Consider the following 144179-nt stretch of genomic DNA (forward strand, 5'->3'; position numbering starts at 1 on the left):
AAATTTATAGAAAGGGTTGGCAATAACCTCTGACACTGAGGGATCTTCATGCAGGGTAAACATCCCTCTCTGCAGAATCTGGCTCTGTAGCTTTTCTTTGCCTTCTAACAGCTTCCTTGGGAAGCTGATCCCTGCTCTTGCTTGCAGGCTTGGATACCACCATCATTCCTCATCTCCAGGCTTTACCTTCCCTCTCTCTCACAGAGAAAGGGCTTAGAAAAAGAGACAGCACCTCTCATGAAGCTGCATTTCAGCCTAAAGATCTCTCTGAAGCAAGAGACTGACTGAAAGCTGCTGAGGTCCCCTGGCCAAGGTGTTCCTGCCCCCTCTCAGGACCTCCATGCAGGAGGGGCGTCAGTCCTCTTGTTCCCATCTCTAGCCCTCATTACCCATCACACCATGAGACATCACTGCAGGCGGTGACACACTGTTCTCCTGGGCATGGAGGCAGGTGATGCTGTGCCACAAGACCAGAGCAGTGCATTGCTTTGCTTTATTGCTCAGAGCCTGCAGCACCTTGGAAATGCAGTTTGCAGAGCTGCCCTTGGAAGGTGAATCAGGTAAAGCTGCTGTTTGCCAGTACCCGTTGTGAGGCATCTCCCTTAATCTAAATTGTTAGACAGTTTAAGAGCTATTGGACATCGGGCCAGGTTTTGGCAGGATTGCTGCCACTCAGGCCATAATCTCTCTGCCTCTCATTTGTTCTCATTTGCTCCAGCAAGCAGCCCTCATGACAACTCCGTGGCAGCACATCCTTCAAAGGCCAGCAGCCAAATAAACAAACTGGACTACCAGATATTTCAGCAGCAGGTCTCAGCCAAGGAAGGAAAGTACTTGAGTCCTTATAACTGCCTGTTTTATCCCCAGGGACGGGAAGGGAAGGTAAAACTACCTCCCTCCCTGCAAAGCTTCGGTCCTTGGAGGTAATTGTTATCTCAGAGAGGAAAGATATTTGGAACAGCCTAGGGAGGAAGGAGTGGAGACAGGGTAAGCAAGGGTGAGCACTAGAGGAATGGAGATGTTGCAGGAAAATGGGGAAAAATAAGAGAGAGTTAAGTAACAGGGGAACTTTCCTTTTCCAGCCCTGCTGTTAGATCAGGGTGAGGCAAGGAGAGAAGAAGAAGGACCACTGGAAAGTTATGTGAACAAACACCGCACTCCAGGCTGATGGAGAGGCACATCCAAGTCTACCTCAGAATTTATTCTATCTGCAACTTCTGAAATTAAAGTGTGAGGAATTCCCCAGTGAAAGCTACCACCCCCATCTGCCATGATTTAAACTACAGAAACCTCTTCAAGCATGTGTGATCAGTGACTGAAGAAAGTTTTTGTTTGCACAATTATCTCACTGCATTCACTCTTGCTGCTTCAGAATTCCTCTCTCCCTAGCTGGGCTGGTTTTGGTCATCTTAATAATCTAGTGCAGAAATTAGATGGCATGGTTTTGCAATATAACCTGTCCCTGATTACCAAGCAAATTTGGCCTTTGTATTAAGGTAACTGAAGCGCTATAAATTCGTATGTGAATAATAAGTCCTTTATACAGCAAAGCAAGGGTATTCAAAGACATTTGTCCCAGTTTAATTAGATTTCAAAGGTGGGTTTAAATGAGCTTTAAGCCTCCAAACTGCTGGGGAAGCCTTATATTTTACCTCTGTGCCATGTGACGATAAATAACCTTAATGCCTATTCTTTCACACAGAGTTCCCACCTTCTCAGGGCCAAGCGAGCAGTGTATTTATGTTATTGATTGAAACAACAGTTTAGCCTGCCACTTGGTTTTAAAGGATCTACCTGAGAGCAATCAATCCTGTTCAGGTCCATCTCCCAGCTGGCACGTGACTGCCACTGTCACCAACAGCTACACCTCTTTCCCAGGAGAGACAGAGACCTTTAAGATGGCAATGCAGATTTAGACACTTGTCCAGACTACTCCATTACTCTCTCCAGACCAAGGGGAGCTCTGTGCGATCTTCATTACACACCAGGGAAAAATGATGATAAAAGAGAAGCAAAGGAGTTGTTTCTTCCCTTCAGAATTATCCTTCATGCAAGCAGAGTAGAGCTCACAGGTATCTTCTGATGCCGAGAGCCGCAGAGCTGCACGCTTGTATTTGCAGGCATGCCTCAGAAGTGGGATTTTGGTGAGGTGGGGGATATCTCTGAACAAGCCCATTACTCTCCCTATTTCATTATCTAATGGTCCCTGGCTGTGCAGCAATGGCATAAAGAGTTTGGGAGCTGACTTAATTTGCTAGAGATTTCATCTGGGTATCTGCAAGAACAGAGCTGTGATTTCTATTATGTGACACAGCAGCAACTGCTCAGCCCCAGCTCTGAGATGGCTCCAGCCCAAAAGAAATATGAGGCATTCATTTACATCAGTTACATTTTTGCTTTGGAAAGACAATTCAACTAATACAGCAAGACAAATCCCCCTGACACATACACAGAAACAGCTGCTTATGAAAAAAGGGGAAACTGTACAGTATTGTGAAGGAATAGGAAATATTGCCACAGATTGGCAAGATTAGACTGCCACCCCTCAAAAGCAGGTCGAATTAAGGCATTCTGGTATTAAATCCTTATATTCTAGGTAGGCAAAGCACTTTTTGGCTGTATATTACTGTTCTGACTTTCAAGATGACTCACAGAGATGTATGTGTGTACCTTTGGGGTCTAATTCTGACCCGGTTACACCCACCTAGTTTAAGTGCTTGTTTGTGCAGCACTTGCAAACAGTCAAAGGCAAGTGCGTTAGTTAATTACTTCTCTTGAATCTGAAGGCAGCTACCTGCCAGCCTCAGAGAGACGCGTCTGAGCACAAGTGTCATCCCAATGGCCTGAATTGGGCAATTCAGATAAATTGTCCTTAGTCCTCAGGCTGTAACCTCCTGTGAGAGCAGGGGTGCTACATCCCTGGCTTTCCTCACCACTAGCTCTCAAAACTCTTTACAGAGGTTTTCAGGATCATACATTTCATTTTAAAAGAGGGAGAAACTGAGGCATGGAAGGAATGTACCCACAGATATGCAACAATAAGGAAAGGAGCACTGATCTCAGTTTGATAGTCTTCAGCACACTATACAAACCTGCTCAAGAAGATGAGCTCAGAGTGCCAGGTATTAATTCAACCCTGCTGACTTTTCTGTTCTTATTCCTTTGCCTTTCCTGAATCCCTCAGCCAAGACCTTACAACTCCTCCCTCAGCTCCCTCAGCCTGGAGTAGGTCAGAAAGAAAAAAAAGATCTATTCCTTTGGGGGAAAAAAAGATAAGAGGAAAGCAATGAGATCTTACTGAGTTTGGAACTGTTCGGCCTTTTCTTATTTATTTGAAATTACTTTTTTCATCTGTTTCCAGTTTCTGGGGAAGTCAGCCCTCATGAGAACACCCCAGAATCAAGTGAGTCAGCACAGGATGGAGTGTGACCCGCAGGGCTGGGGTGGACACCGGAGGGTCCAGCTCTCTGCACAGGGCAAAGCAGAGAGCTCAGGCTTTTGAGACGGGTAAAGGAGGGGCTGTGGTGTTAGAGACCAGCCAGCTTCCATCAGCCCACCTAAAAATTATAGAGCAGTACGAGATGGGTAACACCCTACACTGATTTGTCAAAACTTAATCATTTCCATTAAAAAGAAATTAGAGTGGTTTGAATATTAATAAGTTTTGTGGGTGAAGAAGTACAAATATCAATGAATCCTGACACTGAGCGCTGTCCGTTGCTGTCCCACTGGTATTGCCATACACAAGCTATAGAAACATGAACAAGCAGAGCTGTGATGAGGCAGAGGCAGCAGGAAAAAGCAGACTACAGGAATAATTTCCAATGGCTTGCTGACAAATTGAAAGATAGTATCTGCAGATGGCAGGTCTGGTCTGCTACCATTGGAGGCTTCCAGTACAGCAGGCAATAAACTAGGGACAAACATGCTTGCTGAATCTGCAGATACTGCTAAGATGGGAAGAGATGTGAGCATGTTGTGGGACAGAAACAATTCAAAATAGTTGTGACAAACTACTGAATGTTTTAAACAATGTCTGAATTTCACTGAGAATAATTCACTGGCATCAAGGCAAACTGGAGAGCCGCAGGCCAGGCAGCAGAGCTGAAGCAGGTAGGATCATGAATTAGGAAGGTTAGACAGCTGCTGTAAAGCCAAAAGGCAGTCCAGGGCTGCAGAAACCCCCATGCTGCCCAGAAGACACAAAAAGTTTTCCTCTTTACCCAGCTCTGCCAGAGCGTTGGGTCCACTTCTGGAACCACAGCTTAGAAATATGAACTGCAATCAAAAATGAGTATAGAAAACTCAGTGTGCTAGGAAAGGATGAAACAGGAGCTGCTCAGCTTACAAAAAAGGGAGGGGAAGCACTTACTGTTCTGCAAATAAAAGGTTATTACGGAAAATAAGTTATCAGTTCTGCTTCTTGTCCAGACCACCACAGAAAAGGGCTTGGACTGCAGTAAAGGAAATTCAGAAACTATTCTTAATATTTAACCAAGCAAAATGGACAGAGAGGAACTGGAATATCTTGTGCATGAGAAATCTGGGTTCTCCAGCCATAAAAGTCTTCCAAGAACATTTTAGAAAAGCATCTGTCAGGGACACAGCAAGGTGAGTCAATCCTGCCTTTAAACAGGAAGAAAGGCATAGACTCATGGCCTTTCCAACCCAATTTTCTGCTACTCCTGTGACTTCTATTGTTAGTACTTGCCTCACTAAAATGGAACAGTTTCTCATCTTCCTTGAACATACTTTGACAAAGACAGAGCAAAGAAAAAAGGCATTTTAATTGGAATCTTCTCCATTCACCTCCCGTCCATCTCCCACAAAACAGAAAAACAGTCAAGTCATCTCTTCCTAACTGCGTTCTCCCATGAGGCTTTTGCAGACAGGAAAAAACCCAAATCCATTAAAAAAGCAATATTGCTTTTTTATTGAAATGAAAATAACTTTAAAAGTTCTTTTCCCCACTGAAAAATAAAGAGGTGAAGGGAGGAGCAGCAGACAGGTTTTATGGAGACGTTTATCTCTGAATTTATCAAGATACCAGTGATGATAACTTTGGGAAAGGACATGGTCCTGTGTGCTTAACAACGCAGAGCAACACTGCAAATTGGTGAAGGCTTTGAAGTGTAGCAGACTCCTGTAACCAGTGGAAACTCCGGTGTGGATGCGGGGGTGGATTTAGGTAAGCAGAAAGTAATTTCCTTCTCTGGTAAATTCAGCTCAGGTATTTCTGAAGGCTGCAAAATTGGCTTCAGAAAAAATCTCATGAGTAGCAGCTTCAAATGGATTATTCAAACATTTTACATTTATACTACAGTTTGCAACAAGCAAGGGTTTTTAATAATGTATTTCTTTACTCCAAAAAGAGCATTGCCGATTTCAAATCAGGGGACAGATTTTTCCTTAAAGGAGGCTGAGAGCTGAGGCTTTTCTTTGGACCATACTGAATTAATTCTGAAATCTAATCATGCAAACTCTTTGCAGACATTGACTTCATGTCTCCACTCTACAGCTGGTCAAGAAGAATGGTCTTAAACTTTTATATACACACATACACACAAAACGACTATACATTTGTTTCTAGCTGATTCCATATAAAATCCTTTTTGCAGATATTGATCTAAGAATTCTGGCAAGAACCAAAAGCACTAAATGAGGCAAACTGAACTATAACCAAAAAAAAAAAAAAAAAAAAAAAGAAAAGGAATGGGGCTGGAACCAAAGCCACATGAAAGTCTGTCTGCCATCACTCTTTTAAACTGCTCCCAACAAAATTCATGAGTCTGGAGGATATTAAAAACTCACATGCAAGCACAGTCCACAGTCATCGATCACATTATTTTCTGGGCTAGGCAGAGGCTTGGGCTGGAATGTTTTTCTCCTCCCACCCATGTGTTGGATGATTGGTGAAGCTATCAGGCTTCACCTGGTCTTCTTGCTGCTTGGCAAAAAACAGAAAACAGTTCCAGCTATCAGTGAAGACAATCACAAAAGAGAATCTGCTTTTGTGCAGACAAATCCTGAGGATTTTGCATCACACTTCTCTCACCCTCTTCCAAGAATTATTGGTACAAGTGATAAATAAGCCTTTACAAGGGTGCTTTATAGGCACGTGCACACGTAACCCTTACTAGTGCAGTCAGGATCTCTCAGCACCTCAGAGAGCAGAACCAAGGAGAACTACAAGGACCAGAGAATACTAATTACTACTCTGTTTCCCCCTCATTATTTCTAATAAAGACCACAGGAAAAAAATGTTGCCACTTAACAAATAAGTTAGTAAGAGAGCCAAGACCCCAAGAAATCCATTTGCAGGTTCTCCCGAGGGCTCTGTGCTGTTGTAGCTGCCCAAGATGAATGACATCCTGCAGAAAGAGACAAGAGTCAAGACAGCACTAGAGTAGCTTCATTCAAGAGAATTTAATAATCTGTTTGATACAGTAAATTTTGTAATGAACTGATGAATCACAAGGAAGACGTCTGAAATATTCCTTTCTGGACAGGCAGCAGCTGACTTACAGCTGGCTAACAATATGCGTCTTCCCAGGCAATGCTTATTCTGTTTGGAACTGTCTCAAGAGGTTTTTAATTCAACTTTTTATCCTTTTCACTAGACACATTCCCAGCTGGAGCAAAATGAATTATCCTTAGCTATCAAAGTGAAAATTAAAAAACACCAGCAAGACTTGCCTAACATCTTAAAGTGTTCCACATCTCTTCCAAACCCATATTATCATCCTGAACAGAACAGCATAATCAATCCTCCTACATTCTTTTCAGTGCTCTAAATAGCTGCCTTTTCATTTACTTCTCATGGCTGTGATGTCGCATGCTTGCAATCTACCAGAAAGATCTTAAATAAAACAGGAAATGCTTTTGGCTCTTTTCCCCCATACTCATCTATCACAAAAACAGCATCAAAAAAATCCTGCAAAGTCACCATATTCATGTGCCTTCAGACTGGTCTGAATGGTCCAAATACCTGTTACCCAAAGCTCTACTTCCTGAGAATGGCACTGATTTCAATAAACCTGTTCCCACAAGTTAAGGACAAGCCAGTGAGTTTATATGAGTGGCAGTTCTACACACTCATATCTTCATCCTGAGGTAGCTGTCAGAGAGAGTTGAAATGGTTCCGGTCTAAATAGATTAGGTTTCTTCACTCCTGAAAAGAGACAGCTAAGGGAAGTATAAAAATATCCATAAAATCAGGAGTGGCATGTAGCAAGGGAACAGGTACAGACTGCACATGCATTCTCTCCAAACCAGAACTAAGGGCTACCAGATGAAACCATAAGAACAGGTTCAAAACAATCTAAAGGAGGTGATTCTTCATAAGTGTGTACTGCAGCCAAACAAATCCTTGTTCTGGATGTTGTGGGTGACAGAAGTTGAAACAGGCTAAAAACTGAAAAATTTCATGGGAGACAAATATATAAAGATGCTACCTTTTGTTTTATGAAAGCCCTGCACCACAAACTGCCGGAAGCAAGAATATTTGGAAAACTACCACTATGCTTGCCTATATGCTGCTGTAAATGAGACAGTGGGCTAGATCCAGCATGTTTATTCTTACATTCTTATGAGATTTCTTTTGGACAAGACAAAAGACTGCCGGGAGGAAAAACAAGGTTAGGAAATAATGTTACAGAATGCTTTCAGTAACCAGAAGAGTTTTCATAAAACCAGAAGAAAAAGAAGTACTACTGTTCCAAAAACTTCAATTTAAAACAGTGTTTACAATGTTCTTCCCAAAATGTAGTCATACTTCTTGTTCCAGTAGTTACTTAGGTGCCATGACATGTACTCCTCATTACACTTTTGAGTGAAGCTTGCTCTGAAGTGTTATTATGCCATACAATACATGCTTGTTCTTTATCTGTGTCCTCAAACAAATCTGCTGGCTTGAGCAACAATACATATTTCTGGTCCTTTTAATTCCTGCTTGCCCTGAAAACTGAAGAGCTTTGCTCTCTCCTGTGTGTCACTGAGAAAACTGATTGCAAAGACTCAGTCAAGTATCTGAGGAAAGCCTTCCTGAAGGCGTTGGGGGTTGCGTGAGGGGTTTGTACTCAGCTTGCAAGAATTTTCTTGACAAAGATAAGTCAAGGGAAGGAGGACACCCAGAACGGCTCTCGAAACCCTGATACCTCTTTGGGATAACAAGCTAACACATAGCTTGTAAGGAAACATATTTCTAGTTAAACGATCAGCATCACTACGAGCTTGTTTCACATGGAAAGCTCTGACTATTTTAAAAGCACAGCAATCAAATGAACATACCTTCAGACTTGCGATGGCATGTACAAACCCTGTTGGAACTGAAGTGTGCCTGATGCTATTGTTTCTACAACCACCAGTCTCTGTGGGATGAGCGAGAACTACCACCTTTCACGGGTGCTGCATGGTGAGGGATGGACTTACTCATCGCCTCTTACATATAAAGGGTGAGCTATTCACAGGAGAGTAAAAACAAAGGGAAATAAAACACACTTGACTTTTGGGAACAAAACTTAGGAGAAAAATCTCTCAATTTCATATGGAGGAAAGGATCAGTCACACTTGGAGCTGCCTCTTGGCAACAAGTCAGAACTTTGGCCCACTATTTGTCCGAGGTATGAGAAGACAGAAAAGGTAAAATAAACCACAAGACTTCAAACAATAATAATTTTCCATAAATACAATGGGATTTGGAGGGTTTAACCCAAATCTAAGGTGTCCAAATAATGCTTCATTACTAGCCATGTTTCTGTAATGTAAATGACAGTCACAACTCTGTAAAAACTCTCTCAACACTTCATCTTCTGATTTACAAATTTATTCCTATGAAAACACTTCAGTCATCACTGAGCTGTGATTGCCTCTTGGGTGGCAGGCAGCACTAGTTTAACTGCTTAGTGCTTGAGTATGCAACAAGAAGAGACACAGCCAAGAGAATAATACCTGGCAAAACAGCTCAAATCCTCAGGGGTATTTTGGCACTAACTCTCACTGACACCCATGGCAGTTTGGCCCTAAATAACTGCAGGAAGCTGTGACAATACAGTTAATCCAGACAGAGTTTGGTCAGCATATGGCAGTAAATGCTCCGTACTCACCAAGAGTGACAGCCTGTAATGGGAAGTTGAGACACACTTAGTTTTACCCCTCCTGCCAATGACAGCCTCCAGACAGAGCAATCAAGACAACCACAACACAGTTACTAGTCTCATTGCTTCTTTTCTGGGTGGATTATAATGCAGAAAGCTACCCAGTGTCCATAGCAAGTCTAAGCGTTAGCATTTACATGTCTGTATCAGCACACTTCTGATCTGAGTAATTCACAGCAAGCTACCAGCCCACAGAGTACTGAGCTTCTGCAAGTCTGAAAAATTAAACTAGCAGAACAAAGTGTATAGACAGACGTTATGGGAGGCAAATTATCAGGATTACTATGGTAACAACACAGAATGAATGATGACTTCAGGGCCATGACAACATATGCATTTTATAGGAACAGCTAATTGTCTGACTCTGCTCACTGACACCACAACATATTTTTCACTAAATACCTTGGTATTTGAATTTTGCTGCCTCCAGCTACTATTAACATATTTTGCATTCATGCTTTGTATAAATCCTTGGTAATGTTTCTAGTTAAAGTTCCCAAACATACATTCAATTTATATTTAATGAGACAGCGTGATTTAAGTAAATCAGTACTAATTAATTAAAGCAGATGTATAGTGGGCTGTGAGGATTTATTAGTTAATGTTTGCAGAGAGCTTTGAAAAATGTGAAGAACCATACAAAAATGAATGGCACTTTAGGATAAAGAACGAGACGATGAGGTACTGTACACTATAGCTAACCTTTAATGAACACTTGTTTAATATCACGCATCGTTTGTCATACACTAACTGCAACAAGAAAGCAACTATACATTAGTTAAAATCTGGTTTATCAGCTGTTAACATTCTGTTAAAAGTAAATGGGCCAAATTCTCCAGTTCTGTCTCTATGACTAGCCAAGGTTATCCAGAGATACTGGAAAAACACCAAGAGGTGACAGCATGGGCCAAAGGGGGGAACAGTGTTTGAATAGTCCCCAGCACTGCTTGCTGAGTCCCAGTGGTCTCCAGCTAGATGCAGAAGCCAACTTTTTCTAATGCTCCCATCCATTTCAGGCAGCTCTATACCCAGCTTCGGCACCCAGTGTCTCACAGCCAGAGTTGCTGAGTCCTCAAGGGCTGTGTGGGCAAGGACAAGCCCACCCTGGCACAGCCTGGCCAGGGCCAGTAGCATGCACAGCTCGACACGAGCTGAGTATTGACCAGAGTCTCCCTTGTGGTTTGCAGTAACCACAAAGGTCATCGCTGTCATGGCTGGGGGCTGGCAGTACCTGAATGTGGCTGAGAGGGTGATGGCATGGTTGGCCTGTTCTGGGAGAGGGATATCAGTGTGCATGGGGACATCAGGCAGAGCAGCCACTGTATAAAGGGCTTTAGCAGCTCTGTGTCTCTGCTCCTCCCTCCTATCCTTTCTGTACAGGACAGGGGCATTTCTTTCTGCTCAGCTCTGTGGTGGAGTTTTACCCGTTTCCTTCAAATTAAAAGTTTCATTAATTGATGCTCTAGCTTTGTTAATGAAGGATGGGGGGGGCAGGAATCAGACTGGAAGAAGCTACCTGGGTTACCAAGTCCTGCCTGCACCACTCAAGACAGCAGCCCAGCAGATGTTTAACCCAGGGCACCTGCAGAGCACCTACTGCAGCCCAGGCCACTTCCCTCCTCCTGCAGGGAGCTGCAGTTTGCCATACAGCAGTTCTCTCAGGCAGCTGCACACCAGAAACATTCATCTACTCGCAAGACCTCACCTTGTCCCCACTCGACAAGGACATTCAACTCTTACATACCCAGTACCAGTACACCTAGAGCAAGTCAACTTTCCCCACCACTTATGTTCTCTGTTTGCTTTGAGCAAAGATCTGCATGGCCTGAAGAATAAATTCACACACAGATTTGAGGGCAAAGGCCAGCAGAGGAACAGCATAACTTCCAGGCTCGGGACAGCAGCACTGGAGGCGGTGGGATGTCGCAGATGCTTTAAGGCACAGGTAGATTTAGGCTGAGATTTATCTTCTGAACACGTCACTGCATGAAAACAGGGAGGCACATAGGCATCGAGCCCTCTCTTGTGGCTCCCATTTCCCATGGCATCCAGCAAGTCCCTGAGCTCAGCATGGCCAGCTCCTCTCTGGCCTCAGGGTAGAAATCTCCAATACTTACATCTTGCTGCTGCACCTCATAAACACAGCTTCCCTCTCCTCCCTCATTCTCTTAATTATTTCAATACTTCTTGGGCCCTGGCTGTGTACTTGGAGACCTGCCTGTCAGCGTGTATGAAGAACAGAACACTAAGAGCTTTCTAGCACAGTCTGCCACTGGCAATGAGAAGCCAGCTTGGTGGGTGTTAACCCCCTTGCTCCCTGGACTGCCTGCTGCAACGGCTCACCCCCAATGGGCTGGGAAGCGACCATCCACACAACCCCATGGCTGAAAGCCCTGGTCTGCAAACAGCATCTTAGGGGACTCCTAGACCCTTGAGCCAGACACAGCCGAAGCTACCCCACATGGCTTCACTAGCCCTTCTCAACTCTCAAAGGGTAACTAGGGAGTATTTGTGGGCAGACAGTCAGGAAGATTTCAGTGCATTTCTTTGACTTTTGCCAAGCTAGTTTGTTTTATACAGAGCCAGAGAGAAGGGGTAGAACAAAAAAAAACACTCAGGGAAGACTTCTTTAGACAGTATAATTGATGTAGGCTGTATATTAGGGGAGCTTTCCAGGACAACATACTGGTAAACCTTATGCTCCTGCAAAACAGCCCTAGAAATAAATTTGGCTAGCTCCAAACGTAGAGTAAGACAGCCTACCTGACCTCAGGGTGAGTCTTTCAGCCAAAAAGGGATAAGGAATGTGCTTCCACCCTCACCTCCTGAAGACCTAATAAAACAGGCTGAAGCAAGTGAGCCTACAGGTGATATCTGCGCTGTGTCCTCAGTCAAGGATTGAGTATGCAGCAGACCAAAGTTCTTCCCACCTCTACGTGAGGCACTGAATAAGGGGGAATACCAGCACAGCATCTGTGAGGGCTTCTGCCATGCTGGGTGGCACTCCTGGTGCCATGAGATGTTTAGGGACATTCTAGGTTGATCAGCAAAGAGTTTTATCTGAATCCTGCCCTACATTCTTAGGAATGTACTGGCTGCTTGGATGCTCCCATATTCATTATGTTCTGGTGAGAAATATGGCCAAGGAGTAACAATATGCCTTTGCAAAATGAGATATGAAGTGACTGTCAGTAGGCAGGAGTCTAAGCGGAGAAGTGATGGGATTTTGCTGATGACAATAGGGTCTTCTGCCCTTGTCCCCAGGGCTGGATGAGAGAACACAGATGACTGAGCAAACTCTAGTCTCAGAGCCCCGGAACTCCCCAAAGTCCCCTTCAAACAGCTCCTAAAATTGCAGCTGAACACCAGGACTGGGGGGAGGAAGCACATCAGTGAAACATCTAAGGCTGTATTCAGGGAGCTTTCTTGGGGGCTTCATAGAGCCTGGTGGGTGAAAGATACCCATGCTGGTGTCCGCAGTGTCCTCACACACTGGCTGTGTTGGGTGTTGTGTGGTACCAGTGTTGCAGTGCCACCAGGCAGGCCAGCATCCCACCAGCTGCCAGCCTCTGCTAACCCTCCTTCTGCTGCCTGACACTCAGCCAGCCTGTGTCAGTCCCCAACAGAAAGGGACTGAAAACCCACCTGATAGCCTGTGCTCTGAGCCACCACAGCAGTCATCACCCACTCCATTTTCCACCAGTCTTCCGACAGAGATGAAGGGTTATCAGTGACAGGATCACTGCCAGGTACGGATAGGTTTCCATGGCTGCCAGCAGCTTGGACAGAGATATCTGTCCCAGCAGTCAGTGGCTGCATCTGCACATGTTCCCTGCAGGGTGAGCACTATGACCAGCACCCAAAATCCTGAACCAAAGACCATCGTGTACCTATTTACCCCCAGAAGACAGTAGGAACCACCAGCTCTAACCCCCACAAGAGGGGACAGTCTATTTAAACAGGCTCTGGGCTGCTGAGATCCACCTTGAAAGCCCAGATGCAAAGCAACACATCCCTGTAAGGATTAGGTTAGTTATAAATACCAAATTATCACAGCCCTGTCGCTGAAGACTGCTTGCACTTAAATCCCATTTCCATAGCTGCTACCTGGCCGCTGCAGAGAAAGGCAGCTTATTGCAGTCCTCTTGGGGAGAGATCCTGTCTGCTGCCCCAGGCACAGCTCCCTAAAGGTTAGGAGATGCCTCTGCAATTTGTCTGGATACTGTTCTGTAGCAGTGCCAAGAAAGACGAAAGCCCTTGGGTGGCAGGGGCAGAGAAAGTAGAAGGCTCTATAGCTAGATGCATGGATGCATGGGGAGCAAACCAGCACAGGACAGCTTAGCTTCCAGAAGCCTCTGCTGCTGGGCTGCATTACCCACCCAAAGGGGACAGTGACCTGCTTGCAGGATGTTTCTGTTAGCCCGTCAGCCACACTGCTAACTTACAGGGCTATCTGGGCAGTGTTCCCTGAGAAAAACCTCACATGACTCTGAGCAGCTGCTGCCAGCATGCCTGGTGTGTTGTTCCAAAGAGAAGCACCTCTCCTTTCAGGAAAATAATCTTCATTTGTACAATATACTTAGCAGGGTCCATTGGTAAGGAATTCTTAATGATTTATTCAGCAGTGCCTTTCTCCTTGGAAGGACATAAGCCATTCCCTTAGGAGACCTACACACACAAAAAAGAAATCACATTAACACTAACATGTTCTTTGATGATTAGAGAATTTCTCTGGCAACACTCCATCAGTGCAGGCTGGCAAAATATATTGCCATAGCTGAAGATAGACTTTTCACCCTTTTGTATTACAAAGTAATCCAGCCAAAGGGCTCCAATTGGGTTCTTTTGCATCTGGTGCCATGGTATCAATTAAAACTCTCTCCTTTGAGGTGATGGAAGGAGCATGTTTTCAGAAATTTTCCCATACTAACAACTGAGTGCTCATGTGGCTTCATTTAACACAAAGCAAGAACTGGATCTCCCATCTATTGCTCAGTAGCTTATACAACATTTAGCTGAGTGTTTTGTCTTAGTGATGGTCACCATTAATAAAACAGTTTGTAGATTAGGAATTTATCACAACTTTTATGCTTAATAGGCAGCTCTTGCTAATTTCCTCTATGGTACTTTCTGTCCTAAAGTCTTAAAGATCTTTTCCTTTCTATCCAGATCTTACTGCCAGGGCATAACCTACCATAGACAACTGCCTCAGTTCCTAATTAGGGAATAATGAAGAAATGGCAAGGCACCAGCTGGTTCAGCTATTGCAAGAAATCACAACTACCAGACTTTCTGAGAGAGACCACAACTATTAGAGCAGCTGTTGCATCAAACATCAGTCAAATTTCTTTATTCCTCAGTAGATAAGTGCGGTCAAGACCTCTAGGATTTGCTAGAAGTATTGATTGAGTCTGCAAGTACCAGCACCCACTTGGGGAAGCCAACCTGGCCATACTTGTCTGTGTGACTAAGTCTCAACAAACACTTCCCTGGGAAAAGATGAGCAGTTTTAGGTTTTGATACTTGCCAAGACTTGTTCCATATTCCCAGTCTGGCTCCTGAGAAAATTCAAGCAGCTTCTAGTGTCAAAGATAACTCTTGAAGCAATCACTGGTGAAAAGACAAAGCCTTGACATCTCCCCAGAAGTTGGACTTGAAGTATAACACAGGGTCCTGAAGAAACACGAAGCATAAACTATTTCTGTTGAAAGTACAGAATTAAAGTTATATTAATAGAAGTCATTTGGCCATCTGAGCAGTCTCCTAGCAATTGCATAAATTACTGACTGAACAAGGAGTTTCAACCAGAACATCATTTCATGGCCAGACCCTGACTGATTTCCAGGCAAGCAATAACAAGCACTCTGGAGGGAACTGCTCTATCCTCAGATGAATGAAATTAATAAGTCACAGAAAGCTGTTTAATAAACAAATTCTCCCTTTTTCTCTTGTGAAATGTACAGGAACAGAGTATATGAACACAAAAGGCTTTGCTATTTCAGTGTATTTCCCAGACCATTTCCTCATCAAGCCCTTGCCCCTCACTTTTAAGCCACAAGCTCACTTCTGAGACCCAAGCTGCTTTGATCTGCAGCACAGACCCCAAGGCACTGCTGCCATTTCCTGAGAGGGCTTGTTGTCACCTCTGTAAATCCATACACTCCCCTCAAAGGCAGTTAGTTTTTCCACTAGTCTCTGCCTCCAGAGGCAGAGTGGCAGTTTTGGTTCAAATCTGTTATTCCCCGCTAAGACTCAGCCATTTGTAATTGCGGCTTAGCAGATAGATTGAGACGTTTCAAGTTTTATCTTCCCACACAAGTTAACAGCAAATTGTAGTGTGAGCCTTGTGTGCAATTTTGCTGAAGTGCCCTGAGGCTGGGAAGCTGCTCAGGGAAGCTGTTTTGCTGGAGATGCACACTTCCCCAGTCACCGTCTTCCAACACAACGCTCTCCTCCCTCTGAAGTGGCTCTGGGAAAGGTGATGGATACACTGCAGGCAGAAGCTTTATATAAAAGGTCCAAACTGAAAACCCATGCAGTGAGCTAAAACTGCTTGTTTGAGACAAACCATAGCTTAACTTTTCATTGAGTTGGAAAAAAAAAGTGGTTCAACTTATTTTAAATGTACCTGATTTATATATGGCTCTGTACATTCCTAGGGAAAAGCAACAGTCCTGCTGAATCACCATAAGAAAAAGCCTGTATCTAGGCAGATCTTGGTTTGCAGAAGCAAGATTTCAAATTATTTAGAAGATTTGGAAAGAAAAACTAACGGTGCACATGCACAGCATTTAACACAGGAGAGCTGGATCCTCCAGCTACTATCACAGTCACGTTTAGCACCACCAGCAGACATGACTATGGGAAACTTCTTTTCCTGAGGCATTTCCATGCACAACTGTGGCTGTAATCACATCCAGTTCATCTATGCTGTGCCCAAAGCAATCTCAGCCCCAACCATCTCTCCACTACCCAAGCCACAGAAATATCACAGACTGGCTCCTGCAAAAACTAATCTAGATTTTCATCACGCATAAACAGAACTACTTGTGGCGAATGCTATCTTTAGGACGCTGGTGGTGTCACACTGGAAGGAGGAGCATCTCTGTCCCACCTGAATCCTCAGTCTCTGTCTGGGTGTTACAGGGTGATCATCCTCAGAGGACTGACAGCCTGGCACATCTGCAAAGCCATGGGAATACCCCAGATCTCCTTATGAGCCCCTTCCCCACAAAGCTGGGTTTTGTGGGTTTTGGCAGCACGTGGCAGTTCCGCTGTGCAAGACCCCACCGGGCAACGGTGAGGATTTTGGTCTGATATTTCCTAAGCCTCATTTTCCCTGCATGGAGACACAGCAACAGTCTGGCATCTTGGCCCCTTTCTGCCATTGAATTTTGCCTAGTGGGGCAGCAGACAAGGCTGTGGACTGGCCAGGACCCCTCATCTCAGATTTCTATGGCATGTTTTATACCTGCCTCACTGATAGGTGCAGAACCTCGCAGCTCTCTTTAGAAGCTGGTTACTCAAATCTTCCTGGCTTTCCAATTCGTTTGAAAATAGGAAGCTGATTAAAAGAAACAAGCAGAGAAGGGGAACTGACGTGCTGCTGTATCAAGCCTCGTCTCTGAGGAGCAAGCCTAGCGCCACTGCTGCTTCCACCCAACTCCAGCTCCAACCTGACCTCTATTTACCCACCGCTCTCCACAACCCACAGAGACATCAAGTGGCCAAATCCTCTAATTGCACGTGTGCTGCAGATCTTGCCGAGGAAGGCTGAACGGACAGTGGGGCGTCTCAGTTTAAGCAAAGTTCGGCCATTCACAGCCCAGCAAGAAGTTGTCTCTCCGTGGATTTACTGACTTCTATTTAATTTCATTCTTCCTTTCCCCCTTTTCATTATTAGTCTATCAAAAAAAAAAAAAAAAAGAGAACACAAACAGGAAAGAAACTAGATGATCACTGAAGACTGAATGGACTGAATGGTTTGTATGTACGCCGCTCTCTGATACTGCCCCTGCAGAGGAGTGTGTGACAGAGCCCTCAACACCACAGTCTGCTAGAGACCTGGGCACTGGAGCCTGTGTTCAGGCAAGAAACACCTCAGAGTAAATAAACAGGTTGTGCAACTTTTATTTCTTTGATTTTGCCCTTTCTTTCTTTCTGCCTGTATAAAGTAAATCATCATTACTTTTTCCCTGAACTCCTGCTATATAAGGTTTATCAATCAGCAACACAAGCAGAATGGAAGGGAGCCTGGAAAAGCTGAAAGTCATTTGCTATTGTCAGTACCATGGGGAGAAGTCTTTCTTTCAGAGTGCTGAAAAAACATTTCAAAGCTAATCCAAGCCCAAAAGTCCTACCAGCTGCTCCTTCCCACACCTTTCCCTCTGATAATAAGGGTCTGTGGCTGGGGAGCTCAGCAGCAAGTCCAGGACCCCAGAGATGCTGGTGGGTACCATCCCCAGCTGATAATGCCTTATGGAAATCAACCTACTGACTCTTGCATTAAATAAGTTGATTCAGAGGGGGTTTCTCTCACACCAGGAGCTAAGAAGGTGAGGAATGATGAGACAAGTGTTGTGTGCAGGTGTAAGAGGTGAAGGACAACAACAACTTTGCGAGCCAGGCTTACAGGTTTCCTGCAATTCACCTGTTAAACCCTGCTGCAGGGAGCAGTCCCAAACCTCACTGGTTCCAGAGACCTCTGCTTTCCCACTTCCAAGCACTTCCCATCACAGTCTGCACAAGAGCTGAGAGAACACCCAGAGGTCAACAGGTAGGTATGAAGACAAGACCCCATGCCTCCAGGTCTGCAGTTCTCCAGGTATCATCTTAATTAGACACACGATCAGGCCACCCTGCCTGAAGTAACTAACTCCCCAAGTTTTCCATTTCATAGAAGAAACAAGAAGGAAGAATCTTGGTACAGAGACAGTGGATACCTCAATGGAGAGGCCAGGCTGAAGGCATGAAGAAATCTTTCACCAGTCACAGAGTAGATGACAGGCACCGGGAGACACCAAACACATGTACTATAAATTTGCCACTACGAATGTGTGATGGGATACAGACAGTGATGGTTACAGAAAGCCTTCATTAAACCTGCCAGGAGACCAATGTTTTACGTTAAGGTCCAGGCACCGACTTGAACCAGCAGCCCTTGCACTCCTGAACCAGTGAATCATGACAAATCTCCTCCTGACACCCAGATTCTCCTCTTCTTCTTGCAGCATCCCACTGCTGCCTGTGGAAGTTCAATACCCCACTCAAATTCAGTGTGCTTCACACAGCACATTGGGAGATCAGCTGCCTGGCTGCTGGGGAGAATCAATTACAGTTTTCTTCCTGAGCAGCAGGACATGTTAAGTCCATTTTCCTTCAGCAACTACCAGTGTGGATTCTCTAGTGGGTAATTAGCTGAGCACCCACTGCAATACCCAGCATGCCTCTGTCTAATTTCATTAAAATTCACCTGTATGTTCAAAGATTAGAGAAGGTCTGTCAGAATTTAATCTCAAACTACAGGAAGCCAGGCAAGGAAAAGGTATATCCCAAAAGAATTTCCACCCAGAAGAGTTTCCCCAGCTCAAACCAATACCTCCTCGGTAGCTAGACAGTAACTATGTGTTAGAGGGAGCAAAGCGTGTGTTCCTACACTTCAAAGTCCTCTCTGGGAAGAGCTGGGCTCCCCAGGGCTCTGGGCAATGCTCGTCCATACACATTTGAAAAAAACATCAAGATAAACTCTTCCAGCTAGCTTTGTCTTTCTGATGCAGGTTTAAAAGGTGTGCAGACTATACAGCACTGACACGGCTGCAGTTAGAGCCCCACAAGGAAATTCCACTTTTTAAATCGAAAGTTTGTTTGCTGTTATCCTCAGCCCAGCACAGGAACCAGGAGTGCACCTAGGACAGACATCAGCCATGGTTGTTCCCCTTCTGACAGCAGCACCTCTCCGAAACTGCAACTCCTGGTATCAGCTTTGAGTCAGGACAAAAATGCATATAGCTGCTCTAGCTCTGTGAATATCAAAGAGATAGCTCTATTAAACCCAAAGGACGATTGTCCTCTCTGTATTTCAGATTGGTCTAAAACTGTGCTACAGGGGACAATTAATCTTCAAAATCAATTTTTTGTCAGGAGGCTAAATTTCAATTGTCTCAGGAATGGTGGTGCTGGGCTGATAATTACTGTCTGATGAGGCAACCTCTGAATTCACTGCCCAAGAGAACACTTTTTATTAATAACTTTTGTCACAAACCCCAGGTCTTTTTTTGACTTTGAAAAAACATGTCGCCTTATTTACTGTATTAAAATCCTCAAGCTGTCAGGAGTCAGACAATTTGCTTTGGTTTTTCATTGCATTGCAAGACAGGGAGTAGAAACTCCCTTTTCCCCAGGAAAACAAAGCAAAACTCCAAGTTTGTACTAGAAGAAACACAATAAAAATGCTAATTTGCCTCCATTTGCATTTGTGTCCTTTTCCCTTATGCCCTGATCCACAATAATCCTGGCTCCCCTATGTCTCCCTCTATTTTCCACATAGTTGCTTGTTGTCTGGCTGTTGCCATTTGGCTCCCAGGCTTGCTGCTTGCCATCACCCAGAGGGACACAGTACCCAGAAGAGCCTTGGAAGCCATAGAAACACCGACTCCATCCACAAACTCAAGGTGAGGCTTGTGCACAGGAGTGTGCACCCTGCAAGTGCCAAGCTTGGCTCTCTACAGTTAGAATATTTCAGGATTTAATCTAATGACAGTTTCGAATGCCTAAATCACTGCAGAAGCAGGACTGATCCAGGACTCTCCTCTTTCTGAGGGACACCTCAAGCTCCCTTTGCACTGTTCACTTGTCCCTGGGAGCTCAGTTCATCACAAAGCAGGAGAGCTCAAGTGCCAGAGACTAGAGAGCATGTTTTTTAAGACTAAACTTGTGTAGCCAGCACACTCTCCTGGCACAGTGGAGACATGGCTTTGTATCTCAGTGAACACATGGAATAAACCCCAGGTTTTCAACTTGCTAACCCCCTATATTTTAGCTGCAGAAAACTGTTATTCTAGTGCAGTGGATGCTGCCTGGAGGAGATCTAAATCTTCATGAAAGCAGATGTCAGCCCGAGCCAGGTACACCCTCCCACATAGTGCATTTCCTGGTGAATAGACCAAAGTGTGTCAATATACTGATCTTCCAAAGTCATACTTCCAAAATACCATATTTCCCCAGGAGAGGTCTGGTGCTGGCAAGGCGTTTTGTATTCCTTGCTGGGCACCAGGCACCTCCCATGCAGAGCTCAAGTCCTTTGCTGGTACCTCAACCCTACCAACACCTCACTGGGAGTTTGCATTGAACTGGGAGATGGACCCAGCTCTCCTGACTCCCAGTCTTGCATTTTCTGCCACAACCGTCCCTCACAGTGGAGGAACCCCCAGTGTTTCAGGAAATCAGCCTCTGCAGGAGCTACTTTTTACGAGCAAAGGGATTCTACTGAATTGAATTGCCTTAAGTCCCTGAATGCTCTTTATTTTTCAGCTCACCCAGCTAAAGCTCATTTGATTTTAAAGATAATCCAGTAAGTATCAATTAATAAAATCAACTTTGCAAGGATTGAATTTCCCTAGTGCATGAGACAGCGAGCTTAAGGGAGAGGCCAAAAGGGAAACAGAGCTGATATTTCTGTTATAAAAAGGCATTTCTGTTTAATCCTGGACATTTTCCTTTATAGAAATGAAGGTTAAAAGAAGTCTTGCTCTGCAGAAAGCCAGGCCAATACAGTATGGAGTTGACTTGATCTCTCCCAGGCATTGAAACAGGTCCTGCACAGGTCTTGGAAAACAAGCTTTGTCCAGGCTGGTCCTGCAGGCCACGAGAAGCAGGAATGCTGCTGTGTTACAAGCAACACAGATGTGCCAGGTCCCCGTTCACTATTCCAGGCTCTGCTGTCCCCGGATTCACTCTGAGCCCTGTCCAGCCTACACAGACTGGAGTTTCTCCATCATGGAAGCACATAGTGATTTTCCTGGGGAATGAAACAAATGGAAGAAAGACTCCAGAAGAGAAAGGAATATGCACCACATGCTTGGAAGTGAGGACAGCAGTGTCTAAAAGTCCTATTGCAGTGTTCCTTTGTAAACTGTAATGTATTAATATTTACATTAGCTGGTCACAGCTGGAAGGAATTCTCTGTTACCGAAGAGCAAATTAAGCTTGCAAAAAGCCCTGAAAACTAAAATATTTCTTAAAATCTCTCTGCTGTCTAAATATTCCATTGAGTAGTTAGCACCAAATTAGTTCTTTCAGTCTTATTCACAGAACCATTCTCTTACCACAGGCCAGTATGCTTGTGAGACAGTTTACATGTACACGGCTAAAGGCAAAACAAATCACAGGGACCCTCCTGAACTGCAGGTGTATTTTCTGAACGGGTTTCCTTCTTAGCACTGAAATGGGAGTGATCCATTTAGTGACCTCAATTACATTCTCAAACACAAAACATGCTTTGACACCTCAATTCATATATCATGAAAACACCACATATGTCAAGGAAAAAAAAAAGAAAGGAATGATAATCTTTGTTACAAGGAAATGCCATTAGCCAACAGGCTGGGATTTCTGTCAGGCACAGTTCAGCCCATGAAAAATTAAAGGCAACATAGACCTCTAATGCATCATGTATCAGGAGAGCCATTAAGTAATCAGTCAGCATGCAGCTTTATAGGGCATTTTGGGCAGAATTCAATCTCCATTCATTTTAGATCATTTCCTTAATGAAGTAATGCACTGGACATAAATATTTCAATGCAACTCTCTAATGCCCTTTAAGTAGCAAGCAGCCTTCACTAACACAGAAACCAATTAAGCTGTAAATACCACAAAAAAGGAAGAAGGACCAGATACAAGCATAGTGATGTGCTTAAGTCCATGGGATTCAGACAGATACAGCTGTGCTTCTGAAGCCATTAAAAAAAAAAAAAAAAAAAAGAAAAAAAAAGATACAGGAACAGTAGAAAAAGCTGATATGAGTAAGATGCCATTCCTATAGCTAGACTGCCTCTTCATTACATGTGCATCTCAAGCAATTTGGGGAAATCTAATTCAGGTTTGTCCAGCACCAACATAGTGGGATGTGGTTAACTCCTGAAATGGAAGTTTCCAATATTCTGCACAACGTCAATGCTTTTTCTGCTTTAGTGCATAGCAAAAAGTGGAATGGCTTAGCAGGAGGAAGGTTTCCTGAAGTGCTTTTTCTGCTCTTTCACAGCACTAAGTGGTAGTTTTGCTATAGAACATCTCTCTTCCACAGGTTATGGTGGCTCAATATGGGGTTTAAATAGTTACTGGCAGTTGACAGCAGCAGCTTGCTGCCGGGGCCCGGGCAGTGCCCTCTACCAGCCCATACCACATCCAGACCTTCCAGCACTGCAGAAGCCACCCACACCAGTCCCCTCTGGATGGGAGGCTGCAAGGCAGAGTTTTCAGACAGGTTGCGTGACACACGGGTATCCAATAGAGCTTCCTAAAAGTGACAGCACTTTTAGGAAGCTCTGCTGGAAGAGTGCTCTACTGGAAAAAGTCACTGCAAGCTTCTTAAAGGCAAAGCAGCAGCCACAGGTTTCACAGAGATTGTGTTCCCACTACAGTTAGAAGAGATTCTCCAAAACACAGCAGTGAAAATCATTTACTCCCTTTGAACTACAGGCTGAAGTACTTCACACCAATAGCTAAAACAAACATGGTGAGGGTAATCTAGGGAATTAATTTTAGCATGTAAGAGTCAACGTTTAATCCTCTAAGGAGAAAAAAGTAAACCAAAATACAATGAAAGCAAAGTTTAAACCCATCTGAAAGATGGGAAAAGCATCTTTCCAAGTGCAAAGGGCCTGTTCCCAGGAGAGCAAGCTGGGAAAAGCTGTCTTTTAAAGGAAGGACCCACTCGCTTCAGGGCATTAAAAGCTTATAAGAGAATGTGGTAAAAAGTCTGGCTCCTGGCTGGAGCTGTAGGGGAGTGGTTGGTTATGGGTTTTTTTGTCAAGAGGTAGAACTCCCTGCTCTTTGGGGAGATTGGACTTCATTTAACGCTTTAAAACTTGTCTGAATTTTTTTTTTCAATGTCCTCATAGCTGACGTGTTGTTGTGTTGGTAGTGAACAGCCTTCATGTGGCTGCTAACCAAAGTCTGAGGTGATGGCAGTGAGCAGCACTAGTCACTCTTCACCACCCGGTGAGCTTGCCCTGGGGCTGAGGTAAAAGTCCAGGGAAAGATACTGACCCTGATCTTATCTGGCTACACTGTGTACTGGCAAAGAGGTTAAATTAATATTATATCTACTATTTCAATACTGCTATTTTTGAGTGTTTGACTTTGCCATATAACTGATATTATTTTGGCACACAACATCTATAATGAAATTAATACAAGATGTGCAATACTGACAATAAGAAAATTGCCCAAATATTACCCTGCAAGTGATCAATAGTTTAGGTGCTAATGGTTATTACCAGCCATGCTGCCAAATTATATTAAAAAAAAAAAAAAAGTGCCTCCAATGAATTCTGGTTAGCCTAGAGGAGGAATCATCTCTTCTATCAGTTCACAGCTGCAGTGTGCTGAAAGAGCGAGGCAAACTCTTAAACTGAGATCTGTCTGTAACCCAACTGATACAGCTATACTGTGAATAGCTGAGTCCATCTAGTTGTGTAAAGTGATGGTCAATCCATCAGGTGTTTCGACTTCTGGAGGGCCTTAAATGGCTTCATCCAATATAGGGGACTTGCACTTTTTCACCCTGAGGGTTTTGTAGGACTGAAGCACCACTTGTCTCAGATTTGATTCCTGCATTGGCACACTCACGGGTAGGATTACAGACTGCATTTGCCTGTGGATGCTCTAGCCTGACCAGCCCATGCAGGAGGCAAATCTGCGAGAGGGGGGGCTACAGCTTCACTGCTGTCTGCTATAGGGTGCCAGCACCCCAAAACCCAGCTCCCTTGGTGCAGATACACGTGTCTGTCTTGAGATACAGCTGCAGCTTTGCCACTGAGCAGCTGTACAGTCTTTTCTGTGGTCTGGCCACTAGAGAGAGCTATGGTATAAAACGTGCTACTCTGGAGAGTACTGGGCCCAGGATACAACACTTAAATCTGTTATTGGGGCCAAAAAATTCACTTAAAAGGAAAATAAAGCATTTTTCCACCTTCATTGTTGTGTTTGGGGTTTTTTTCCAAGATAATTAAAATTTACCTTTATTAATCCACGCTTATGTTTAAATCTTTGTTTTTTATTTGCTCTTAATTTCTAAAGGGACAGCTGGGTTGGAAGGAGAAGGGGTAAGCAAACTGAAAAGTATTTCTCCCATCCCTTGCTAAGAATATTTGGGGGAAAAAGATTTCTCACCAGAAGGGACTGGTGAGAATACCACAGCTGGCACCAAAACTGAGTTAAGCTCACTCATGTAAGAAACGTGAAGAAGATAATATACCCGGTAAGCATTGGGTAGAGGTATCAAAACACTTCTATGGGAGCTGGGGGCCTTTTTTCATAGGGCAGACATATCCACGTTAGCTGTGATGAAGTTTCACCTGAATGAAAAGCAGTTTAGTGCGACATAATATTTGAACATGTTTGCCTTGCTGACAGGCTGGGTTGCATTGTTCCAGCCCTGAGCTATGTTCACACAGCTGAGCTGCTTTGAGGACAAGTTCAAAATCTGCACAGAGCAATGCTTTGAGCACATTCAGGTCACAAGGTGAGCACTGCTAACTTCAGTCGTTGTGCTATGTGGTACCCAGAGAGTAAGATTTAAGGAATAAGCCCCCTCTGATGCTCCCCGTCCTGCCTGGGTTTGTACTGCTGTCGTGGTTTGGACTTGGCCAAAGCCAGTAGATCTGTCTTCAAAATATCCCAGTAAACAACTAAAAAAGGTGATTATTTGTATCTAAATTATTTGTTGTTTTATTTTTGCAAGAATTTCCTCTGATTTTTAGGTTTAGAAGCTCATTTTAAGCATTTTCTGTTCAAGATTCAGGTAGGTTGAACTGGGTCACAGGGTGCCCAGATGGTGAAATCTTCCCTCATTCCTGGGGATTTTATCTCCTTCTCTCCCAGGGAATACATGCTCTATTTGCACACCTACAGTTCAGCAAAGTGGAATAACGTTTAAAGCAAACAAAAATTTTTCAGATGAGCAGAAAGTGATCCTGGAGTCCTGTCAAGCAGCACATACTGATTTCAAGCAGATGTCTTCCTAAAACCAGCTACCAGTGTGTCCCACAGAGAAGCAAAGCCATCCCTTCTTGACCTACCTGCTTCTGACGGGAGCCGTTGCTGTCAGCCAGAACCCACGAGGGCACTGGCATCTTCCCAGCTAAAAGTGCGGCAGACCAGGAACAGTGGGACTTGGAGGGATCATCAGCTTTGGTAAGCTGTTTCTGCATCCTTAGAGAGGAGGCAAGCTGGCATTAACTTGTACCTTTGCACAGCTGAGTTAACTGCTGGCATCAGGGAGCTGGCTTAGGCTCCCAGAGGAGCAAGCACCAGGGGGACCTGGTCTTCTTTTGTTACTACTGGGACATTACAGTTCTCCCTGGCAAACAGAGACCTGCCCATCCCGGTTGCCTGTGCTGCTCTTGATCACTTTTATCCCATGGGGATGTCAACAGGACACAGCTGCTGTCAGGTCTGCAGTCATGGCCATACTTGGAGCAGCTCTGGGTCCTCTGCCTCAGGTGCTGCAACAACGCATCCCCTCCTCCTGTGAGACATTCTGCAATGCCTCTCTCAGGGTCCCTGTGGCAACAGGGGTAGTCCTGTCTGTGCACAGGATTTGCTTCCTACTTTTCCAATAGGATGAGCTGGCTGGGTTTGCTAGCAGACTAGAAAGTTCACTGACAAACCCTTGATCTTGATGCCTCCCTTTGCCTTTGGAGAGGAGACTGCAAGCAATCTCTTCTTCCAGACCTGCCTGCACACTTTGCGGTAGGGATGCATGGACGTGCACCCTCAAGCTGGCCTTCAGACGTTCATCAGTTGTAATTAACAAGTAAATAACAAGTAAATAAAAATACACAAGTGAAGTGCTGAGGTGGGGTCTGTGTCCCCCTTGACAGGCTGAGCACAGCTTCTCAGGACAGTATGCAGTGTGGCAGCTGGTAGCCAGTGGTGGGAATAAACCTTGTGTAGCCAGACATCTCATCCTCTCCCCAAACACCACCTTCCCCTGGTAAACCTCCAACTGTTGCATCAGTAACTGTTAAAACTACAAATCAGCCTTTTTCCAGCCTCACTGGGACAAAGTTCACGCTCCCCAAGCACCCTCGGGTGACACGCACATGCATGGCCATGTCATCATCCTCCAGACACTGCCTGTACCTGGGGAGGATGAAGAGGGGAGGAAGGCAGCAGTGTGGAGCACACTGGGTAAATGCCTGTCCCAGCTCCATGGTCAGCCCAGGGAAGGGGTTGCTGGTGTGCTTCTGCACTGCTCACCCAAGCATAAACCCTATTAGAGAGACAGTGTGTGTTCCTCTAGCTCGTAAATAGACGTTGAATATGTCAACCGTGTTAATAAAAATTATACACCAACCAAATCTCAAATAGCCAGGAAGAAAATTGTCCTGTGATGTGGCATTATGCTGCTTATACATAAACAGAAATCACGTGGTGGTCTGGGAGCCCCAGCACCAGCTAGGGGCTAGTTACGTCTGTGTTTGAAGCCTGGCCTCAAGGCCATGACATGAGGCCCCGAGGTGGAGTTAGGATGTCCATCTGGGTACAAAGGGCAGGAGAGGGGAGCTATTACTAAGGCAAAAGCAGTGCCAGGGGAAATGAGACTTTGTGAAAATGGAGGTGTCAGTTCTCAGAGCTACTGCTCACCATCAACAACATGAAACAGGAGCAGGTTTTGGCACAGCCACTTGGGTGCTTGTCTCAGGCTCTCTGGGGTCAGAGAAGCACAAACATTCAAGAAATACCCAGCTGTCAGACTGATCGTAGGTCTCATTTACTAAATCTCTGTTTTGCCATTAACTGTCCCAGGAATTCTGGCCAGGGTGAAGCAGGATAAAACTGATGGACTCAGGGTGGTGTTCAAGGATCAGTCTCTGGAAGAACAAATCACGGTGATCAAGACGTGTACCTCTGACCTGAGATAACCGATTGGTGCCAGGAGCTGTCACTTGTTTGCTAGCAGGATGGTGCAAAGAACTGAGATGCAGGGGCTGATTTTGCTGGGTATTGAGATTGAGGAGTAGTTTCAGGCATGAAGCAGTGTTTCACATGGCAGAGGGGATGTTCTCTATCCTTCAGGCATGCTGTAACCCACCAAGTCTCTGGGAAACAAATTAGGAATGGTACATACCTACCACACGTATTCCACCGAGTCACTTGTATCTCAGATATCCTGGCTTGTTTAGGCTTTGGGCTGCTCTTCAGCCATGGTTTGCCCCAGGAACAAGTGGAGCATCAGTCCCAGGTAAGAGAATCACCCACCAGCATCTGCTCCCAATGCAAGTGTGAGCTGGCACACAACAGCTGTTTAGCCCTGGCTGACCATCTGGACATGAAAAGCCATTTACCTGGTGTGTGAGCACCCCCGGCCCTGCAGTTCCTTCTCCAGGCAGCCTGTAGGCAGGGCTTGGCCCTCCCAAGCCATGACCAGCCCATGTTGAAGTCTTTGTGGACCTGGGTGGAAGATGAGCATCTGGACATGTGCACAGGTGGGAGATGGCAGCTGCCACCTGCAGCTCCTACCTTACAGTAGGGGATGGAGCAGCCAAGGGGGCAGTTAGGCTGCTGGACACCCAGCGATGGTGACCCTATGCGGTCTCTGCTGGCTTACCTTCTCTCACAGGTGAAAGATACCTGGGGAACTTCGATCCATCAGCAATGGCACAATGGATCGCCACCCCCATCCACGTAGTTTGAGAGCTGCATGACTTGGAAACTCAGAGATCAGCAATTCCTCTGATAACAGCAAAAAAATAAGAAAAAAAAGTCCCTAAGGGCTCTTCAGTGTTCCTTTTGTGGTTCCAACATACAGTTCTCTGTGTGCACATCCCTGTAGCAGGTGAAAGATGCTACTCTGGGCTCCAGCTGGCCCCCCTCCCACCACAGCCGAGTGCTTCAACAAGTGCCAAGGCTGGCATGAAAGAAGCCTTTCAATGAAAACAGACCAACCCAGTCACTTCAGACAAAAGACTGCAGTAAGTTGTACGTTGGCACAGCTCTTGGCACTTCCTAGTGCCCTGTTTTCACAACCAGCCTCTTCCACTGCTAGCCCTATCCTAGTATTTTTAATTTTTTATGTTTTGCTGGTCCCTATCTCCACTCATTGCTAATAACCAAGGGACTCTGAGATGGAGTTGGTAGGAGAAGACAATGTAAAGGCATTTGAAAGCACTGGAGTAGTGCTGTGACACAGCCCCTAATCAAGCCCAAAATTGAACTTGGTCGGAGTCAGAACACTCACTCCTGCACAGACCCAAGCCCCTGGGGAAGGAAAACCCCTGACCCATGGAGGGAGAGCCTGGTGCACCCTGCAGTGGGGTGTGAAAGGGCTCTCTGCTCCCCTGTGCAATGGTTACACTTAGCAAGCAGAGGGAAACAAGTAAAGATTTAAGAAAGGTTTACAGTTTGGACTCAAGATCCAGTTTCTATTTAGTAACCTCCCCTTTATTTTAGCATATTCAGTCACACACTGAATTCGTGACATGGAAATGGCTTCGTGTCTGCTCGTGTTTGAGCTGCATCCTCGCTGATGCCTTTGAAGACATCAGTCAGCCACAGGGCACTTGCCACATTTCCGTCTTGCCTTCCATCCCACCGCTGTAGGTGTGAGTTGCTCTTGGGAAGGTTCAAGCAGGCTTTTTGCAAAATAAAAAGCTACATTAACAAAAAAGAAAAAAAGTATTCTACCCTTGCAAACAATTACACTGCTTTATTTTTCAGTATCACAGTCTCAGGAAATGAAACAGTCCAGATCCTTTCCAAGATAGTACACAGCTTTTTTTCCATCTCTCTGGCCACAAAATAATCAAATTAAATATAAATTTGTTGTTTTGCTACATCTATTACATTGGAAGAACATAATTACTGGTAGAAGCAGCTGAGCTCCAGAAGCCAAGGGTGGAACGAAGCGTTGTTTTCTCCTGCTCTTGTGTAACCCACTTCAGTGTTTCCAGAAAAGCACACGGAGGGACAGAAGGATGTGGTGGATAACAAAATACTGCGGTTTATTGAACAAAGTGGGGCAAGGCAATGTTCCCTTTACATTCAATGAAAATTCTGGAGTATGAAGCAAAACATGCTATACACACACATGGACATGATACTTTGGTTAAATGTCATTCAGAAGTTCTATGCCAAACCTTGTAAAAATCAGAGAGTCAACAGTCAAAAATAAGAAAAAAAAAAAATAGGCTTGCATAGACAGATTATTGTCAGTGCGCAATTTATATTTAAGAATTAGCTGTTGCAATGCAGGGTACACATGCAGCTCTGAGGAATTTAAGCCTTCTGACTAATCCATCTCATCGCATGGCTAATATTTAGATTCAACAGGCTGAAGAAGTTTACCCTGAAGAGCTAAATGAGACAACTGCAGTTTTTTCTCCGAGGCAATTAACTATATTGCAGTGCACAGATGCAGCTGGAGACACACTGTGGAGTCTACTTGGAGTGAACACTGATACAGTGGAACTTGTTTATTGTGAAGTAGAAAATACTCATTTGTGTGTGCCACCATCCTCTGTGGGACTCTCCTGGAAGAGCCCAAACTGCAGAGCTAAACCTTGCCCTGTGCTACTCAGGGGGAAGAGGTGGCTGATGATATTTATAGCACAGAAGCTGAGGGCAGTGCAGCTTCTCCACACAAAACCTGTCCTGCAGCCTGTCCTGAGCATAGCAGTCCAAGCAGCACTTGTGCAGCATAGCTGGAGCCTCCACAGCAGTGCTACACAGCCAGAAACATGCTATGGCACATGTTTTACAGAGTACAGTAAACTGGGATTTCTGTAGGCTTACACCTGCCTTCTGCAACAAAACAAAACCCAAAAAAAGACAAGCTGCCTGTGGTATACTTCACGCGAGGGACACCACTGTGCCTCAGAGCACGATATCCCACACCCACCTCCCAAAGCAACTGCAAAACTAAGCACTGAGCATCTTGAGAGAATGGAGCAAAACCAACTGCCCGTTGGCTGGGGACGGATACAGGGCAGAGTAAACCTCAAAGTCACCCCCAGATGGGAATTCCTGCTCCAGCCCCCACCCTGGCATCAGGGCCAGAAGCAGGACAGCCAAGAGCTCAGTCACCCATCAGTCCATGCTACGAGCTGTGCTTCATTTCATACTGCATCTAACATAGCTTTGCAGTGCCAGGGCTGCCGTGAGAAACAGCAAGAGCAATCTGCTCAGGGTGACAGACACCCAGGAGATCATTTTGTGTAAGAAGCCATGAGTTTCATGGACTGGCTGTGCTAGATTACAAGAGTGTAAACTAAGTAGGGGAATCCTCACACTGTCTCCAAGTGCTCCCCTTTATATATAAATTAGCAATCCACAGTTAGTTTGCATACAGGTTAATATGAATTAAAATAAAAACCTTAATAATAAAAATATATATAATATACACATTGATCAATAGCAATAAACTGAATGAACACAATAGAATGTAACAGTGGCTGTAATTTGGCACAAAATAAAAACGTACAAAGGTCTAGCACTGTAAAAATAAAAATCCTTTTTTTCCCCCCCAAGTAAGAGAATGTTATCAATCCTGATTCCAATTCTGACAGGTGGGAATGCAGAGATATAAAAATACTGTACATACAAGATCCCTTTTACAGAGTGAAGCAGACTGCAGCATTTGTAACTTCTGTGCTTCCTCCCCAAGAGGAGAAATTCAATGATGAGACTTCATCTATCCCCTAACAACTGGTATTTCCCTCCCCATTAATTTCAAAACCATGAAGTTCTTTAAAAAAGATGAGATTAACCTGTCAGATCTATCCATGTGATGACAACTGCTTCTCACTGCAGGAAGCTGTACAGTCCACATTAAGACACTGTTTCATCGCAAGGTGACTCAGATCAGCCTGCTGAAGACATCGAGTATCCCTGCATGTAAGGCACAATCACTCTGGTTCACCCGACCTCTCTTTTGCAGACCATTGTGCTTCGGACGGAGGCGAGGAGGTGGCGAGAGCTCTTGCTGGTGAGATGTGCCTACTATGAAGATAAGGAAGTGCCAGGATTTTATGGTGAAGAATTGTCCACACGGTGCCTGTTGCCTTTTTAAGGCACAGAGTCAGAAAGGGATCCAAGACCTGAATGACCTGGTCAGGGGTCCCAGCAAGGGCTCCAATACGCTATTAAATCCAGAACAAACCCACACGCAAAGCTACTAAAACTTGGCAAGAAAAGACAAGGAAAAAATAGTTACTTAAATGTTTTTCTGTCACAGAAAGGAAGTATTGCTGATTGTTTCTTTCAAAAAGATCAATTTCATTGTGCCTCTTCCCAGGGACACACGTGCAATATGCTGATTTTGCATCTCACCTACACAAGCTGCATCTTCTTGACTCTCAACAGAACTGCAGCTGCTGAGCCCCAAGAGGAGTTGGCTCCTTGTTCAACCATGGCATTAACCTACTGACTTCAGTGGGGCCATGGAACCTCCTTCTGGTGGTTACTAAACATAGGAGCCCTGCTGCAACTTTTGTCTCAGGAAGTCTCTGACCTACATGAGGCCCACAAGGTGCATTAGATGAACAATTGCTCTGTTTATACCCCATTTAGTACATGCTTTCCTCAGCTACCATTCCTAGCATTTCCTTCTCTCTCAATAGGTGTCAGCCCCTTCTAACGCAACCTTAGGGCCGCCCTTTTCACAAGGGCTATGGAAAAATAAAACAGGAGAAACACAAGTGACAGCAAATGAACAAAGGTAGGGAGTGAGAAAAAAAAGGTAAGGACTAAGAGAGCCCATAAAGCATTCAGTACTCCCTGAAGGTATCCAAGGAAGCAGCAGGTGCTCCTGGGATCCCTCCCTTGGGCTCTCATCTCTTGCCATGGCTGGAGATGTTGGCTGACCTGAGGAGGCCATTATGGAGATCCTGCAGCTCCACAGAGCAGGCACTGAGGTGTTCTTTAGACTTTACCCAGCTTCCAAATAAAACCAACTGGAGTTTTCTCTTGTATTATTTCCACACACTCCCACTGAAGTCAAGAACTTGGATACTCCCAAGCATCCCTCCTGAATTAATAGGTTTTCCAAATGTCACTGGGCTCAGGACCTTCATGACTTTTCTATTAGGGTAAGATAGAAGTTACATCAGCCAACTGCACTGCAAGAAAGCCTGTCACAGCCAGCTACAGAGGCCCAGGGAGGGCTGAACTCTTAGTGATTTCCCCTTGCCCTTTGCAGAGGGTCACCGTTTTTTCCCCATGCACAGAAAGTACAAAGCCAAACCACTTTCTGACTTGGCATGACTTTTCCCCATCCAGTTTTTCGCAAGTGCACCTGATGATACAACCAGCAGACCCTGAACTGGGGTGTCTGTAGAAAGTATTAGTTCATGAAACGCCTCCAGGCATTCATGTCACAACAATAAATATTCTGATGGCAAGGGAGGGGAAAAACCCACAGAAAAAAATTGGCATTTTCAGCAGCAGAAATTTTGACTGTTACATGAAATATAAAAATAAATTTTTAAAAAATAAAGTCTTTGCAGATGAGGTTGCCACATTGGCCCAAGTTATCAAATAAAAAAGAAAAAAAAATAGGGTCTATGTTGTTCCTTTTCCAGATCCTTTAAAACAACATTAACACTTCTGAATGAACAGAGATGGAACGAGAAGAGGGAACAAGGCAAGGACAGTAAAATCTAGCTGCTGGCTGGGATATTTCCTGAGAAGAAGCAGCAAGCAAGACCTTGCAAGTCACTCAAGGGTTCATGCAGGTGAGCAAGCTCACAGTCTGGAAGCAACGGTACGCAGCTAGCAGGATGCTACAAAGTCCTATGTTACAAGATTTTTGCCTAGGGTATGCCTGGAGCAGAGGCAGAGCAGAGGTCTATCAGGGGTTATCTGGTTCTTCACAGATAGTGAATTGCTGCCAACAGGCCAGTGGGGGTAGGAGATGGAACTTTCTTGAGTTGTTGGTCAAGGCAAGGCATGGGCTTGTGCTATGGTATTAAATATGCCCTTGCAACTTCATGAAAAAGGAGTTGCCTTATCTTCCTAGCGATCTGCCTCAGCAACTATCCTGACCAAGGACAACATCAAAGGTTAAAGCCTCACAGCTGTCTTGGCACTTGAACTGTGCATTAGTGAAAGAGCAGAGCGCCATGATCTCTTCCAATTTTTTTATCAGTGCTCCACGCCAGCATGTGCTCTCCACAAAGCTCTACAGAGCTTTCAAGGCTCCCTTCCAAGGCAGACTGGTAGCAAGGGCAAGTACAGTCACAGCTCTGCCTCCCCTCCACAGCAAAGCCAGCAGCAGAATTGCAGCTGCCAGCGGGAGACAGTGTGGTGGGACAGACTCCACTGGGCATAAGGGGCTGCAGGGGCAAAGTGGCCAGGCTTGCTGCCATGAACTGGACTGGCAAATGAATAACTAGCTACATTGTACTGGCTGAACAGACTCCAGGTCAGATGCTCAGCTTTGTAGTTTAAAAACACACCTCAAAAAAATAGCAAAAAAAAAAATTAAAAAGGAAAAAGAATTTAAACGAGAGGAGACCAAGGGAAAAGGCTACTTGTTTGTGCAAGAGAAGAATGATTTTCAATGAGTGGAGGGAAAATAAGCCATTGAAAGGAAAAATAAAAAAAAGAAAACAAAACCAAAAACAACTGCATGGACAAATCTATACAGACAACTTAAACCTGCAGACCCTGCTATGCCCTGGAGAGGAACAGTTTTATCCTAACTGGAGTCTGCCTGGGCTGCTGGATGGAGCAGTGTAGAGAGGAAGCAGTCTGCACAGACATTGTGTGGACTGTCTGGCACTCTGTTTCTAGTCCAAAGTTGCCTGTAACTGTACATTTTGGATTTGATGGTCAATGCCCATAAGGCCCTCCTTCAGACCCATGTCTCCAAGACATATGCAGGTTCAGACACAAGATACTGTACTCAAGTGCATCAGCGACTGAGCTAAGAGTTACAGTATTTACTACTTGGCTTCAGTGAAATTCCTTGGCTTCTACCACACTGAAGCTCAAAGCAGGTGACCACAGAGCTCCCTTCAGGCATTTAAATCTGTTTGTATGATTCTTCCCAATCCACAACTCACAGCTTCATCAACTCCCTGGCACATCTTAAAAGTCATGCACACAAGGTCTAGTTTCCGTTGAAATTGTCTTTCCTTTTAACTGTTCTATTCTACACCCTGGAGCTAAATGCCTGGTTACACACTCTACCCAGATTGCTGGAAACCCTAGAAATAAATACAGCAGTTAAGAAATTCTGTTCTACAGACAATTTCTTCCTCACCAGGGCAAGGTTCTGGCTTTTGCTGGTGTACATTACAAAGATGCTCTCTCCCCTTCTGCAAGCTGTCTGTCAGGTTGGCTCAGCTGTCTTACCCAGCACAGGAAGAAACATGTTTCCTCTTATAACTCTCTTTGCTATGTCATCATAATATGGAAAAGACTTGTATTTTGTCATTGCCTTAACCCAATTCATTTCTTGGACTTTCCTCCTTGTTGTACATGCATCTCTATTTGTCCTACTTGTCACAGCTCCAGTCAAAGCTTAAAAATAAAAATAAAAGAAAAGCCTCAAAAGAATGTAAGAGAAAGCTGTTAAGTCAGCTAGTTGATTCACACAGCTCAGTGGCAGCTAGATTATACTGAACTGCTTAAGTGATCACATACGAGTAAGAAAACGAAAAATGCTCCTTATTAACATGATGACACTTAAAAAGAGGAGATCCTGGGAGTGGAGGGTGGATACCCCATTGGGTAAGGAATTGAGAAAGTTGCCTGGCAATTCCAGTAATGTTTGCTACAGAAGAGTCAGTACCAAAGCAAAGGCTAGCACAGTTTAGTGCTTCCGACGGGAACCTGGAAAGCCAAACAGAAAGAAAAAAAAAATCTGTAAGGATAGATCCTGGTGAATAGTGTAATACCTGTAGCCATCTTTTACTTGTCCTGCCCTCTTGGATGTCTGTGTGACTTCCACAGTAGCAGTAAAGTCATATGCCAAAATGGGAACCATATGTTACATTACTCAAACAAAAGGAAGGATAGGTCTACTGGATAGGCAGCTGTTCACATTTCTTCTAGGCTGTGAACAGCACTGCATCCACACTGTACAGTCTCACTAAAGAAAACTGAACTAACACTGGCCTTACAGACTACAGAAGTGCCATCAACTTCCGAGCTTGTTTGATGAAGACAGAATGCAAGTTTCCCAAACTTCTAAGTTCTGGGAAGTAAACTGTCAACATTTAAGTCACAATCAGTGGAGCTGGAAGAAATCGAAGTGACTGAGTTGAAATCTGGCTTCTCCTTTCCTCCCCTAGAGATTCTACAGATACTCAGACAACTGGCATTTAGATTTAAAAAATGGCGGGGGGGCGCAGGAGCTGGCAGGACACAACCCTAACCACACTGCTCTTGTGCCAAGTCATTTCAGGAAACAAGCCAACAAAGCAGTGCTGAGATCCTACAGGAACAAAACAAGCCTGTTCACAGGACAAGCTTCTGTCTGATCATCCCATTCACCCACCAGACAGGTGATAGATACTGTGAGGATTTGTCTTGTATTGGATTGTTTGATACTAGTGAGTCACCTAAAATCCATCATGCCATTGTCTTCATGTTATTTCTCCTTCATTTGCTGCCTTGATTTACAGTCATTCATCATTAAGAGATCACAGAGGACATGCAGAGAACAGTTTGACAAACTCAAGGCAAACCAATTCAGCTTTTTAGTCTCTCAACCTGCAACATGCTCAGCAAGTACAACTGGCACACTGACTAGCATCACCTGCCTGCTGGGCAATAATACCCATTCCTCCTCTCTATTAGCCTCTCGTTTGAACATCCTGTCCTGGAGGCTGCTTATTTGAGGAAAACAGCCCATAATAACCCAAGTGCTGGGGCAACCACAGGCTTGATCCTACCTTTAGGAGAGTGCTCAGGTTTGGGGATCTGGCGCAAGGGGCTGGGCTGGCTTGTGTAATACCGAGCATCATCGAGGAGAGGCTGCGACCTGCCAAGCACAGTGAAAAAGAAGTGTTGGGGAAAAAAACCCAAAGGCATAACAAAAAACCCAAGGCATGAAAGCATAGCAAAAGCACCTTCTCAGCTGCCTGGTCTGTCCCTGTCAGTTTGATGCAAACTGTGCCTGGCCCAGACTTTCCACCTGCAGACCAGCTCCTCTAAGCACAGCCTGTTACTGTTTCTGCCATGAGAAACGCACAGTATTTACCACTTCTCATGGACCACTTTAATTTAAATAATGTTTTCAACTTGTCATAATGGAAATTCTTTGTTTCCTGACATTTGATGCAAACCTCACTCAAAAAACCAACATTTTCAAGTGTTTAATGCTTGCCCCGTTTTAACCCTCAAGTATTTTAATAAGACCTGCACACCCCATTTGTTGTTTCTTTTGCAAATTCCACAAGAATTTCTAGGCTCATATCTCGACTGGTAACCAAAACCACTGGGGTCACTTCTAGGGTTCAGTCCCTTATGAAGAGCATAAGGCCAGGATACCAAGTGATTCAGAAGCAGCACTGGGCTACAGCATGTTCCTGCCAGCTCTGGGATGAGGTACCCCAAAGCACAATGTACTTGCTTGCAGGAGGGTGTCCACAGGCAGCAGCAGGAGCAGCGTACAGGGCTGAACTGGGAACAAGGACCCCAGGGAGCAGCTGTGCAAATGCATCGTGATTACTCCTTCCTGCCCAGAGATGACATTTGGTTTCACATCCCCAAAAGCTCTTTAAACCTCTCAGTGTTTCTCTGCCATTTAACAAATGTCACTGCACAAGCTCATCAATCTCCATCAGTGCCAGGCAGGAAGACAGATATGGACAAATGCCAGGAGCACAGCGAGTGACGCATGTCACCGAACACCTCACGAGCTCTGTGCCCTCCATCCCTTTTCAATGCTAAAACTTCTGCTCTCCACCAAGCCCCTTGTAGGTGGCTCAGGCTGGTTGCCCCACAACTCTTCCCTAGGACTCAGCTTCTGAGCAACTTCCCAGCTGTATTTCCCCATTTTTGACCAGTCAGTTCAAGCTCACCTTGAAGACCTGTCACCTTTGTGTCGCTGAGTTTCAGGCCCTTCTTTTGACCTTGAGCGTGTGGACTCGCTTGCATCATGCTGATGGGAAGAAGAGAAAGCAGCTCATCTGTGTGCCTTGAAAGACACTAGGCAGTGCACTGAGGAAGACACAGCTCCATGCAGTCCTTTCATGCTCAGTTTATACACACAACTAACCACAGTCAGATATGTGCAAACAACATGATCTAGACTACTTTACAGTAAATGAAACTCAAGCCTTGCTGAGCCAAACTCAATTCTGTTCTAAATATGAGACAATGCTGGGGCGCCCGTCCCAAATCTGGGGTCAAACACAGTCAGTGTGTAGTGACTGTGCACACAGATGGGCTGAGCACAAGGGACCAGCTGCATGCAGCTGTGCTCCTGCACTCAAACACAGTAAGGAGGCTGAAAACATCAGAGCTACCTCCAACTGGCCCCAAGATTAACATGACATCCCCTTTAGCACCTTACCAATGCAGACCGTGAAATCTGTTTCCTATCACTTTCTAAATTGGCTAGCCAAGCATCTGTAGTAGTACTCATACAAAACCCTAGGTTTGATACACTCAAAATTGTCTCTGTAATGAAAGCATTATTATGAACTGGAGTGACAGTTGGATCAGCTGCATTGTACTTATATCTGCAGTGCACAAACAGAACCAACTACTGCTTTTATTGCTACAGTCAGGATTTCAGCAGAGGGAAGGTTCTGCACCAGGAGGACTGACAGTGCTTGAGGGATGCCACAAGTTGCTGTGACATCCAGTACCAACCTCTAAGCTCAGCACCCGAGGTTTACCTTGCTCTGGCTGAGCCAAAGAGCATCTAACCAAGAAAGTGGCTCCAAAAGGCTTAAGAAGCAGCTGAACAACAGGCAGCAAGACCCTTTGGATGCAAGGGTCTGCATCATTCCCTTTGCTCTCACCACACACCCTCACTTCCCTCTGGAAATGGAAATAACATTTTAGCACTTCATTTGTGGTGCCTCATGAAGCTTGACATACCTTCCAGTCTTGATCATGCCTTCTCTTTTCAAAGGAAGACTTTTCTCTCTCCTTCCCTTTCTTTAAAGCCTTTTTCTCCTCAGCCATCAAGAGTCGGGCAATTTCCTAGAAGGAAAGTAGAGAAAGTGCATCAGACGGTTTTACTGCTACCATAGGTTTGAGTTATTTAAACCCTTTTCTATGGACAGCTGCTGAATGGGAAGAGTGCAAAGCCAGGATCTCACCCATCTGGGATCAGAAATCAAGTGGCAAAGCAGAATTAAGACTGACTACATGTAGCATGCCCAGTGGATACCTTATTTGACAGAACTGAGTTTGCAGAGCCTTTTTGCCCTTTATCCCCTTGCCTTCAGCGGGGTGTGTGTGTGTGTGTGTGTGTGTGTGTGTGTTCATCTCAGCATCTCTGATAGTCTCCCTTGGAGCTCAGTGACAAGAGATGCTCTTACACAACCATAAACTTCCTTCCTCTGCCATGGCTGCAACAGGCAGTGGCTTGGCCAGCTTGAGCATATATACATCAAAACCAGCTAGGAGCAAACCCCAATGGAGCTTTGAGCTTCCCCTAGAAGGGCAAACAACTAGAGGGGCAGAGAGGACAAGTGGGGTTTAGCAGTTTCCACAAGTCAAGGAATACCACAAACATTTGACTTCTTGCTCACCTCATCTTGGGCTACTTGAGCAGCCTTCTGATCTGCCTCATTAGCCTGAAGGAAGAAAAAAAAAAAAAAAGGAAAGAAAAGAAAAGAAAAAATAAGAGACAGAAAAGTAACATCTCTGAATTACTCACACCCATCAACATACTGGGTGGGGCAGGTAGGTGCCCATACAAATACATTACCATCCTCTCCAGGTATACTTAGCTCAATACTTACCCCACAACTCAACACCAAACTCATTTCCACTTTTCAGCTGAGCTTTGCCCTCATCTATCTGCCAGGCCACACCACAATGCACTGCCCACCCTGATGACCTCTCTCAAAGATGGGCAGTGGCCTGTCTCATTTCTGGGCTGACCACATTGACTACAGGCCATCTTTACTTGCCTAGAAATGTTCAGTTAATACCACTTTGCTTACGTCATTTTGTTTTGGGGTGTTTATTTCAGAAAACAGGGCTCTATTGGCTGGATGCCACCTGTCACTCCATATGTGTGTGTATGGGAGACAAAGGTAATTACCAGAATGCAGTAGCAAGATCTTAGGTCTTAAAAGTCACTATCGTATATAAAAGATTTACAAATTAAATTTGTCATCACTGACTACCTTAATTCCTTGCAGTTGACTAATGCATCTTCTCCACTTACCAGGAGCTCTTCCTCCTGCAACTTCCGAGCAATCTCTGCATCAGACAACTCCTGTTCCCTTCGGGGTGCTTCATACATGGCTTGCTTTGACCCCCTCAACTTAATGCCTACAGAATCATGAGAGAAAGCAATCAACTCAAACATTTTCCAAATGCTTTGGTAAGCAACCATCTCCTCAGCTGTTGTCAAAAGCCCCACTCGGGGAACCAGAGACCACAACAGCGTACCTGACAGACAGCTGGTTTAAGAGTACCTTTAGTTGAGGTGTAGCATGCACTTTAGGGAGGTTTCTCTATGCATATAGAAATATCTGGTATGCCATGTCTTATATGACAAATACAACTATGTGGCAGAAGAGGCCATGTGCCTTGAAGCAGTCTGCTGACACAGAGATGCTACCAAAAGAATCATAGTATTTCACAGTCCGCACCGATAGATATCACTGGCAAGACTGTGCAGCAGAGAGTAGCCCAACCTCTGTCACGAGCACAGCAGAGTCTAAACACACCGCTAGAGCAGCACAGGCTGCAAAAGTTGCTTGGAACAGGCTCATGTGAGGTTTCAGACAATTTTTTCCTTGGGCTGACCCATGAATTTTATAATTCACAGTGAGAAAACAACCAAGTAAACATATTCGAAGTTCATACAAGGTTCAGTTCTTGCTTTGAGTACAAAGTTTTATTTGTTTAAAGTTAAATAATCTCCAAGTGATTTAAAATGTTGCATTAAAAGTCTGTCTCTCCACAGTCTATTTGCACCAGGCCATCAAAGGAGTCTCACTGCATCCCTGTTGTAAAATTCATGACTGCACTCACGTACAATGAATGCCTTCTCCTCCATCTGCAGTCTGAACTGTATTGTTCAGACATCACAGACATTTCAGTGAGCTTTCTGCTTTATGTCCAAAGTATACTCCAGATGTATACTCTTCCACCTCAAACACAGAAAGTTTCACTCAAACTTCCATTACTCCAGCTACACCATTTACACATTTATTATAAATACCTGTTACATCTTACTACGCCACCTATCAGTTTCCTTCCCAAATCGTAAGACCAAGGGAAAAACATGAAGTAACCAAGTGAACTCGAAAAACTTTCTGTGCATCTACCAATAAACTGCCCAAGCATCCCAAAGACTTCCAACTGCAGAGGGCCAGAGATCTCATGCATCAACCTGGAGTAAAATCATAGAACAGGAAACCACCTCTTCTACAGGTATGAAAGGAGGTGTGTGGGGTTTTCTGTTTTGTTTGAATCAACTGATCAATAATATGAAGCAATTAACACCCCTCTTACAAACTATCTTATCATAAGAGGAAAACTTCAGCTCTGGCATGTTATGGTTAAGCTTATGACCTGGCCTTTCCCAGCACACTTTGATCAATCTAAGCTGTGAAGAGCAGGAATCTCTGGCCAGCACAGAAACTGGCAAAAAGCACCAGCTTGGTCAGAGTTAAATTATTCAGAGTCCTTCCAAGGTCAAAGTAAACACAGTTTTACCATGCTGGAATGAACAACAGTGTGGCTGACAGGCTCCTGTATAGCATTACCTCTATGAAGAATAGAAGTAAATAAATTTCCAGGAATTGTTTGCTGGCCAGCTCAAGGCTGAGCTTTCTTCACATGCTGACTGGTGCCAGGCTTCATTTGCTCAGAAGACAACAATGAACATTACTTCCACATCACTTCTACTCACACTCTGGGGAGCATGAAGCCCACCGTTATCACAGCCCACAGGAAGAGGATGTGAGCGTCTGGCTATTTTGACTCAATGTGATGGGATACTGAGTCACTCAGACCCACACTGTATTGGGGCAAATCATGACTTACTGATTATAAAGACCTGATTAACACTTTCCACTGCCCCAAGGAAAACTTTCGCATGATGAAGATAAAGAATAACTCCCCCAGCATCTCCAGAGACAGACACGTATTACGATTCCCACCTTATCCACGGAAAACCAGTTAGATGGCTTTGTTAGTGCTTAAGCAAACTGTCCTCACTTACAGCCTCGCATCCCAAATCAACAAAATACAAGTGTAATCATAACATTTGGGTTTTTGTTAAGCTTTTTTTTTCTCCTATGTAAGGAGACCACAGCACAAATTATACCCTGAAAGCAAAAGCTGGTTGTTGGTTGTTTTTTAGCGTTTTTTTTTCCTTAAATGCAGAATAACAAGGGCACTATTTCCAACAAGATCTTCTTATTCACCCTCTCTGATGCCATGGAACAGGTCAGTAAATAAACAGAGCAAGAATATTAATGGGTAAGAAAAATCTCACCAAATAAGGGTGAAACCTGGCCAGGTTTCACCATGTACACATTGCAGGTGGATATCGGGATAAGCATCTTCAAAAGAAACAGTACAGATTTCAGATACCAGGATGGGGCATGCAAAGGTCCATCCCCACACATACATACACCTTCCCCATCACTTGGTTACCTGAGTCTCGCTGGCAGTCTCCAACCTTCCCCTGGGACACAGCTTGTGGGGAGGGGGAACGTCTCCTGTGTCCTGCCCTTTTGCAGTCTCTCTCCTCACCCCTCCTATGATCACCTCTAGATTCAGCATCATGGAGCTTCTCGTCATGCCCCACCCTGTGTGACGATCGGCCCTGATGACGAGACTTGTGCTTTTCAGGGCGCACCAGCTGGCTGCTGCCCTGATGCCACATCTCCTGCTCAGCCTCCAGTTCCATCTCAAGAAGGCGAAGGTGCTTTTCTCTGTCTTGCCTTGTTGGCTTTCTGTTGTGCTGTGTCTGGTCTGCAAGTCTCTGCTTTGACTCCAGGTCAAGACTGAGAGGTCTCCAAGCCTTCTCCCTGCCAGCTGCTCTCCTCTCCCACAGCTCCCAGCTATTGCTGTGGTTATAGGTGCCATGCTCAGCCTCTCTGTCCAGGTCAAGGCTGGGATGTCTCTTGGACCTTCCCTGGCTGGCTGATTTCCACTCCTGCTGATGGCCACTGCCGGCCTCACTCAGTTGAGACATCTGATGATCCTCTGAGGCAGAATGTCTGTGTTCAGAAGCACCGTTGGACAAAGGCAAGGGCGCTTCTCGGTGCTCTCTCTGCCGGTGTGTGTGCCTGTCACGACTGCGTGCCCTGCAAGGCTCAGAAACCTGCTCTCTGGGGTCACCCCAGGGATGCTCTGAGCAATAGGGGGACAAACAACGAGCAGGTTAGTGGTGCAGGGGTTAATGGTGGTTCAGCGAGGCCAGACTCACAGCACACAGATAAGGGAGCTTGACGCAAGGAGAAGCTGGAAATGTAGGCAAAGCATGACGGGATCAGAAAGAAGAATAATGGGGATACAATGCTTGCAGGATTAAACGGGACAGTGTGAAATGGCAGCCTGGCTAGCAGCAGGGCAGCACAGGAGACAATGGAGTTGGAGCAGAAAGCACAGCTCCAGCCTGAAAGTGTGTCCAAGCACCTCCTAAGAGAAGGACAAGCCAATATAAAGATGAAAGACTTTTAATTATGCCATCGAGGCTGAAAAAATGCCAGCAGAGCAGCTCACCTCCTGGTGATGCATCACTGCTGAAGGATACTGAAACCACTAGAGAAAGGCTTGGAAAAGAAGGCACAAGATGAAGGTAAGGCTGGGAGACAACATCGAGGGAGTGTAGGGCCAGGAGGGCCCAAGCAGAGGGTCAGATTGGATCCTGGTTTATGATCACTGGTGCCTCTGCCCTGGCTTCAGACACAAGGCTTTTTATCAGAAAAAACAGCCTCACCTAACAGGGGGAAGACTCACATAAAGCAGAAGAGAGAGACAAGTGTGATGGAATTTTTTTTTTTTTTTAAAAAAAAAAGAAAAAAAAAGAAGAAGATGATGGATAGCTGCAGCATCCAAATATCTTCCACTGCAGACTGTCACATATCTCTTGCAGACCCAGGAGTTTCAGGGCCCGCACTAAGTCACTGCCTAAATAAAAGTTTAGGCTCTAACTGCAGGGAGGCCTATGGAAATTTAAGGGCAGGATAAGACTTCACAAAACTCAGGCTCCTAACCTCAGCAATGTGGCTGGAAAAGTCACATATTCAGCAGCGTGGTGGGGTTCTTTCCTCTGTGCTTTCCAGAAATTCTTTGCTTTTAGTTTCAGTACGGATATTTTCTTTGCTTTTGGTTTCAGTAATAAACCTGACACAGCTATGAGGATGCAGCCTGCCTGTATACAATCTGCTGATTGATTTATTTTCCAATGAATCTATTTGCTAAGAAAATTGCACTGAGCAAACTATTATCTCTCTACAGCAGCTTTTCAGAATAGAGGCATATTTCGGAAGAAAAAAATTGCCTTGAAGCAGAGGCTGATTCAAAACAGAACTACAGAAAAAAAACACAAAACCAAAAACCAGCAGCATAAGACTTTCCTTCCCCACTGCTGAGAGGTTTTTTTAATAGTATCTAAAAATATTTAAAATAGATTTCACTGCACATGAACTGCACTCTACATTCTAATAAATAGCTCTGTCTTCCTTACAATCATCTAGATTTCAGGGGGAAAAAAAGAATAAACTAAAAAACAAAACCACACACCAACAGTGAATGTTCCTTTCAAGTCATTCTATTCAGAAAAAACTTTCTCAGGGCCAGTAAAAATACAGCCTACACAAAATTCACCCTGAAAACAAATCTGTGTGATTTTTATCCAGAACAGGTATATTTTTAAAAATCCAAGAACTGTAACAGGAACTGCTGTGGTTACTCTTAACTGGTTGGTTTTTCTGTTCAGTTTTAGATCAGTCACATGATTTACAGAAAACAAGTATCCAATAAAACAATTTAACTGACTTACTGAACAACAGACACCAGAACCTGAAAGCAAGAGCCATTTTTTTAAACAATACTAACAAGGGTCTAAGAATTAATTCAATTTTGTCATTAACGGAAGCTCAATAAATACAGCAGCAGAGAGCAGGAGAGCACGAGAGAGCAAAGCACGGCTGTGCTGTGAAAGGACTGCTGTGGGTAACACAACCAGGCCAGAAAGCCTGAACAGAAGATTTGCTTTTGGGGTATCTCAGGGTGATTAATTCCTCAGCATCAGTTCCTGTGGCATCTTCTGGAGGGGCCATGTAAACACTCTTTAGGTCCTGGCATTACTGTCTCAAGCAGCAAGTGACTGAGCAAATACAGAAATGTTTTTCATGGCACAGACTTTTGGGAGGAACTCTGCCTATTTTCATGTTTATTTTTCCACTTTTTAAGAGCTCACATTGCTTTGGAGCAATAGCCCTAATCCACATTCCTCCTGGATGTGGATACACTTTTTTTGCCAGTCTCAAGACCAACTAAAACCCAAACAAAGCAAAAGCTTTTCTTTGTTTAAGTTCACAAGTAATGAGCATGATACAAACTAGGGATGCTAAAGGCTAATCAAACAGTGCCCAAGTATTTAAGAGGTTCCAGATCAATGGACTTGAATCGGAGGATCCAGACAATGGTTCCAGATCCAGGCACCAAAATCCACTTCAGTCCTTTCTAGTTTTTAAGAAGTGTGGATCAAGAGCAGCACTACTATGAATGGTCAGGCAAAACATGTTCTACCTCACCTCCAAGACAGCAGATTATTGCAGGAAGAAAAAATAGACCCACACGATATCCTACTCTCCAAATCCATGCTAGTCTCAGTTCAGAGTTACAGGCTTTTGTCATCTGATTTCTGTTATAAAACTCCATTCTGTCCTACCATCTCTGCACAGCAACTCTATATTACCTGTGTTGTATTTTTTCAGGAAGTTGCCCTGTTTAATTCTGAAAAACTGGAAGTGTGGGTTGGCCACAAGACTCCAAGATCAAAGTCTTTCCCAGCTCTGTACATGTAGCAGGACTTGTGGTCATGAAGTTTTTACTTGGTTACTGTTTTGCACTTTGTGCTTTATGTTTTCTTGGCCACCTTGAACTTCTTCCCAATTGAAAATAAATACTTTGTATAAGTTCAAATAAAAAGCATTTAAAATTGCCAATGGTATTGATGTTAAAATGAGAAATAAAAGGTTTGATCTTCATCTTCACAAACTGTTATACAAAAGCAGCCTGTCTCTTCCCCACCACATTTTTTTTGGAAGAAAGAACACAAGAACCACCACCAGTGCACAGCAAAGCCATCCCCAGATTGCTCCATAATTAAACACACACTGATTCTCTCCTCCCAATTTAAAGAAGGTCTGTATTCAATCATGAAAGCCGACCAAGAGAAAGCAATACACTGCTGTGGGTCACATCTTTTCCACAACGTACGATCCCAGATGATAATCACAGCAGAGACATTCTGTGAAAATGACCTTGTTATTCAGTAAGTCATTCAAAGCAGTTGTGTTAATTTTAACGCTTGGATACATACCTGCGAGGAGTTATTTTTTGAAAGACTGTTCCATGAACCAGCATTTATTCCTTTATGCATGCAGCCATGCCAGCATTGCAGATGAACACACGGAACTGTTTCTTGTTGAACGCAAGCATGGAATTTCATCTGCATTTCTCCCCCGCACGCTTGTGGTGCTACACAGCAGTAACTGTGGCTTATCAGTACCATTAGCTTTTCCACAAGCCCTTTTAAAACATGCATGCACAGGTGTGCTTGCACATACACACACTGTCCCTGTCCTCTGGGCCATCTTCTATCAAAAATTATAAAATTGTCTTCTCTACTTTTTATTTTTTTGAAAATATTTCCTGATTCTAGAATAAAGTCTGAACCTGATCCTGGAAACCGATGCAATGCTACAGTGCTGAATGCAGGGCTGTAGGATAAGGGAAATCGCCTAAACAGAGTTGCCAGATCACCAGGTTCACCTATACTGCTATGACCTTGATTCTTTACCTAGCAGAAACATACCTCCATTTTCTGCATAATAGCTATCTTCATAGACTGTGTGTCCCTGGGATTCTGGGTAGTGCTTCTTGCGCTTTTTTTCTTCCTGCAGTTCTTTCTGTTGTAGGAGACGGGCAATGTCCTGCAGAAATGGAAAAAAATAGACATTACCTTTCCCCTCTAGAAATTATCTCCAGATTAATTTATTCAAAATTTTTATTAAATTATAAAAATCTTCGTATTTTAATTTTTTAGACACAGCAGTGACAGGCTTACTCTCAAAATCAACTCCTGGGCTGGACAGGGCTTCCAACCTTGTGGCTGACACAGGGAACCACCTCAGCAACCAGTACCCCACCTCAACCAGGCCCATCACTGAGCTTCCAACCCTGTGGCGGACTCGTAGGTTCCTGTTCCACCTGTACACAAGCCTGCAAAGCCCTAATGGCCAAAGCATGGCAGAAGGAACTGTGTGTACAACCTCCAGCTTCCAGGAAGGATGTGAAAGTCATGCAAGTGCAAACCTGCTCACATGAGTGGGCTGGACCCCTCCCCTGGACTCCACCAGAGAAAGAAACACAAAGGCAAAGACTGTCTCCAGCTGAAGGCACTTCTGACTGGAAGGAGTTCCCAGAGAAAGTGACGAACTCGCTTCAAACTAGCTGTAATTTACAGGGACTGTAGGATACCAGGCAGGGAAATGCATCAATGTGACAGACAGAGGCTCAAAGAAGAGAAAATCGAAAGGGACGTTAGGAAGACAGGACTCAGCACAAGGCAGGAGCGCTGTGAGACCGCAGCTGTTAATCTTCTGTCACTGTTTTGGTAGATATGCCAGAAAGAACAGCACTCCATTTTCCTAATTGGTTTTCCTTCGAGATGACTAATGGACCAACAAGGCCTAGCAACAGCCAGCAGCTCCCTGGGTCTTGTTCATTTGGGGCCCAGAAGCTTGCAAGTCAGTGGAGCTAGTCTGAAACTAGGAAGAGAAGCTGCAAGATACCAGCAGGACATACTAGCCCTTTGAAAGCTATTCATTTAAGCCTTCCTAATCCTCAGGACCTTTATAGAGCCACGCTGTAAAGTGTACATTGTTGGCAGGAAAGGCATCACTGAAATGCAAGCTAAGAGCCAATACCCTCCAGACCAAAGCCAGCACTGGAGGACATTAGATGAGTGTGCAAGCACAAATTATTTCAGGATTCAGACTATATCTGCTCAGTAACCAGGGCTTTGTGGAGGGCCTTGGGATGCCATGGGCTCTTTACCAAAAAACAAACCCACACCAAAAAAAAAAACCACAAAAACAAACCACAAAACAAAACCATTCCTTTCCCTGATGAGGTTAACCTCTTGTAGCAAGTACAGTAAGTCTATAAATATATGGGCTTAAGCACATTATCTCCAGGACTGAGACAGCTCAAGACTTGCAAATACACACAAACAGTTTCTTACAAACTGGACTTGTAAGCAGGTAGGCTTAGCACTTCACTTGAAGTCCCTGCACACTGGACTGGATGATCTTCAAGGTCTTTTCCAACCTAGACAATTCTGAGAGCACTGGCATAACACTGCTCAGCCTCTACTGACACTGGACAGCCATCATATATGCTGGGCAGCTATTACACCCTCAGGTGTGACAAATCCAAGACTAGCCCAGAATGTGGCCAGTACTGGTGTATTACAGAATGTCCTGCAGGGTACAGGGTACATGTATAGATGCTGTGCCGAGGGCTACGGAAGGGGCTCTGATGTTTGTTTGTCAGCTGTCAGAGTAACCTCTGGGGCACTGCATAGCCTCACTCACATTGCTCAGGCTCTGCATCAGCACAGGAACCCACCCAAAAGAAATAACACTGGGAAGGCATGGGGGACCCTTGAATGAAAGTAGGATCAATTCAAGCTTCCAGAAGTCCTGTTGCAAAGATAGGTGGTAGTGTCACACCCTGGTACCCAGCTGCAGCCTAACTCAGCCCACAGTTACATTCTGGACACACTTGGGAACTTCCCATGTACCACCAGGAAAAGAAAGAACATTTATGACCTCCCCTCACTGCTTTGAGCCACATTCATTTGAAGCTGCTCCCAACAGCAGAAGATGGTCAGCATTCTGGTTTGACAGGTTGCAGGGACCGGTTGTCAGACTGCTGACATCCCAGCAGCTCTCTACAGAAATCAGGAAGGAAAGGTGTAATTCCCACAACCAACATGAGTAGTATTGCATCCCTTCACCTTCCCAATAAAAATGAGACAGATTAAATGTGACAAATTTGTGCTGTAAAAGCACAAATCCTTTAGCCAGAGTGTTCCTCCCACCCTTGCTGCCACAAGCGCCTCTCAGAAGCCCTTCCATGTCTGCCTGGGCAGCCCTTTCAGTACTTGCTTGGACTTAATGGTATAAGAAGAAAATGAGGTCTTTCACAAGCAAACTGATACATCTGTCAGGTAAGGACAGATTCTTATTTCAGGCTCTTCCAGGAATACAGCCTTGTGTTCAAGTTGTTTCTATAGAAAAAATGCCACCAGGTACCTCTTGAGCATCTTAAGACTACTCACACTTCTCAGGAAACTGTAATTAAAAACGGGGTCACACTCCAGGCTCACACAGGTTCCTCCACTCTGTGGCCTTCCTGAATACCCAATCTGACAGGCTGACACAATAAAGTGATCAACAAGTCAAATCCTTTAAACTACACTGCCCACCCTCAAGCAACAGCAGCAGAGAAATATTCTGAAATCCCAAAAGGAATCTACTAGCAAGAAACTGCAACAGTGTTCAGGCTGTGAAAGACTAAACTGAAGATGAAGGAAGGTAATGGAGAAGCCAGAGATGAATGTGTGGGCCGAGGGTCCTGTTGAATTCTTTGCACCAAAGACCAAGAAATCATGACCCAGGATTCTCCTAAAAGTAGTACCTGTCTTCTTGCATTTGAGAAAGCAAGCAGATCTCAAACTGCATAGGCAATTACACCAGGGCAATGAACATCTCAACAAGACCCACTTGCCCTCTTCACTAGCAAGGCCGCTGGCATCAACAACCCTTGTGACCCTTGAGCATGAGGACTATGACTATCTTATTCCTGTAACAGGACTCCCTAAAATCTCTGTGCATGCCGAGATCTGTGAGGACCAGACAGACACCATGCAAGCCAACTCCTGTGGCTGATGACCGAGAAATGCCTGCACCGAAAGGGCTGCTACAAATAGCCCTGCCATCCCTGCAGCTTAAAAGGTTACCTCGTCTTTTTCCTCTTGCCTGCGGCGCTGCTCTGCTTCAAATACCAGCTTCACTTGGATTTCCTGAGCGATCTCGCAGTCCTGTCGTTCTCTAGAAGGCAAGGAGACAAGGATTATAGGCAGCTAAAGTCACAGGCATCAGTCAGCCTAGAGAAAGGGATAAAAAGAGCTAAAGAACCCATCTGATTTACAGAGAAGTATTATTACTCTGTATTAGTGCAGAGCCCATGAATTCTCACCAGGGACTAGGACACCCTGTACCTACTGCTGACCAAATTTAGAAAACAGGTCCCAAAACATTCACAATCAGTGTATAAAGCAAGAGAAAACAGATCCATAGGCAGTTTGCTAAGAAAGGAGGTGTGTATAGAGTAGGGCAGACCAAGGCAGGACACAGGATTCTCTGCAAACAGTTTAATTCTGCTGAGAATCTCTTGTACAGGTGGTGCCAAAGGAGTGGTTTAGGGGTATGGTTAATGTAGGCATTTCTGGGAAGTTGTTTTCACATGAAAGCCAAGAAGGAGAAAACAAAGAAATGCTGATAGCAAAATGCAGTACATAGGCCAAGGGGAGGCTGGAAGTGGCAGTTCAGTAATGCATGAGAAATGTCACTGAGATGGGATGAGACGCAAAAGCAGAACCAGTGCCAAGAGGCAAGAGAATGATGTGTGTCTAAACAAGGGGTGAGGGAGTAATTGTCCATTGTGGATGCAGGAGTAATACAATATTGCATTAACTGGGGGCAGAAAAGGAGGTAATGAAGTAACCGAGACATGAAACGAGAGTTTCATCTGTGCAGATAGACTGAGCAGGCCATGTCATACAGAAAGCATCTGCAAGAACTGTGCCATACTCAGCCATGGACTCTAATGCTCAGCAAGCAGGCTGGAACGATGGACAGAGCTTCCCTTAAGGCAACCAAGAAAAGTGCTGGGGGATTTGAGAAGAAAGATGAAGAGCTCCTTCTTTCAATACTGTTGAAACTGAGCCAAAGACTAGCTCTAAACTGCTCAGAAAAATCAATCTAAGCTACCTCTGCAATGGAGGCTACTGAAAGGCAAAGCATAGAAGGAGATAAGACTGGGAACAACAACAGGAACAGCTTACTTTATTAGAATACAATCTTCTGAAGAATATGCTGGCAATAATCAGATACATGATGGGAGGACTACCAAGAGCGTATTATGGAAGTTGAGCAAATATTTCGAGAGAAGCAGGTTCAGCTATGTCAGAGTTGGGCTATGTAGGCTGGAGCAACTAGTTCTAGGCTTGAGCAAGGATCAGGGCATAAGTGACCTTGGGAGGCAAAGGACAGGAAGGGAGTCTAGGATGCAAGCAGAGAAAATGAAAATAAATAGTAAGTGTAGACAATCACTTTCGGTAGCAAAACAGAGAGAAGTGGCTTGGCTGGTGCAGTCAGTGGCATCATTGCTTTTATAGAAAGTGAATAAGAATGAGAAAAGCAGCAAGAGTGGATATGTGGCTTAGGATGGGGAGGAAGGACACTGTGACAAGAGACTTTAGAGGACAAATGCCACCAAGAAATAACTAATCTGTCACAGGGAAGGAAAAGGAACATGCAACAGGAGGGAAAAGCAGCTTCTTTATTTCTGGCAACTGCTCCTTGGAAGCAGACCTGAAATTGGGTACTGCGTGTTATTTATATCCCCTTCCCCAAATACATATGAACCCCAAGTCAGTGTCACAACATGACATTTCCTTTCCTCTCCCAGGCCACCAGACTCACAAACACTTGTGCATATACATAACCTGACCCACATCTCAGAACACCCTTGAAGGCACTCTTGAATTTCAGTGTTTGTAGGGCTGGATTTATCAATAGGTCAAACATCTTCAGAAATCAGTTTCTTTTATGCAGGTAATAAAACCTGGCATTTTGTGTGTGTGCCCGCATGTGCTTCACTTGACTCCAGGCAGAGGCCTGTTCAAAGGCATATGAGCTCACACTGCAGCAAATCTAGTTCTTAAACCTGCCATGTAAAAAGGGACCTTGGCAAACCTGGCACCATCAGGAAACCACAGTCTCCAGCAAAACAATAGCTGAAAATGCAAATCCTGGGGAGCAGGCTGTCAGCAGACCTAAGTTAGTGGGTCCCTTATGACCCCAAGTCTCAGAAGACATGAATCCAGGTAGAAAAAAAGTTAGAAAGGTCAGACATATCAAGGCCCTGCATGTCTCCAGTTCCCCTGGCACCTGTGAATAAAGCTAAGGGCCAAGTTCAGCACCAACTGACTTGTATTTTAAGCATTCAGCATCTTATTGCAGACAAACAGGAGACAGAAACAGCTAATCCTCTTTCAGAACCAAGGCAACAAGGTCATTGCCTCTCCATTCACAGCAAAGAACACTAAAAGTAATGCAAAAGCAGAAGCATTTTCTTGTTCCTGATGACACACACATCTTGGAATACACCACATCAATTTCTAAGAATCACTGAACAGCAAAAGAGGATTAGGTTTTGGGTTTTATTGCTCAGTGGTAATTAAATACTGAGACTTGATTAGTTAATCAACAGTGTTTCAACTTGACTGAGCATAATAGGTTAAAGAACTTTGAGAGCTCTTCTTGTTCTTCAGTCTCTTTTAACATCAAGTTAAAAGTGCCCATCAGTCCCCAGAAATCAACCACAGCAACATAAACGTCACCATCCCTGAACATCACACCTGTGTCCTTCATTCCTGGGCCGCTGGGAGCGTTAAGACTGTCAAGGAAACTCTACATCAGTTTAGGAAAAAGAGAGAGGAAAAAGTCAGTGTGATTGGAAAGCTCCTATTCACATTGGCTGTAGCAACTAATTGTTGCCAGATGAGGAGAAAAAAATAAATAAATAAAAGAGTTTAAGGGAACTGTTCAAAGAAACCGTTCGCATTAGTGTAAAAGAACCATCACAGCACTGGGAGCAAAATGAGGCAAGAGCATATTTTCACGGTATTTCCAACAGTTATTTTAGCAACCTTGCTACTATGCTTGGCAGTGTGCAGGCTGCTCAGCTAGATGTGAGAGATGCTTTTAAAGAAGCATGAAAATAAGGTTTGATGATTCCCTGAATTCTTAAAGAGAAGTTATTTCTATTCTCTCGTTTGTCTTCACAGTCTTTCCGATAGAATCTAGGATTTGAAAGACAGAAGAAAGTCCATATATTTGAAGAGCTTTTCTAGGTTCCCTGTTTCTAAAGACCACCCAGTTCTGCCCCTTTACTCCTCCCATCACCTTGCTGTGTCAAACTGTCCTAGACTATACAGAAAGCAACAGCAGCAAGGATCATTCTGTTGCCAGAACATGCTGGTCTTGCACAAGTAGACAGTGGGAATGTACAGAGAATTAAGAAAGAAAAAGATCCAATTACAAAAAGGATACTTCCAACTTTTTTTTTTTTTTTTTTTTTTTTTACACACACTATTCTTGCAGAACAGCTTATTCTTTCAGGAGCAGGAACTGCTGCTGACACAACATTTTGCATCAGCAGTTCTGCCTGTAACTTGGCTCACAAAGTTCATAAATCCCATTTTACAGGGTGCTACAACACGAAAATTGTTTGCAGTTCCCAGCAAGTAACAAAAAGGAATCATCTCTGCCATACAAAATTAATTTTTATGTTGTCATTTACATGCTCACATCTCTAATTGGTAATGAAGACAGAACTATTGAAAGAAATCACAGATGTGAGATACACACATGTGTCTACCCAGTGCTGCGTGACTATGCTGGGAACATTGAAAACAGTGGCTGATTTGTCACGCCCCAGTTTCAAATCTTTTATGAGCAGCTCCTTTGAAGTCAGTCCTATATCTCACACATCTGCAATACAGAGCTCTTTTACTCCATTGCTGTCTCTGCCAGATGAGCCACCCTGGGACTCTGATCCACCAACTGTACCTGGTGGGTGGCATCACAGAGCACGACACAAGCTGGAGGCAGCACAGCTGCTGAGAGATGCATCCTGCCTTGCAGACCTTGCATTTGCAGGGAGCCCCATATTGCTGTCTCTCATCATAGCAATCTGACTGAGCCCTGTCACACAATCCACTTAGTCTCTTGCAATGTGTGAGATGTAATAAGTGGGGGGGGGGGGAAAAAAAAACAACAAAACACCCACCACCAACCAAAGAAAAAAAAAAAAACAAAAAAAACTCAACCAAAAAAGAAAAGCACAATGACAACTCTAGATTAGAAAGTACAGTTTGTTTTTCCCTGCACTTTCATATTTCATTTCTACACCAGTTCCACAGCCTAAAAGCCAAGGCAGACAGAAAGCCACATCACAGACCACAGGGTTAGATCTGCTGCATGGGGCCTGAGCAAACCTGCAGGGCAAACTTGATCACTCATTAAACACCCTCCCACAGCCACTGCAGAAGTCAGTGACTGCAAGAGAAGGCCTGTCCCTCAACACCCATCTCCACCCACTGACCCTGGGGCAGCAGGTCTTCTTCCCAGGTCACTTCAGACTGCAGTATCTGCAAGAGCAAGCAGGGGCTTTCAGCTGTTCAGTGCAGCAGGACACCAAAAAGCATTGTGCCCAGCTCCTCAAAAGCACTCGGGCACAATGCAAACACACCAGTACCTGCAATTTCTTCAAGAGAGAATTCTCTGTAACACTGTGTAGTTCTGTGGTGCAGTTTCTTCTTTCTCAAACTTTAGCTAGGGACAAGGTCAACAGAAGTGGCCAAGTTACCCCACTTTGCCAACAGGCAGCAGAACAGGAAGGCTCCTTCCCATGGTCAGGCGGCAGAAAACCAGGATGGGCCCCAGGACCACCTACCCCCACCCTGTTCTCATCACTCTGTGCCAGAGCCTAGTATCAATACTTTTACAGCAACAGATAGCCAAAGGAAAAAAGGAAGCAAAAGCAAAAGGCTGGTCAACCTGAACCCCACATACTGTCAATCAACTCAAATCAAAGCAGCTGATTTCAGTGCTCTGACCAAATGGGACCTGCATTTCAACAGCTCCATCCCAAACTTACAGGTCTTTTCGGTGTTTTTGGATTTGAGCACGTGCTTTCAGATCCTCCTCTTCTTGCAGTTGCTTGGCCACCTGCAAGTCATGTTGCACCAGACGATTACGCTGAACATTGGTTGCCAAGTGATGCTCAACTGGAAATAAACACAGACAAGAACCCTCAAATCAGCCTTCAAAACTTCACAGTATGAACAAGACAAAGCAAGTGGGAGGGTGATTCCAGGCCAGAAAGGAAGACAGTTCTTGGCAGGGAAATATCATGTAGTATCTCCAAAGGTGGGGAAGTCCTGAACTGAAATTACGCTAGCAGATTGAGATTGCCTCATTTCAGCACCGAGGGGGCTGTATATCTGTGTCTGTTACCAAATCAAGATCTGCATATCTTAATTGCATCCAGGTTTATAGGGAATGCTTTTTAGGCTTTGAATTTCATTTTCTAGCCATGAAAAATTACCCTAGAGTAATAAAGTGTGTCTGGAAGGGACCACCAGAGGCTAGTGAGGACGAGCTGAACCTAAACCACTTCTGATGGATGCTTCTCTGATTAGTTCTCAAGAACCTCTAGAGGAGGAAACTCCTCTCTCTCCCAACATAATCAGTTCCAGAATCTCACTACCTTTATATTTAGCAACAGAGCAACTGAGAAATTACAGCAAGTCCTTTACCATACATGGATGCTGCTTGCAAGAAAAGATGGTTATGTGAGCTGCAGCTGAGAGCCATCTTTAATTCAGTAGTCTCACATTCCAGCAGCAAGGGCACAACTGCAGCACAAGCTGCACACTTGACAAAGTAGCTGGAATTGAATGGTATTAGCATCTAGTACTGGGAGATAACAACAGTCTTGGCACCCAGCAAAGCAGATTAGAGAGGCCACCACACCTGAAACTGCAATAAAGAAAAGAAAAAGAAAAGAAAAAGAAAAGAAAAAGAAAAGAAAAAGAAAAGAAAAAGAAAAGAAAAAGAAAAGAAAAAGAAAAGAAAAAGAAAAGAAAAAGAAAAGAAAAAGAAAAGAAAAAGAAAAGAAAAAGAAAAGAAAAAGAAAAGAAAAAGAAAAGAAAAAGAAAAGAAAAAGAAAAGAAAAAGAAAAGAAAAAGAAAAGAAAAAGAAAAGAAAAAGAAAAGAAAAAGAAAAGAAAAAGAAAAGAAAAAGAAAAGAAAAAGAAAAGAAAAAGAAAAGAAAAAGAAAAGAAAAAGAAAAGAAAAAGAAAAGAAAAAGAAAAGAAAAAGAAAAGAAAAAGAAAAGAAAAAGAAAAGAAAAAGAAAAGAAAAAGAAAAGAAAAAGAAAAGAAAAAGAAAAGAAAAAGAAAAGAAAAAGAAAAGAAAAAGAAAAGAAAAAGAAAAGAAAAAGAAAAGAAAAAGAAAAGAAAAAGAAAAGAAAAAGAAAAGAAAAAGAAAAGAAAAAGAAAAGAAAAAGAAAAGAAAAAGAAAAGAAAAAGAAAAGAAAAAGAAAAGAAAAAGAAAAGAAAAAGAAAAGAAAAAGAAAAGAAAAAGAAAAGAAAAAGAAAAGAAAAAGAAAAGAAAAAGAAAAGAAAAAGAAAAGAAAAAGAAAAGAAAAAGAAAAGAAAAAGAAAAGAAAAAGAAAAGAAAAAGAAAAGAAAAAGAAAAGAAAAAGAAAAGAAAAAGAAAAGAAAAAGAAAAGAAAAAGAAAAGAAAAAGAAAAGAAAAAGAAAAGAAAAAGAAAAGAAAAAGAAAAGAAAAAGAAAAGAAAAAGAAAAGAAAAAGAAAAGAAAAAGAAAAGAAAAAGAAAAGAAAAAGAAAAGAAAAAGAAAAGATCACCAGTCACTTGAAGTTTCTGGCTGTACATTTTTTTCTCCTTTTTAAACCCATGTAGTATACAGCTGCCCTACCTCAAAATGTCTTAAAAGGAAGTCTCCTTTCAAAAGGCAAGCACTAGAGATTCTGAAATAAGTAAATAAACAGACCTCTTCTGGTTGCATTTCAGGTCAGCCTATAAAACTTGAAGCTTCCAAAATTGCTAGTCATTTCTAAAAACCTTGCACAGCAACAAAACCTCAAGTGCACTCCTACATGCAGTTTTATCATAAAGGGCATAAATAAACTCAGCTCTAAAGGAAAGCACAAAATTGAAACATGAAATGCAACTCTTTCTAGGGTACAATGCGAGCTGGGGCGGAACACAGGTGTTACAGGACAGTGAAGACAGTAAAAATAATCTGTATTCCATTAAAAAGAATAAAAATTAAATAAAGGCAGGGAGGATTTTTCTTAGCAAAACCAAACAAAGACAGATATCTGTTGGGACAAATTTGCTTCAGCTTGTTCTAAAAAATCATTGCTACTTACTTTCTTGCTCCTGTAAGTTATGAGCCAAGGTATGATCTTCCAGAACAGCAAAGTCTCGACACACTGAACAGGGAAACAATGCCAAGAGAATTAGCATCAGGAGAAGGAAACAAAAAAAAATAAAAAAAAAAAATCAAGAAGAGCTATGGGGGTCAGGGGAGCACACATACATGGAGATTTCTGACACACTTTCTACCAGTCCAGATCTTACTTGTGTATCTTTCCCCCTCTTGCACTTGTGGCTATTTTTGCAGCGCTTACATCTTTGTCCCTGTTTGCATAAAAAGCCCTCTTCACTCTCCCCTCCACCTTTAGTTTAAGGCCAGAATTGCTCACACCACCACTGGATCAGACCTTGTGTACAAAACCGTGTATGCCACCCAGAGTTACACCAATGCCTACACCGACTCTGTTAAGCTAAAACCAAGCGCAAGTGTTTGTGCTTACTACGACTTTCTTTGTCAGGTTAAAGAGTCTGAAAATAGTATTTTCTCTGCACAAAGGCACATGTACACTGCCACCTCTCCAAAGCTGAGCAGACTGAGCTCCATGACTCTCAGGGCAATGCATTTCTACCAGCTCAGGCATCATTTTACAGTTGTCGCTTGTAAGCTTCCCTGACTTTTTCAAGTACAGATGCTAGATTTGTACCTAGAACCCAGATATGGGATCAACCACAGTGTTACCGGTAGGGATAAGCACACCTTCTTAAAAAGGTGCTGAAAGTGACCCGGAGACAAAATAAATGGGTAGGGGGCGAGCTCCCTTTGGCACCAGTCTGAAAGCAGCAGATTTTTGCCAATGCCTATCACTTTCGCACTTGAACTTTCAAAGGAACGCTCTGCCCACACTGTAGAAAAACACCAAGGTTTATTTTTAACTTGTTATGATAGGCAGCGGGGCAAAAAAACCACAAGTCGCATACATATTGGGACAGCGACACACACACAGCATCTGGTTCAGCCTTTTGGTGGTAGGTACACATCAGCTTCTTGATGAACCAAGGACAAACTGTGACCTGTGCCCCCAAAACTGCAGGATGGAGCCCCGCTCCGCACATCTGCCATACACTGTGTTCCGATCTGCTTCAAGGGGTGTTTAAGGCAGGGGTACTGAAAAATTTACACTGGAGAGGTCTGTCACTTGTTTTTCCCCTCAACATGACAAGCTAGGCAGTTTAACAGGACCCAAGAGGGGAGTATCTCCCATTTGAAATGTACAGCAGAGAACTACAAGTTGCTTCCAAAGCTGCAGAGGGAGGTACGAACCACTGCCACTACTCTCCACAAGCAGAACCTCTGGGGAAGACCAAGGTTTCTCTTTAGCTGAGCACAGCAACAGCCTAGAAGTTAAAATAACCCAAAACCCCCAGAACATACCAAAACTACAGGGGGAATTTATGAGGAACCCATTTATAAAAGGGCTCAGAGTCAGAGAAGATAAAACATTTCCATCACCACAGAGGGTGGAAAATACAAGGAAATGAGAAGGCAAACACATCTTCAGGTGCCACAGTCCCACAAAACTTCCCTCTTCTCGAACTGATGCATGTGTTCCGCTAAAGAAGCATCAAGATGTTCCTCTGCACCCAGGTATCTTCATTAAATATCTAAAAGAGTTTCTAGTTGTGTGTACTAAGAGACAGATAAACGCTTTCTCCTTTATCGTATTCAGCAGAATTGTTGGTTGAGTCTTTCTGGATCGGAGGGTGTTTTACAGATTACAAAAGCTCCTAAGCTAAAGCAGTGTTTCAGGGAAGGAGAGTGACAATCAGCAGGGTGGAGATGAGGACAAAGATTACGGTTATATGATCCCATAGCGACTCACTTTAAGCATGTACAATTCTGGATGGTGCAATTAAAGTTTTGTTGTTGCTTTTTTTAATTGCAGCTTCTTTTTTAAAAGGAAAGAGGATACAAAACACTAAATAGAACTGAAACACTTCCAGCATTTGTATATATGAAGAAAGAACACTGCCTTCAGCCACAGATCTGGAAAAGCCACAGCTGAGTTGCAGGCAGCAGTGCTATTTATTCACAGGTGACATACTCAGGGTGCTTGGTGATCATGAACACGTTTTTATGGGATAGAGCAAAGGAATCTTACCTACTGAGACTTTACTTCTGTGGTCCCTAGTACTACTTCAGCTTCATAGCACAATTGCAAAACAACCACCTTCTGCTTACAACAAGCATTATCTGGCCTGCTGGAAGGGCACATTCAACTCAGAGGTTGGAGCCCTACTACAGTTCAGAGCTAAGACATCTCAATACAGAGCCACAGTCTGCCCAAATCTAGGGTTGTGCTTTTACCACCACATATTCAAAGAAGCAGCACTTGGTTCCTGACAGTTAGAAGAAAAAAAAGAGGGGGGAGGGAAGTGTTATTTTTAACAGCAATAGGTCTCTGAGCAAGTCCACTGCACAGCTGCCTGAACAGCTGTACTAGCAAGACAAGGCAGGCAGCACAGGAGCAAGGATGAACATTTCAGAGATGCATGTTTTTTGCACAAAGATAGCTGCTGTAAGAAATGCTCATGAAACTGCATCCCAGTCTTCCCAACTCCTTCCTGCACAGGCTCACACACTGCTCTGATCCCCACCGTATTTGAGCTCTGCCTTGTCGGTCATGGTGCTACTGATCCCGGCAGACCTTTGCTCCATCCTCCCCAGAGAGGACACGTGCGTAGGAGGTTTTTTTACTCCATTCTACCCACACCCAGACACACTTCTCTATTTGTTTGGGAAGAAACGCGTTGACAGAAATATGCTTGGCATACAGGCGAGAAAGTGGGAGGGCCGTGGTAGAACACTGCTGCTCTTCTCTTGACAGTCTTGCACCAGCCCGAAAAGAGCCTCATCTCGAGTGAGCTTCATTCCTACAACATCGCAATGATTGTTTAACCCTTTTTAATTGATGGGCCAACAAAAACTTCCTAAAGCAAGTACATACTCCTTAAATAAAAAGGCCAAGCGCATATACTGTTGTGTTGTATAGGTGGGCCTGCTTCTTCCAGCTCCTCCTGCAAAGACCTACTGGAAGTAGCTCGTGGGTCTCTGAAATTAAACAAACTGGGACAAAGCAAGTGGGGACAATGCCCTGGGAAAAGCCACCAAGTTGCAGGGCCTAGATGTGAATACAAGGGCTGTGTCTTAAAACTGTGCTCACTACCCCATCAAGATCCAGTACAGAGAGAGGGGAACTGGATGGCTATTCATGATGTACACACTGAAAGCTCCCAAATGTCTGGGATCAACAGTGCCTCCATCTCACAGAGGAGGCTGGCAGGGCAGCAGCAAGCCTTGGGTTTGCACAGTGTTTGGATTCATTCATGCACTGCTGAAGCCACCACTTGGCTGTGCATACACTCTTAAGCCACTCTTACAAACCCACGACCAGACAGCTCGAGCACACAGCCCTGCTTTGTGCTGCTGAAGTTGCTGGCAAGGAAGACAGCACAAGACAACCTTTCGTCACTGTCAGAAACTTGGCTAGACTGGTTGGCTCTAACTCATCTGAGCACATTATTCCCAAGTCCCATCAGCCCAAGAACAATGTGCAACGGAAGATGAGAACATCCCATTACAAACACAACAAAGTGCTGTCAGCCAGCCAGGTGGCAAGAGATAGGGCCACCTGCAACTCCCTAGCAAGCCTGGAGTTGATGGCAAGTGCAGAGCATTCCCCCAAGACAAGACCCAGCACCCATGGCACTGAGTCAAGCATGACCACAGCTGCAAGTGAGGTCAAGGAAACCAACCCTCCATCCCTGAAGACATGCATCCAACAATGAGGCAAATACGAAATAACTGTAGATGTGGACCAGCCAGGCATGGTCTGAAATGAAGCTTCACTGGTGACAGTCCTCATCCCCTGCCCAGTCTCAATGTGGCCCCAGCACGCTCACTACAAGGTATTATGCTCACTGGGTTTGTGCTGAGAAATAGTATGGCCCCAATTACAATGGAGAGACTCACCATTCCTCCTCTCCAAGAGGCTTCATATTTAAGGGGAAAGAAATCTATTTCCTTATTCCCTAACTTTTTCTAAAGAAAAAAGAAAGGTAAGATTAATGTTACATTCAGTGCTGTGAATTAACTTGACTTCCCATCTCCAAGCCCTGGCCGTGAGCCATCAGACAGTCAAACAAGCAGCAGGGGTGCAATCACAGCAGCTACAGTTGGCAAGTCCAGTGAAGTGTGAAACATTAACAACAGGTTTACCATAGCCTGATTAAGCCAATCTGCCTTGGCACAGCAGGGAGCAGGCCTGGGATATGTGCTTCTGGCACAGCTGTCAATAAAAGAAATGCCAGCCCAGGAATCCCAGCCACTGCCATAGCCAGGGAGGTGCCAGCAGGGGAGGACAAGGGCAGAAGCATCATGCTCTACAGCACTGGTGTGCTGCAAAATCCATACAGCAGCATGAAAGAGGGAGCTCACTTGCTTGAGGGATCCTGAAGAGACTCTGCAAACTCCAAGCACAGGCCTTCTCTGCTGGTAGGAGTTCACCCCGAAAATAGGCCTTTCTAAGGATTGCTGAAGCAGTGCATCTGAGGCTTGTGCAGCACAGCTGCAAGCCTTGCCTTTATGGCTGAGATAAGGATGTCTCTAGGTACGACAACTTGGCGAATTTCATGAAATAACCTTTTCCTTTTTAGATTCTGCCACTTGCCTCAGTAGCTTTCTCCAGCATTAGCTCAGGTCCACAGTTCAGCATTTCTAACACCAAGCTGCTTCAAAGAAAGTGGGGTAACCACAACAGAGAAGCAAAGGCAGCCTCAGATGTTGCTAGTGATATTTAGGTGTGTCACAAAGAGGTAGGTAACATCCAGGAATAGGCAGCACGAACATGCACTGTCTCTACAAGAGGTCAAACCCCACTGGCTTCTCAAGTAAGGCTTAGAGCAAAACACCCCCCCCCCCCCACTTCTGCCAGAAGTCTTAGACTGTGTTTTGATATCTGCTGAGGGGCCCAAGGGCCCCCCCCTTGGCTCACGTGGCCCATATGCTCTGCTCTGGGACACTGGCCAGTTCAATGACCCAGGGACCACACATGCATGCTCCAAGCATTTCCTTTCGGGTCTTAAAAACCATCTCTTGTTCCCCACCCCCTCCACTCCCAACATTTTCCTGTCAGCATCATGTGCTGGATAATTCACAAAATAAACTAGAAGGTGTGAGTCATGCTCAGTTTGGAGCATCTGCAGTTTTTGAATCCTGAACTAAAGGACAGGAGGGAGAGGAAAGACAAAAGTGACACAGGAAAAAACAGTTTCATCAGCTAAAAATCACTTTTTACGGCCTACAGAGCTGAAAAATTAAGTGGCAAGCAGCAAGTGCTGCCTGTTACAAGCCAGCAGTCTCAGGAAAATGCTGAGTTATGAAGATCCCTGCAGGTCAGAAAGCAAGCTGGGACCTCACAGAGGCTCTTTCCAACAAGGACTGGCCAGGCCAATCCAAGCCAGGTAAGCCCTTCACAATATGAGGATCATTTCCTTGAAATAAAACCAACATGACCAAGCAGACACCCAACTAGAGGCGAGAGGCTCCCCAGAGGGCCTTTTCCAGGGGAAACATGCAACAGGGACATTTCCTTCTTGCCCCTAGCAAAGCTGCTCCGTGAGATACGTGGCCTGACCTCAGGATTTCTCTTTTCCATCCTGCCTCTCCCATCACACCTGGAGATTCCTGAGCTCCCGCTACCACATGCAGGTGCCGACAGAGGCTGGCCAGGACACGTCTCGGCTGCTGCAGCTGCAGCTACACAGAGCATTCCTAGGATCTTGTTCACCAGGCACCGTCAGTGCCAAGGACATCAGAAAACTGGCGCAGGAAGAAGGTGGCTGCCAGGCGGAGAGCAGTGCTAGGCAGCCTGGGCAAGGGAATGCTTTCTGCTTGTCAGCCACAGTACCAGACCATCTCACACAGGCAGGAGCTACAACGCAGCACAAGGAGACTGGGCAGCCCAATGGGGAACCAAACTGAGGGGTCTCAGCTAATGTGTAAAAATATTGCCACAGAACCATGTTTTTTTTACTGGCAGTCTTGACTTGGAAGCTAGCAACAGCTTGGGATCCGAGAAGAAGGTTATCATCTCTGCTCTAAACTCACGCCTTGAGGTCAAGGCCATGAGAGGTTTCTGCACTGCCTGCACCATTCTCCAACAATAAGCTCTCACCTGCCCAACAATACTTTTGAAAAGGAAGACTATATATATTTTGGAACCAAAACCTCAGAACATGAGCCTATTTTTTTAATCTGCCTTGAAACAGTAATCAGTAGCATTCACGAAATGCCTTCTCTGAAGCTACTAATTTGGCATTCTCACTTCTGTAGACCTGCCTGCAAACTGCACGGTAGAGCAGTCCTCAAGCTGAGAGAGCATCTGCTGAACACCCCAAAGCAGAAGGTGATGTGCTTGCACAGCATAAACAGGAAGATGGAGATACCTAAAATTGCAAAAAAAAAAAAAAAATAGTGCCACAAGGGAGCTCAGAAGGTCATCCTAGAGCCTGTCCCAGACACAAAATCTGATCCAGGTGGATGTGTATAAAAACCTCAAGGTAGATATATTGGTCAGGGATGGCTTGGCTAGTCTGACACCACAGCCAAGTAGTAGACCCCAGGCAGCCAAACACACACTTCACTGACAATATCTGAGGCATAACTGGGTCTGTGTGTGGAGGAAGTTAATCTTAATCATCAATGAGAATGAAAGTTGCTTCTGTAGTCGTTCTCTCCAGCATCTGACAGCTTCAGTCGACTCAGCTAACCACATGTGCAACATGAAGAATCAACAGTAAACACGGGGAGTTAGCAGTCAATTTTAACCACTGTGACCCAACCATGGATCACAGCAGAACAAACAACACTGCCTCCAGCAGATGTGTTTTACCCTCACTTTGCCCAAGGGCAGACCACCCCACAAGTCAGTGGAGAGCAGGGCAGGAGCTACCTTTGCCAGGAGAGATCAAAATCCCTGGCTCACACCGATGTCCCCATAAGCACTATTGTAGCTGTAAAACACGCTTTCAGCGGTGTCCCATGGATCATACAACACTGTCCATTTCTGAAGGCTTTTTTGTATCTTGTGCAGGCAGGATGTCACAGCAGTTTTAGTTTTAAGCCCAACACCACTCATTTAAACTAGTGTAAAGGAGGGGGAAAAGAAAAACAGTCTCCTTTCACGCATAACTCAAAACAGCCACCCACTCAGAAAACTGCTCAGGCATGGAGCTTGCATCTCAATAAATTTGTGCTATATATGCTCCCTTCCCCCAGACCCATCTCAATGGTGATTGCTGTATTTTGATTTGATCTGTTTATTTCAGCTTTTATGTCAGCATTTTAGGCAATTTTGTACTACACAAAATTATTGGAAGGGCACACTGAATTTCCCAGATAGGTAAAACTTGTGTTCTCTGCTAAATGGAAGCCTAAATGCCTTGCTCAGTTCAGTAGTTTCTCTGCAGAGAGCTGGCAGCTCCACTTTTGTGGTTCAGGGTGCCTTTCAGGAACCATGGCACCTCGGATCTGGTATGCTTCACTAGCATTTCTAAGCCCTCAGTTTCAGGCTGTGGTCAATAAGCTCACAGAGCAGCTCCAGAGAGGCAGGCAGGCAGCTTGGAGCAAAGATAATTCAAAGTGTCAGCTCTTCTAGGCTTCTCCAGTTTAATCCTAAAAGATAATGTAGCAAAATACAAGGGACATGGGATTCAGAAAGGGAGCTCTTGGTGCCCCTCTGGTCCAAGTTCATGCACTGACTCAGTTTGGTGACTGTTTACACCAGGCTGACTTCTGAAAGCCTGACACCCGCGCAGAAGGTGTCAAGTGCCAAAAAAAGGTCCTAGTTCCTCTCAAAACGCCAAAGCATGGTTTTACCAACACAGTTGTTTGGAGGAACAAGCATCTCTAGAGACACAAGCAGAAGAAAGACTCCCTCAGAGATGCCGCTTTCTTTTCAGACTTTGGGTGACTAGACTCAAGCCTGAGACTGCTCCAAGACTTGTAGCTAAAGCAAGAGCTGCAGCTGGAAGGTCTGCCAGCAGCATCAGTGCACATGCAAACAAGCCAGGTTTTATTCAGCCAGATCAGATACTAAGAAGCAAAGCTGCACAAGGGTGGGCCTCAGGGCAGGCTCCCAGGTTTGCTGGAATCCTGGGCTGTGCTGCATTTGAAGCTGGAGGTGTCTGAACTGATCCTGTGCAAGAATCAGAGCCGACTGTAGATTCCCATCAGCTTCCTTTTTCCTAGAAAGGCAGCTGCTAGGCTGCGAGGACTCGTGTCTGCCACCCTTTCAGCTGCTGCCTGCACTGCTAATCTGCTCCACAAGAACAACCTTCCTCTACCTAACCAACCGAGGATGCTCTGCCTCATTTCAAAGCCCCTTTTCTTTGCTTTGCCAGCTCCTCACAGGTACTCTCTCCTCTCCTCCCTCCCTTCCTGCGTTTAAGTTCTCCAGGTTTTAGTCAGCATGGGAGAACACCAAGTACCAAAACTGGCCCCAGATCAGTCAAACCTTCACATCCATCTACGAAAGTGTCACAAATAGTAAAGTTGCAGCACTAACAATACATGTCTCCCTTCCTGTCACAGGTCTGTGTTGGCACGCTGCCCTTAGCAACTACAGATTTAAGACGGTGGCAGAAGAGGGTAAGAATAAGTCCCTGGCCTCTGGGGCCAGATGGGCAGGGAGGCAGAGCTCCCAGCATCAACCTAGAGCAAACCACTTTGTGGCATCTGTGCCCACAGCTCTTGTGCACTGCCCAGAACAAGGAAGAAAGAAGCAGGCTGTCAGCTTTTTAAATGCCTCTTCTCTGAGGACACAAAATGAGCTCCAAGTCAGTTGGAAGTAAAATTTTTGCTTTGGAAGCTAAATCACCTTTAGGTGATACTGAATACTCACAGCTTCTTAAGAAAAGACGAGACAATGAAAATCGGGACCTAGCAAGTTCACCTGTTACGCGGCCAGAGCTTATGCTCTGCACAACACCAACCACCTTGGGAGTGCCAGGCAACTGAACACTGTAATCAGAGCTGGAGGCAAACCTGCCTTTTCCGCCTTTTATCAGGGATATGAGGAATGCAGGCAGGGTTGTGCAGCCTTAGCTAATGGCCCAGTCCCTCCAGCGCTGCAAGTAAGGTCAGGAGAGCCCAGCCACTTCCCAACACCAACTTCCTTCGGAAACCTGGCGCCGACCAAATCGCCTGCAGGAGAGTGCAGCCCTGCAAACAGCAGTGCTCTCTGCGTGCCACAAAAACAGCCAACACCCTGGCAGCTTGGAAAACTCCCAGGTCTTTCCCTGCTGTCCTCCACTGCTTCACCCCGGCCCCCAACATCACTGCTAAAGGCTCCAAGAGGCGTTGGTCAATTTAGGACATAAATCCTCCCCATCCCACCAGCCAGCACCCCAATAATAAAGCTAACTTAGAACAGAGGGAGAAAAAAATTCTTCCCACCAGGATCCCACAAGTAAATGTTTGCCATACATACATGATAAAATTAGGTGCTTTTGCAGTGCAAAGCCATTCTGCCATGCAGAGGGGGGAGAAGCTTTACATCCACACCAGGGAAGGCTGCCCTGAGCCAGGCCAATGTTTCTCCAGCCTACATGCCAGGTCAGTGGTGACAGTCCCTTCTGCGAGGACACTCCCTGCTGGGGCACGCTCCAGCCTCTTGTCCTGACTGTAAATGACCAAAACTGACAGTGTTAGGTTAATGGTTCGACTAGATGATCTTCAAGGTCTTTTCCAACCTAGATGATTCTGTGATTGCTATATGCACCGTGTGTTTTGGAGAGGTTTCTGCAGAAAGGAAAAAACCATACCTCTCACTGTCAGGAAATATTCCTGCTTGCATAAACTTCCTTCCTTCCTTCCATCCCATTACTTCTTGGATCAGCCCTGTCAGTGTTCATGTGTATGCATGTCTCTCACTGCCTTCAAATATTTGCTCATTTATGTCCTCTTCCCCTTTGTTATCACTTACTGAACACCACATACTAAGCCCACATAACATTTCCCCTTGAGCCAATTCCTCCAGCCACTGAGTCCTGGTTCAGCAGAAGGTTGGGAAAAGAATGAACCATACCCATATACACAGAGGCACTCAAAGTTTTACTGCATACAGCTTTTTACACCTCTTTTGAAAAACAGAAATGAAGAAGAGTGACTCACTTGCAAACCCACTTCAACTTTCCGTCCTGAACAGCACTCACCGCAGTCAGGGCTGTCAAAGAGTGCACAGACCAAACCTCTACCAACCCAGGCCTGTGTCTAAAAGAGCGCACTATTTTTATATGGGTGACAGAGCATCATCGCAGTGACCACGGGTTAGCATACAATTAAAATAATCATCAGTTGAGCTTCTGGAGCCTGACACAATATCCTTGGGCAGGGGCAGAATGGCTGTGCCAGGCTTCTGAGCAGACTTTTATCCACACCCTTCTCCCCAAGGAAAGTAACACTTCTGGTAAGCTTAATTCACAAAGTGCCCGGGGTTACAGTGTAGATATTATGAGCACTCAGGCTTAACTGGTCTCCTTTGCTCAAGCAAGGTTCACGACAGTCCTGTCTTGCATCTCTCTATACATATGGTGTGATGCCACACTCTCCTGCTCTCCTTCCAGACCTGCTAAAAGTCTCTCCGAGCTGCCATACAATGCCAAGGCCATATAGCACTCACTCAAAAAGCTGTGTGGTATCTTTTCATGTACTGAGAAAGAAAACAATGGGAAGGCTCCAATTTCTATTTTTAAAAAGGAGGCATAAATCAAGTGTCAAGCGACTTTTACAAGGTCCCATCATGTGTTCCATGTGTCACTGTAAGGTGGACACAGGGCATCCCTGACACACAGCAGCCTCCAGGGAGATGGTAGTCCTGCTCAACCTGTAGAAATACCCAACAAACGCCCTTCACTCCCTGCAACACAAGCCACCAGCAGCAGAACAGCAAATATACTTATCACCTTTTAGAGAAAGACAAAAGGACAAGCCAGAAGCGAGTGCCACACCAGAAACTGCACCTAAGCTTCTCGAGTTTTAAGGCAGTTTTACCAACAGACCAGCCTCCTTCCTCAGTCCTTCAGCCTTCAAACCCACACTACACAGAGGAGCAGCAGCGAGCGAGTGGGAAGCCAGCCAGCTGGGGACACTGGGAAGGTGACGAGGAAGAGGGGAGGGAACATACCACTTCATCCTATAAATCACCACATTCATATGAACTGGATGTCTCTAAGAAAAAGAAAGCTTATCCCAGCAAAACAGAAGTTCCACACAGCCCCAAGGCACATCCCATTGCTTCTCCAAGTGGGGTTGCCCAGAGAGAGCACAAGCGGCCTCTCCTGCTCCTTGCAGCAGCCATCTCCAACTCCCGCCTGGCATGCGTGCACCCTCTGACATTGCTCATGGCCACAGGAAATTAAAGATTAAACAGAGGCCCGTGGTCACAGCAAACACAATGCTGCCTGCAACACACTGCTCAGCTGAGATCATTACTCAGAGAGCAGCAATGAGTGACGGCCAACGTCCTAGTACCACAAATGGGGGAAAGCCCCCTCCCCATCCCCAGCAATGAGGGCAAAAGAGACTGTGCCCCCTCTTACCCCAGTACAAAAACTTGTCAGTAACTAAGGAAACATCTCTGCAGAAGGCATCAACATGAGTCTGGAAGCTCCTCTCTGCCAAAGACTGCTTCTGAACGATCTTTTTGCCTCAGTACAACCTCCACAGCAGCTCGCAGAGGACAAGTGCTAAGAATTTAAGGGATGGAAGGAGGCAGACCTGCTTGCTTAGTTGCATTTTGGAGCCAAGAGCATGAAATATGCTAATCCTGCCCATCTCCTCTGCCAAGCTCTGCAGACCCAGAACAACTAAATGCATAATAAAACTTTCACCCAGCTTTAACCAGAAGTGAAAATAGTACCACAGCCTCAGCTACTGAATTCATGCATGCTGGAAAAACAGACCTCCTATTACTCAGAAGAGCTGGACATGAACCAGTGACCTAGAAAGAAAAGCCTGCATCTATGTCGCATCACTCTCCACCTCCCCATTGCCCTCAAGCCATCCAGCTTGCCTGAATTTTCAGAGCCCTTCTCCAAGGAAAGCAGAAAACCATGACACTTCACATCATGCTGCAAGGACAAATCTCAGAGGGAGCCAAAGGGCATGGGGCAGGTGGTTTCACAGTGACCGGGCTGACCCTCTGCTGCTCTCAAAATTATTGCCCTGATTATATTAATCCAGTTAAAGGCCAAACCCTCCTTCATGAGAACAGCTGACATCTCATCCCTCAACACCAGCCCCCTGAAAAATCCCAAAGCAGAATCCCTCCTCACCAGACACCGTGCCAGCCATCAACACTTTCTGAACGTGCTTCCACCTTTGACAGACATCAAGTTTCTCTTGCCCACTATCATGTTACTGAGCTCACAGTCACCAAAAGCCCCGGCATAAGCCAGTAACATCAGTCTGTTCCACGGGAACCTGAGACACTGCACCTCAGAGCTGACCCCTTCCCCATTCACTTGGAAAGTCAGCAGTCAGGAGGTTTTTATGGCAGGAGTCTCAGCAAAAGTCACATTAAGCTGCAGAGGTCAGAGGGAAGGTGCTATGGTTCGGAGGAAGAGGAAGACTGGATGCTTACAGCAAACTTTTATTCAATTTACGTTAAGGCAAGAGCGCCAGCCAGGCTGCCTGCCCCAGAGAACGCTTTGCCAAGACGGAACATAAAGATTCAAGCCCTTCCTGTTTCCCAGAGCCACAGTCAGAGGTGTATCTTTTACTACTATGTTTGGGCAACTGGCCTCTCTGGCAGCAATCTACAGTGAGCTGCATTTTAACGTATAGCTCAGGGGCTTCAGAAAGCCAAATCAGATTCTTAGTGAAGAGTAGAAACCATAGTGTGAGCATTATTGCCGTGTCTCTCCCAGCACGGGTGGCACAATCACCCTTTGTCAAGGCTGGAGCTCAAGAGACAGCAGAGCAGCAGGGTTGGTTCTAATGACTGGCACAGATGTACTGCCCTTATACTTCTTTATAGTACAACTATAAATAAAATTAAATAAAAACACTTAAGCCACTGCAATTTTCCACAGTTCCAAAGAGCTGTACACTGCTGATGCAGAGTTCAGGGTCCTTCTCTTCCCCCTCCCACCTCCTTTTTCTCTCCTCACAGAGGATTCAAACTGGCAGGAAGATCAGGACCCCCTGGGAAGGAAGCCTGTACCTGGGTTTTACCTGCTGCCACTAACAACTGATGGCTCTCCAAGACTGCACTGGATGAGGCGCTGAGCCTCAGCTTAGCAGACAGGCATCCCTCTGCAAAGCCACTGACAAAGAGCTCAATCCTTCAGCAAAGGCAGCAACAGCAGGCAGAACCACAGGTACATCCTCTAGAGAGGGGCAAGGTCTGTACAGCTCCAAAATGGGAACATGCCCCATGCAGCTCTGCCTGCCTGCATGCAGGCAGGGATGCCTCCTGGGTTCGAGAGGCAATACACAGCGCTTTGAGATGGCACAAGGAGCTGCACCGAAGCGCTCATTTGAAACGGGCAGCCAAAGACAGGGTGTAGCCCTTCTCAATTTTAGCTGCTAGTAAAGCATCAGATTACAAGAGATAAGAAACAATTAGAGATCAAGCAGAGCCCAAGCCAGTTTCTGTTATTTACTTTATTAGTAACTAATTAAAATAATATTTCCAGATGCTCTTCTACCCAAGAGGCTCACAAATGAGACCTCTAGTAAAAAAGATCTACACACACAGAGCTGAGCAATCCCCTGGGGTGGGTCAAAAGAGCACACAGCAAAAGCTGCGTTGTGAAAAGAGGGAATGTCACAGACACTTGAGAAGCAAATAGAAATACAGGCAGAGAAATTCAGTCCACAGATTGCAACTAACACCAAAACCTTCAGCAAATAACTTACAAGAGCTTTACTGACCACAGTGGTCAGAACATCCACTTTACTGCCCATGGAAAAATGGCTCTGTAACACCAGGCTGCCGCACTAAGGTCTAGTTTATACTAGCAAGAGAGTGTTTTGAGGATGTATTTTATACCAGTAAACCCCTGCCCACAAACCAAACTGGACCAGCTGAAGTAGTTTTCACCAGTGAAATGCCACCTATATCAGGCCTTCAGCTACTATAAATGCTTTTAAAGATAAAAAAGAAAAGTAAACACAAGAAGCAATGCTTCCTGCAGCACCTAGCTAGTTACCAGATTTTCACTGCCATCAGTGTACAGAAATGACCTCACTTGTAGAAGAGTTTGAGACCATATTGGGAGAGGAGGGCGATGCTGTCTCGCAGCAGTCCTAGCTACCTGCAGCCAGGGAGAACCTGGACACCCCACCTTCCCTTCTGAAGGGCTGCTGGTGAAGAACAAAGTACTCAAACCAAAACAATGTTCTTCACTGTTAATGAACGACTAAACTGACCTTTACCCGAAATGAAGAATGGGAATGTTTTTCCAGAAGGATCAACAGTGATTTCTGTATCAGGAACAATAAATATTTCCCTAGGTATGGAAGGTGATGCATTTCTCTCCTTAGTTGGCACCAACACCAAGCATGAAAAGATCTAATCCAAAGCATAGCTTGGTTTCAACACTTTCTACAATAAAAACAAATGACGCCACTAAAGCAAAAACGTGCAACATGCCTGAGGCTTTGCAGAACACAGCTCAGGCCTCATCTGCTCTGCATGCTGGAGCTGCTCTGGGACGCTACTTTAATCCAATTGCTATCAGGTAACAGCAGACTGTCATACCAGGACACTCTTGAAACTTAATCCTCGCTAACCATAAGTGCAAACTTACCAAGGACTGGTTGAGCTACAAAGCAACCCTCTAAACATACTTTCATTCAGCATGTAAGGAACCTTAACTCAGTCCAGTTAGTTCACTTCAAAAATGAATCAAGCTAAATCAAATCCAAGGCTACTTAGGTTAATTGGATTCATTTTCTTGAGTAACCATGTGTGGACAGCCTCTAAGGATGAGACCTTGGCCACACTAAAATGACCAATAACAATTTCACTAATGACTTAACAGGACCAACACTAACCCCTAAAACTTCAGCACATGGATTTCTTTTCTTCCAATAGCAATAAGTGAAATATTAAAGGATGACAAGAGGTCAAAAGGAACCGCCAACTCCCAGCACAGACACATGCCTTCTACGCTTGACTAGCTGAATCATCAAATTCACACTTGCTATTGTAAGAATTGAAATTTTAAAAAGCGAAAAAGAAACGGCCAGCGGCAAGGAAAACAAGTTTAAGGAATTTTGGTTGTATTTAGACAGGCACTCCATTACTACTGCGTAAATCTAAAATAACTTGACTTTGACAGAGCTTCTGTGGATTGATACTACTTTCAGGAAGAACAGACTCTACCTCGTACAGAGCTTTTTAAACCCAAAGCGGCTCCAGGGCACCTTTAATTAACCTTAAAGGCACACGTCAAGAGGGAAGCCGAGGCCGACCTGGCCCCACGGGAGGGGACCGGACCGAGCACAGGCCAACACGCTGCAGCTGGACACCCGGGAAGCGAGCGGGGCCCTGCCAGCCCACCCGTCCCTCTCCTCGGGGGGCACGCAAGGATTCTGCAGGGTGGAGGAAGCTGCTGCTTGGCGCTCCAGAGCTCAACGCAGGGCAAAGTCTTCACGAAACCCCCGCAGGCTCAAGTATTTTTAACGGGGACCTCAACGTCGCCAGTCCCCCCCCATCAGCAAATCTGTGGTCATTCCCAGCTCGGCTCCCATTTTTCAGTGCCGCCAGCTGCGCCTCCAGACCCAGCCGCGCTGTAACTGCGAGGAACGTATCTTCACGCCGACACCCCCGAAGGGTGTCCCAGCTGTTCCACAGCAAACCTCACCCCCGTGGGAGCGCACCCCGCCGCGCTCGCAGCCCTGCCCCAGCCCCCCGCCCGCCCGCCCGCGCCGGGGGGAGCCGAGCAGAAGCGCCCGGGGGAGCCGAGCAGAAGCGCCGGCGGCGTCTCGGCCCCGGCGCAGACAAAGGGCTGCCCCCTCCCCCAGCGCCGCTCCTCGCCTCCTCCCGGGGAGCGGCGGCACTTCCCCGCCCGGCCCCCGCCGCACGCCGGGGAAGGGCAGCCGTCAGCCGGGCGAGGACGGCGGCCGCGGCTGCCCGTCACGGTAACGTTGCTGCTTCTTCTGGCCCCGCCGGCCCTCGGCCGCCTCCCCTCCCTCCCTCCCGCCGACCCGCACAACCGCCGAAGACCACACACGGGGAAGCGCGACGGCTCCCGCGAACCCCGAAGGGCCCCACGCAGCCCGCGCCCCCGGAGCCCCCCCGCCCCCCGCGCTGACCCGGCTCCACCGGGAGCGCCACGACCCGCCCCCGCGGCCGGAAAATTTAAAATAACAATAATATTTTTTTTAAATATAAAATAAAGAGTTTGTCCCCTTCCTTGTCCCAATTTCCCCCAAACCGCCCCGTCCCGTCCAGCCCCCCCCGGGGTGACCCCTACCTTCTTTGACTCCGGGCAGCTTAGAGTGGTCGATGCCGATCCCGGCCATGGCGGGGGGGCTGGCCGACCGGCCCGCGGGGTGGGGTGGGGTGAGCCCTCGCCCCCGGGTGAGGGCAGAGCCGCGGCGCCGCCCGCGCCCCGCGCCCCGAAGTTGCCAGCGGATGGAGCCGGCGCGCCCGGCCGTACGGCGCGGGAGAGGGGACAGAAAGCGCCGGGGCGGGGCGGGCCGCGCTCACCGCCCCTCTGCCCCCCCGGGAGGTGGGCGGGGGGCCGCGGGATTCTTCCCCCCTCCCCTTCTCCGGCGGGGCTCAGGCAGCAGTTCAGCGGGACGGGAAGCCTCCGAGCGCCTTTATTTATAGTTCATTTTACTTTTTTCTTTTTAGAGGCGGGGGGTGTGGGGATCCCCTACTACTGCCGGAGCGGCTTTTCAAACCGCTCGGACGCCCAGGGGCCGCCGGGGCTTTCCCGTGCCGGATCCGGGTGCCCCTGCCCCAGCTCCGCCCCTGCCCCCGTTCCCGAGCCGCCCCACCCCAGTGCCTCCACGGGAGAGGAAAACGCGCCCAGGTCGAGCCGCAGACGAGTCCCCTGCCCCGCGGCTGCCACCGCCGCGGCACGGTGCACCTTGTCTCAGGGAGGGGACGCAAGGGGGATGGGATGAGTTTGGGACGGGCACTCCCCAGGAGGGAGTGCAGAGGAGAGATTTCTGTCCAGGGAGCACCTTGAGAGGCTTTTGAACCTCAGTAGCCACGTACGGGTTAGAGCCAGCCTTGAGGAGAGAAGGGGAGGACTTGGAGCTGCAGCCCACCCTTCTTTCCCAGCAGTAAAGAAATAGCATGAGATGATGTCCTCTGGGCAAAGTGGAGGAGATAAGAGGAAGCGGATTTGGGGTTTAGGGATGTCTGAGCTGTGCTCAACACCACCGATCACTCACGTCAACTGTTTAGTGTCTTGGTCATAAGTGTGTATCTCAGGAGTATGCAAGCAGCAGATGAAGTCAATATTACCACATTTGAAATGGGTGGCCTCCAGCTTCTGTTCTAATGTCCCACACCATTGGTAAGGACAAGGATGCAGGGTGAGAGGGGGCTGAGCCCATCTCCTGCCCACCCTCTCCAGCAGGCTCCAGAGAGCTCTGTGCCCTGGGCAACTGGGACAGGAGCTGAGAGGGAAACATAGTGGGATGTCATATCTCAGAAAAAACAGCAAAGGGAATATCATCTCAATTTTATTAAAAAGTAAAAACATCAAAGAAACTGAATGCAACAAAAAGAATTGATTTCCAGAGGGTTAGCCTTGTGCTTCTCCAGAATTTTCCAGTCCCATTTTCTGAAACTCAGTAACTGTCTGTCCTTAATTCTGTCCTTTTCAAATGATGCTTCATCATCCCCAAAGCAGGTGTTCATAGACTTTGTCTTTAATCTGACTGCCTTTACCTTTTCTTCAACCACTCAGCCTTCTCCACAGAAAAGGTCACTGAATTGTCTGTATTTATGCTCCCTTCTCACGCATACCTAGCACACCCCTCCTGTGTGCTGACAGATGCTGAGAGACCTGATGAGCCTTCTGCCTAGAAGGCTGTTGTGCCCGTTTACTGAGAGATGAGTGGTCATCTTGTGTAGCGGGTACTCCATATGATCATACAGATGGGGATTAGTCACAGGGTCTTGTCCCTCCAAGGGGCAGATCACACAGATTATCTCCTGTCACAGTCCCAGCTCCTCCCTCTAATCCCCCTGCCATTCACACAAGGGGTGAAGGATCTAAAAATCTGTTTCTAGTTAAAAACTCTTAAATCTGAGTTTTTCTGAACTCAGTATGTTCTGCTGGGCATATTTCTCCTTTTACTAATCAAGCTTTTTGATCACTGAATAAGCATTTATTATTGGACAAAAGTGAGGACAAAAGAAGAGGCCAAGCGACCAGGAATATACAGAAGTGGCACAAAACATACTGATCTGACAGAGGTCACAACCTTCCAAAACTGGATTATGGCCTTCTCCTGCTCTTCTCTCAGTATAAGGTATTCAATACAAAGCAGCAGAAGCTGAAAGCCTGAAGCATTGACATTTACACAGCAGCTTTAATGCAACAGAGCCACCCTTATGACCCTACTTCTATGAACACAACTTTTAAGCCGTCCATCCCAGTGATCATGCGTTTTATTCCAAGCACACAGCTCTTTGCTTTAGTCTTCAGTAATGAATTTGTATCACATTGTCTGGCTAGAGCCAAAACCAGCAACATAAATTAGTCATAATCTGCATTGCACCCCAGAGATACTGTGTTCGGCTGATGTGACTTTGGCTATTGTTAAGAGAGAGCTGTGCTCCTGGCTATGTGTAGTTTCACTAAAGCAAGATCTGGTACCAGATGCTCAGGGTCATGGCAGAATAGTTCCCAAGGTTCCTGAGTTCAGGTTTCTACTAGACAAATTATCTGGCTCCTCATGCATTCCCAATGGTTCCCTTAATCATGCAAATATATTGTTCTTGCAAGATCTGCTGAAGCTCAGTGATAGCAGCTGGATGGTGAGCTCAGCTAGGACCCAAAGAAACTACTGGGAGACAACATCAGTGATATTATTTCTTGGTGCTGGAAATGAGGGGAACACCTCTGTCTGTCAGAGCACAGAAAGGCTGAACAGGCCTCTGGGAGGGGTAACACAAGCAAAACTAGTGAACAGCATTTGTCAGCACTGTTCCCTAAGGCAGGGTCCCACACACCAAAGGATTTTCTTTGCAATCTTGACATTGGACTTCCCTCTCATCGTAGCTTGATTTTTGGGAGATGTATTCAGATGAAATCTCTGAGATTGGAAGATGGCATGAATCACTTGAAGATTATAGAAGGTTTCAAAGAGAGCTACAAAACCCAAAAATGACCACAGGGAAGCTGAGGATGAACAGAATTAAACTGGATCCAGGGAACAAGCTATTGATATAATGCTAGCACTGCAGCAGCATCACATCTTACGGTCCCAAAAGATTCCTCATTGTGGTGGATCTCAAATCACCTTCCCGAGTCTCACTTGTGTCTAAAAGCTGCTGCTTCTAGACCAAAATCATGGAAGGTGTTTGTTCTGCTAGACTGACATCAGCTTTTCCTGTGCAATCTGTACAGCATCTAGTTTGACAAGATGGTATATGTTGTGGTGAGTAGATGAATCCCAATAAAGCTGGGAAGACTAACCACTTTCTTTTATTTAAAATAGGAAGACAATGACACTTCAATCTTTATAAGAGCAGGTACTTAATCTCACAGGAGCTTCTGTTGGAAGACAAGCCTGTCTCGTTTCCCAGGACAAAAGCAACTGGGAAGCTGATGCAGAATTTGAGCTGAAGAACATGGCACACTAACTCTTTTCTCACGGAGTAACTATACTCAGGAGGGAACTTCAGGGCTCTAGTCCAATCCCCTGCTCAAAGTAGGACTGGCTTCAAAATCTGATGAGATTGCTCAGTGCCTTGCCCAGGTAAATTTGGAAAATCTCCAAGGCTAGAGATCACCCCACCTCTCTGAGCTCCTGTTCCATTCTTAGCTCACTGTGATTTTTCCCCTTATATCCAGGGGGACTTCTTGCTGCAACCTGCAACCCTGGACCCTTGTCTTTGCACTGTGCACCTTGCCTGGCTCTGTGCTTTCCAGCAGCTACTCTCCATGGCAGAGCCCATGTACCAGGCACACCATGATCAGTGAAGGGTGTGCTCCAGCAGACAGCTGCGGGCAGGGGCTCAGAGATGGCACTGCAGCTCTGACTGTGCCACTGTCGCGGATGAAAGTATTGACACGGTAATGATTTAGAAAAATAATCTAGATTTATTAATAACTAGCAACTATTTGCCAATACAAAATAACTCAGAAAGAAAAGCGACTTATTCAGGTTCTAAAATGACAACATTCACTCTAACTTACTTAACGGTACCTTAATTTATACACATATGTACATGCGCATACACAAACCAGACATACATACAGAAACAAAGGGGTTTGGGTTTGGTAAAATGAACACAAAAGGGACAAGCACACAGGAACAAGGGTAAGGGTACGTACCCACACACACACCCCCACCAATAAACAGGTGAAATAGAAGCTAGCTCAAAGGAAATTCCCCTCTCGAGTTTAGAGCAAATACTCACAATGCCTTGGCATTCCTCAGCGGGCGATAATTGAGACTCGAGCGGGGGGGACTTGGCCCTGGCCTTCCGTCTGGAGCAGACAACACCTTAAGGGTTTTGGTACCTGAGAGGCTCCCAGCTCAGGGGAGATGCTGGTCACAGCCCGCTGCGATCCAGGAGAGCTCAAAGGGTCTCTCTGGTGGTCGCAGCTTATAGGATCCAAGATAATTGACTTTTGTCAAATGCTATCTGGTGCCTTCTGGCAGTTGCACAAGAATTTGAATAACATGCAACCCTGTTATTTTTCCATCTGACCACGTCCCAGGCACAGGTGTGCCAGGCCATCAGGAGATGATGGGCCATCATAACCTTTTCCAAGCAATTGGGAGGGGCAGGAGCCAGGCTCCTCAAGGTTATCAGTCCTTATCTCCACAGACTGGTGTATGGCTTGGGGGAATGTGGATAGAAGCACACCTGGCACCAAGCAGCCCAACAAGGAGGGCAGGGAGGGGTAAGAATTGCACCACCACAGCTACCACACAGGTCTTAAACTCCAGGGAGACCCAGGACTGGGACTTTTCCCTACCTGCACCCAGGCATCTGATCCTGCCCCCAAACATATCATTGCTGGAGTGTACCCAGATTGTCACGCTGGTGCTGATGCCTGCAAGTGCTAATTGCTGTAAGGGGCCTCAGCAAAGAATGCACCCAAGGATATAATTTTTGCAGCTGTGATGGGTACATCCCAGACAGGGCAGATAAACCATCAGACACCTGTGGAAGCCCCTCAGAGGCCCTTCCCCAAATTTTAGTATGCTTGTGCAATGTATTAATGAATGCATTAGATACTCCGGAATACATGTGTACTTCTCAGAAATTACATGAATATTCATTTATTTTATTGTATGTAGTAAGTGTGCCCTTGTCTTTCGGGATGCATATTAGGTGGAATGATCCCCCATGCATCCAGCTCCGCAATAAACAATGCCTGCCTTCTAAAACTTCAAACTGTCTTAGAGGGTTCTTTTGAGACCAAATTTACAGTAACAGTGCAGCACACAACACCTTCCCAGTTCTCACAGCACTGAAAACACTCCAGAGGGGATATGCAAAGCAGAGGCTGGAACTGTTAAAAACAGGTAAAAGCCCTCGAAAAAGCCACAGTGAGGTTTTAGGGGCAGGAGCTGCCAGGCAGAGCATTGGAACCAGGAGCTAGGAGTGCCTTATGCTGGTAAGCAATTTCTGCAGACAGGGAAAGACAATTTTGTGCTTGCTTCTTAAATAAACTGGGCACCTCTCCAAATGTCCTGCTGTCATTTTAGGTCAACAGAATAACAACAACTGTGAAATAAATTAGGCCTCGTCAAGATGTTCACTTTCAACAGAATGGTCTTTGTTAAAGTTTCCTTAATGATGGCAAGGCTAACTTCCAACTGATGTGGGGATAGACACAGAGAATAATGAACCTGCAGGCAGGACTGTGTGCATCAGTTAATGGTCAGTGCAAAGGGATGGAAAAAAATGGTTCTAGGTCTCTCATGATATATCAGGTGCTGCACAAACCCATGTCCAAAACCTGTGGGTCAATGGTGACTGTTGCCAGAGGGCTGATCTTCCTTCTCACCTGAGCTGGAGACATGCGCTTTTGTTTCTCTCCTCTTTGACCCAGTTCAGACATTAACCTCCTTGCATTTCTAAGCTAAGACCCTTCAAGAGAGGTTTGAAGTCTTGAGCCAGAAGGGGCGGATGAGAGGAAGTAACCATTATAGCCCTGGCAGTGAGCACCAAGAAGCAAGTGTACAATTTCCATAGGTAGCTGAACCGTGCCTGTGGGAATTCAGGCTCTCTGAAAACAAGGACGGCAGGAGCCTGCAAGGATTAAGGTATTATAAAGCACACCAGGGGTAATGAATGGGGTGATTGCAAAGAATGAACAAAGAGGAAACTAAACTTGTGCTTACATGTAACATAATGAGGGGCACTAGGAAAATCATGAGCCAGGCATTTACAGAACGAGGGCTTTTGCTGACTTTCAAGTTGGAGAGAGAACCCCTGCAATCTGAAGACAAGTATGATGCTGCTCACAGCTTGGTTACATGCATGGATCAGATGTTTGTATCGGCTACCCTGGAAACTGCAAGGTGCAAATTAGCTCTGCATCTCTGCCCACAATTTTACATACATATTTGCAAGGCTTGTAGTTTTGGTGATTTTTTTTTTTCCAAGTGAAACAATATTAAGTTTCACATCAGCAAAAAAGACCAAATGCTTTCCAAAAAAATCTCCTTTACCAATGAAAGTGAGAGAAGTGAGAGGTGATACTACAAGTGGTGTATTTGCTGCTTTCTTCTTCCCTCATCCTCTGTGCATATTTCTTTAGTCTTGCAAGTCAGAAGACCAGAACCCACCAGAAAAGTATGTTACTCACTTAGTGCTCCACAGGGATCTGCCTGAAAGCCCACAAAATAGAGGCAGAAGAAGACTAAGAAATGTGGCAGGTAGTGGTGAAACACCTTGGATGGTTCTCAGCTATTCACAGTCACTACAGTGTGTTGAAGTTTTATCCAAGCAGATGTTGTTAGAGGGAGTTTGGTGGGGGCTGAAGTCAGAGCAGTTCTTACCTAGAAACAAGTTTACTATATTCCACTCTGAAAAATTTCTAGATCTACCTAAAAATCACGTCTTTTGATTTCCACCTGCCCATCTTTTTCTGGATTTAAAAAAAAAAAAATAATCCTGTGTTATCACTTCTGACAGCCTTGTTTCCCAATCTGCAGGGTTGCAAGCAGGCCAAAAGGTGAGGGATGGATGTGTGTTACAGTCTCAGCTGGATCCCTCATTTCAAGCCATGATTTTGTCTATGCAAGTTTACATCCACAAAGCATTGGTGCTCACTCAGCAAAACACTATTTTGCATGTGCAGAAGCTATGACAGAGTCTGAGCAGCCCTGGGTGCAAAGGAAAAGCTAGGTAAGAAGACAGGCTCTCCAAAATGCAAGGATTATGGTTGCCTGTGCAAGTTTTCTCAAAATAAACCAGATCTGTGTACCTTCTAAGCCTTCCCTTGGGTGACCTGCAATTACCGAATTTTTTGAAAACTCTCACACCTCTCAATAAACCAAAAGGCCAGATGATAAGAACCGAGAGGAGGAAGAGTGAAAAAGCGGAACGACAGTGTGAAAGTTGGCACTGTTAGCAGACAGAGTTGACCTCCACATCCTTAAAAGTGCCCCAACCAGCATTTTTAGCAGGAAATCACCAGCCTTGTCTATATGGCCATGTTACCCAAAGTAGTACATGTACAAGCTACATTCAGTTTAGACTTACTGAGGATGCCTGGCTGAAATAGAAGAATGTTCAAAATTCAGGGGAAACATTCACAGACAGATGGATGCACACACTCATTCCCATACAATGGTTGCTTGACCACACCAAAGGATCCTTGCAGAGGTTGTTGATGCAGGTAGCATTGAGCACCTTCAGTCCAACATCTGCAACAAGAAAAATCAAGAGGCAGATCATTCCTGTGCAGTCACACTGGGAGCTGCCAAGTCCATGCCAGCCTGCACAGCAGCCAGTGAATGTTACCAGCTGGTGGCTGCAGCGTGGTCTGGAGGACACAATGCCTCACCACCAGCAGCCTTGGAGCTGCTGAGGGACTAGGGCTTTCTGAATGTATAACTCCAGGCAGTCAGGCAGTGCTATGTGTGCTAGCTCTGCAGTTGCTATCCCAGAAAAAGCCTGGCTACCCTGACAATTTCACCCAGAAGCCAAGCTAATTAGCACATCCCAAGTGCTGCACTAATATGCACATAAGGCTTTTTGGTGGCCAGGCTAGGGTCTCTACCCCACTGAGAACAAGCTCAGGCAGCCTAGTGCAGCCTGCTGCTACTCAGTAGAGACAACATATTTCATGCTTAGTTTCCCTTACTTTCCCCCCTCCATCTAGAGAGTGGCAAGCTCCATCAGAGGACACACGCCAGACCACCACTCTGGGTCCTCCTGGTTTTGCATGCTGACAGGATAAATGGTAATGACCACTGATACCCATCTTCTAGAAAGAATAAATGAGCTGGGGTCTGCCACTATTGGCAGGGTGATGGGCTTGTAACTGCATTTGTGGAGGGCAAGTCCCACCTTTAGAAATTACCTCTTGTTGGACCTGTACTGCTCTGTTGCCTCACTTGCCATTTCCACAAGTGGCTGTTCTCTAATGTCCTATAGATGATGATGAGGAGAGAGGTTCTCCAGAAAACCAGGCAGACTCCTGCTCCAAATCTCTCTCAGCCTTCCTACTTCCACTGCCTTCACTGGGGGGATTAGCTTCTGTAGGTGACACTACTCTTACAAAGACACCTCACAGCATCACTTACTCAGTACTCGGTGTCCCTGCCAAGTTCAGGGGCACTGCTCACACTCATCATCCAGGATGGGCTCAGGGCTTGCAGAAGGTGAGTGAGAACAGAGCAGGATCAAGCTCGGGATAAATCTGATGATATAACCAGGTCATTCCAGATCACACCTCTTCAGGACACTGTCCTGGCACAGGGGTCAGATCAGTCCCTACACAGCCACACAAATATTTACCATTCAGGAGCATCACTGGAAATTACTTTGAGACCAGCACGTCACATCACATTTCAAAGCAGAAAAGGTTTCTATATTGCCTTCAAGTAACCCCAGTCAAAAAGGATGGAGACTGAGTCTGGAGGAGGTGCTCCAACTCAGGATTAAGAGGCAGAGGTGAGAATGGTACCACAACTGCCTCTGCTCCCTGCTTTCTCTCCATGGGCTGCCTCCTCCCACATCCAATGCTTTCACATTCCTGCATTAGTCTTTCAGCCCCTCACTCCAGGAATCCTCCTTGGAGCTGACTGAGAAGTTGAATGGCTTCCTGACAGCCCCCAGAGTGGATGTGAAAGCCAGGCAGGCAGCCCAGATGCACTTCTTACCCTCTGCTGCCTTAACCACGAGCAACTGCTTCTCTCTAGTGTGATGCTTCCCTCTGTGTGCTCCCTTCATTGCTTGCAGTGAGGTGGCAACTTGAGGTGCTTTACAGTCTGCCTTGGACCTTTCCCTTTTCTTTCTCTAAGCAAGGATACGGTTAAACCATAGCATCTAATTTTATGGCAGTAACAGGCCAAGCAACAGCTGAGTCCCCAAGACAAGCACGTAGAAGGGGGAACAAATTGCATGAGTCAGACTAAAAGCTTCATAAATATTGACTGGTTTTAACAGTCCTCTAAGGAACAGAGAATCTCATTTTATAACTACATCTCCCTCCCCGTTATACACTCCCTTCTCTCAGGGAGACGCAAGGGGGGTTGCTCTCCTGGCTTATGTGCACAATATTTTAATTCCTTTCCGCAGTCAAGCTGCTCTGTTGGGGACTTTGCACCACACATCAGCAGAGTATCTGAGCGCCTTCCAGTGGTGCTTTAAATAACATGACTGGAGTGGGTTTTGTTTTCTCAGGTTCGCCCCAGGGTAGAAATGACACAGACAGGAGAAATCAGATATTAAATGTATGAGGTGTGAAGGCTGAAGAGGACAGGATGGTTTTCAGTACCTTCTACTCTGATTCCTACCAGGTGAAGCACAGCTGGTGACACAGAGGAAGAGACAGATGCAATAGGAACATAGACAGAAGAGACAAATGGTGTCAGGTCTACAGTAGTAATATAGGCAAGAAAGGCAGACACTATGGAAGAGAGAAAAGTCTTGGCTACAGAAGATGGAAACTGTTGGTCATGTGAATAGACAGATTTGATAGAGGCACATGGTGGGACAGGGGGTACCCTGTAAGTCACTACCCAGGATGGAGAGCAAGATGACTCCTGCCTTTCTGACATTGTATGAAGCTCACTTGAGGACAGCTCCCCTTTCTTGCCTGCTAAAAGCTCACCAACTTCTCCCTGCTTTGTTGGGGCTATCGAGACCCAATCCTGACTTTTCCTCTACAAGGTGTGTCCCCTCTGCATTTCCAAATTTGTTTGTCATTCCCCACCTTCACCTTATTCTTAGAAACACTCTAGGCAAGAAGACAGTGATACGTGAGTCTCCCTATATGTACCACACAGTATAAAATCCTGTAACTATCAGCTGAGACTACCTAGTTGCATCCAAGACCCATCCTTGATGAAGAGGTTGGGGGACAGTTCATAAGCCCTTTCTCCCAACTTAAGTAAAGGCTCTTCCCTGACAGGTCTTTCCACAGTAGATTGCTTACTTTGGGACCAAGCAAACTATGGTTAAGTGGAGACCATAAGACCACGGGAAAGCCTGTGGATGCTGTTGAGGTTCACCTGAAATACTTGATGTATGCAATGTGTTCCTGAGAACACATGAAACGAAAAGAACATCTTCTCTCTCCAAACCCCAACTGTATAGCATACAGAGTGGTCTGGAAACCTGCCACTCCAAGCTGGCTCTGGAAAGTAGTCCTTTCATGTTCTGCTTTCAGCAGCTCAATACTGCCTCCTGCATCTTACAAGTCACTCAAAACCCACACTGGATTCCTTTTGCCTAAGGCTTACTCTGAAATAGTAAGGCTTGCTGTTTTGGAATTAAACTCAGGTTAGATTATTTGGGGACTGCATCTCTTCTAGAGGCAGCCCTAGCTTCATTAAAGCTAACAGCAAAGCCCAAAGTGACTTCAGAGAAACTGGGATTTTATATAACATACCCAAAAGCCTTCACTGCTTCACAATATGCTAGTCTACCTAGCAGAAGAGTCTATGCACAGAAAGTCTGAACATTTCAAGGACAGCAATGTCCAACAGCAGCAAGGGCCAGCTGCTTCCTAGGGAAGAGGGAGCCAAGTACAGTGATGCCAGCAGGACAGGGACCCATCCCAAGAGGTGCTAGAAGGGCAGGCCCAGAGACAGCAGCCAGATTCGGTCAAGACTCCCAATGTCAAGGAAGCCCATGATGATGAGGTAGAACCAGGCTCAAGATAAAAGTCAATCCACTAGTCAGAATCAGGCCTGATAATAGCAACCAGGGTCAAACACAGCCCAGTGAAAGCAGACAGGTCCACACTGATGGAACATGTCTGAGGTCAAACAGGGAAGTCAGCCTACAGGTCTGGGTCCAGCTCTGTAAGGGCCTTGGTGAAGCAAAGACATACCTGAGCTGCAGAGCAGCATTCCTCCACCATAGCTCAGGCAAAAACAGAAGGAGCCCAGGGTTGAGCTTAAATGGGGCTCCTCAGCCTATGGGCAGTGGATAGTGGAGGCCCCAGCTGAGGCTGCTCAGGACTGTTAGCAACCCCAGCACCCTGACACATGTACTCATCTCTCTCACACTCAGAGCTGGTGCAGCTGAGTTTAGTGGCATCTTCTTGGCCAAGTGTTCTCCATTCCTGCCCTCTGGACTGGTTGGCTTTGTCCATCCTTGCCAATTTTCCAGTTCGATTGTGTTTGATTACCTGAAGTCTGCATAGCTTTATGAAAATAGAAACTTCTACATGAAGGGGCTTAGGCAGACTAGGACCATGGGAGGTAGAGATGGAGCTCATATCTTCATGTTCTCACTATGTCTGAGCTCCAGACAGAAGTGCTCAGTGGATGATGTAGAAGACATTATCACTGAGTGAAGTAATAGGGAGAATATGCAGACTATGTTGTTTTCCTATTGAGAATAAAATACATAAGAACACTAAAATGTAATAGTATTTCCAGCACTTGGACAAATGGGCTAAAACCTAAGGAATTTTCCAGGTGAGAGTCTTACAGAAGTCCGACACTGCAAATCAACCATCTCATAACTGCGACAAATGCAAAAAGTCCACTAGCATCTGGCAGTGGCTGTCAGGCATCTATCCACCCACCCACCTGCTGGGAGCATTCACCACTCACAGCATCCAGTAATCTCCCTTCTAGTATGTAAATGTAGAACGGTAGTCCCTCACCTTCACCAGGGCTCTCACTTGAAAGGACTGGCACACTCTACACATGAATTGCTTTGGGGGCTGAACAGTTGCAGTTGCCCAGAACTGAAGATTCTCCACAGTGAAAGAGGAAATCCCAGGGAATAGCTCATCTTCCTGAAAGAGTCTGCCAGTAGCCCATGATGTCTTATAGCCAAGGGTAGGAGAACACAGTCAGAGATCTCTGGATTGTATATAAACTTAGATGAGATGTTGAAACCCATCTTCTATATGAAAGCAAATTGAATTTCACAGCAGATCTCATGACAGGTAGGGACCTGGAAAGCCATTTAATACCAAGTAAAAACAGACCTGACATTCTCTTAAGAATATAGTTTTGAGTCAAATCTACTATTGTCCACCCTGGACTCCTGTGCAAAGTGGTACCCATCAAGTTATGGCCTCTGATTCATGGGGGCTGTTCAGCTCTGACCAGTTTGAAACAGGCGGCTTAGGGAGACAGAGGCAGCTGGAAAACTATTCCCAGTAGGCCATAGGTGTCCTTCAGTCCAACCAGAACTTTGTGAAGAATGGGAGTACTTCAGCTGGTTGACCACTGATTCACAAGACTGAGGGAAAAGGCAAGTTTGATTTACTTGTACATATTACACCTGCAGGGAAAATTTTGGAATATTTCCGTAGTAGAGAAGTATTCCTTAATGGAAGCATCACGTTCATTTTCATAGACACTTCTTGCAAAAGATATGACCCTCTCCCCCTCTATTTTTTAGTAAAAAAAAAATATTAAAAGGGATATTAAAACGCTAGACACTGTATAGCTATCCAAGGTCCACAGCAAGTTGTAGGGAGAGGTGGGGACCAGAAGACAAAAGCCCAAACATGGAAATGATGCTGTCTTTTAGTTAAGATGAAGTGCAGGTACCATCAGATGAAGCTATGTTGGGTAGTCTGGCATGATGTGGTGTCAAAAAAGCACATGAAGTGAGTCATTAGGAGTATACGTACAAGTCAGAGTTTGGACAAAGTGTGGTACAGATGATTCAGTTCTGCAGAAGAAGCAGAAGAGAAGAACAAAGTTTAGCCCTGTTACTATTACAACATTTTTCTTGGTAAGGTTGTAATAAAAAACTAGTAGCAGGTCCCTGATCAGTAGTGATGGACAGGCAACAAATAGAACCCAAACCAAGATGTAGTAATGACCTGAGAAGACATGGAATATGTGCAATGTGCCTCAATACTTTTCTCTAAGCTAATAAAATACGTCTGTGCAGCAAGAACCAGCATCTGACCTTCCACTTCTTTTTTTTCCCCCAAGAAAAAATGCAAGACAGTTGCCCATCCTTGATGTATTCCATATCTGCTGCCAAATCTGCACTCCCCCACTCAGACATAATCCCAAAATAGGGTGTGATGCCTTTCCCGTTGACAAAGCCGTAAGTCACGGTGAGCCTGACACACTCAACATCCTCCAATCAGTTAAATGAAAAGAGCTCTCCCCCTCTGTTTCCCACCACTTCAGCACTCATTATATCTCACATTAATTAATATAGGCAGTAGGAAGTAAGATGATAAATTACAAAAACCCATTAACCTGATTCTGTCCAAACTGGTGACGTACGGCAACTTGTACGTTAGACAAATCTTCTTTGCTAATGTGGGTGTCCTCATGTCTGAACTCCATTAAAGCAGCAGCCCCGAAAAAATATTTTTAATGTATGTACGTATGGAATGTATATCAAAGTGCGTAGACAGTGCATGCCTGTGGGAACATCAGAATTCATTAGATCAGTCTGATATGAGATATATTGAACAAGTTCCATCTGACATCTGTTACTGGGTTGTTCTGTCCACTCCCAAAGGAGTGAATCATATTGACAGGTTGAATTATATCTCAAGAGATATTTTTCTCCCCTCCTCCAAAGGCCATTTGCAATCACGGCACATCCACTGCCTCTTAAAAGTGAGCTCATCTGGCACTGGGTTGCATTGAAGTCCTCCACCGTGCCTGAAGGAAGAATGCTTTTGGGTGGTGGGAACGTGGAGAAGATGTGGTCTGTCCAGCTGTCCCTTGGAGTGCTAACCATCTTGACCATGACTCTGTACATCCCATCTACACATGGAGAACCTTTTTTACTACAAGGTAAGCTGGAATCCAGACTAGATGACACAGGTAGGTGGTTATCTTTTTGCTTTGCTTTGCTGCTTGTCATGACCAATGCAACACTCACTTATCTGTGAAAGAAAATAAAATGAACCTTGAGCTATACTAAACAATCAATTAACATGGGTGCTACCCAGTTCATATTAGCATGAGCTAAAGCTATCCTTCTGGTCTGCAGCTGGTCGCATGAGACATTCTACGAATCAGTAAAAATATCAGAACTGGTGAAATCTGGTAAGGGTATCTCTTTCTCTCCCAGAAGAAAATTTCCAAAGAAAAACATTAAAATATCAGAGAGTAGCAATTCCAGTATGTACCATATGAGATTTGACAGCTCATAAATGTCAGTAGTAGGGTGCTGCCGAACTTTTTTATTCACAAAACTCCTTTTTATATGTTCTTCTCCCATAATTTAAATTAATCTTAGCTTGAACTTACTCTGCAGGGAAATGTCAATCATTAATCTTCTTTCTCAAAGAGACTTGGCAGTGGAAAAAAAAAAAAAAGAGCAGCTAAATATAGGCTTGAAAATAACATTGCTTTTCGAATTATTTTTCCTCTTATATCACGTATTTATTTTTGTAATGATAACCAAAACATTCCTGAGGCCACTCTATCTAAATACTGCTTCTGTTTGGTTTTTACTAGAGTGTTTATAGGTTTTTTTCCTGTAGCAAATCCCCAAAATTACTAAAAGTAGCTATTTTAAAATCATAACTGTCTTTCAGACTTAGGAACGAGGTTTATAGCACTCCACGCTAACTGCAAGTTTTACACAGCGTGTAGCTCTGCCTCCCTCAGGTTTATTTCTAGAGACCACAATCAGGACCAGCGGCTTCAGCCGCAGCGTGAGGCAGGGTTGAGTCTGGCCAGATACTTGGAGCATCACTTTGGCTAGGGCTCCTCTGCTTCTGCAGATTTATGTGACTTTAGCTAATGGAGCTGATTTCTACATACTCTTGAGCATCCTTAAGGCTCATCTGCTGCAATGTTTTGTCTCGTGTGTATCAAAAATAATTGCATTCCTCCCATCACAGATTATGTAGGGCTGGTGGCTATACGAGACCATTTTCTCCTTTCTCACCTATTTGAAGGTAGGGAGCAGAAGTCCTAAAGATCCTGAAGAAGAGAAAATAAGCCTTTCTGTATAATTTCTTAGTATTTTCCATGGATTCTGTAGGTATCTTCTAGGGCTTTGTACGTTGTGGGTGTGGGCAGGGGTGTTCAGATCACAGATTTTGGGGAAAGGCCATTCTCCCTGTAAAGTCTGGCTCCCATTCTGAAAAATGAATGCAACATTCAAGTTCCAGATGATTCTGGAAATCTGCTCAGCAGAGCTGGGAGGGTCTCAGAGCCATCGGGATGCTGATTAGGCCTATTCCCTGTGTCCGTTGGTTTCTTTTGAACCCTTGACCTTCACAACCATTCATTTGAGGGCATAGCCACAACCACTAAAGCAAAACCACTAAAGAAAGCTCCCTAAAGGGGACGCATAGAGAGGTCCAAATTGCTTTAGGACAACAGCTTAGGGAGCTTGGTCTTGGAAAACAAAAAAATTCTGCATGGCCTATGGCTACTGTATGAGGCTTCCTTGGGGATAAAGAGGCTCACTTTGAAATCCTTCACACTTTGGCTCTGTTCAGGAAGAACCCTTTAATACCACTGGCAACCAGATAGAGTAGCCTCAAGGTTGAGTGGGTGCAAGAATAGACTACGGGGCTGCAGGGCTTTTCATATGTGGTACCCACACTGTCAGCCCCCACAAGGAGCAAGTTCCCACCTCTATCAGCCCTGGGAAGGGGTGAGTGGGGGGAACACCTGCAGTTTTGAGAAGAGAGGACCCCGTGGGTCACTGTCCGGCTTTGCAGAGGCAACTGCTACACCTGCCCTTGCAGAATAGGTTGGGACCGTCTGAATCAAGGTGATGTCTCCAGCTCTCTGCAGCCAGCCATGCTGATGAGGCTGCAGTGAGACTGGCCAGCAGCCCCAGGCTGGCAGGGAGGGCTCCCCCATCCTGCATCACTTCACTGCACAGCCCTCACTGCCTGGACATTTTATTCTGTGCTCACACATCTTCTTCCCCTGAGCTCCTTCCACACCAACAGAGTGCTGACAGGAGACGTTTTCCTTCCACTTCTTAGCCTTCTTAATTTTTGTTTTAATGTTGGGTGCTGGAAGGTCCATCCTTTTTGTCATTAGAAATCGAGAAATGTGTGTTTTATGTGCTGCAGAGAACCGAGTGCTTCCGGAGAGAGAAGACACAAATCACGAGGACACACTGCTGACTCTGCTTCTTAACAAGAAACTTGCATGGCGGAGACCAGAAAATATTGGTAAGCAAAGGGGATGGGAAATCTCAGCTTCTTGAATCTGTGTTTGCATGAATACAAGGAACCTGGTCCTCAGGTTCCTCAGAAATACTAACTGCTCAGAAAGTGGAAGCACCCGGTATGGTGCCTACATGTGATTAATGTCAGATGTTCTCCATCGTGGGGATCCTGGACCTGCTTTTGTAATGCAGTGTAAAGCTGCCCAAAAACACACACCCGAGATCTTTGGACACTCAACACTGAGCTGGCAAAGAAGCATGTGTGTGTACATAAGAAACAGCAAGAAGAGATGCTGCTGAGTCCCTGTGCCCCTGCTATCTCTGAGAGGTTGTGTACTGTGCCTGGGGCATGTGCCAGCCTTGGGAGTCACCTCTCCACCCACAGGCCATACAGCGCCGTGCGCTTTTGAAAGACAGATCAGTGTCTTGCTGGCATGCTAAAACCAGCAGCATCTTATTACTACATGGGGCAGTGGGACAGCATCAAGATTTTGCAGAAAGCATATGGCTGAGATCCCTTGGGGTCAGGTGTAGGCTGCGACAAAGGTAGTGGGAGCTCCTGTCTGAGCCTAAGCCACTGCTATTGCTGAAAGAGGTTTAGACAATGGGCTTTTCCCACACAGCGAAGAGGCCAAAGACAGGCCACATGGAAGCTTTTCTTGTCTGTGCTCCATGAACAGACACCAGATTTAAAGCCACCTGCATATGGCTAAACTCAGACCGGCTGAAGGGAAACTTGGGCTTTCCCTGACACTATGCACAGGGATCACAAGTGCCATATGGATTACAGGGGTCAGCTATTCCCATGGCCACCACGGCCAGGGGAGGGTTTGGGCTGTATGCGATGGTCTCAGAGCAGGAAGCTGCCCTTCTCTGTGAAAACAGCCAAGAATGGGGCCCAGCAAAAATTTTGTTATAAAAATCCATTTGTCAAAATCACTCAGTGTTCTTCCCCAGACCCGTGTTAATGCAGTGAGGCAATGGTTAAACAATCCTGGGACAAATAAATAAACACAAATAAATCAAGTCCTTATACTAACAAAGGCATTCTTCTTGCAAAGGGGATGCATTCAAGAAATAACATTTTTATGATTGGTTTATGGATTATTGCACTTATTACTCCTAGAGGAAAGGCTGCATTTTATGCCAGACAATTGAATATAATGAATCTCTGAGCAGAGCACAGACAGAGGATTTACAGCAGGCAGTTTCTCAAGGCTTCATCCATAAATTAACTTCCTTCCCCCTGCCTGAGATAATCTGTTCCAAATTTCGACCGCTGTTCATTTTCTATTCATAGCAGTCATTGGCCAAGCGTATGCTTTGTGGAAAGTTGAGCCCAAATAGGCACTTGAAACTCTGAAAGAAGTAAGAATGTGTATAATAATAATAATAATCATCATCATTATCATCATCGTCTCTTAAGTGGCACTTTTGACCTGTAGCTATGCAGACCTGGCTGTCTCTACCTTATGGATATGTAAAGACTTAAGAAGAATCTGCCTAAGGTCACTGCTGGCAGTGCCAGGAACAGAGCCCTCACCTCTGGACTCCCAGCCCATCCCCAGCCTATCTCTCAAACATCTCTTTCCCTGATGTAATGGATTTGCTTAGGAACTGCTACTTTTTCAGTTGGATGAATATCTGTCAGAAAATATTTAGGATTTTTCAGCTGAATTGTTTCCTTCTCAAAGCAGAAACTGAGAAGGTGGTCAGGTCTTTCTTGGAATCCTCCTGCTCAGTTTCGAACATTTTAAAAAATAAAAGCCCAAGTCTGGTGATGCATCTGTGTCTTATCTGAAATCAGGGGTAATTATGTCCTGAATCCCCTTGAAGATGCAGACCAGTGCCTGCTGCCACGTTAGGAGCAGACAAAGGAGGCAGCTCCAGGGCTGGCTGGAAACATTCTTTAGCTCATTCTTGGCTTTTCTGCTTATTTTAGTGCACTTTTTCCCAAACTGGCATTTAAAACCAGCTGATCCCCTCCCAGGAGAACTGCTGTAGTCCAGTCACTCAGCTTTGACTGAGCTCATTTTGTGGTTCTTTCCATTATTTTGTCTATCAGATTTAAAAAAAAAAAAAAAAAATGTTTTTGACATCAGTTTGAGTCTGGAATAAGGTATTCAGTCCTAAAGAACAGTGAAATTGAAATTCCCCATCCCTTCCTGCAGATTTCCCTATTGCTAGTCCAGGCCCTTCCCAACTCCACTGGAGATTTTAGATTCTGTTCATAGGCACCTAACTCTCCCTTTGACCTGGATGGGATATCTCAGGGCAGTTAGTTCGTCCATCTGCATAGTTTTTTGACAGTTTAGTACAGTACTGCTCAGCCTTGAGATCTCTTAAGTCTGATCTATGAAGCTGGTCCCCAGATTCCTGTGTCCCCATAACATTTAGAAGTGTGGAATCCGTGCACTCACTGCTATGTTACTTCTCCTGTTGCGCTACTCTGTCATCTATGATGTTTGCTGACTTATAGAGCAGTAAGTGATGCTAGGCTAAATCTGTGTCTCCTGACTTCTGCCTGCATGCATGATGTGAGGATAAACAAGTCTTAAAGGAAGCAATGGGAGTTCATATGAAAGGCCAGTGACAGAAAAGCCAGCATTAGAGATTTGCTGTTATCAGGGTAAAAAAAATAAAAAACAGCAAAGAGTTTCACCTGAGTTAGTATCACACAGCATGTGACCTTGTTGGGCCAATTCCCCTAGAGCCTGGGTAAAGTACCATAGAATTCTGCAGAGAAAGCCTGCTTTTCTTCACTGTTTCTGTTACCATAGATTTGGAGATCACTAACAGGAATGAAATGATAACCAGGTCTTTTCTTGTCAACCCTTGAAGAGGTTAAATGAAGAAACTGTTTTTGATTTGAGCTTTGGGAAGCAATGAAGATGATGCTGATGTTACTCTCTCACTTCTTGCAGACTGGGAGCTGGCAAAGAAATTTGAAGAGCTTGAACAGGTGAGGGGGGCAAATACACAAACACATATATGCATACTGTTGCATGAATAGCTAAGCAACTGGGCATACTGTCTTTGTGCCCTGTTCTATCTTTGCATCCTGCTACTCTTCACTCTGCTGCTATAATGTAAGCATGTATCACAGAAAGAGAAGAGCAGAACTTGGGCTAAATAGCTGCACAAACTGCAAAAGATAAAAAGAGAACAAGGCTATACTAGGGCAACAAAAGCTGAGGCAGCTCTTGCCTCTGCCACCAGTGAAAGGCCAGCAAAGGCCAAGCCAGGAAAAAAATAAACGTCAAAGGAAATCTCCATGGAAGAAAAGGGAGGGAGAAGAGGAGGTCATGCTGCCTTCCTAGGCGCCGTATCAGCCAGCTGCGTTAGATAACGAGCTAAAGTTAGAGGAAAAGCCACTGCACACCTAATACAGAAAGATTTTTGTCTGATCTCTTTACTAGTAAGGGAGGTACTATGTGGGGCCAGAGCCCTGCTATGCTGAGCAGAGTGCACACATACACACAGAGAGCAAGGGGAAGCCCCATACTACACCCAGGAACAGGGAAAGGTATGCAGCAACCTTGACAGGGCTCCCGCTGTGCCCCAAACCCTGCAAGCAGTGGAAACCCTTTTTCCTCTTTCTCAAGCCGGGTCCAGCTGTGGATCCTGGAGGTCCTGCTGGATTCCATTTGGCACTTTTCACATCAGCCTGAAAAATCACAGTGCATCATGCCAGAAGGGAGGCTGCCAGCTCCTACCCTAGACCCTCACTCCAGTGCTGAGGGACATTAAGCTCTGGCTTCCTAGGAACAACACTGCCAGAGCAGAAGTCTAGATGATGGCCATAGATCTTCCCAGTCTACTAGGAAAAGGTAGCTACAGATGGCGAAGAAATACCGTGGACTTTCCACATTACAAACAAGGGAAGTTAGCAAGGATTAAGGTGAAAGGAGAGGAGGGACAACCCAGAGTAATGGAGAAGTGATGCTCTCTGCTGCAGTGGGTGGATGTCTGGAGACATCCTGCCCCAGCACTGACTTGGCTCAGTGGTGCAATATCCTTCTACACAACCTGGGGTAGGGAGGAACAGCAGAGGGCCTACACTGCTGCCACCAAACAAGCAGCTTAAAGGGCGTCATGAGGAGGTATGAGTGCTCTAAAGGCAGATTCTCCTGGAACAGTCCTGCTCCAGGGAAGACCCTGTCCTCCCCAGTGATGCTGTCAGCCAGGCTGCCTGTACCTCCTGCCTCTGAGCTGCCCTGTGCTTGCCAGCACACTGTAGAACTCCTCATGATGGGGCATTTGTTTACTGCTGTTTGTTTTTAAACAGCTGGAGAAGTTGAAGGATCAGCTCTCAGCTGAGGAAGGGTCAGAGGTGGCCTATGCCTTGGAAAGTCTCTCGGCATCCCAGCCCAAAAAACGCGGTAAGTTTTGGGTTAGAGCCCTGCAGCCATTCTGTCCAGCTTTCATCTTCAGGGCTTCCTTTCTGCAACAAAGACAGTGACAGTAAACATGCCCCAGATATGCTGCAAAACAGGTTGGCAGCTTTTCTAGCAGTCCTGGCCCTCTCTTGTTAATGGCTGGCTTGTTCAGCACTGGTGAGGACTTTGTACCCAACCCTGTCTGCTGTTGTGGCAGGTACACAGGTCTGCACACCCAGGACCTCACTGGAGGCAGTCAGTGTTGCATCCCTCTTTTCACAGAGGAACATGGGGCTATATGAGCAATGAGTGCCTGTCCTGGAGGGGATGAGTTCTGTATGAACATGTCCCTGCAGTGCACCCGTCGCTTTGATCTGGGCACAAAGCTAGTGCTGAAGGCATAATGAGGCATGTGGACTGCATGCATTCCCCTCTGCCAAGGTCACTGCCTCCCAAGAGAGGAAAAAGGAGCACTTGTTTGTGCTGCTGAAAAGCAGCTAAATGGGATGTGGAAATCAACTGAGAATGCAGGGTACTAAGATCCAGTAGGTCCCCTAACTGGTGTCCAAGCTTTGTCCAGTCTGTATCCAGTGTCTCAAGAGCATATGGTAGCAGTGCTCCTGCAAGGCTGCCCCTGACAAGCACATGGACAATGCTGTTCACACTGGCTTTCAGCAGATTCCTCCACAAAGCAGTGGCAGCTGTAAAACAGAAGTCACTGATGACAGTTCTGGCCTGAAAACAAAAGAGCTAGTTCTGCCTTTATCCCACATGCTCTGTGCATGTGCAAGGTGACAACCCGCCAGACAGCCAAGAGAAAATCCCTTTGTGCAAGGCTTGCTTAGGTGATCCTTAAGACAATCTGCAATTTATCAGCAACCCTGGAGGCTGTCATTAATTTTGCTAAACCAATTCATGCCCCCATCAGTCTGCAATGTTCAAATGTAGATAAAACTACTTCCCCCTGCCAAGTTTAAATCAGATTCTGCCAGAAAATAAAGCAGAGAATCTTTGCCTTCATCTCAAGTCCTTCCAGTCTGGCAGGAGCTTGTGTCTCAGCCTGAGCATTGCTGATTCATTAGAAGCTTTCTCCCAAGATTCTGCTTCCAAAAACCAGGTAGAAATCTCTTTTCATACTTGACAATTGGAGACCCACACAGGATTCAAACAGGGCATGCTGGTGATACAGCTATTTTTTCCAACACCAGAATGTGCATCCTTCCCTAATCTGCTTAGAAGACCCCACAGAGTACACCATTGTTTGGAGGATAGTTAGCAGCAGTCACTAGGTTTTTAAAAAAAAAATTGTAAGGGCCAGATCGAGTCTCTCCAAGTCAGTATCCTGCTCTTTCACTCAGACACAGGTGAAAAACCATGCACACACCTCTCAGGCAGCAAAACTGCTGGCCAGCAGACAGGAAAGAAAAATCTGATTCCTGATATTGCTGAAGTAGAGCAAATGGAAAAGCAAACCCTTATAAATCAAACACCAAGGAAACAACTTTTAGGCCCCTTATTTACACTATAAACAGCTAAAAGAAACACCTTCTACAAGTGTTGTATGAAGTCAAAGCTGGTTATTGAGATGTCCCCAGAAACCACAACGCTGGCTTCGCACGCCAACTCTCTCAAGACATGGGGCTTTTGAAACATACTCTGGGGCTAGAGCGGGAAGCTGGAAAATGTCCCTTGGATGCTAACATAATTCTCTTGTATCCCTTCCCAGCCTGCTTTTGGAAATACTGCATCTGAAGGCTTGCCAGGACTGGAAGATGATGATGAGCCCTTCCCCAAATTGCCTTGCTGGGTATTAATGTGTTAAGAGTTTGTTCTGTTCTGTCATCGTGCTGCTAACTTGGATGCCATCCTCATGACTGCATCACAGCCAAGTCTAACAGGGACTGTGACAGGAGTTGGTAGCCCACTACCACTCTCCAACTGTTCCTTCCTTCCAGGTTTAACCTACCATATCTTCTACTTGGAAGCTGCTTCCCAACTTTCCTTGCTGTTCTGTGTGTGCCATTCAGTTTGCTGCCACTGTACACTCTTACCCTTCTCACCAGTTCCCCTGAGCTTGGACCGTTGCTCACATCTGCAGATGTTGCTCACAGTCATGTCTGGGTTTCCCATCACCTCCTAGGAGAAGGTCTATGATCACCTCACATCCTCTGTTGGGACAGGAAGGTGGACTGGGTGTAACGTGGAGGGCTCAGGGCTGCCTGCCTCGGCTTGCTGAGCCAGAGGTGTTCCTCGTTGTGTCCCGTCAGCGTACACAATAAGTTTGGGGGAGGACAGGCACAGAAGTCTGGATCCTTTGGATATCATTCCAATAAAGATTGTTGCACAGAAGCACAGTGCTGTTTTCTTTCTTCCCCCCTGCAGAGGCCCAAGGGGCAGCACATTTCCCTTGATGTAGGCTCTTGTTACCTTAATGGTTCATGTGAAGTTTACAATGGAAAAAAGGCTTCCACTAAACACCTAGGTTTCGCAGCACTAGCATGTTTTAATGTGCCTGAGGAAGAGGCCCTTCCTTTTGATCAAAATTGAAAATGAGAGTTGGGTCTTCCTCATGGGTATGTGTGGGCTGCTCTTCTCATGGGACTGGACCAGACCCACTGATTTCTACCTACTCACCCCAAAGAGATGTTCTGAGCAGAGATATTTGGTGCATCTCGCTGGTCATTGCAGATGCTAGCTGGCTTTTTCTACTGCAGAATTATGTCTGCCCCTGTCTAAATGGAAGAGATCACAATCCATCAGTTGTCCCTACATATATTCATCTTAAGTCACGTTATCCATGTTTATTTGCAAAAACAAAGGACCACGCTCCCAAAAGTGTAAATTCAGAATAAATCCTGATGTTAACTTTGAGGTTTCAAACAGTGTAAACAAGAGCAGAATCTGGTAGCTACTGTCAATGTGTGGACTGATTTTGACTAGAATTGGACTGTTTCTCCAGCCCTGATGAGCCGTGCTATTTAACTATAGCTTGCATACTACATATTCTTCAAAACTTTACCTCTCCCAAAGCTGTAATTACCGTGTTACATTCATAGCCTTGGGCTCTGGCAAGAAGTGCACACTTACCACAGCAGTACCTTGTATGTACTTCGTTAAGAGGAGATCTATTCATCGTATTACAGGCCAAAGCTGGCATCTATGGAATAAAGCCAGCTTAATTATATCAGTGAGGTCTAATGACATGCAAAATACAGTTTGCTGTTAACATTAATTCTTTGTTATTTCCTTGGTAGTGATTCAGAACACATTTCCCATTTTCTGTTGCTTTTGTGCAAGTGAAAAGGTACGTGGGAGCAGCACCAAATCCGGGAAAAAATTATAGCCTATTGTCAAGAGAAGAGTCTCTCTTTCTTTAAATAGTTCGGTGCTCCACCTGAAAGGGAGGTTCAGCTAAGATGCTTTCAGCTTGCAGGAAATCCCAGTGCAATGAAAGGCTGGAGCAGCAGGCTCCATCTGTTACCTGATAGCTGTAGCCATGCCTTCCCAACACAGTGTGACAACTCAGCAGCAGGTTAGGAAAGGGAATACAGCTTGCTCTGATTCTAGACACAGGAATTCCCTGGAGTGCAATGCACCGTGCTGCTTAGCAGTGAATTTTAGCTGTGCTGCATCCTATCGGCACAGTTCTTTAGGTGCTCATGGTACCCAGACTACCCCACTTTTTCCTTACAAGCAGTATGTGCTGCTGTGTTAGCTGCTTCTGCTGGAGTGATGAATAAGTGTTGAATGCAATTCATTTAGTAATTCAAAGCAAAGGCGGTGATGCTCTCCCTAGGCTTAACCTCAACATGTCACTGTGGGGGTCCTCTCCTTTCTCCTAAACATGCAGAACAGAAACTCAACTCTTCCTCAGGTGCCACACCCACATCATGCTTGCTCACACCTTACCCATGCTTGGGCAGTCCTTGCTAAAGTTAATGACCCACAGGCAATAATTAAAGGGATTTCCCTTAGACATTCTAGTAGACCACGTTGATTTATTAGCAGAAAATCCTCACAGGCATCTGAATGGATTTGCAAACAGGCAGCACAGGGCAAATCTGGCGTGCAACAGATGCTGGAGTATATCCTTATTTCACATTTGTTGACCTCCATGCTATGCACAATGACTGAAGGCTGTCCAATATTGTCTAGGAAAGCAAATTGTGGTGTTCAGCCTTTCAGACATCATCATATTTTAAACAGCACCTGCCAATTTATGGATTTGAAAGAGTGCTTTTTGAGCCAGAGGAAGTCTCAGCGTGTTCTGTGGTGGATGGGGCCGAGGAACAGAAAGGCTGTTTCTTTCTCCCAAGTAAACCGCGCAGTGAGGTGGGAGCCAAGAGCAGGACTGAAGCTTCCAAGCAACACCACCACAGACACCTCTGTCCTGCTTTGCTCTCCCATCACCCTTCAGATGGAAGGTATTTCTGCACACAACTGGCAGGCTTTAAAAACCCTCTTTATTTAGAAACCCTGGGCTAATACCTGACAACTGTTAAATACTTTTACAATCCAGCAGTCTCTTCACAAAGCCGCTGTGTTAGCACTGGATTGCTCTCATCTGAGTCTCTCAAAACGTGTCACACAATGACTCTGTCCATGCTGCTTTTGACAGACAGCTGTACGAGTGGCCAGGTCATCACTTCCATAATCTGCCCATGCCCCCCATACATATGGCTACCTTACAAGCAGATTATCTGCAGACTGTCTGGGTGAGCTCCGTGCAAGAAGATAACTGTTTACTAAACCGCAGAGTGAGCTCAGCATAGGTGGTGGCAGTGCACTGCAGAGGACGGGGTCTGGGCTTGTCTGGGACTGCATTTGCAGTCTTGCTTCTAGCATGGACAGTAAATCTTTTCTCAAATCAGACAGTCTATATGCATTCACTCAACCCAGCTCCCAGAGCCTTCACCTGCAAGCTCAAAGGCAGCGGGACTAGGGGAAAAGCACAGAGCAAAACCCTAAGATCACCACATATGGATTTAAAGCCCTTCTTTCTTTCAATGACTTTCAAGAGCTTGGTGTGGAAAGCATCTGCAGTGCTTCACAGGTACCGACAACTCACCCACCAAAGGAGGAATGATCACCTAACTCAGCTAAAGAGTGATCTGCTTGATGGGAAAGATGGGGGCACCTCTTGATGTGATTCAATGGTTTATGCAGCTGCTATGAGCAGCATTAGCTTATATTGAAGATGTCAAGAAAAGCAAAGTTCCTTCCAAACATTCTGTGGCTGGGCCAATCCTGGTTTCAGGGCAGGGCTGTAAGCCAGATGCTATGGCTGAGCACTGTCCCCTCTCAGACATGAACTGGATGCTACCTGCCCTTCTGAATGGGAGCCTCATCTCCCACAATCGCCCTGAAGTCCAAATCCTCACAACAGCTATAGTTTCAGAGACTCATTGTCTTCCCAGCTCCTTTCCTGTAGCTGACTGAGAAGCTGACTGTATTTTTCCCCATTTTGCTAGCTGATGGTCAGGTGCTTTGTGCCTCATACAACATTAGGAAATTAACACTCAATTCCTATCCCCAGCCTTACTCTCTGCCTAACACAGGGTGTGTGCAAGAATTACTTTTCTTTCTTAGTCCTAGAATAGGACTTAGTCCACAGTCATAATCCCTTTCTCAATGGATCTTCTTTTGCAATGCTAAGGATGATTTATACCCAAGAATAAAATGCAAGGAATTTAGCTCGACATGGACCAAGCCCAAGAAGGAGCACGTGAGGTTTAGAAAACATCAGTGAGGTATCTGAGCATTGGGATGTCAGCAAACATCTCTTTTCAGCTATATTTTATAATCTGGAAAGAAGTTAAAATCATGAAACAGGATTTAAGATAGCCTGTTTTACTTTGAAATGAAGTGGAGAGGACATGTTTACATTTTACCAGAGTGAGAAATACTTGAACTTTTAGAGCTGGATGTCTGGTCATGCCCCATGCACACATCAAGAGGCTAAAATAAGGCATATGATGCAGATGGCCTTGGAAGTAGATGACTTCATATTTGGATGCTATCCTATGTTATACATAGGGAGGAGTGAAACGCATTCATCAGCTTAGAGGAGGAAACTAGAAGTCTCGCCACATTTCAGGATCTGCCATATGATGAAAACATGTCTATATATGGTACAGAGATAAGAGAAAGACTATTAAAAACATCAGGATGAATACTAAAGTATTGTCACTGTTCTCGTTCAGACTAACTCCTAGTGAAGTCAGCAGGCATCTTCTCCTGAACAGCAGTTCAAATAAATTCTAGGTTTGTCCCGTAACTGTTAAATCCTCCCTTCATCTACCAAACAAACACCCTCTTGAAAGAAACGTGCAAAGCAAACTGTCTGCTTTTCATGAACTGCTGTTAGCATCTCTGGAAGTTTTATTTTCAATCCAAAAAACCCAACAGTCCTTGCTAGGATAATGCAAGTTTAAGAAATAAATGCCATGCAATTAAACTATATACATATTTTCTGTTCCCTCATATCAGTGACACCGTGCACAACTGTGAGAGCATTCTGACCTGATGAATTGAATTTGTTATTATTTGTAAATGCAACATTAGTAAAATGCAACGTGAAACAGATTTGCAGGAGATCAATTCCTTGAGTATTGTATCATTAGTCAATGACAAGACATGCTGTGATGCATCTTCTGTATTTCTGCAATGTTTCCAATACAGCATCAATCATTCAGAACAGAAGCACCTGTAGGCAGAGAAGCAGTAAACATTACATTTTCCCATATCAGAAATGCAAGGCTTGGACAAACACACTGTAAGGTGGTCTGCAGGAGATGAAAATGTTAGGAAAATTTGGTTTCTTGTAGGGGGGAACTAAGTTGTAATTTAGGGCATTCGAGCTAACTTGGCAGTCACAGTCCATGTTCTAAGACATCATTTCCGAAGCCACTCTTTCCAAGACTACTGGCATGACTTGAGTACCTCCATGTAACTGAGAACAGGTGGGGTTCTCCGAGCCACCCACACCCGGAGTACTTTGGCTTACTTGCAGGAACTGCTAACCCTTGGTGTTGCCAAGACGGCTCACTCCAATCCGGTCAAGAGGAACTCCAAACCGTCTCTTAGGCAGCTCAACCACTTTCCTGCATGGGGAAAAAAAAATCAAAGAAGGAGGGAAAGAACTCAGGAAATACATCATAGGAATAATCAAAATGTTCCTACATCTTTGATTCCTCCGTTCATCCCAGGAACATTGTTCAGACAGAACAACTGTGCAGGAGCAGCCAAAGATATGTTTAAAAATAAGATGCTTCACTTGTCTTACCAAAGAATAGGCAGGAGTGGCACCTGTTTTACAGATTGGCTGATGCTGACCCACTATCTCTGTTCTCATCTGGCAGCAAACAAATGACTTCACAGGTTAACTGTTATTCATAAAAGACAGGAGATACACTGCATGTATAAAGGGGAATTGTTTCATGCATAGTATCGTATCCTTCAGGTGACCCATTAGCCTGGATCTTTGAAATCTCCAGGGACAACTGGGGCTAAGATAAGCAAGGAGGTAGAAGGTATTGCACAGTAACAGAGGGGACAAGTCAGAGGAGCCCTAGCGGGATTTTCCTATGGGGTGTCCTGCAACACACTGTTCTCAAAATTGTACAGTAGCAACCCTTTGATGAGATTGAAAATGGGAGGGTTTGGAGTTTATTTTTTTCCTCCGTATGGTATATTTCCTGGTGATTTCATGAATGAGGGCATAAGGAAAGTGTGAAAGAAGTTCTATGCAGGAATATTTTTTTTTGTAATACAAATATTAAGTTTTCCCATCTCAATTCAGTATTTTTGAGCATTCTTTCCACCAGCAGAAGTTTCATTTTTTAAATTTTAATTGTGGAAATGGTGAGATTTTCTGTAGCTGAGAATAACCTCAACTTTTGCCCTTGGAAATACTTGCCAATGAAATGTAGGTCCAAAAGAAGCCCTGGAAGATGAACTCTTTTCTCTCTCTGTCCTCGTCAAGCAACAAAAATAAAAATAAATTTTGTTCTGTAAGTTGGCAAATGCAAAGTAAGTGGCAGAAGGTCATGCTATGGTGCGCTCGAGTCTAAGTCTGTGGGGTAGCACTGCAATGCTTGTTTGGCCTATAGCTCTGGCGGCTCTGTACACCCTGTCCAGGACTATCTCTCTAGCCCATGGTCTCATCTGAGCAGTCTCCTTTCCTCACACCTCTTGAGCGTGGGCTGAAGCCCAGGGGCATCATTCCAGAATCAGCAGCCTATTTCACACTGCCTCTTTTCTAGCTACTTTGCAGATGAGGTCAAGAAATGGGAGTTGACAGTGTACCATGTACGTAGGGGGAGCACCACATGAGTCACACTGGGGAGGCTACAGAACATCACAAATAAAGGGGAGCCGTTTGTATAGCTCTCACTGTCCCTCCCTCAAATATCTACATATCCAGTATTGTTGCACTAAGCCGTAGGGAAGGCAAGGGGAAAGCAAGCCAAGGGCTGATCCTCAGTCTGCTGCCTCAAGGGCAGCACTCTTTTCCCCCTTAGGTGTAGGTACAAGCTGTGGGGGGCAGGTGGGAGACTTGTGCTGCTGCAGTCATACCCAGTCTGACGTGATAAAAAGGGGAATTAATTTCTCAGATTAGACCGGAGGGACGGCAGTGGTGTTTCTCATCATTAGTTGTAACACAGTCATGCACTGTAGTTAAACAGAGAAGGAAATTGTAAGGTCATGCCTACAGGAAAGGTTGGGCAGGAAGGCAGGGCAGTGCAGGCAGGGCAGGGCAGTGCAGGGCAGTGCAGGCAGGGCAGGGCAGTGCAGGGCAGTGCAGGCAGGGCAGGGCAGGGCAGGGCAGGGCAGGGCAGGGCAGGGCAGTGCAGGCAGGGCAGGCAGGGCAGGGCAGTGCAGGCAGGGCAGGGCAGTGCAGGCAGGGCAGTGCAGGCAGGGCAGTGCAGGCAGGGCAGGGCAGTGCAGGCAGGGCAGTGCAGGCAGGGCGGGCAGGCAGGGCAGGGCAGGGCAGGGCAGGGCAGGGCAGGCAGGGCAGTGCAGGCAGGGCAGGCAGGGCAGGGCAGGGCAGGGCAGCTTCCCCTCTTGTGGCCATCCCGAGCCACAGCAGGACAGGCACCGCTCCCTCCCCAGCCTCCCTGCCGTTTCCATCTTCCAAACCAGACTGTGCCTATTTCAGCACTTCCAAAGTGATGTTTTCTATTTAAATCAGCCTTTTCTAAGATTCCCAGAGTCTCTTTCTCTCCGTCTGTCTGTGGATCTTTCTCTTTTCTGAAGAATCGCGTATCTTGCCTGCTTTTCCCCTGCTTTCAAAGCTTTATAAATTGATGTTGATGAGCAAGTTTAGGATCTGGGCTCTCCTGTAACTGATGGGTGCCACAAGAACCTGTTAAGTGGACTTACATTTGATCTGCTCTTTTCTGAAAGTTTCTGTTGTGTTGCCAGACACCACACGCACTGTATTTGTTCAGGGGGCTGAATCTATTTAAATTTAACAGCTTTCACACTTCAAAAGTCATTACCTGGTCTCTAAAGGTAACTACTTCAGCTGGTACAGAAATGGGCTATTATCTACTATGTGTAAGACAGTGAGGGGGTGCTCAGTCCTCTTACTCCTCCAAGTGCAGCAGCCTCTGCCTGTTTCCACCTAGAAGTACAGCTTTACTACAGTTTCATAGCACTCATCTGATCTGTGGTCCATGCTGATGGTAGTATCTGACTATCAATGATCAAGGCAGCTCAGATGGTTCTAATAAATGAGTCAATCCCAAACTTAAAAGCTAATCAGCTCCCGCAAAGTGATAATCTCAATTCAAAACTGCAAACTGTGCTGATGATGCTGGGAAAGGAGGAATTTTGTGCAGTGTGTCACTCATTTGCATGAGCTCATTATTCAGAGACAAGCTGTTAGAAAAACTTTGACAATTTTCACTACAATTTCCCTTTTTTTGTGGTTTTTCTTTTTTTTTTCCTTGTACTGCACATAGAATGAAACAAGATTTCTACCAAAAATTGTAAGACAGATGGGGAATACCATGTACTTTTGCAAAAAAAGCACAGCATCTTCAAAAATGACCTTGGATTTCTTCCCCTGGAAAGGGAAAACATGCTAAAAAGCAAACAAAGAATGGGCTGATTTTGATCTCTTGAAGAGATACACAGAACAGAATAGTTCTACTCAAGGTTTTAAGAATTATGTATTTTATCACTCTTGGCTGCAGCCAAAAAGTCCTACTAGCAGACTGCGTGGATAATTGGAAAAACAACAAGAAAATATTGCAAAACTCTGTTTGAAAAAAATACTTGTAATGTTGACTGGCTCTTGTGAATATTTTCCACTTCCAGATTAAGCTTTAAGCATGTTACTAAATACTTTGTGGCACTGGGAATACCATCCAAAAGAAGACAGTTACCAGAAGAAGAGAGCAGGACTGTTAATCTCTTTCAGATATAGCCAACAGCCCCTGGAGCTCTGCCCCGAACTCACTGGTTCTTCTCAGCCATATCAAGCATCATCGCATAGCCCTGCTCTAAACACGCTGATCTCCACATGTGTACTGTGAAGGTATTGCTCTACTGCTGTACTGATTAAACCCTGGGTTATCATAAATTGATAGAGGTCTTCAAGCTCATTCTACTAACTGTCTGTCCATCTTCATGAGATGTGTTCCTCATCATTCAGGACATGCATACCACCATACCTTCTTTTCACCCCAGCCTCAGGAACACCTAGCCCTGCCCCTCTGCTTTTGAACCTCTGGCATATTTTTGCTTTAAATAATCTCATGATCAAAAAGGCAGTTTTAAACTGAATGTTAGTTCACATCAGTGGAAAGAAGTGCACTGAAAAAATGTGTGTGCTTGAACGTTCTTTGTTAGCTGTATGGCATTGTAGGGATAAATGAACTAGTGTATGTATTATTCATCAGCTGAAGGATTACACACCATGCAACCATGATGGTTTCTGAAGAGATTCTGGAACCCTGATCAGAGGCACCTCACGACTGACCGGTAAACCTGCTGGTGACTAAAGCTAGCCCAGCTTTAGTCCAGCTGGATCCCCAGTATCCAGGACACCTACCAAGAGCCTTCTTCTAACTTTACCACCAGTAGGAGCATCTAAGAATTTACCTCTGCTTGCCTTTACCATCCATAGAAGTTGAAGAAATTCTGTCGATTGGGGAACCAAATCCTGGGAAACTTCTTTTCTTCTTGGTCTCGGTCACCTCATTCTCCAGAGACACCAGCTCATCAAGAAGGAACAGTTTGGCTGCCAGGTTGGTGGCTGACTTCTCTTCACTGGCACTGGGATGTGCTCCCATGTCCATAGCAGCAGAAGGTTCCAAAGGCTGTAAAAGAAAGCACAGATGTTTGCTTGCTACTCAAGTTCCAGAAAAACTATTTCAACCAGTGTCACAGCAGTAGTCCTATAAATATATAATCACTAGGATACTGAACATGGGACGTTTTAAAACAAAGTTCCTCTGTGAATTATGGCCATTTTCCACCCACAGAAGTTTGCCATAAAAGGTTCAGGTTTGTTGTTTTTGGTTTTTTTTTTAATAGAATTGATTAAATAATAATAATTCATTATTATTGCAAGAATTGTCAAAATTCATTACTCCACAAAGCCTGTTTTTGTAGGCCAGCCCACTATCCCTATCTCAGCAGTGTAATTAGTATCACTTATAGCATGAGCTGAGTAATTGAATACTTTTCAAAAATGCAGTCACCATTATGAGAATCCAATATCCATCCTGATATTTTTCAGGAAACTGATTTTCATTTTTTAAATTAATGCTAATAAAGAATAATGAAAACTTACATAGCATTTTCCATGCAAAGCTGACAAATTAATGAATTGTTATGCAAAAAATATCCCAAGATAAACTTGCTCAGTACTGACATTCAAAGAATTCATGCAGTAACACTATGTGGGGAGGAGGAAAGGAAAGAACCATATGTCAAATTGACACAGCATTTTGAAATTTAGTTATGACATTAGGCTTAACACCTTTTCAAAACCAAACTCTACTTTGCTAGCCAGAATAGCTGAGAATATTGGGGTTTATAAAGAGGAAAGTGAAATAGTTTCTTTGCAAATAACAGAAAAATATAGGGCAGCAGCTAGTCTACGAAAGCAGGTGTTAAGCTCAAGTCATTCTCTCTTTGGATGAAATGTTTGCCTTCTTGTTCCACTCAATCTTCAAAAATTTAGATAAAATTTTTTAACCAAAACTTGTATTATATGCCTTAGAGCAGGTTTTCCTCTATCTTTAGATGCACACCACTATCTTTCTCATACATATACAGCAGGTTTAGTACAAATGTAAAGGAAGCCATCACATGGATGACATAATACGCTTGTCCCTACACACCATAGTTGTGGTGGTGACATTTCCCACCACTGATGGGTGGCATAACCAGTGTTGGTGTGTATAAAACTGTGATCTTTATTTAAGGAGGAACACACAACCACAATGATCACACAAATGATGTAGCACTATTAATACTTTTGTAAAGGATCTCATACTGTTCTCTGACTACTTTTTATGAGCCTGAAGTACACTGAGCAATCCCTTCTGTTCCCTTTCAGGGTTATAAAACTTTCATAGAAGTTTGCAACAAAATTATGTCTTTAAAAAAGACTGAACTCTTCCCTTTAGTTAGTGGGGATAACACTTGAAACTAGAAGGTCAAAAATAGTCTCTGCTCTTGAGTAATTTGTGTGGTCCCACTTACTTTGTCTTAAAAAAGAATATAATAGAATTATAAGAAGAGACAGCTAAAATGATCATCAGAAGTAGACAACGGTTTTCCTATGGTGAACCACTGAATAAAGTACAACTCACAGATAAGCAGACATAAGTGTGGGGTACAGCAGAGGGTTTGTAAACTTGTGAACAGCAACGAGCTGAATAAAGGCTCGTAATTTTTTCCTCAAGAAAAAGAGCTCCTCAATCCACCCAGTGAAACCACCAGATGGTGGATTTAAAATAAATATAAGGAGCTATGTTTTAAACACAGCACACAGATAAAGAACAATGCATTGCCAAAGGACATCACGGATACCAAGATTTTGAACTGTTTCAAAAACAAATTCAGGCCCATCAGCAGCTAAAACATGCCCTGATCCAGTGCAAGTCTCTGGATCAGGAAGTCTCTGAAGATGTTCTGTTTATAAGATTTTTTCACAGAAGTCTATCATTGTTAGAGACAGGGTATCAGGTCTCTGGCATCAGAACAACAGCTGCTGCAGCACTGCTGCGAGGAGTGGTTCCCCCAAGCCCTATTTTCTATAAGTATCATTTTATATAATCAGGGCATGCTCATTTAAAGACAGAGAGAATGGTAGGAAGATCCATCAGTATTCTTTAGTGTGCATCTAACTTCTAAGGTGACCTTAAAATCTATGTAGAGACCCTACAGCCAAACAGTGCTACTTTGATTAAACTTTCAGATCCTTGTGTTTTTTATGGCATGAAACCGTTACATAAATACCTTTCCTGCAAAACCTGTTTTATGTCAAGATGACACAGAAAAAAGAGAATGCGGTAGAAGTATTTTCAGGTGCAACCCCTGCATATTGTCCTAGATGAAACATGAGACAATTCTCCCACCTCATCCTCTGCTTTCCCTCACAAGCTTAGGCAAGTTACTTTGCTCCTTCTCTCTCCTGGTCTATTCTGTCTCCTTTAATTTGTAACTTTTGTGCAAGTGGTCTTCTCTCAGTGGTCTCCTTATGGCTTCTGAAAGCTTCAGACTTCTCATATTATTTGTCTTTAAAAAGAATGAAACCTTCCCTTCGGTGCTTTCTCCCACGCCACCACCTCCTTCCTCTCTGCAGGAAGTTCTCTATCCAAAGTCATAGCTCAATGTTTTGACATACAGAAAATCCCATGGTGTTTAGGGAGAGGCTGCATGAATCTGGATGAGACTTCATTCTGTCTGTCCTCCCAGAGCCATGCAATTTGCATCACTTTTCACTAGGCTCCTCCTTTGCCCTTGCAGAGTCGGTACTGATCCTTTACCTTCCAACACTATTTGGATACTATGGTGTCTTCCACACTCCGTGGCCAAGAACAACCTGAGGAAGAGCAAAGTTATGTGACATCCACCAGAAACATCCACCTACCTCCAGAGCTGCCTCCACAAGGAGCACTGAGCTAGAGTGCCACTGCAGCAGGGTAATCACAAGGGCCAGATGCACCACAACAAGCTGGAACTGCAGCATCTGCAAAGGAGAACAACCTGTTAATGACTTCACAGTAACTTTCCCAGGGGAACCTTGCTCCAAAGGCCTTAAAGAAGTGAAAGCAAAGTGAGATTTTTTTCCCGTGGCTGTTAATATATTTTATCTTACAGAGTCACTGCATAAAACCCAGTGACCAAATAGGGCCAGCTGAATGCCCGTCACCTTCGGGTGCAGAATCAACTCTTTCCTCTTTCCTCCTTTACAGCCCTGCAAATCTTTTAATTCCTTACTGCACAATGGCCCAACCCTTGAAGTGGCAGCAGTAATGAATGCAAACGAGTTAAAAACAGATGAACTAGACAGTCACTTGTAAGCAAGGATACTTTGGCTCATAGCCACCCAGGTTGACCCTGACCTCCTCACATGCTGGGTAGATGCTTAAAGCTGTTACGGAAATCACATACCTGTCCAACAACATTTTGAAAGCAAGGCTGCATTTCACCAGTCCTCAGCACGAGTTAATGGTAGCCACAATTTCCAGGATCTTCTTGGGATCCTAGAATAAAGTTATCCAGCTCCTACACCTGGGAAGAGTTTACATGGGAATACATTGCCCAGACTAGTGGTGTTCTGACCAGGTGCCATGAAACCGCAGATGCCTACGGAGCCTTTAAATAATGCAGGGAGACTCAACTTCTGGGAGGCTCAGGATCAAGAAGCTGTTTGCTGCAGGGGTTATCTTTGGCCATGGGTTTAGGCTACACTGTTTAAGCCCTTGTTTGGATCTAGCTCTTAAAACATGATGTACCTCCAACTCAACCAGGTGGGAATATTTCATCTGATGTTAATAAGAACAGGGCTGGAGCCTCTAATGCCAAAGGTATCTGCTAATTTGCTAATTACGCTGTCTCCAGGTCCTGTCCCAGAGTATAATTCAAATCTGATTCTGCCATTCTTCGCTGACTCTCTGCTTGGCAAAAGCAGAAATAGAAAGGATGTATAAATATATTTCTATGATGTACAATAGTTGTGTCATCCTCTGCATAGAAAATCTCCCGTTAGATCAGGCAGAAAACACATGGTAAAAAACATTTGGCTTTGTACTTTTTCCCCATGTGGCAAAGGAGAAAAGCCACAACTGCTTGCAGTCCAGTATTAAAAAGCAAAGCTATAACATTTGTAGTGTTGTTTCTTGAAACTGTTTCTTGCTTGGCTTTGTAAATACGTTACATGTAATTCTATTATTTGGTCACCCCATTCTATTTTTTTTTTTTTATATGTCAGTGAGGGATCAGGCATGAGGAAGGAAGCTGCTCATTATTCTGTAGGGGTGAAACAGACTTAGTTCACTGGAATCAAAGGACAAAGTCAAAGCAGTAAGCCAGGTGGTACCACTGTCTCTCAGTCTGATGGCAACAGCCATTAAAGTCAGACAAGGGGCTGTCTGGGTGTTTTTAAAGCTGTAGCTCTCTACAATGTATATTTTTGTATGTGGGTGTGCATTGAAATTTGAAGTAGTAGTCTCTACCTTCACAGGTAACCACATCCTGATTAATTGGATACAGAGACATAAAAATAAATGGCAAGGTTAAAAACACATGTTTATTATGGTTTAAGGTCTGTGCTGGTATTCATTCAACCCAAAGACCAAAGAGCTAAAAATAGCAACTGGTACACTACTCAAAATAAACATTAAGGCACCTGCAACACAAAAGACATTTGATTAACTGGTCAGAACTTGACACCAGTGAAATTCAAAGCAGAGGAAATTGCAAGGACTTAAAGCTTGGCTCTAGTTCCCATGGAAATGAGCAGCTAAGAAGCAATGTCACAGGTTCAAAAGGGAGCAAAACTTAAGTCCAGGAAGGTCCTGTTGTGCTGATTTTCATGCAGTGATGGGACCAAGGCAGGAGAAAGAAGCAGGGTCGTTCTAGTGGAGCAGTTTAGCTCTAGAAAAGCATTTGCAAAACTAAGGGTGCAGTGAGGAGTATGTCAACATAATTAAAATCACACTGTCTTGTAGCAGTCTGTGATTTAGCTTTCCACCTCCAGCCATGTCATAGGATCTTTGTTGTTTAAAACTTTTGTTGCTTTTTCTTCTTGAGCTCATGTGTTGCAATTGGGTAAGCAGAGCCCTCCTGCCAAAAGGGGCTTTCCCAGCCATGAACTGGTTATTGCTTCACCCCATCCACACCTTACCTTGACCCACTCCAAGAGAGACCTAAAGTGAGGATTGACAGTATTTGTTACTGAAAAAGAATAGGCAAAGCTCTGACAACCACATGGGCCTTTGCAAGACACACCCTTAGCACTTTTATTGAATTTTCATCCTTCTTCTGGAAAACTCTTCACCACCAATTTCACAGAGATAGGTCAAGGGATAGGGGTATAATTCCATGTCTTTAGTATCTCAGGGTCTGGTCTGGCGTTATCCAACATGAAATATGGTTTACCCTTCACTAAATGTAATTGCAAGTCTGAAATTCAGACATATTTATGTGTTTTAGTGATATCTTAGCTTGAAATGTGTCAAAACTAAAATTCCTCATATAATCAGGTATCTTTGTTGCAGGTCCAATTAAAATAAAATTAAAGATAAAGGGAGGAACATTATTCTACCTTATCAAAGCAGGATAAACATTCAAAACTTTTTCCTAGGAATCTGCGCAGAGCCATTTTCCAAGAAAAGATCACAAGAAAGCAAAATTCTTTACCAAAGAGAAACTGTTAAGTCTCCAACATCAAACCAAAGGACTTAAAAGATGTTTTTCTTTTAAAGAAAAAAACAAAAAACAAAATGACATCCTGAAGATAAGTGGGCCGAACAAACCCCAGACAGCATGCAATTCATCACTAAGCTCCAAACCCATTCCTTGTCAAAAATGGTAACAGCTGTCATTGTTCTTACCCATTTGAACTATCATATTTCACATTACTGTGGAGATTACTCCACAAGTATAAATCACAAGAGCTTTATTTTTCTTTCTGGTCTGTTAGCAAGAGAACCGAGGCAAGACATCATGCCTTGCACTGTAATCTTTCACTGTGGCTGCCACTATATATTGATGACTATGCTCTGCTTGTTGCAACACCAACAAGGGACATGTCCGAGCTCACCTGCAAATGAGAACCTTGCTCTTGCAATGAGCATGTTGTGACACAGCCCAGAAGTTCCTGAAGTTTTGTGCTGTATGCTTCCAAGCTGACCTAATGTAGAGCCAAGACATGACTGTCCCATAGGCACTGGAAAGCTCCTTTAGGACTCCAGTCCTTCTGCTATATGAACACTGGGATGGTACTGGTGAGCGTCCATCACCTGTCAGCCATGAGGATCTCTCCTATCATGCAGATTCCACCCAGCTCGGGAAATCCCAAATGCACCTGCAAGCCAGTTACTGAGGTATTTTGTTGCTGCTCCAGTGTCACAAAATAGAATATTAACTGCTGCTACCTATCTTAATCAAATGTATCATTGAGTCCTAACATTGGCCTCACTAGCCTTGGATTCTACACCTGATGGGAATCTATTTTGGCCAAAAAAATGATGATGGATGAGTATCTTACCAAAAGAACAACTTATAAATGGCTTGTGTGAATCTCTGAGAATAAGTCTACTCCTGCTGAAACAAATTTGCCTTACAAACAAAAGTTGTAGGATGGATCCTCTGAGCATATTCATTACCACAAAGCCAAAAATAGGTAGGCCCATAGCAGCAGTCCCAGTGATTTCAAAAACTCCTAAGAGACCATGTATATCTCAAGTGTAATTTTCTAGTCAAGTAAATATCAAAGAGAGAAAAATAAAACCAAATCCCACCCTCAGAAAAAAAAAAAAGAAAGCAAAAGCAGAGTCCAAAACCAGGTTAAAGTGGTGCTTTTGTTCTCATCCCACTGATGAGATACAGAGCACTTCCTACATACTGCCTTCTAAAAAGATGAAAGCAAGACATTGAAGCATGGGACTTTGTGGCAAAATGAAATGGAAGCAGTCAGTGTCGGGCATTTTATGTTACTAGAAATGTGTTTCCTGGAATAAATGGAGATTTTTAAACAATACCATGTATTTTATCAGATACATGGTACAGAAACCGTCAACTTCTACAATGTAAATTTCCCTCTATTTTCAGTTTCCCAACTATGTAGATAAATACATGCAGGTAGGTTTCATCTGATGTAACCAGAGAGAACTTAAAATTCATGAACTTATGCAAGAGGTGTATGACTAGTGATTTTGAGATAATGACTAGGTATTTCTGCGTCCCAAATGAAACATTTTGTCAGAGAGTATTTCAAGGCCAAGTATGTTCAACTTTCTGTAAATGAAGTTCCTTAAAGGTTTCTCAAGAAGACATTTCAGAATAGTCATTGGTGTCCTGGTTTCAGCTAGGATAGTGCTAATTACTTCTTCTTAGTAGTTAGAATAGCGCTGTGTTTTGGATTCAGAGTGGGATTTGGTCTGAGAAGAATGTTGATAATATACTGATGTTTTTAGTTGTTGCTAAGAAATCAAGGACTTTTCAACTTCTCATGTCCTGCCCATCCACAAGAAGCTGGAAGGGAGCACAGCCAGAGCAATAGACCCAAATTGGCCAGTGGAATATGCCATATCATACGATGTTATGCTCAGTATATAGATGATGGTTGTCAAGGAAGCTGTATCTCCTGGGACTGCACTTTTGGGATTCTCTCTTCTCCAGGGTCACTAGCTAGGAATGGGCTGGGTGTTGGTCAGCAGGTGGTGAGCAATTACATCACTCATTTGTATATTCTATTATTCTCATCATCATTATAATTATTATTTTAATTTTACTTTATTTCAGTGATTAAATTGGTTTTATCTTAACCTATGAGTCTCCTTACCTTTGCCCCTCCAATTCTCACCCTGAGGCAGGGGGAGGGTGAGTTAGTGGCTGTGTGGTGTTTGGCTGCTGGCCAGGTTTAAACCATGACAATTGCTATTCAACATCTTCATTTCAATAATTACATTCACTAATTATATCACACATGTTATTACATAACAATATGATTTCCAGTGCTTGGTCTTGATATGTTTTAATGTCAGCATGAAAGTCATTTTTGCCTGTATTTTACTAAAGTACCTATTGTAAAAGCTGAATCAACTATTGATAGCTGTGCTTTTAGTAGACACAGATGCGGTCAGAGGATGCTCAAGTATACAACTGTTCCTACCACCTGTACTCAGATAAAACAGATTCAGCAATGGCTTAGTCCCTGAAGGGCTTGACTAGACTCTGCATGGACCCTGCCCATGGAAGGCACAACGTTTGTGGGAGCAGCACATGAATTGCATGGCTTATATGGCAAAAGGCTGAAAATGTGGTCCTCTAGTTCCCATGTGGAATTTGGAAAGTGTACAAATGAGCACAGTCTTTCTGGGGTACATTTGCTTAACAGACACAAGCAGGATTCAGGAAACAAATAACTGACAAAGGTGAACAAACACTTGTGGAAGACCTGTCAGTCATGGTCCTCATCTCTTCATTTGAATAAAGAGCATGAAATCAAATGGCCATGCAGAAGAAATGAGGACACTTTTCCTTAGAATGGGCAGGAAGGAGACAAAGTGTACATTTTGCAAAACTGACTACACTGTGCAATCAAATTTTACCGACAGATTTTAGAAATTAAAACCTGAAAATTCACATCAATACCATGAAAGTAGGAGACCATGAAGCAGGAGATGCAAACAGAAGTGATAAAACCCACCTAGAAGCCTAGGGACTATTAAGTAAGAAGGGTGCTATGAAGTATAACAAAATACCTCTTAATGGGAAGAACCTATTTGCACCTCTCCTAAGTAAAATAACTGAGCAAGCTGCAGTATTCCCAGAATGCACAATGGAAAATAAAACATTATTAGATTAGTCTGCATTGCTGACAAACTCTTAACTCTACACTGTTTAGGTATGTGTTGACTGACCATGTCAACTTTTCTTAATGTTTCATTTAGCTTTCTTCCTTCATCTTTACCATATCTAAAAACTATTCATTGTTAGAGTGCCATCTTCAGCATTTAAAATAAAAATAAGAAATCCTTCTATCAATAAAATCAAGAAATATATTGTGTTTTTCTATGTTAGAAAAATCATCTCCTTTCCTAAACAGCACTGGAGTGATAAGTGGAAGTTCTTCATACCTGGTATAAAGAGTGTATTAGCAGAATATGTTATCAATATGAAAATACAGACCATTTAAAGTCTAGTAAAAATATCCTTCAAGATATGCCTTCAAGATAAACTCTTAAGAGACAAGAATGGCATTGGAATTTCTTAACAAGATTCAAACACTGATGCTGATTTACCACATAAACACTTAGATGCCCTGATCAAGGATATTACTTGAAGAATAAAAGTCTCAGTGAAGATGGATTGCTAATGGAAATCAGAGAGTAATCTGCTTCCCTGTGTTGATTAAGAAGGAAAGCTGCAGTCACTTGCAGTCTTTGTCAGGGTCAATCAAGAGAGCTCTTACAACTGTTGTATGGTTCAAATTTTTTGATTTGCTGTTTAAGAAGCCCAGAGAGGTACAATTGTCTTTCGTTCAGAGAGTGAAAACGAAACCCTAATCTGTTGAAATCAGTGTGGCAGGTATTCATAAATACTGAAGAACACCTGGTCCAGACAGATATATTTTTCAGTTTTCCCATAATTTACACCATGGATTTGTTTGGTTTGGTTTTGTTGGGGGTTTTTTGCTGTTATTCCTCATGATATTCTAAGTATTTTACAAGAAAAGTAGTTTGAGCTGCATTTTGAATATAGGTGAGCAGAGACAGATAAATGTAATAATTTGCCCCAGGCTTCCTGAGTGAATCAGTGGGCAGGGGCACAAAATGTCCAGGCAGCTCCTCAGCTTTCAGGTCTGCACTCCCCACGAGGACCAGGTGAAAAGCCAAGTACGGAAAGCTAAAAGGCACCGTGTGCTTGCACTTTCAAAATTAGTGTATTCTGAACTTTACTGTAGCCTCTGGACATCTAAACTGAAGGTTATTCACATGTATTTACTTGTACAACTCTGGTCTGGGAGGCAAAAAGAAACGGTGAAATAGTTTTGAACTCAGAATGGAGAAATTACAGTGACTATCACTGAATCAGTCTGGCTTTGTTTACAGTGGTACAAAGCTGAAGTAGTCAGATCACTGGATAATGATAATTACTCTGTTAATATAGGAATGTTTTTGCAGGGTTATCCTGTTATTGCAGGAATGTGGCAGAATCTAGATTAACATTTATCTAATATGGGATATAATAAAACCCCTTTGCAGATCCATAAATTAAACATTTTCCCTAACTCATTTATCTTGTGTTTTACAGTATCTTATATGCAGCAAACTTGTCTACCACATATGGTATTTAGTAATGCAAAGGAACAATTCTGTCATAGCTCTTCAGCTTATTTTATAAAATAATAAGCATTTCACAATAACATATACAGAGGAAAATCCATAACAATATAAACAGGACAGCAGTTTACTGCAAAGCACTGCAAAAGCATGAAAGCAACTAGTCACTGTTGTAAAACGCACTGGTACATCTTGTTTGAATATTGGCTGATTAACTGAAGGAAATGTTTCCACTGATTATTATTAGTTCAGTTTTATTACCAAAAATACTAAGTGGTAGGCATTTTATTATCGTAATCCCAAACTGGAAAAAGAAGCTGTGCTTTTCCCATCAGACATGGGCATGTGTATACCTTGTGCATGCCTGTTAATACAAAAAACTTGAAAAAAATAAAAGGAAGAAAGCACAGAAAGGAAGAAAGCTTTTGTAAACAGAGCAGAGAACATAAAACATCCCCAACCCATCTGTGCCCTCACTCTTCTTACCTTGCATTGGATACAAGCAATTCCAACCTTAATGGTCCTGCTATGATCTTCCCCCTAACTTATCCCTAATGTTCAGCTTTCTTTCAGAGTTTTTATAGTCTCTGCTGTAGGCTACAAACTCCAATCCCTGCCTTTGCTTTCTCTTACATCATTTCTAAAGATTTTCCACTGATCCTTGCCCTAAACCTTTCTCTGTCCTGCACTCTCACACACATTCTTGCCTCATATTTGTTATATTTATTGCTCTGATCAAGATGATGAGGTTATAATTAAAGGTCTAGGTTTTTGTTGGGATTTTTTCTTTTTTTCTTTCAAGATTCAGACAGCCATGGGAGTGGAAAGATTTTCAGCAGCATCACCATTCCTCTAGCCTCTCACTTTTGCAAACTGCAGTACAAGAAACCTGATGTCCTGAATTTTTTTTTTTTTTTTAACTTCATTTCTCAGAGACAACAGCAATAACTTTAGGACTTCATTAACTTCAGGGATAAAGTACTTATTGCATTTTTAGTAGACCAACACTATTGTAAGATAAGCATCAGAAAGGAGTTTGTTTTGTAAAGCAAGTCACAAGAACTTAAGTATTTCAGACACTTCAGTTACTGAAATGATTGTAAAGTGTGAGCTATGAAGTTGCCTATCTTCCCCAGGCAGTACCAGAGGACCTATTTCTTTCCTTGTTTGCCTCACTAGAATAAGTCTATCTTCTCTTTTGCCCCCTCTTCTTTAAATTCAGGTTTTAATTGATTCACATAGCAGTGCAACACCTGGTTTTGGGTCTAAAATTTCAATCTGTGCAGACTGCTTAGCAGTTCATAGTGACTTTATTCTCTAAACAGGTAGGCACAAGTACTTTCAAAATAGTTTTTACTCTAACTTGCCAAAAGCTCTTCCTACAAGCAATGGACAGTAAAAGGAAATTTCAAATGCAGCTTTGTAATAGGTGGGAAAAATTTGCCAGCCAGGGAGCAAAAGCTTTGATTTTAGCATCTGTCTTGATCAGAGTGATTAGAGAAAGACAATCGTATTATAACACAGCTCAGTTCCCAGATAAAGATGGCTGCAGAATTTTGCAGAGCTGACACAAAGTTCTAAGGATAGTTCACTACAAAACATGTTTTTGACACACTCTGTGACTGAGGTATCGGGGAAAAAAAAAAGGTCAGTGGAGAACAAGAGGCTGGTTTTGATGATGAACAAGGAGAGACAACACACCTATTTCTGTAGCATCTCTCAGTCCAGGCAGATTGTAAGCCTGGCCTCGCGTAGTGCTGCAGAAATACACATTAGCCACAAAGAGTACCACACTGATGCCAGGCCGGAGCAGGCAGGTTGGGACTGTTTTCCACTGCAGGGCACAACAAAACAGTGATGGCAGCTGCAGAGGTTCAAATGGGATCCGTGGATACTAGAGCAGCAGCAGAATCAAACAATGCCAGACTGCTGAAACACAGCTGAAAACACTGCCACTGAAGAGAACTGGACGATGCTCTGTTTTACAGTGCTGCCTGCATTTAGATGATGGCTTGTTGCTGGAAGTCCAAGGACACAGTGGTACTTGACTGATGTGTATAAAACATGTGAGCAGGATGCCAGGAAAAAAAGATAACCGTGATCTAACTACAAGATGTTATGAGTTTTATGGGGTACCTTTACTGCATATGACCATGAGGTGTTGCTGACCAGCTACCGTAGTTCTAAACACTCAGTTTCTCTCTCTTTTTTTCTGTTGGAGAGACGCAAGGTGGCACTTACAGGCATTTACTCCTCTCAGTTTTTACAGATCTTATCTCAAGCTCTTCTAAGCAGGATCTCTGTAGGGCTCCATTCTGTCAGAGATTGGTGGTGATGAGGCTGGTAGGAGTCATCGGCTCTACCACTGCCAGTAAGCTGATGACAGACAACTGAATGTTGGTAACATAGGCATTTCAGTATTTCACATCACAGGGTGAAGCCTGGAGGATGGCTGAGACTCAGCTGGCTGAAGCTTAGCACTTCACAAGAGTGGGACAGTGGGCAGCAGAAAAAAGTGGGAGGAGAAATGCAGCCATATTGTCATATCTTTTGACTCCAAGAGTATGTCTAAGACCTGGTATTAAGATTTGATTTTAGGTTCATCACTGATTGGTGATCCTATAACAAAGCTCCAGACACTTTCATACCATCTGGAGCTACTGTAAGGTTGTGGCTCTTCTTTTTTAGATAAGTAATACACACTTTTTCTATTTCAAAATAAATTTATCACTAAGCTCTTCCTACAAAAGCATATAATCTAAAAGATTTCAGAAATGGATGCTGATGCACACAACTATTATCATCTCTGACTGGGAGGTGTGAAAGATGCCGGATCTGAGTAATTAGCCATCTTCATGGGCTGCTACTGACCTTAGAATGGGACATATGTTACCAGCACACTGTTTTTTTCTGAGAAAAAAACCCAAAACAAACAAAAACAACAACAACAAAAAGCAAAAAAGAATAGGGTTAGAGTGTTAACATTTAATTTCTGCTCTAAATTGACTTAGATTTCCCAACAATTTACAGAGATACCTTTTTGACACCTTCTGGAGAAAGCTGATAAGGAAGTTTCCTGGATAATGAAAAAGGCATATGGTGGTTATTTTGCTGGCAGAGTGCCCAAGGAACAGACATCCTCAACACTACTGTAGTTTAATTATACTTGCAGTATAATTAAGTTAGGGCAACCAAGAGTTTGGAAGGAATCTTTATTGTCTTAACCATACATGAATAAACAAACATAATGTGATTTTCTCAACTATGAAGACAAAATAAAAAGAAATTGGAGAATATAAAGACACAAGACATGAAGCTCGTTTTGCTACCATCCAAGAGAAAGACAAACTTGCCTCCCTGCTGCCCTCATGCTCTTGAAAGCAATTTCTGTAATTCTTTCAACACTAGTTTGCAAATCAATTGAGCTGGCTCAATGTTTTCCTTAATTCCTTCAGTAGACAAGTTCTTACTCAGAGAGCAGGAGTTAGTGAGGGTTTACTTGTCTAAAGTGTTGAGCAATCTCGTTCTTCATGAGTCTTTCCTGTGGAAACTGTATTTGAGGTTCTCAGACCTTGTCTTTAAAATCTTGGGAATGACACATCAGTACACATGCTTGCTAGTTTTGCTTTATTGTACTTTTACTCCTTTTCTTCTCCCACCAAAACATGTAGCAGTACAGTTACATCACTGTGGTCTGAGTCACAGAAATCTCCCGCTTCTGTCATTAAGCTGTCCCGCGGGAACTTGACCTTTCAGGCTCTTCAAATTATGTCACCCTTTCCATTGACCCCTGATTCCTCACACAAGGTCACACATTTGTCACTTACAAACCAACATGAATAGTGCAGGGTCCAGAAGGTGTTACAGCCAAAGTAGTAGACCTATCCTCAGGAATTTTTGATTGAGCTGGCATGGAGTAAAGGCATGTTATTTGATACATTCTGATTGCTAGGATTATCACTAAACAGTGAGTGTGTCATTAGTAATAGACCAGTTCTGGGTTTAGTATGGGAAATAAAGACAACATTGAAGTTCAAAAAAGTAGAAATTTTTTTCCAGTTTTGAAGGGTTCACCCCAAAATTCTAAGAAATAATCCAATAACTTTTTTCTTTTCAAATTATAATTTTTTTTATAAAAAGCTGATCTTCACAAGTAAGGTGCTCAGCTGATACTGATTCATATGGCTGTGAGATAAACAACTGAGATATTCCAACTGACGGTGCTTTCAATCTATTTTTATTTCTTGAGACAATAAACTCTTCTGATAAAATTGGCACAATTCTGACACCAGTCTGAAAGTGGATTTAGCATTCCACCAGATCAAGCAACGCCCAGCATTTTATAGCTACATGACTGGTTCAGGGAGAACATCCAACATTACTTTTGTTGCACTTATGTTCATATCTTGTCTAGGGAAGCAAAACATTTTAAAATAACCACCACAGATCTTCAGTCAATATATGAGGGAATTTCAGAAATGAAGCTGATTCCCACCTATTTTCATGTAGATATAGAGAGCAGATGACTCACTGTTAAGGCAGCACTGTGGAAAAGAGACCCTGTATTAACAATATGCATGCATGTTTTCCAATTAAAGGTACATTCTACCTTGGAAGGAAAAACTATGTGAAGACAGCAATTTTTAAATCTGCAAGCTATCAAAGTAGCTTTTACTGTGTCACTTCCATTTAAGATGACTCCTTGCAGCTAGATAGATTTTGAGAAGCAAAACCCACAAAGTGAAGGTAGCATATAAAACTGAAGACAGTGACATTCTTCAGGAATGTTAGGCTTTCTACTAGCAGTTTCTATATATGTACATTTGAAAAGTCTTTTGTGCTAGAATTAAGTGCTTGTGATAGGTGCTGGGTCATGACATTTAAGAATCCATAAAAAGCACTTGTGAAACAAAGCAAAAATCCCAAACAAGGACAGTTTATTGAAATGCAAGCTTTTTCTGTAACAGTCATGCTATGATGCAGAAGGATGTGTTTGGAAAGAAAAAAGACGGTTTATCTTTTGTGCCTATGCCATTGGGTCCCAGCCCAAGATGGCCGTGAGAAGCAAAGATGGCCAAGAAGAGTGACAGGGCCTTCTGTGCTATGGATACAGTGCTCCACAAGCTAATGGATGAGAGGCAAAAAAAACATACAAAGACGTCTCAAAGTACTAAGCAAATAGTAATAATTTTGGGCAATATCAGCCTGGTCCTAATTCAAACTGGCAATACAGAAATGAAAATGATTAGATTTTGTTTCCATCCCCTCTAGCTATGCTAAATATAAAGATAACAAGCTGAGGAACTAGCCCCATCTTTCTGTGCAAAGAGGGAAGAGAGGGAGCAGTGCTGATGTTTTCACACTGCCTCCCTTGTCAAAGACGTGTGTTGGCGTCACCTGTCACTGAAATAAACTTTTTGACCCATGAACCCTTTTGGCATAGTACACAAAGCACAGAGCAGCAAAATGTGCATCTTGGCTGCACAGCGCATATTTCAGCTCCAGAGCTAATCACAAATGTGCCAATGTGGCACGGCACTAAATGCATAGCAGCAGCTAAAATTCAAAGACGTGCTCACAAGAAGAAAATATGTGTCTCTCCTGAAACTCTGTCCTGACCTCGCACATTTTTTTACACAACTGATCACCATTTTCTGTGCAGAGCTCCGAAGTAAAGTGGAGTTTGGTTCATTGGCAGCAAGAAAAAGAATACTGAAGAATTAAAGACAGCAGCTAAGCAGCAAAATTATGACAGTCTGGAAAGGAAAGGTGAGTAATATTTGTCAGACAGAAGCCAGTGGTATGGGAGCTGGGTAGGGTTACACATGGAGCACTCATAACATCACAGGATGCTGCAAGACACGTCACCACTAGTTTCTTACCTGACATGCAGGTAGAAGCAGATGAAGTCATGTGAAATGTGGAGCTGGGAAGCTGTTTCTCCCTGGAAGCAATTGCTGCACCAAATGATGCTAATAAGGAAGGTATTGTCCCCCTGTTCCTGATAAATCCATCTCTGAGATGGCGGCTTTCACAGCGGGACAATTCCATGCTGTAAACCAACCAGAGCAAACTGTTAGTGTAAATCTGGGAGTTTAGAAAATTGGTGCTGACTGGTTTGATTTCTTTGCCTTCCCTGTTTTGCTCTAGTTTAAATGTACTATGGATTGATTCCTGCAAGGGATGGCACAAATAAAGAATAGAAATGAAGGTCTCTGGTATTTCTAAGAATTAAAGTTCTCAGGACAGTTTGTAAACTCATCCTAATGCCTGGGCCAAATTCTGCTACATTACTTGGCCATGTTTCCTCTGTCAGTTCAAGTGGACAGAGCCCGTTCCTTGTCAGCCTGCACCCTTCCGCAATGAAGATGAAATTTGCCAAACAGCTGCAGCATCGCAACTGGATTAATCCAGGATAATCCAGTAATCATCTTCAATTACAGCACAAACATTAATCAGTCAATCACCGCCCTCTAGAGGTGGCCACACTACGGGTAGAGCCGTTTTGGTTTGCTGCAAATGATTATCTGACAGACCGAGCACTTCTGTACGCAGCAGGAGGACGGTATTTGCTGAGTAGAGTAGATCCATGCACCCTTACAGGAACAAATTACTGAGTAACGATTGTCATCTCCTCGATTATTCCTTCCCTCTCTTGCCTGGGAGGTCAACCAACTTACAGCATTTTGCATTCATGCATTTTGCAGTCACAGCGCTGCAGAGAAGTGAAACACTTAGATAAGCAGATATCAATATGACACAGCTACAATAAAAAGCGTAAAAATAACCCCCAGACTAAACTCTCTTTTGTTACAGCATATTTTTCTCAAGCAATGCGCATAAACTAAACCAGTGGCACAACTGCACGAACTGATTTTGTGCCCAAACAACCTGGATCTGTTGGTGTGACAAAACCAGCAAGCCTTTATACATAAACATAACCACACACTCTCATTTCTTTCCCTTGACTGGAATAGCCAAGAAGTTTTAAAGGGAAGAATATGAAGAGCGGTGAATAGCAAGTAAACCACCATAAAATCAAGTGATGAATATACTCTTTCTGGTGTGCAAAGACCTTGTTTGAATAGGTATTTATTTAAGGAGAAGCTGTTCTGCGCAGAGATTTAACACAAGATCGTAGAGGCAGGAATAGCTCATGGCCAGGTTTCCCCAGACACGTCCTCTTTTTTCCAGCTGGAAATTCTGTCTAGGTGGAATTCAGCAATTTTTCACATTTTCTTCTGGCAGGCTGGCCGGATGTGCTGGCTTGCCTGCATGTGGAGGGATTCTCCAGGTATCCACACATATGCACAGACCATCTGCGCATCTGCAACCCCATACCTGAACATAGATTTCTGTTGGCAACATTTAATCAAAAAAGAGCAGATGTCCAGGATCCCAGTAACCATTTCACTGCAGACATTACCCTGGGATTCAGGAGAGCTGTGTTCTGTTACAGAATCACAGCAGTTGGAAGGGACCTCTGCAGATTGCCTGGTTCAACACCTCTGCTCAAAGCAGGGTCAACTAAAGCAACTTGGTCAGGACTGTGTACAGTTGAGTTTTGAATACCTCCAAGGATGGAGACTCCACAACCTCTCTAGGCACCCTGATCATTATTCAGCCATTGCCACAGTGAAAAAAAAAAAAAAAAATTAAAAAAAAAAAAAATGCAAAGTTTAAATGAAATTTCCTATATTCAGTTTGTGTCCACTGCCTCTTGCACTTTTATGGGGCACCACTGAAAAGAATCTGGCTCTATCTTTACTCCCCCATCAGGTATTTATATGCATTGATAAGATGACCCCTGCTATATAATGCCAACTCTCTCACTCTCTACTCATGTATGTCAGATGCTCCAATATATGGATGTTCCAGTATGTCCACACCTCTCTTTTACTGGGAAGCCCCCACTCCGGATCTGTGTGCAGACTAACCCAGCCTGCGGTGCCGTTGACCTTCTTTGCTGCAAGGCCACTACTGGCTCATGGTCAACTCATCCACCAGGACCCTCAGGTCTTTTCTAAAAGATCTTTTCCAGATGTTCAGCCCTCAGCCTGTGTAGGTATGTGGGGTTAGTCTCAGCTTCCCTTCTGCTTGACTAGATGACCTTGGATGCAGTTCTCTGGGTCTTACTGTCCAAAGTGTTGATGCTACTGGCCTCCTTTGTAAAGAGTTTTCAAACTTTGGTTGTCTGAAGTAGGTGTCATTTTCATTTGTCCTTCATAGTTAACTATCTTATCATCCTCTGCCAATGTGTGGCTGCTTATCAACGACAACGTTCACTTCCATGTGAATGCCATGTGGATTTTATAGCAGTGACTTGTCTAGTCACTGCTGCCCAGGTGCCTCAGACTTTATTTAATTCACCTTCTCCACTGCAGTGTCATTTCTCTAGGAGCTTACACACACATACATATACATCATTTTACTATAGTACAGGTCTAGAAACTGAGACAGAATACTGAGCACTGTATAGTATCCTATGACCAGGGGCTATAAAGTCCTGTTCAGAAAATCATGACATGGAAAAAGCCCTTTCATCTTTGAAAAGATTATTCCAAAAATCATCTTTTTTCCCTCTGTGGCTGCTGTATCCTATCTTAGCCAAGAAGCCAGGGAGAACCCCTGATTTTGTTCCTGTAAGGAGTGCAGGGCAACGAACATTATCCAGTCCCTTCTACACGGAACTGAACAGTTTGTTCTTGATTAAAACTTAGAGATTGCCAACATCTGAAAATTCAAGGTCCTAACATTGCCTGCTTATTCTTACTGTGTGTTTCCTTGTCCTTCTCTGCATCATGCCAGCCACATGGCCCTTCCCCTCTACAAGCCAAGATTTGTCTTTCACGAGGATCTGTGCTCTGAAGCAAACTGGACTATTTAGTGGGTTTTCCTATACCATTTGAAGTTAGAGTGTCCAAGCACTTTGGAAAAAGACAATGATTCATATATTTTCACAACACCTTTAGGGGCAAAGAAGTACAATTATCCCCTGCCAAATTTCAAAGCCTAGCTCTAAAAGTGTAGGTTTGTCACAGCTTTGCAACATAACTCTTTCCCTAGTCATACGCAGCAGAAAGCAGGCTTGAACCATGTGCAGCATTAAGTCACTATAACTATAGGCATTGCTGCTGGCATACTAATGAAGCTGTATAAATCATTATTGATTCATGTGAGCAACGTAATCCTCTGGGCTTCAGTTACACCAAGCTGGGCTATGTCCAAAATCCACACACTGCCCTCCCTGAGCCATGGCTGCTCTATGGAGCCTATTCAGTATCTCTCCCTACCTGTCCCCTTGTCCTCACCTCTGAAGAGGGCCTTACATCTTACAGAAGGACCCTAGAAGAAAGGCCAAAACCACCTTCCTTCCTCTTGGCTGGCCCCTTTATCCCAGGTGCGAATCAACTGGATCACATGTGGGAGGAGGTTGGCCCTTTACCTCTGTAAGGGCAGACATACTGGATTTGTGCTTACTTTACAATTACACTTGGAACCCAGAAGCAAGAACATAATATAGTTTCTTATGTAACCATATATTTATTTTGGTTACGTGCGGCTTCAAGACAAATCTAAAATGGTGCTGGACCGTGCTGCTGCCCTCAAAAGAAGTTTGTCAGCAGAGTAACAATAATGTTCTTCTTCTGAAAATGATGTGCTGGGCTTTATGGTCAGCTTTTAGGTTTGAATGCTTTTTTTCCACTTTGATATTTGAGCCCTCCCCTCAAAGCAAATCCTTCGAGTGTGTACATGGCTCTCCAAGCAATGGTCACGGGAGGACATAGACAAGCGCAAAAAAAAGATGCTGACGGCATCTGAAAATGATTTGCAATCTCTTAGCCGCATGAGCTCAGTTGCATTAACATAGTGATTTAAATACTGTGGATGGCTTTTCTGATGTTCTTTTAGAAATTTCTTATTGGAATTATTAGGCATCCAAAATATATTTAAAACCAACCAACCAGTGGAATGAAACAGAGCAGATAATACTGACTAAGCAGTCCAAGCCCTATCTTGCAGCCCCAAATCAAGCACATTGCCACCAAGAACACAACTCTAGTGACCAGAAGGGAGAGGATCTGGAACTGGGCTAGTGAAATGCATCGTGTTGAAGTTTGGACATTGCGTCACAAGAGGATCCTTCATGGGTCTGAAGCATCCACACTCCCCACAGCCCAGCCTTGCCATAGCAAAGCCTAGTTGGCATTTGGGAAAAAATGTCAATGTGAGGTTTTCGGTGCCTTGCAGATCAGATGTGCTTAAGCTAAACATGGCAGGAGTGAGTGACTTCTTTTTGTAAATACAGCAATAAAATTGCAAATAATAATAGTACGTGACAAATAACTCAAGGAGCACTTTGAACACAAAGAAGAGGTGGGCTGCTAAGGCTGCTACTAGAAAAGGAACAGACCCTGCACACTTCCATGGATACCTTGTCTGTGCTGACCCAGTGGGGCAGAGACCCTACCCTCAGTGGTGCCATGCCATAGCTCCATAGGGCTGGGGGATGCCAGGCTGCTGAGAAAAGGAGGACTGGTTGCACACAGACATTACTGGGCACATAGTGATGCCACTGGTGTAAGTCCTGCTCCTACAAAATGCTAGGAGACCTCCAATGCTGTCAGAAGAAGGGAGTGCACATTCCATTGGGAGATTAATTTTGTTCACACTAGACCAAGTAAAGACACAACAACTGGAAAACACAGATGTCTTCCCATCCCAGACACAGGATTGGCTTCTATTCAGCCAGGTGGAATAAATGCTCTCAATTCAATAGCCCTGATAGCAGAGTGATGTCATTGTACTGAAGTCAGTAGAGCTATCTCTGATTTACACCAGTCCAAACAAAACCAAAGCCTGGCTGCACAGACTGAATGGAGAGAAAAATCAGACCCTTCTTCAAGACATTTATTACACACTACCACTACCTGAAGCACCTCAATCCTGCCCTTCTTCCATCCCTTTTTTCCACCTGGTCCTGTAAGTTCCTCAGACCAAAGGCTGCCTATTATTCAGTGACTTTTTTCCCCTTCTCTCCATCTGAAGGAGGCCCCTTGCTCTGCTGCCACACAAATAACTCAATGTGCACAGCATCGCCCTCAGGGAGCAGCATCTGACACTGAACTGCAAACCTCTCCCTTTGCCTGTTATCTGCACGGGCTCTTGAGGTTTCAGGCAGCTGGGCACACCAGTCAGAGACTCTCCAGGTTGCTTTCTGGGGGCTATGGGAAATACTCAGTGTCAGAAAAAGGAGTTTAAACTAAGCGTACAGCCACATGGTTAGAAAGCACAGACCTCAGGCCAGAGCTGACAGTGACTGATGACTGTAGGTGCTGCGAGTATTCACTGATCCTCCTCATGTTACCCAAATGTCAGGGTTTTAAAGTGATGTTATTAAAGCACCACAGGAGTGCAAAGATCTGTGTAAACTGAGAGGATAATCACCATGCAAGTGGAGCACAAGCTGTTTGACTGTGTTGAAATTATGTTATTTGGTATCCCTCTAATTTGTCACATGACTTGATACACTAAAAAACCCCCATATCATGTTTTTATGCTCTGGGTCCATGACAATTGTTTTTTTCTGCAGCAGACAATGATTTGTAAAGTGACTTTTCTTATTCCCAAACCACCCAAAATTTTGCAAATTGGTTTCCACGAATTAGAGGTGGTTTAGAAATAACCTTGGCTCAGGGACTGGCTCTGTTACGGGGCTTTTGCTGCCATGACAGCTAGCTAGGGAAGATAGTTATTTCTAAATTACTCTATTTTTACATTAATATTTCTTTCAGAGCAAAACAGCAGTAGAAGCAGTATTATTTCCGTTGCTTGCCCTAAAACAGGAATGGTGCCTAGGAACCACAACTTTTTCTCATCCAATCATAGGCATCCCTAGTCATTTGTTGTGGTTTAAACCAGGACATCATTTCCTATGGAAGTATATCCACTGCTTCCCCAATTCCAAGCCCTGGTCTCACTGTGGGGGTGCAAGCAGCAACCCCTTTTCTCCTCTGTGCTAGGAACTGACAGCAGAAATATATCATGCTTTACAACAGACAGCCTTGCATGGCCAACACCCTACAGATCAATGTCATAGAATCATAGGATGGTTTGGGTTGGAAGGGACCTTAAAGATCATCTAGTTCCAACCCCCCTACCATGGGCAGAGGAAAGGGGAGAACCTGTCTCTAGGTGGGCTCAAATCACCAACCTTTACAGTTAAGAGCCAAAGGTGATAACAGATTTTGCCACAGAGATGCCCTAGTTATAAATATCTTAGCAATAAAAAATAATTTTTCTTCCTAAAATAAAATTACTTTCCTAAAAACATTGTTTCCAAGTAGCAGAGATATCACATAGACCAAGGTGGCCATTTTCACATTAGCAATGGTTCAAAAAGATAAGGCTAGGAGTTCTCATTTGCCAGGAACCCATCAGCTGGCTATGAAATGGTGATCACTGCTGCTCACCATAGCTTGGAGCTAGATTTGTATCCACAATGCAGGATTTCAAACTGCAGTACTTGACTCACATATCTAAGTTGGGAGCACTGATACTCAAAACCACAGGTGTTCAAGTTCAGAGGGGTTGAAGAGCATCTTTGTGTGAAGCTCTACGATACACATCGATCCAGACCTGTTCTGTCCCTGTCCAGTTCTGTTTTGAAGGGTGCAGAAACCCTGAACCAGAAACAACTGAAGTAAGGTCCTCTCAGCCACTATCATGGTCCCTTTGCTCCTCTTTTTACCTTTTGGCTGCTCCTTGCCTCCTACGATCAGGGGTTGATTCTGAATCACATTAGAGATGGCAGCAACTGAGAAAGCAGGGAGATGCTACCTGTCCTATACTGATACAGGGTGTGACGTTCCACTACATGTTGAACACTTCCCCATCTGCAAACAGATCAGTTTAGACTGACAGCTGTGACACCTCTGGATTAAGGATTAGATCTGACATTTTCAAAGCTCTTGTTCCAGTCGTAAGGATGCAAATTTGGTGTCTTCTGAGTGCTGAGGACCCAAGCACTAATGTGTCTTGGCCCTTTCCCTGGGCTCCTCACAATGTGCAATTGTAAGGTTTCCAGAGAAATTGCAAAAGTGATTTAATGGCTCACTTAAAAATTTTAAAATATTTATCATGAAAAGAGGAATCCAACAGTTTACTGGGGGGGAGCAGGAAGAGGGGAAGGGAAAAGGTAAACAAATCAGGGGAGGCACAGGACCAAACTGTATTCCAAGCACACACAGTGGAAAAAGAAGGCCAGTGCCAGCAGCCTGATAATGCAAATTCTCTTCCTATGCACCAACCTCTTCTGAGAAAAGGAAAGAATTTAAAGGAGCATAAATGATAACTGTACACATGCTGGAAGCAAACCTAAAAGTGCTGCCAGGAAAAATCACCCTTCTAGTTACAGAGCCATTAACACATTCCCTTCCCCTTCCCCTTCGCAGCAGAGCTCACACCTACGGAGGGAGGGGGAGGCAGGGAACGCTTCTTGCCTGCAATGCACCGTCAGTCCTCAGCACAGCAGAAAGCTGGGTGTTAAATCTGAGCGGCAAACATGGATTACAGGACTGGCAGGATGGATGCACATAATGGAAAAAGCCACTGTAAGACACTGACCATTGGCACCCAGGCAGGCACTGTGGCTTTCTGGAGAGCGCATGAACAGAGCATTGCACCCACAGGAGTTCCCAGCGTACAAGGTGCAGGTCACTTGCTCCTTCTGCTCCCACAGTGAACAACAAGCACTGCTTTAGATACTGCCCTCCAAAGAGCTGGGAACTAAGGAAATTGTCCTAAATGCTTTCTCGAAAATCACAAACTTCACCCCTTTTGCATGCTCCACATGGCTCTAGTAGCAATAACAAATTCACCAAAATACTGGCAGCTAGATCCATAGATAACATAAAACCCTGCACACATTATTTTCCCTTGTTCTTCATACAGCTGTGTCCCCACACACATACTCCTCATTATACTTCTCCCTTCATGCTGTTCAGTACCTTCCCTTAGCCCCCATGAAATGGAAGTCATGTTCATTTTGCAAACTCACTTTATACCAGGTTTGTTTAGACACTTTTTCTGGCCAGTTTACACACTGATTAGGTCTGATTTGCACAGATAAACAGGACTGCAAAATCCATCCCCAAAATTTCCAGTGGAGGATATTCTTGCCTACCCCAACTTTGTATTTAGCCCATTTGCCATAGTCGTTGCAGGGTTGAGGTAGTGTCAGTATTATGAGCAATGAACTAAACGTTCTTTAGTGCTGATGAAAATCCCAAGAAATTCACTAAAATCAATGGAGATATTCCAGATGAGGGAGGTGTATGGCTCAACAAAAATAATGGAACAAAAAACACCCACAGATGCAGGAGAAGATGTTGTCCAGATGGTTGAGCTAGCCTGGTGCCTGTCATGAACACATCCCATAACACCCATGAAAAAACCTTTTGCACTGCAGCTTTAGCCCATGACACTTATCTCCCTGTCACTGGCCCAAAACCACTGACTTTGCTGGCTCATGTTGACTTTCACTGGGTGAAAGCTTAACCACTGATATTACCTAGACTACCTCTCTGGGGGGATGTTCAGCAGGGGTACCCCAAGTACCAAGGCTAATGAGCTCCAGAGCAAACCCCGCTGGCAGGGTCAGAGGGGTGACCGCAGAGGGGAGGCTCTGGGCAGGAAAACTGGGGCTGGTCCCACTGCACTGGGACAGGGTGAATGACACACAAGCACACATAAGTACAGGGTGAAGGACAAACTAGCAAAATAAGTAAAAGGGTTTTTTTATCTCACAGTATTCTTTTGGTATTACAGCTTCTCTGTCCTCAGTAGTGTTTACTTTGGTGTAACTGAAATGAAAATGTGGTCCAGGAGAATTAGAGGATTCTGAAATCAGAGGAAACATCACTTTACCAGCTTAAGCAAGTTTCCAGTGGGGCAAGTCAGCACAAATACCCTGAAAGCAGAAACAAATCACTGTACAGAGCTGCACAGATTTTTCACAATGACTTTAAATCAGCTAAACTTTCCAGCAGCTGAGAATTTGGCCAATAACTTTGGCTGGAGCTGAGCCACCCTACGTCAGGCTGGGATTCTGCCTTACAAGTCCTCCACAAGCTCTGAACAGAGTGCTGAGCCCACCTGCGCCGAGTGTGACAGGTAAGCTGCTGATGAGATGGAGTCTGAAGTCAAGCCACTAGTTCCAAACAGAAAACTGGCTGCAGCTGTAAAAGAAAGTTTACACAGGACTGGGCATTTAACCATCAGCCCTCCTTGGACAAGTACACCTGGACTAGAGAGGTTAGCTGGTGGGCTCCCACAATTCCTCAGGGAGCAAACATCCACATTTAATGTGCACACTTTGCTCAGATTTGTCTATCAGAACATTAATCCAGCACAACAGAAAAATTAAAAGCCCAAGTCACCAGCCGTGGGGCTGCTGAAACCAGGCCCTTTAGCTACTTCAGGCAGTTTACAAGGTGTGTGTAAATAAACATAGAAGACTCCAATACTGCAGCAGTTTAACTAAGTGCTAGAGCCCCTTATGAAATGTTTATGAGGTGAAAATAAGTAAGCAACCTCTGCAAAACCAACTACATTTTTCAATTTATGAGGCTTCCCATCTCGCAACGTCTATTATTTTACATGAAGATTTTAATTTAAAAACTGCCTTTCTGAGCTATGCTGAGATGGGAAGACTGCTGGGATTCTGGGCTGACATCCCAGGAACCACAGTAGATTGCCTGGTATTCACAGTGGAGTTTTCTAATAAGGCAGTGCACATTTCCAAAATGTCACTGCACAAGTGGCCATTGGTGAAGTTATTTTAAGGCAGTGGTTCAGGAAGGCACTTAGACTTGTTGTGCCTGTTCCTGAATTGACAGACATGCATTCCTTGAACTTTCTTAAGACCCTGCTGTGAAGAGAGAGTTTAATAGCAAAGACAGCTCCAGAATCGCTTACTGGAGGAGATTTTTATCACTTGATTTTCTCCTCTTTGAACTGGTGTCGATTAAAAAAAAATAATATTGAAATTCAAGGAGTTAGTCCTGGATAAGAGCAAACTGAAGCCTGAATTAAATCATATAAAGCAGGATCTGCCTTGACAGCAGTGGTGTTTTCCACTGATAATCTGCACTACTTATAAAGGGAAACTAGAGGGCAACAACCAGGTGTACCACCCCTATCTGTGAAAGCTCCTTCATCTCCCTTTCAAACACCACATACTCAGGGACAGCTTTGAGGTAGATGCATTACAAGTGCAGCCAGCCAGGCTGGTGGGTATCATGTTTATATGTCAGGCAGTGATCTGAAAGGCATTTCCAAAGAATCTCTTCTGATCCTTCTTCTTCCTCTTACTTCCAGGCTCTGAAAGGCATATACTTTCATTCCACCATCCCTCAGCTTCTCTCTCTGGGAATCTGACTCATTTCCTTGGTTTTTAACTTCATTTCTCTTCCCTGAGCACTTTTAAAGTTAGAATTAATGCTCCTGGAAGCTGCTACTGTGGAGGATTGCTTTCTTTTTCCCTACACGAGTTGTGAAAGATCCTTCACACACTGCTGCTAAGTCTTTGACAAAAACACTCATAAAGGTCAAAATGCTTCTTTTTCTCATGTGTGAGGTAGAAAATCTGAAGAAACTCCTTTTATCTCCACATCTCTGGCTAAATAGTCAGTCACACTGCTGCTGTCTGCACTTCTTGATGCCCAAATGGATACCATATGCCCAAATGAGCAACCCAGAGCAGAAATGAGAACAGTATGTTCTTGGTCACACGTAGCTTTGTGATTCTGGAGGGCAGCTAAAGCCCCAGGTGTAATGAAAGCATCACCCAGGTCCTGAAGTTTGCAGGCAGAAGTCACAAGCATTGAGTCATGGAAGAAAGCAAAATACCCTAATAGTCATGACGAAGGGATGTTCAGAGTGTACTGCAGTGCAAAGGCAAAAACCAACCAAACAAAAAATGTTTCTCAAGGGAACATGTCCACAGCCTTCCCTGGCAGAAGGTTATTTCACTTTGGACAGTTATGTAAGCATGCTCTGAACCTGGGCTGGTGGTGTTTCAAATGAGACTGCTGCTTCTCCTGAAGCTCCACCTGCCTGTCAGCAGTGACACCCCAGCTCCTACACACGTGTGGTTGCACAAGGAATGTGCATGGTGCCTGCATGGACGGGGCTGTCAGCAACATTATAGTCCCTGCAAAAAGGGTTTCTTGGGCTCCAGAGGGCTCTACGAAGAAAGACTAATCTGAAACTCAGGTTACTAAGCAACTCAAGAGAACAGAGTTTAGAACATTGCCCAGCAAAGATCCTGTGCGTGTTGGTACGTCATGAGTAACTACTGACACAAGGCTGAGGAACTTTTTTCTCACAACTAAATCTTCTCCAATTATTTCTACTGGCTATTTTATGCATTACTACAGTATTTCAGAACCTTGTCTTTGAATTGAGACCCCACTAGAGTTGGACCCCTCAGAAATTAGTCACAGTTTGCCCCATCCTGAACGAGATTACAATTAAATCTGCAAAACTCTGCAAGTCTCCTATTTGTCCAATCTTCCTATAACTTAATATGTTAAATTTTAATACTGGACCTTGAGTTATCTGCTGTTGTCCATTAAGATACATTGAAAATATATTTTTTTGTCCATTACTCAGTATTTTGTCATTCCTTCCTGACCACTCAACTTCTGTAAGAACATTTTGTGACTGACTTTGTTATAGGACTAAGGGTGCTGTAAAGAAATCAGATAGCTAAGCCTCCCTTGATTATTGTTTTCTGGCAATTCCCTGTCATTTATGGAAGAAAGTTCTATAAAATTTGCTTTGGTGCCTCTCTCATCTGTGTAAGTGTAAACCTTGACTGTCCTCTACTACAGAAGACAAAAAGTCAGAAACAGTGAAATTGTAGCTTGTTACATATTCTTCATTCTTGTGGAAATGACTACAGGACACATGTACTTTGGAGAATGAAGACCTGTGTCGCACCTACACTCAAATACTACATGTGCACAGTTGCAATTGGTATGGAAAGGATGCAGCAGAGGAGTAGAATTCCTTCAGGATGTCCCTCACACCCCCGCCTGTGCCTTGCCACCATACACATTTATTCTTGGATAATTTATACTCTACTTTTTTTATCCCATGTAAAATCAGCTTCCTGTCTTCCCTTATCCCCATTTCTACTGCATGTTAGTGAAATTTGCTTTTTTTCTATTCTCCCAAGAAATTTAACAGAAAGAGAAGGGAAAATGGACAGCAAAATTAATACACTGAAAGGCAAAACAATAGCTGCAGGAACTGTGTAAAGGGAGGTATTAGGACTATTTTAGTTCTTTTTCTACTAACTGAAATCTCCTACTTCTGTTATTTTTCTTTTATGTTGGAGAAAAATTATCATCTGAAGGAACAATGCCTCCTGGCACACTTCAAAATTCCCTCTTACTGGCAGGCTAGGATTGAAATGTCCCAGTGAAAGCTGCTAAGAGGTGACAGCTGCCTCTTAGGAACTTCTGAGAATCACATCACTAACAAAGATATCCACTACCTTTACAAATGGAAAGGTTAAACTGACTCAGCAAAGGAGCTATTATCCTGGAACAGATTTAACAAAGGATTGGAGAAAAGGTGGCTCGGGAGCCCCCAGTTCTCATTGCTGGGGCAGAAGGTGCTTTATCTTGTGGCAAGATGGTGGGTGTGCTCTCATACAGTCCCTTCTCCTCCATCCAGGTGTTGCTACATCTGCCTGACAATCCTACAGAGGCAAGCCAAGTGCCACAGAAGCCACTGGGACCCTTTCATGAAGAACTATCTGGAAAAAGGAATTTCTGATCTGTGAAAACTTCCAACATTTTGAAAGTTGTTTTTCTTTCAAATATAAATGAGAAGCCAAAATTCCATGGGCCGTGTGGAACAGATCTCCTGGAGAGGAACAGGGGAAAGGAATGGAGAAGATTAAGAAACTTTATTTTGAAATAAAAAAATAAAAAAGATCCTACTGATACTTTTTTGATGAACTTTGCCGCTTATTAACTTCAGTGGGGACCAAACCAGACTCCAGAGAAGACCTATTATACAAAGCCTGCAGCTCACTGGGAATCTGGAAGAGATATATGAAAAAGAAGGAAACAACTAATGATCAGTCAAGCTTGATAGTCAGACGCACACTGATAAACAGGTTATTTTCAAACTGGTCATACACTTCAATTAATGCATATTCAATATTTACAGACAGCTATATAACTCCTCATGAGCTCCAGTGAAGCATTTAAGTATGGTTTTCAATTTCAGAGCATTTATCCCCACTGAAAATATTCACTCAAGCATGTACAGTTAGACATTCGTTTAATTTCTTTCCTGGACTAGTTCTGATTCATTCTTAACCCAGGAACATTATTTTTACATCTGATAAAACACCCTACTGATTTATAAGAAAGTCTCATGTTCAATTCAGTCAGCATTAGGTCTGCTCTTTAATTCCTTAGCCAAAATCTGTTGATCCTTGGCATCTAAAGTCAGCCCTTCAAAGTTACATAAGTTAAAGGTATTTATCTTTTAGTGAAACAGAACATCTCCAATTTCCTTAATCATCTCTGTTGAGCATCTGCTGCATTTCCTTTTACATGACCCATGAAATTTGCTCATGGGCATAGCAATATGCATGTTCCTGACAATCCTGACTCCCACTTCCTCTTTTCTATCATATGAAGTGGCTAGAGCTGCTCAAAGAAAACTTTTAACATTTTTAACTTGAGAAAAATAAGCTTTATGCAATGATCTAGAAAAGACAGACAATAGTTAGAAGACAGTTTGCTACCAATAATCAGGTATCCAAGGTATTAAGGAATGATTATGGAAAATTTCACATGATGGTGACAAGATGTGTCTGGCCACAAAAAGGTCAGATAACGTTGAGTCTTATCACTCATTAAGTCTGAAGTGATACACACAGGAGGAAACAATTTTAAATACTTTACCAACATAGCAAAGGGCTCTGACCTGACTCTTTCAATTCCAAAATGAGAACCAAGGCAGGGTTTGGCAGAGGCTGTCCTTCAGAATGATTGCTTCCAATATAATAGCTTGGGATCTTCAATTGAAAATGACAGGAAATAGGCTCAAAAACCAGAAAAGACCTCTTTTCAACCAGTATGTATTTAAACAGTGGAACTCCTCACCAAATTATATTCTAGACGTCAAAAGCTTACACAGATTCAAAGACAAAGTCACCAAAGGAAAATCCCTCAAGGACTATTAAGTACAAAATATTGTGTCTGGTTCTAAAATCCCTCAGCCACAAATTGTTGGAGGCTGGGAGAATATTTGAAAGAAGTGTCAAATATGTTTGCAGTACTGGCCACTGTCAGAGTGAGTATCCTGAGCTAGACAGACGGCTGGTCTGACCTGGTATGACTGTTCTTGCACTTTTATATCACTTTTTCCTGTTTCCTTGTTCGCAGAAAAGCCTAAAAAAAATCACATAAATGATCATAACATTTACATACAGATACCATATTGTGTCCGGCAGACAGAGTTGGCATAGCAAATTTCAACCCAAACACTTTAGTAAATTTTTAAACAACCAAAGATAGGTAAATGCTAAAAGTTTACAACTTTAATAAAAGACAGAGCTATCACCCCTACCTTTAATTCAAATATACCCTAAATTGCTGATATGCGGTGTAATATACAATACAGTGATTATATAACTATCCCTAAAGCGAGCTTTGTATACTCAAGAAATTCAGAGCTGATCTTAAAGTTCAAAGAAACCCAAATATGCTGAGATACAAAAACACATACATATTATGCATCCAGACATAGTGTGGTAACATTTGCAGTGTTTCCCACAGTCTAAAAGACTCTAGTGGTTTTAGACATATTCTTTACAGTTAAAATACAGAATTCTAGCAAACCTGATAATATTCATCAGTTTGGTTGGAATTTCTCGTGTACACACATACATATCTTTGAGAGGTCGACACTGATTAAAATTAACTTCTTTCCCTATGGATTTAAATCAACGCTGGATACTAAACTAATATATTACTATATATAGTCGGTTTATAAGTCATTCTTGTTTAACAGTTACACCTTTTCCATGTAGTTTAGAATAGAAGCTGCCCTTGTTCTCTAGCACAACCTCTACCATGAAAGCATCAGAAGAAAGTAATTACATTTAACAGGCACCACCCTTCTTTAATGGTGTATAAATATCCTGGTGCCAGTCCTATGCTTGGCATACAAGGAAAGGTTAAATAGATTAAACATCTGCAGCTCAGTTAAACACTGGTGAAATGCTAGAGGGGATATAACCATACACAAGTACAGAAGAAATAGAAACACTAACGATGGAAAAGCATTGTTTAGGATAATATCTAGTCATAGAATGATGCTCTAAAAGTAAGCACAGGGAAGATTATGTTGGAAACATTTCCTAACAGGGAGACCTAATAGGCTGTGGAATAATCACCCAAGGGAGATGAAGAAAGTCCTTTTCACTGAGTCATTTCTTTCTGGACTGGGCAAAGTGTTAAGCACACTACAGGGAAAAAATGTACTGGCAGATGGAAAGACTACCAGGTCTACTGTTCAGAAGCCCAAGATATTTCTGATCTCAACAGTAGCAGTTTTGTTCAAAACAAAACCAAGCTCATCAAAAACCTTTTTAATTGTATGTGAAGAGATGAGTGACTTCTGTAGTGTCTCCCATCCCTTTCTTAAATTTAATATATTTACATGAATTTATGACTCCTCCTTAAGCTGCATCTCCAGAACAGCTTTCCCCTTGCATGTTCCCAGATCCACAGTCACATACTGCCTTTGTCCATCTGATGCTGTGTGGCAAGAACAGATGCAGCTTTATCAGAAACTTGTCCTGATCAGGCTCTTGCCAAGCGTGACTAGTTTAATGTGACAGATTATAAAATGAAAGGAGAGTGAAAAGAGAAGAATAACAAGTGCCAGGGAAAGATTAGATTCTCCACACATTGCTGCATTTATTGACCTTTTCTTCTTCGATATACCATTAGTTACTCAGATTTACAGCTTGAGATGGCAGGCAAGCTGTCAGGTGCACTGTTTAGGTCATTGATGATGTTATGAACTCTACTGGAAACTGATTTCATTAAATGAAATTATGTGACAACACTTGATATAGCAAACATCTAACTGACATTTTTAATTGCTCCTTGTACAATTCCTTTGTAATTATTGAGATCTTTTTAATAACTTCTTAGGGACCTAAAAATTAAAACACTTCTGAGAAAATTGTATATGTGGTACCAACAGCGAGTATATAGCATCCATGCTAAAAAGTCATTATATGAGAGTACAGTTTGGCATCCGTGTACATAAAAATCTACAGATCAATCTGCAGAGAAGCAATGTTTTATCCTGAAGTTTCTAGAAGGCTCACTTGGATGGTTTTCTTTCACCAACAACTACATCAAGTTTTTAGTCATAAATTGGACTTAAATTGCAATTTATTCTTGATAAATTTGGACTTGGTCCAGAGAGAAAGTAAAGAACCTAACTACTGCTGGCCAGCAGAAACAGTTCAACATGCAGGACACTACTCTGAGCAAAGCTCTGCTTTCGGTTCCGATCAGCTCATAAACAGTATGAACTGATGTATTTGTCTACAATAGTGCAAGCAAGATTTGATAACCTTCAGACCTATGTTTCTGAAGGCAAGAGCTATACTATACTTAAAATAATGGAGCAATGGAGGTCTGTATATTTACTCTAAGTAAACTAACTGAGGCTCTCACTGTACATTCATTTTACTTATGACACAAGTTGAAGCAATGTAATTCCAATGATAGACAACCACCCCACCATTGGAACTATGGTAGGAGTTTGGTCATAGTTCAGCTGTAGCATGTGGGAGCCATCAAAACATTTACCTTGTTAAAACACTTCCAGGCTACAGCAGCTGTCTCCTAAGAAACTCCTCTTGCCACCTGGTAATGCTCTACAAACACAAGCACTTGGAGAAAAATAATTGTCATGCCCATTCATGACATAAATCCAGCATGCAGTGTCCTGACCTCAGTGCAAACAGGGAATAACATCATGAGAATCAATACAGCAAGTTTGACGGAGACAAAGCCTGATCTGAATGAGATCAGCCTGGCCTGGTTTATCTCCCTTCTGTCAGCTAGACACAAAGATTTTGGTCAGCATAAAATCCAGCCTGGTCCCTGATTCCACAGGAACAGGAACTCATCCCAAGAGAAAGTGTCTTATGGAAGGCTGCCCCTCTTCGCACTGAGTTAGCAGCCCAGCGCAGCTACAGCTGTAGAAGAATCTCATCAGTCAGGGCTGCAGAAGGGATCCTCTGCACCAGCCACACCTGCCCCTGGAAGGCATACCTTGTTGGTGTCTTCTAGACTCTAGCAGGAAGGGTGCAAGAGTCATTAATGATCTTCAAAGAGTTAAATGCAACTACCAGCCACTAGCTCTGCACTCAAGTCTGTTGAACTTTAATCTCTGCGGCTCTGTAATGCGGCCTGTCATCTGTTTTAGTGCGGCAAGAAGAGCTGAATCTAAACTCTAGGACTCTTGTTGCTGATGACAGTTCCATGCAGCTCTTGTTTTCCTCACACTGCAAGACCTGGCTGGCTTTGGCACATCCTGCCTAACTGCTGCTGAGTGATGAGGAAATATTTGCCTTGAGCCGGAGCACTAAACACCTCCTCTGTGGTTAGGAGAGATGTAGCTTTCTCCACGGTGGGGTGGTGATTAGATTGAACCGTTACCTTCATTTTCCACCTTTGCTGCAGTAATTGCTTTCCCTTGTGCCCCTCACTGGACAAACGAGCTAAGGAAATATTTTGGGAACAGCGAGGACTTTTGAACACCGCGTAACGTGAGCACGCTGGCTTTTGGAAAAGGGGTTGGCTCTGCATATGTGTGAGTGGAGGAAGTCTGCTATTCCACCCTGAGGCAAGAAATTAATCGCTATAATTATGCCACCTCTTTGCCATGTATTCAGCTGGCAAGCCCTAGCCCACTGACACCGTGTGAGGTCAACATCTGATTCTGGGCCTGTTTATGCCCTTTACTTCACACTAATGCTCCTGTATTTCGTAGAAATATTACTCGCAGGGCAGAATAAGTCCCTCTGTCTCCACTAAAGGACAAGGACTTTAACGGGCAACACAGATTTTACTTCTCAGTGCAGAAAGCTGAAGGTGACAAGCCAATCTTTCTCGCATGACAGATGCAGAAGAGCAAGGTGCTTTGTTAGAAGCTAAGCTCTGTGCCACCCCCATGGCAGGGCAATGATGGTTTGTTGCACCTGTTTGTTGGTCTCTGTTTGTCCATGGCCATGTGCACCTTGAGAAAACCTTAATATCTGAAGTGATGTACCAGCAAGGTAGGAAGCCCTGTGTAATCAGACTTGCAGGGACTCATGAAATCCAAGAAAGCTGGACCATGAGATAGTTTATTATCCCTAGATTTTGAACCTCAGAGAATTACTGCACCTGAGCTGAGACAGGCTGCAGTTTTAAGCAAAGCACAGGATTAGATTATCATTTACTGGGGTCCCAAACACAGGTTACAGCCCAGCCATGTTAGAAGCTGTATAAACATAACAGAAAGACACTGTTCTGTCCCACACATAGTCAAGTTAACTTAACTGTACATTAAGCTGACTATGGTATTTCTTCTTTGTCCACTCTTTACAACAGGATAACCTGATTCAAATTAACCTTCCTCCATCACAGACTAAACTGAGCTGTTAACATCCCCGCAGCCCCAGGCTTGGAGTGCACTGGGCAGACAGCATGTAGGAACATCCTAAACTCTGGAAGGCAAATGCACGTCTGGGTACATACGCGTACAGACAGACAATAACACATACAGGATGTGAGTGTTACATTAGAGACATCGCCCATGTGGCAGAAAGCAAGCAGAAAGCCAGGGAAGTGTCTGAAACTGGCACACTGGCTGGCACCTCGTTCAGGAGCAGCGAAGGCATGACTTATGCTTCCTGGTTTACCAGAGCCTGAGCCTCACCTGTTCCAGGACTGGTTCCAGGCTGAAAAGCTGATGTGGTGACTTGCCTTTTCTGCCTGGCAAAGGGACATTATTTTCTTGCTGACGATGAAGGAGACAAGGCCCCTGAAGAAAGGAAAGAAACGCTGCATTCCCTTTCTTCAGGGACAGAAGCAGCCAGTCTGCATGACTCATCTGGATCCAGAAGACATAGCACTGCATTTGAGTTAGGAGTTCTGCTAACTACAGCACCTTCAAGACAGAGGAACTGAGCTGCTCTTTTTACAATACCACATGTGCCTTCCCATGGATAACGCTCTTGCCATACCCACATGTTACAGATGGTAAAGACCTCTGATTTAAGGTTTCTTCTCCAACTCTGAATACCACACGACACTGAATTTGCTCAGATCTTCAGCCAGTGTGAATCAGCACAGGCCTGTTGAAGCCTGACGCATCAACACTGGGTCTGTTACCTTCACAGAAGAAAGCTGATACTTAGTCCAGAGTGATGGCAGTGGCAGAAAAAGACACACTTTTTTAATGTTTTGAACAAAGTTAAATGAATTGTTTTAATTACTACATATCCTAGTTGGCACAAATCCTTCAGGTATGGCACTCCCCCAGCAATGCACTCCAAAGTGTTTAACTGATGTTATATAAATAAATGCTGCAATCTCGGGGTAAACTGGGGTTGATATAAAAGTAAAGTCTAAGAGAATGAGTCCAAGAATGAAGGAATGCTTAAAGCAACTAAAGGGAAAAAGTAAATTGGAAGTTAAAGTTGGAATCTGCTGTGGCAAGCAAATATCCCTATCATTGAAGAGGCTCACAGGATTTTTAGTAGCCTCATAATTTTGATAACTTCCTCAAAATTTATTATTTTTGATGGAACAAAACCACAAGTTTCAAATTTTGGAAACAGTGCAAAGTTTTCTGCAATGATTTAAAATACTCTTTCCCTTCCTCTGTGAAAACAAACTTGTTTGTTTTCACATTAATGAGCTTTAAGATTTGAAAAATTTAACCCAGCTCTTACTGTATTTAATTCTCATACACCATCCAAAGAAAGAACCAAACTAAACCCAACACGTTGTCTATGGAAGCCTCACAACAGCATCTGCTTGGATATCAATAAGAAAATACTTGTACATTACTTAAGGTGGAAAGAAACTTCTGAAGACTTAATAGACTCCTAAAGCATCACACTATCAGATCCCAAGTTGATCTCCACAGATAATTTTTGCATTTTGCTAAGTCAGCATCTGTTAACCTGTGTTAGGCTAAAGCAGAAGCATCCATTTTGAATATGTAAACATAAATAGAGAGAATCCAGCACTTCTCTTGCTAGGAATCCAAGGAAACTATAAGGAACCTGCCTCATGCAGCTGCAATATCAGTCTCATATAGGAGTCAATTATTCTGTGATTTACATGACTTGCACATTTGCCATTTTATAACCAGATGGCAAGAAAGAGCTCATTTTCCAGCAACCTGAAGACAGAAGTTTCAGTTTCTGGTTTTCAGTGTTCCTTCCTTGCCTGTGAGGAATCTGACCCAAGGACCTAACCAAGAGAGGATTTGTACTGGACTCTCCATGATTTCAGGTGGCCCATGGATGGAAAAATCTTCATCTCAATTAACATTAGCTCTCTAGTCTAAGCTTGTCCAGGTTCTGAGGTCAGCTCACTCCAGGTGGACATTGGAATGCACATTGCTCATCACCGATGACGGGCAACAGTTTCAGGGTGAGGGGGAATAAGAGAGAGGCAGACAAGAAATCCACAGGGCAAAGAATTCTTACACTTTTTTTTTAAGCAGATGAAGAAAAGACAGCAGGAAACAGCATGTAACATTTACAGAGAGAGTTAATATAATCAAGAAGGGGTGTAAACTGCCTTAGACTTGCCCAACAACATCAGACAGCTGCCTGCTTATTTGGAGAAAAAGAGCTGCTGCCAGCTGAGAGAGAAGGTGTAGATGGCAGAAACTGCAGAAATAATAGGAAGCAGAGAAAGAGGGGACTTTTGAGTCTCAAGGCTGGGCAGAGGCAGCGGTTAATAGCCATGGTGCCACACTCCAAAATTTTATTAGCTTCTATCACCACATTCAATATTTCTTTCCCAGGCTGAAGAGTCCCAAGCTGTCCCATCAGCCCTGATAAAGGAACCATTCTGTTCATCTGGTCATTTTTAGTACTCTTCTCCAAAGCTTACAGTACCTGTGAGCAGGGCCCATACACACTGGACTCTGGAATCACAGGGGTGCCTGCAGGAGACCACTGAAGAGCGACACAACTGTTTTACTGCTTCAGTGTTGCTGTCAGGCACATGGGAAGGGTCTGTGGGAGAGGTGGTATCCACAGGTATGCACTATGAATGCCACGGAAGTGTCACCAAAATCTGGAATAAACCTCTTAACTACATTTACTCATAATAGTAATGTTTATCTTGTCTGGGACCCCCTTACAATAGAGGCACCATGAAGACTTCCAGTACGGAGTCGGATGGAGTGCGCTAACTCATACAGTAGCTGAACTATGCATACAGTGCCTTGAGTTCCTCTGGAGATCTCCAGACCAGGAGTAGCTCCTTCCTAAAATGGCAGCAGCATGCTTCTTAAATGGAGATGGAGGAGAGGAATGTAACACCTTCTGCCACACAAAACCGGTTCAATCGTCAAAACGTTGTTAGAATTAGAGGTAGGAAACTCCAAACATCAGTAACATCAAGATTCCCTTCTAGGCAGACTTCAGGTTTGCTTAAGATTTTTTTTGTCTGGACATCACTGAACTTTCAAGAAATCTGCCAGAGCTGTAAAAGGAAAATATAAATTACAGTACCAGAGGAGTATCATTCTCTGTGTTGTCTTCCAGAAGCTGAAGGGCTGTGATTTTATTAGAACACTGCTGTTGTAAGACCACAGAGTAATATGCTGACATTTTGAGCTACATTTAAACCCACTATGTATTTTTAAAACTACATTTATGTTCCATCATAAACCGACACTGGACAGAACAAGTCACTATTGCCACCGTGACTGACTGCACTTGAACTTAAAATGGAAAAGGGTCTACTATGCGGAGCACTGCAAAAAGCCCTTTTTCTACATCAGGGTCTATCTAGGGTTTGACAATAGTGCCAGTCTCTCTAGTTTCTGACCA

The 144179-nt window shown here is 44.1% G+C and overlaps 3 protein-coding genes across 6 annotated transcripts; 1 reads left to right on the forward strand and 2 right to left on the reverse strand.

Moving 5' to 3' along the window:
- Positions 1 to 29063: 29063 nt before the first annotated feature.
- CCDC50 (coiled-coil domain containing 50) lies at positions 29064 to 73751 on the reverse strand. 2 transcript variants are annotated; one of them, XM_074911830.1, is made up of 12 exons: positions 73580 to 73751; positions 57088 to 57150; positions 54786 to 54915; positions 49798 to 49888; positions 46585 to 46702; positions 42186 to 42887; positions 39739 to 39845; positions 39095 to 39139; positions 38436 to 38540; positions 37409 to 37488; positions 36278 to 36366; positions 29064 to 35213 (listed from the first exon to the last, which is right to left on the reverse strand). In XM_074911830.1, exons 1-12 carry the CDS (start codon positions 73626 to 73628, stop codon positions 35194 to 35196), a joined length of 1599 nt encoding a protein of 532 aa, XP_074767931.1. In that variant the 5' UTR covers positions 73629 to 73751; the 3' UTR covers positions 29064 to 35193. The 2 variants fall into 2 exon arrangements, with proteins under 2 accessions (XP_074767931.1, XP_074767932.1); XM_074911831.1 differs by lacking the exon at positions 42186 to 42887.
- A 13544-nt stretch (positions 73752 to 87295) lies between these two features.
- On the forward strand, positions 87296 to 96691 carry UTS2B (urotensin 2B). Of its 3 annotated transcripts, none has more exons than XM_074912360.1 (5): positions 87296 to 87755; positions 89978 to 90079; positions 93000 to 93037; positions 94364 to 94457; positions 96181 to 96691. In XM_074912360.1, the coding sequence occupies exons 1-5, from the start codon at positions 87602 to 87604 to the stop codon at positions 96204 to 96206; spliced, it is 414 nt and encodes a 137-aa protein (XP_074768461.1). In that variant the 5' UTR covers positions 87296 to 87601; the 3' UTR covers positions 96207 to 96691. The 3 variants fall into 3 exon arrangements, with proteins under 3 accessions (XP_074768461.1, XP_074768462.1, XP_074768463.1); XM_074912361.1 differs by having other exon boundaries at positions 87296 to 87725; XM_074912362.1 differs by having other exon boundaries at positions 87296 to 87725; positions 94364 to 94454.
- Positions 96692 to 100294: 3603 nt separating this feature from the next.
- Positions 100295 to 116532, reverse strand: OSTN (osteocrin). The gene is made up of 5 exons (XM_074912199.1): positions 116480 to 116532; positions 108571 to 108669; positions 105567 to 105784; positions 101478 to 101557; positions 100295 to 101160 (listed from the first exon to the last, which is right to left on the reverse strand). The coding sequence occupies exons 2-5, from the start codon at positions 108667 to 108669 to the stop codon at positions 101138 to 101140; spliced, it is 420 nt and encodes a 139-aa protein (XP_074768300.1). The 5' UTR covers positions 116480 to 116532; the 3' UTR covers positions 100295 to 101137.
- Between the last annotated feature and the right edge of the window lie 27647 nt (positions 116533 to 144179).

This window comes from Athene noctua, chromosome 8 (assembly GCF_965140245.1).
Source record: "Athene noctua chromosome 8, bAthNoc1.hap1.1, whole genome shotgun sequence".
NCBI lineage: Eukaryota > Metazoa > Chordata > Aves > Strigiformes > Strigidae > Athene > Athene noctua.

Bases quoted from the DNA above. Each gene is read 5' to 3' on its own strand.
- CCDC50 (XM_074911830.1), bottom strand. From the start codon at position 73,628: ATGGCCGGGATCGGCATCGACCACTCTAAGCTGCCCGGAGTCAAAGAA. The intron at 57,151-73,579 runs GTAGGGGTCACC...TTCCCTGTTCAG, and splicing joins GCTGCCCGGAGTCAAAGAAG to TGTGTCGAGACTTTGCTGTT. The intron at 49,889-54,785 runs GTAAGTTTGGGA...CTTGCCTTCTAG, and splicing joins CAAAAACACCGAAAAGACCT to AGAACGACAGGACTGCGAGA.
- UTS2B (XM_074912360.1), top strand. From the start codon at position 87,602: ATGCTTTTGGGTGGTGGGAACGTGGAGAAGATGTGGTCTGTCCAGCTG. The intron at 87,756-89,977 runs GTAGGTGGTTAT...TATGTGCTGCAG, and splicing joins ATCCAGACTAGATGACACAG to AGAACCGAGTGCTTCCGGAG. The intron at 94,458-96,180 runs GTAAGTTTTGGG...ATCCCTTCCCAG, and splicing joins ATCCCAGCCCAAAAAACGCG to CCTGCTTTTGGAAATACTGC.
- OSTN (XM_074912199.1), bottom strand. From the start codon at position 108,669: ATGCTGCAGTTCCAGCTTGTTGTGGTGCATCTGGCCCTTGTGATTACC. The intron at 101,558-105,566 runs GTAAATTCTTAG...TTCCCCATGCAG, and splicing joins GATGGTAAAGGCAAGCAGAG to GAAAGTGGTTGAGCTGCCTA. The intron at 101,161-101,477 runs GTTAGCAGTTCC...CTCTGCCTACAG, and splicing joins CCGTCTTGGCAACACCAAGG to GTGCTTCTGTTCTGAATGAT.